General features: G+C 32.6%; 1 protein-coding gene across 1 annotated transcript; it reads left to right on the top strand.

The window, feature by feature from the left end:
* The first annotated feature begins 15,346 nt into the window (after nt 1-15,346).
* On the top strand, nt 15,347-102,767 carry LOC143410800 (cadherin-10-like). The gene is given in 13 exon segments (XM_077110667.1): nt 15,347-15,502; nt 20,021-20,104; nt 20,107-20,317; nt 22,599-22,718; nt 23,107-23,274; nt 41,937-42,124; nt 43,969-44,222; nt 47,864-48,000; nt 59,846-59,967; nt 64,823-64,931; nt 67,740-67,991; nt 99,501-99,613; nt 102,573-102,767. Coding segments are annotated over 13 exon segments (2,109 nt in total).
* The last annotated feature ends 41,412 nt before the right edge of the window (nt 102,768-144,179 follow it).

Genomic DNA, 144,179 nt, shown 5'->3' on the forward strand with positions numbered 1-144,179 from the left:
TCTTTGCATGATCCACATTGGAATAGAAATAGGGGATGGCCTTATCTAACATTACGAATTGCTATCTCTAATTAATTACTGGGATCATTGTCTCATGGCTCCTTTATAAAATTATGGTTTTTCTCCAAGCTTTAGCTTTTTCAGAATGTCTTGGAAATGATCTGATTTTACTATTGCTTTATGCTGTCTTTTTGTGTTTATTTTAATTCTCATGATTCCAAATAATATACATTTAATCTTAAAATGTGGTATTTTTTAATCATTTTATGGCATCTGTTCTTATACACTACAGGGACATTTTCTTTAAGAGCATAGGCATAGTCTTTAATGTTCACCTAACTGTGGGAAATTGAGTACTTCTGAAGTTTGGAGGAGACTTGTGGAGTTACTACAGAGAGTAATAAGAAAATGGATTAATGCAAATGGGTCACAAATGATGGCTCATTTTGAGCTAATCACAAGGAAAATGACCTTTGAATTAAGTCCAGAATAGTTTAACCATAACACAGTTAGAAATATGTATAGTCATATCCTCATAGGATTGTTTTTAATTTTTTAATTTATCTTGATTATGAAATAATTTAAAATTCATACCAAGCATGTTTCTGCAGTAATTAATACATTATATGAAATTTCTGTTAATCTCCTAGATATTACTGCTTTCAAACCTCATACATATGCTGTACCATTCACATTTTTTTCTATGTATAATACATATTGATATTTGAGCATTATACTTAAAAATAAAATATGTGATATTTTATAACATAATTAAAATAATACCAGGGACCACATTCTGTTCCCTTCATCTGTGCCAGTTACTATTTAGGTGCTGTGTTTAAATCTTCTCAACACTATTGCAAGATAGATATTGTCATTCCACAGGAGGAAACTAACTTATTAAAGTCAGTTATCATATGTATCCATTTAGTTAATAAACAACACAGCTAGGAATCAAATCAAAAACTACATAATTTAGAAACCTGGATTATATATGCCTCTATAGTGTAAGAGCATATTAATACTTATATGCAAAGCATCACAGAGTTACTGCATTATTTTGTTTTGTTTTATGGGCAGGGTTCTGATTGAGTACAAAAATCTATCAGCAACAATTTATCAGACTGAAATTGTTTTACTCAAAAAATGTACAGACAGACATTCATAGGGGGAAAAAAACCCTGGAGTTTTAACTTCAGCACGGAATTTCTTGAAAACATGACCTAATCTTTCAGAGTCTCAGTTTCCATGTTTATAAATGAAATAATGGTATCCATTTATGCAAATCATAATTCCAGAAATCAAAATTAGGTGATCAATATACAAACTCTTTAGAATTTATCAAGCCCTACCCAAATGTGCAGCCCTATTAAAACTTCCATGAGAAAATACAATAATTATTATCAAACAGAATATTTAATTAAATGCAATTTTAGTTATATAAATAAAAAAATAATCTAAAAACATAGTCAGAATTGGAAGTGGCAGCATTAGTGATAATTATATGTTGGGCATGTACTATGTTGGTGGTTGATTTTCTTCCCAAGCATATTTTTCCTGCCAGCATCTTTAATATGCCAGAAATATGCAAACTGAAGGAAATGGATAGAATATTGAAAAACATACACACATGCAAGGAACTGGAAATATTTCTGAACAAAATATCATTAGTTCATTTTGATTTAATCAAAAAAGCTAAAGACATGTTACCTAAAGTTTTTAAAGTTAAAGGCAAGACAAAAATATTGAGATATTCACAGATTTAGAGATGAAATACTGAAAACTGATGTTACTCAAAAGCAGTGGTATAAAAGTAGCAAATATCAAAGAGTACCACATTGAAGTACAGAAAGTATGACCACACATTTAATTTTTTTCTAGCCAGTAGAAATACATAGCAACTGGAATCTGGCCTGTGTAATAAACTGATTTTATTTGGAACTTTAATCAGTTAAACATTTCCAAATAAAAATGCTCATTTACCATTTATTGAATAGGGTAACTAGACTTCAACATTTCTTTCTTATGATAACTAGACTTAGATTTTAAAGTATAAATTCAGAAAGCACTTTTTTTTATAACACAGTTATCAGTTACTAATACCACTTTTTATTGCCTTGCAAAATGCATGTTTTGGATAATTATTCATTTATTTTTTGGGGGGGTGGTACTAGTGATTGAACCAGGGGGTACTTTACTACTGAGCTATGTCCCGTGCTCTTTTGTTTTATTTGAGACAGGGTCTCACTAAGTTACACAGGCTAGCTTCAACCTAGGAAATCTCCTTCTTCAGCCTCCCCAATCCATGTGATCATAGGCATGGGCTGAGCCTGACTACTTTGGATAATAATATTTTAACCAAAACTTCACTGTATTGGAATAGCCTTTTTTTCTCTTTCCTGAAATATTTTCAAGTGGTCAGAAAACTTTTGAATTTTCTTTTCAAATAAAGATTTCTCAAGATGAAATGGGTCCTTCCATGTGAATGAGTGCAATAATACATTGTCTGAACAAAGTGCTGTTGATGAATATTCATCTAAGTTCAACTTACACATATTGTAACTACATTTTTATTTTATAGAAACAAAGATAATTAATTTAGAATGTTTCTCCATGTGTCTAGATATACATTGCTTGCACAGATTTAATGTCAGAAATAAGTATTAAATTTTAACATGCTAAAATTTCAACATGGCTAAAATTGGCTGTGGCATGTTGTCTAAAAACGAAAGGTGGGATGATTCATTTGCTAGAAGAGTAAAATGTTAGCATCGTATTAATTCCTATGGTACTTATTTTTGAACAGCATATTTATCTGTGTGTGCTAATTTAAAATACACAAAATATAGTGCATATTTTGATAAGAATTATATACTACTGAAAAGATACATTAAAATAAATAATTCAAACTACACATCCACCCACCACCATTACATTACCCAAGGAAAATGTTTGAGTTTAAGAATAAGATTTTTAAAGTCACTGAATATATAAAAAAATTAAAAGTAGTATGCTGAATGAGATTGGATAAGACTCTTGTGAAAATAATCTGGCTTATGAAGCACATTTAAGTCTTTTTTTAATTGTTGTTTTTTTAGTTGTTGTTAAACCTTTATTTTATTCATTTATTTATATGTGTTGCTGAGAATTGTACCCAGTGCTTCACACATGGGAGGCAAACGCTCTACTACTGAGCCACAACCCCACCCCACATTAAAGTTTTGACTTTAGATGCAAGAATTCATAGTGGCAGTCAATGTGAAATGACAGTAAGACTTCACAAGGTGAAATATGCTGATTCTTACCTAGCGTATGTTTCAGTTGATCAAGACTTAATATACATTGCAATAATCTAGATAGATGTTATTCTTTATTATTATATACATATGGGTGTGTGTGTTTTCCTGACCTTCTGTGTTTCTTTTTATCTTTGATTTTTAGTCATACATCTCCTTTTCTTAACTCTGACATTTTTAATTTGCATTAGGTGGGTAATGAAATTTTTGCCTTTCCAGTATATACATACATCCTTGTCCTTTGTCAGTTTAACAGAGTGTAGTAAAAAAAGTATGGTCATCTAAATAAATCTTGTTTTCTAAAATAACTAATTCTAGTAACTAATGTAATAATTATCTTTAACAATTTTTATCCTAATAGATATTATTATTTTAATATCTTATAAATCCTTTTTATTCATGGGATTGCTTCTTATCCTAAATGAGAGATTGAAAATATTTAAGTTTATGAATATCCTAGAAAATTGAGAATCTTGATTGTAGTTTGTAATAATGGACTATTAATTTTTTATAGACAAACATCCTGAAATGAGAAATATAGTGATTGCATTAAATGCCCTTAATTACAGAAAGTTTGCCCAGAAATATAAATAAATTTTAACACTACTTAGAGTTTTACAAGTTTTCAGCATTTAAATGATCTTTGGTGCACACTGTACTTACTCTGTTAAACTCAATTTAAAAATAGAGTTCATCTTTTTCATTTTTCCTATTCCTATTTTACTTACTGTCACATAAATTTATAACAGACACAAAAAACATTTTACGTTTTTCCCTTTTCTCTAATTTCAAAAAACTTTAATTCTGGGGGCTGTTAAAAGTTTTATGCAGAATATAAAATTGTTGGGATGTTAACTCAAAGGGGCTAAAAAAATTAAATTTAATTCTTGCTTGAGAGAACTGATATATATGCACCATTACTTCCATCTTTAATCCATTCCATTCATCTTATTTTGTTAAGTGACTATACCAATTTTTAAATAATTGTTAAATTCATCAGGGAGGATTTCATTGGAACAGCATTGATTGTCACAGATGCTAAAGATGCTATTTGTTCTCATATTAGACAGAGATACTTATTGTTAACATCAGGCCTTTTTTTCAATGACTAGAAATAAGCACTATGAATTCATATCATTTTTGTTTCCTTGACTATGACTAAAGGATACAAGCAAACAATTGAGCTGAAAATGAAATTAAGCTATGCAATTTTAATGGTGTGTGTTGTCTTTATTTTTATGTGCAAGGGGCTGGGAATCGCCAATCAAATTATACATGAAATTATATGGAAATGCATTGAACTCTTTTTTTAGCTAGCAATTGGTTCTGTTTTACTAAAAACATAGGAAAATGTAATCAGTAGGAAAGAACGATGATTATTTAAATTAAGAGCATGACAATAAAGAAAAACAATACAACTTTCTTAACTGGCAAAAAAAGTAAACTATAAGTAATGGAAATAAAACCCAGAAAATTTCAACTAGAAAATTTTATAGTAATGTCAGATGTAAATAAAAAAAAGTCTAAAGAATTGGAAGTAAATGCAAAATAAAAAACAATGAATTTTAATAATCTTTTTACTTTTGATCAAAGTTGCAGAATATGGTATAACAATAGAAAGCCATCTTTCATAGAATTTAGGCAGATGAAGTGATATTGTTTAGGAAATCTTGAAAAGAAGAATATCTTCAAATTCATTTTCTCATTATTTTTTAAATAAAAACTATGAAAATAATCTTCAGAACATAATTTAATTATTTGGTTTGAATTATTTCAATTGATTGGTAGTATATGTAAAAATATTTCTGAACAACTCTAGTGTCTAAGTGAATATGTGTTACCACAGTGTTATAAATAAATTATGCTCAATTAATTTTTCTTTCTTACATAATGGCAGTATTAATAAAGACATGGGCTAATTTTTAATGGTTATATTAAATATTTAATTAAATTGTATTAATTCTTGTAATTTTCTAGTCACTAAATTTTTTTCAAAAACTTCCAAGAAATTACACATAATGGTTAGTTCAATCAAAAATTTTGTCTGATCATTAGTGGTAAAAGGACATGTAATGAATTTTTCAGTAAGGATGGAACTTAGACTATAATGTTGATTTAATTAATTCTTATAAAAAGACCTTGTGGGACTAATATGTAGAATAACTATATTTTATAGGTTTTGGAGTTTCAACAGTGAAATATAAAAATAAACATACAGTTATATATTATTTATTACTGTAAATCAAATCACAATTATTTTTTGGGTAATTATACACTACAATTCAATTTAACTTAGAACAATTGCATTATTTTTTCTCAAAAGGGTATGTTTTAACATGGTTGCCTAATTACTCTTAACTCTTTCTTTCTTATTTACAAAAGAAGAAAATAATATAAGTATACATTAGAAGCACAAGGAACATATGATACTATGCAAAAAAAATTATGAAGAATTTATTGGGAATTAATACAGCGTCACCATGCTAGTCACCCCCATCACTTCAGCAGAAATGCACTACAGAAGAATGCTGAGGCTGAAGTGGCATTATTTTCACCTTTAATTTGAACTCAATGTTTATTGAATTTACTTTCTCCACAGTCATCAACTGTATTGATTGGGTTTGCATCCCTATCTCCCCAGCTTTCCAAATCTACTAATGACATAAATAAAATAGGCAATCATATATTTCCCTGGAGGTGATATAGTAAGTGTGACTACCTACTGTTGAACCTAATCTTTAAAAAATATACAACAACAATAGAACATTTAAAAAATGTGTAATACTTAAAAAAAAGAAGTGAAATACTCAGTACACAAAATGAGAAGAAAGAAAAGAATAAATTGGAATAATTTCTAAAATTTTATAAGATAAAATTTTGAACATTGCTTTGTTTACCTTAGTGAAACTATCAACCAAAATTTTTAAAGAAAAACCATTCCAAAAAACCGAAGAAAGTAAACAAATGGGGAAAAAATAATTTGAAGGAATTAGAGAATATGCAAAAAAAATTAAAAGGTCAATTCCACATGTATGAAAATATTCAATGTAAGTACTATATATATTTGTTGACTAACCCCACTAAATTTAATGATTTAGCACAACAATAGTAATTTAAGTAGCTGTCATGATGCCTATGATTCAGGACAAAAGTAAGAACTTGACTGGACAATTCAAGCTGAGTTTTTCATGAAGGTGCACTCCGTGAGTGGCCTAGCAGCTGGAGTGTCTGACAGATAACTGGGTACCTAACTCTTTTTCTTTTTCTCCCCTTCATTCTTGCTTTTGCTCCCTGTTCTTATATGGATTCAGTAAGAGCTAGTTGGTGCTCCTCATAGCATGCTGACATCAGAGCAACTCAAATAATCACATAATAACTGCTCAGTGCAATAGTGCAAGAAACCCAGTTCACAAGGCAAAAGGTTCTCCATCTTTTCTCATCCAGCATGAGAAGTCTTGAAGCTTCCCCTTAGGTATATTCTGTTCATTACAAGAGATTCAGGGGGAGAGGAATTGTGTTCTTGATGTGGAAACCATAGAAAGGATATAAAATTCTTTCTCTTGATTAGGGAGTGATAAGTTAATAAAAGAGGTTATATGATGAAAAGACTGTTGGATACCCCTATGGAAAATACTGTGCATTACATATAAGTAATTAAAAATGAAGTATCATAGATGAAGAATATGCCTTTGGAAATAAAATTCTCAATATATGACTTGGAGAGAAATGTAACAAACAACAGTCAAGGGAATAAAACATGAAGACAAAGAAAAAAATAGAAGCTAAGGGATAATGGAATTAAAGGAAAAATGATGAGGATTGATGTCTGAATAAATAGGATGTCCAAAAATGTTGAATGTTAAAATGGAGGAGAGGGGCACTAATAAAAATTTTTATTAGAATGTCCCATAACTGAATGGTATGAGGCTGCTGACTGAAAGGACTTGGTGAGTGTGTTGCAGTTTTAATACTATAAACTTTCAGAAATATGGATAAACAAAAATTTCTGCAAACTTTTAGAAGGAAATAAACCCATGAGTTTTATACAAAAGATCAGAAGTGAGAATAAGTATAACTTTTTTTTTTGGTACAGGGGATTAATCTCAGGAGCACTCAACCACTGAACCACATCCCCAGCCCTATTTTGTATTTTGTTTAGAGACAGGTTCTCACTCAGTTGCTTAGTGCCTTGCTTTTGTTGAGGCTGGCTTTGAACTTGCGATCTTTCCATCTCAGCCTCCTGAGCCACTGGGAGTACAGGCATGCGCCTATGTGCCTGGTAACTATAGCTTATTTTTTTTACTGTAATGTGAAAATGAAGATAAAGAAGTTGTCCATTCAAGAAAAACAATATCCAGGCTTCTCTTTCTGCCCAAGAGAATAAGTGCACATATACTCAGTATTTATCACATCAAAATGAAAAAAAAAATAAGGGTATAACATACTGGAGTTGGAAAGACACAGGGCACTGATGAAGAACTATCACAGGGTGACAGAGATAAACACAGTTTGAATCTCACAAATTCCCTTTTGGATCGTATCAGCAGACTCTGGGGGATGTGTCTTGAAAAAGATGAAACCTGGTTGACCTCACTGTCTAGGCAAAAACATAGGCAGTTATAGAAAAGCCTGTGGTTGAGTGTAATTGTAAGCAATAATTCTATTATTCTATAGTGATTGTTTTGCTATTATATCAGAATGTTGCATACTAATTAAAAAATCTATATGGTATAAACCAAGAATGCCAAGACATTTTTAAAAAATAGATAGAAATTATTATTTATTTGAACAGATATCAATAATTATTACAACAAATTGAGAGTGTTTTTAATGAAATAATCATGCCTGTCATAATTTAGTTTGTTTTGTGCTGCTTTATCAAAATACCAGAAACTGAGTAAGGAAAAAAAAAATATTTCTCACGTATCTGGAGAATGCCAAGGTCAGTGACAAACAGTTGGCATCTGACAAGAACAATTTTGCTGCATTATCTCATAGTGGAAGATGAGAGGATGAGAAAGCAAGAGAGGACCAAACTTGTCATTTTATTTAAACCTATTTCCATGATAAGAAAGCCACTCTTGTAACAACAGCATTAACTTTCTCATTAAGGCAGAGCTCTAACGGCCTAACCTTCCCTCATTGTCCTCATATGCCAAGACAGCTGCACTGGTGATTCAGCTCTCACCAAATGCTTATTGGAGTGTAAGGGGAGACACATTCAAACCACAGCAGTGCCAATGGACAAATGGAGCAAAATGGAAGGATCTAAAACAGACAAAAATACATTGATGATCTAGTTACAGTTAAGAATTAATGGCTTAAGAACAATCTTTTTTGAATGCTGATTAGAAATACAAATAGGCCTTTGTGATATGTATAGCATCATAGACATACATCCACATACACATTCACATGGTAAAAGTGAATCCAATGTCAAAAGGAAAACTTATAAAATATTAAAAGAGAGAATTTTATGGCTCAAAATATATGATTTTGAGTTAGAAAAATATTTCTTTAAAGAGATACAGAGAATAATAATCATATAATGAATGATTGATAAATTTGACTATATTAAAATTAAACATTTCCCTAGGACAAAGGAAACTATTATCAATGATAAAATAAAAATCTCATACTTAAAGAAGTCATTTCTAATGACATAACTATAAATTGTCATATCAGAATGTATAAAGAAACCCTTAAAATTGAGAATATGTCAAGCAGATCAAGAAGAACAGAGAGGGAAGAAAGATATGAATTCACAACAGAGGAAAATTGAATAGTGTACAAAAAAATAAGTGAAGGGGTGATCTCATTCATAAAAATAGCAAGGGTATATTCAAGAAACAGGCCAGTTTGAGTATAGTTGGTTGAAAGGAGTATGAAGTCAAAGTGACAGGCAGAGGCTACATCATTATGAATTAATTATAAATAATTTTAAGTTACTTATAATTAATTATAAATTAAGTTATGGGCTTTAGATAAAGTTCTAAGTACATGGGGAATCCACTGATGGATTTTGAGCAAAGTAGTGGCATGCACTGTTTTACACTGAAAGATGATCTCTTTGGCTAGAAGGTAGAGAGTAATCCTGGAAGGACAAAAATAGAAGTGGAGTGACCAGCTTCAAGAGCTTCAGTGGCAAACTATGGAGACTGGCATTCAAATAGCAAGAGTAGAGATTATGAGAAGCAACTGAAGATATATCTTGAAGCCAGAAGGGTTTTACTTATGGAATAAAAGGGTAGAGCAAGGGGGAAGATTCAGTGACTCCTAGGATTTCACTTTGCTTAGACTTTTTTTGGGGGGAGAAGGGGGCGATGCTGGGATGGAACCCACCCAAGGCTTTGTGCATGTGAGACAAGTGCTCTACCAACTGGTCTAGGTCCCCAGCCTAGGTTTTTGGTTGAATGAGTAGTTTGATAATCACAGTTAACTGAATTGGAGAGCCATGATTTGTTCAGAGGATGAAAATGATGCACTTGTTTTAGGACAAGTGTTAGTACTATTACTGGGAAGGTTTTTCTCATATTATTTGCTTATCACCTGTGATCATCATGATAAAGATAGGGTGCCCAATTGTGTGGTCAAATATTTGTCTTACTATTGCTGTTAAGATATTTTTAAATAGGATTAACAATTTTAATCAGTAAATATTACATATATAGATTAACCTCCACAATGTGTCTGGGACTCATCCAATTAGTTAAAGGGCTTAAAATCAAAGACAGAGGGATCCCAAAGAAGACTTCTCAAGATTCTAACAGAAATGCAGCTTGAGTTTTCATCTTGCTACTCTGTCATATGGGTTTTTGACTTGAGATTTCAACATCAAGTCTTACTAGAATTTTAAAAATTCCATCCTTCCTTACAGATCTCAAAATTGCCTGTCCCCACAATTGCATGAACCAATTTCTCTTTCTCTCTCTCTCTCTCACATTTTCATCAATGATTGACAAATTCTCCAAAAGTAGATCGGCTGTCTGTTTTGCCATTTCAGCTTTGCATGAAGAATGTATCTCCTGCTTTCTCTTCCTGGCAGTGCACGTTCGCCAAGGGACCAGGTCTGTATTAAACTTTAAGAAGCACTGAGATTGAATGCCTTTAGAGAAAAACATATAAATCGTCAGTTCAATTTACCATTCCTTGGAGGACTCTCCACTCTCACCTATTTCCTACTTTTATATGATTTTTTTGTTTTGAACCTAATAGCCATTAGTCTCTAGTAATATGGACAGTTGTGTTCTGCTTTCTGAAGCTTTCAGCCTTATTCTTAAGCCTCCCTCCAGACTCATAATTCAACACATCTTAAGTCTTTTGCTGAAGAATGATAATGTGCTTGAAGTCCCTTGCTTCAACAGTGTTTGCCCTTTGATGCTATGTGAGCTCTGGGTCTCTAATTCCCAGAAATACCCTCTTCTTTGGTCAACCACAGGTCTTCACTTCAAACCTATAGCAAGAATGGCCAGTTTTTCAGGGGAGAAAACTGTTTCTGGTCATTAGTTACCTCTGCACACATTTCTCCTCTCACGTTCTGGTTCTTGTTGTATATACAGTGATGGGGCCATAGCAATAGGATTGTTTCTTAATCAATCTGGTTATTGTACATGCCACCAATGGGAAAGTGAGCCTGCTATTACTAACCTGAGTAATGCTGTTCCTAAGATAAATTAGAGAGGTGTATGATACCCTGACAATTTCAGAGAAAATTTAAATTTGCATCCTTTTGGGGTGGGAAGTGGCATCTGAGGATTGAACTCAGGGGCAATCAATCACTGATCAACATCCAGAGCCCTATTTTTGTATTTTGTTTAGAGACAGGGTTTCTCTCAGTTGCTTTGCACCTTATTTTGTTGAGGCTGGCTTTGAACTCTGAATCTTTCTGCCTCAGCCTCACAAGCTACTGGGATTACTACAGTTGTGAACCACTACACCTGGCTAGATTTGCATTCTTTTTTTTTTTTTTTTTTGGTGGTGCTGGGGATCGAACCAAGGGCCTTATTCATTCAAGGCAAGCACTCTATCAACTGAGCTATATTCCCAACCCTATATTTGCATTCTTATTCATACAAAAATTAAATATGTTTCTTGGTAATCCATGTATGCATCATATTCCCATTGATTAATATTCATAGTTGATTTGAGCTCCTGTCTTAACTTATAACCTCAATATTCTTCAATATGAATAATAAGATTTTCTTAAGCAGTTGTTGATCCCCACTTTTCATCATCTAACTTTAACTTTTCCACTCATCCAAAATATTGAGGATTTTTAAGAAATGGGCTAGGTGTATTTGTGCACACCTCTAATCCCAGTGGCACCTGAAGCTGAGGCAGGAGAAGTCAAGGCCAGCCTCAGACATTTAGCATGATCCTAACTAAGCAACCTAGTAAGATGCTGCTTCCAAATAAAATTTAAAAGGACTGATGATGTAGCTCAAGGGTAAAGCACCTTGGAGTTCAAGTCACAGTACAAAAAACAAACTAACGAACGAACCCTACACAAAATGGGCCCTTATAGTGGCATTTGACTGCAATGTTCATTTCCTTCTAGTAATAGTTAATGACGTACTATATACTGTATTTATTATTAAGAGTCCAAAAGAATAGAAGGCTTGGTTGCTGTCCTAAAAATAAATACATATTTTCTTTCAGGATGACTTACAGAAATAATATTTCAAAATTGTCACATGTGTTTTGAAAGTTTATACACGTATTTATATACATATATGTATACACATAATTTATATACGTAGTTATGAATAAAATATAGAGAATTTATATATTCATATACTAAAATTATAATTCAGGCAGAAGGAAAGAGACACAAGTTTTAAATGTACTTTAGAAATCAATTTATGTAGGATCACAGTTATGACCTTGAAGGCGGAGTAAGAATTTTGCACAATGGATAAGGGGAGAAGTTATGGACACATGACATCTAGTAGTTCTGGGGAACTTGTCTTTCTATCTGATAAAGGTGCAGATGTCTCAGCCAGAGAAGCAGCCTGCTTTATTGATGACAGCCTCATATCTTGATCTCTCTATTCTTTTGATTAGGAAAACACAGAAAGATAACCTAGAATAAGTTTTTCCATTTTAACCTAATGCCCTATATTTCAGAGGATCTGTGCATCTATCAGATACTGCATTCAGTATTGTTTTTGTATTTTTCACACATACATACCACATACATATAATTAAGTTTTTATACAATAACATTTATTGCATCTTAAAACAATTCTCATTTTAATAATTATTTTAAACGTATGAATATAAACATCCAAACTCCTCTTTCTAGTTCTCCTCCCTACACAAAGGACCTCTATGGGCTTAGCAACCCCTTCAAATCACCCTTTGTAGCCTAGTCTTAAATTCTCTTGAAATCATAAAACACCACGTGCAGAATTTTCACCATTATCTTCAATTTGGTGTAGTACATTTCAGTTCAAGAAATATTTAAATAAACTCCTTCCATTGGTATTTATTCCTAGCCCTCACTTTCCTTTCATAGCATCTGTTATAACACATTTTTTTGGTGAAGAGGTGGACAGAAATATTCTCAGTTGCTTTCAGAGTTTATAGAATTGACATGATCTTCCTTTACTAATTATTCTTCAATCTCTTTTCACATAATTAATAAAAAATGAAGTCAGGCATGGTGACACACATCTGTAATCCCAGTGTCTTGGGAGGCTGAGACAGGAGGATTGCAGGTTTGAGGACAGCCTCAGCAACTTAACAAGGCCTTGGATAACTTAGTGAGCTCCTGTCTCAAAAAAAAAAAAAAAATCTGGGCTTGCAGCTCAGTTGTAAAGTGCCTCTGGGTTAATTCCCCAGTATCCCCCCCACACACAAAAAATTCATATATATTTGAATATATACATATTTTATGTATGTATTGTAAATCCACAATTGGTAAGACTTTTCTAAACTGTGGGAAAATAAGGTATCAATGTCCACCATTTTTTTTTGGACCACAAAGGAATAGTTTGCAGAATTTACTCATTTTCAAAACTATAAGAAGGAAGATACTAACTTATTAAATAATATAACTCTATTAAATAATATAACTCTATTAAATAATGTAACTCTATTTACAAAGGATAATCTCCCAAGTTAGAAATAATATGTCTACTGTATATTATACATGACACTGATGTTCTTGCCATATAGAATGGTGGTTTTTTTTTTTCTTTTTTAATTGTGGGCCTCTGAAGTAGATAATGCCTAAAAAGTATGTCTATGAAAAAAAATCAATGCTTTTGATGTTTTCTCGCTGTTTTTCTGTACTAGAAAAAAAAACCCTAATTGATATGCTTCAAGATGTAAGTTTACTAAACTTTCTCTTCTTTGGTACTGGGGATTTACCTCAGTTTTATTTAACCACTGAGCCACATCCCAGCCCTTTCATTTTTTTTTATTTTGAGACAAGGTCTTGCTAAGTTGCTTAGAGCCTCCCTAAGTTGCTAAGGCTGACTTTGAACTTGTGATAACTCCTTCTTCATCCTCCCAAGTTGCTGGGATTACAGGTATACACCATCATCCCTGGCTAGTTAACTGATTTACTAAAAGGTGGTACCTTCTAGAATTGTACAGCACTCACTGATATGAAAACTGATTTCTTGAAGAGTCTTGAGGAATTCTTAATGCCTTCAGAAAGAACTCCCAAACTTCCTTGACAATCCAGATTAGGGTCACCAGTCAGGGGCTCATAATTGCAAGGCCAACCACCCTGTCCATATTTTACTTCCCCAGCCCCCCAAAAAGATTAACTATTTATTTATTTCTGACCAGATTGTGTTTGCTGGCATTAATGTGCTCTCAGCTGATTTCTGATGCTAGGCTACCTTCACTGGTATATTTTATTGAATTTGGTTATATGAGTCATTGCCTTACTTTTCATAAGCTATAATTCACTGAACCAGTAAGAGCAGTATGTTAATGTTGATACCACCAGAATCGCAAAGGATATCTGTTATATTCTAGATTTCTTTTCAGCAACAATAAAATATCTAAGCTATTTGAAAGAAAATCAATCATAAAATGCTCGTTGTATGTCAGAAACTATTCAACAATATCTGATATTTTTACAACAATGAACATGAAAATGAACTGAAATTGTTAAATTCAGAGAATGTATGTTATAGTTCTCTTGATTCTTTTATCAAAATTCATCTTTCAGAGAACTACAAACACTACAAATGTGATTCTACTTATCTATACAATTATTTCTCAGATTTTGGACTGGAGTCAAATACTAACAATTACCAATATCTAAAATGGTCTTAATATTCTGAATAAGAAAGAATCTCACAATATAAACAATAGAAGAAGTTTCTCAGAACTAGTCATCTGACTTTTACAGGAAGTACTAGTATTTTTTTCTTTTCCTTTCCTTATCCCTCTCCCTCTCTTCCTCCCCCACCGCCCCCACCTCTCTCTCTCTCTCTCTCTTTCTCTCTCTCTCTCTCTCTTTCTCTCTATCTCTCTCTCTTCTTTTCTTTTCTTTTCTTTTCTTTAGTTTCTTTCCTACCAAGAATTGAACCCAAAGGCACTTAATCACTGTGCCATATCCTCATCCCCTTTTATTTTTGATACAGGGTTTAACCAGGTTGCTTACAGCATCTCTAAACTGATTAGGCTGGCTTTGAACCTGTGATCCTCCTGCCACAGCCTCCTAAACCCCTGGCATGTGCCACTATGACTGGCTTGGTATTTATTTTCACTTTTAAATTTTTTCAATATTTTTTTCTAGCCAAAAGTGGAAAAATGAGGTAAAAGCCTTTATGGATTCTTTCAGTAACATGTTAAACATCTATGTACTCTGAAGATAGATTCTTTTATTGTTTTAGTGATATTTTCTTATTTTATGAATGAACAGAAAAAAAATGAACTGCTATCAAGAGGTAAAAGATTTGCTATGGTCTGAATATATGTTTCACCCTAAATTCACATTTTGAATCCCTATCCTCCAAGGTGATGGTATTAGATGGGCCTTTGGGTGGTGGTTAGAATGTGCAGGTTAAAAAGCCTTCAGGAATAAGATGGGTACAGTGCCCTTATATAAGAAGCCTCAGGCAGACCCCTGGTTCCTTCTGCCATGGAGGGCACAGCCAGAAGGTACGGAAGAGAAGGTGTCAGCAGACCCTGAATCTGCTGACACATTGTTCTTGGACTTTCCAGCCTCCAGAACTGTGAATGTAAATTTCTGTTGTATAGAAACTATGTGTCTGTGGAGCTGATTACAGCAGACTGAACACTGTGAAACAAGGATCCTCCAACATGAACCCATCCTGGAGTTTACTCTTGATTTAACTTCCATGTAATAAACAATTGACTCTCTAGTTCCTAAGCTGGGTAATCCAGAGTTCCTTTTAGCTTATAAGCTTTATTTTATGTAAATATCTCAAATAACTGCTTTATTAGAAATTCTATAAAAATATCAGATATGTGCTACATTTCAAATTACCAGGCATTTATTAATCATTTATATTTCAAATAATTCTTTAATATAAATGGATTGCTTAGTTTTAAATATTACAACTAGTCAATATAAACAAACATAATGATGTTATAATTAAACATATCTGAATAAAGTTAAGGCATAGGAAGATGACTTTTAAATGTGCAGTGCAGTACCAGTTGTTCTATTTTCATTAGTTGTCATGTATCTTGCCATGTCCTTTATCTGCTTGTGAATTTACAAGTAACACAGCAGGTTGTGAATTTTTAATAGGCTTTCCTCAAGGAAAGAAAAGGTCAGTATTATCATAAATTTCTTCTTAAAGATTTGTGGCACAAATGTTTCACACCGCAAAACAGGTGTTAGTGAGAAACTAAAGCCATAATAATCTAATATTTTTTCCCTGTTTAAAGAAAACTTAGTCTCATATAATAAAATAGCACAAGACAAGTTCTTATGAAAGTTATTTCTCTGTAAATAGATGCAATAAGTTTTTTAACACATGTTCCATTGATGCCTCTTCTCTGCAACAAAAATAAGTGATCTTATTCAATTAAATGTTTAACAAATTCAAGCACTGATGCCTCATATCCAAATAAAAAAAGGAAGAGTAATTAGAGGGTTGCAATCATAATAATTAATTATTGTCTGAACTTAGTAAATGAGGCAGAACAAGAAATAAACTGTATCACACATACACAGGATGATGGAAGGAAACAATGCCAGTGCACATGTGAATAGAGTATGCTCAGAAAAGATGATTGGAAAACTAAGGAGATATGTAAAAATAGAGGAGAAGGATTGCCCATTTGTCTCTTCCTATATCTGCTAGGAAAGCATCAGCATTCAGTGTCCCTGCAAGGAGCTGCCTTTAACAACCATGGGTTTTATCTTCGGGAAGAGGCATTTTCTCCAATCTCGAGAGTATAGGAATTCATTTCTCTGACTCATTTAATATGACAGATATCAATTTTAGTTTTTTACTTATACATTTCTCAATTTTTTAAAAACCCTTCTATCATTAAACAGAGGTTAATATAAAGACAGTAAATAAGGTCATTTTAATCTTTGTTTTCTTTTGGTTTGTTTTTAGTTGTAAATGGACACAATACATTTATTTTATTTATTTATTTTTAGGTGGTGCTGATATTTGAACCCAGTGCCTCACACATGACATGCTAGCCAAAAGCTCTACCACTGAGCTACGTGCTCAGTTCCAACATTTGTTTTTCTTTTTCTTTTTTTGTTTCTTTTTTTTTTTTAAATTCCTTTGCTTACTGTCTTTTTTTTTTTTTTGCAGTACTTGAAATTTAATGCAGGGACACTCTTCAGTGATTTACATCCCCAGCCCTTTTTAATTTTTATTTTGAGACAGTATCTGACTAAGTTGTTAAAGGTGGTCTCAAATTGCAAATCTTCCTGCCTTAACTTCCCTGGTAGCTGGGATTACAGCCGTGCATCACAACATCCAGCTTCATGTTTTACTCTTTTTTAAAAAAATATATTTATTTATTACTCTTAACTAATATAATAGAGTTTACTTGTGGCCCTCTGTAAGTAAAGTTTTCTTTAAATAGAAATTATCATTACTTCAATATTGTATAGTTCAAAAAATTATTGTCTATAGTTTCTTAACAATAAAACACAAATACATAGAGAAAACTAATGCGATGGTTAGAATTATAACTATTTTATTCTCTTAGTTATATTTCTGTTGGAGAAAGTAGACATCCTTCATTTTCCAATTTTTAATGTCACAGTCTGACTTACAATTCTCATCTCTTTGATTCCCTGCTACATGTACAATTTTCTAATCCAATGGAAACTCCCACAGTATGTGATCCAATTATAGGATCTAATTTTTACTCTCTGTAGTATAATATAAGTATAGGTAAAAATCCTGCTGTGATTTATATTCTAAAATTCAGCATTATAGAAATTAATATCTCACCATATGAGCAGCTTTATAAATATGTTTTATTGATTAGAATAGTTGAACTGATTTTAATCAGTTTCATATCTTGCTTTATATCCTTGACCAAAATCTATGTTCTATATTCATCCTCTTTTCTAAGATGTAAAATTTGTAAAATGGAAAACTTTTCCTAGTTCAAATGTCTTCTTATTCTTAATTGGGTAGTTTGGTTGTGTATACTTAACAAACCCTCCATTATTCCTGTAGGCTAGTTTGGTAGCTGTCCTGTGAATATCCATCCACACTTTGTTTGAATCTTTCATTGAACTAGAATGAAATTTTTGATTTCACTTAGTTGTACCTGACTCTTCTGATAATAAACAAATATTTATCCATTCAAATTACTGAATGAATAAAAAAAATCAGAACTGTCTATTGCAAACCATAAAGTCATCTGTTCAAATGATGGATATTGATATTATCAATGCTCTTTTCTTGAATTATTTTGATTCCCAGGCAGAAAGAAATGTGCAATGCCTAGATCTGCCATATGGAAAATTGCCACTGTGTGGTACATGCATATAATTGGAAAGTTTCCCAGCAACTATGTGCATTTTCATTTACTAAAAAGCATCAATCTTGTGACTTTTTGAGAATGGTTCCCTGGACAACACAATCATATGTTACTTCTAAGAGCTTTTCAGTTAAAAGTAGATATTTCCTGAGTTTTCCACCCCTACCTTACTGTTTATGAATAGCTAAAAATGTATTTAAAATTTTGTTCTCTAATTTCTTTATCTTTGTCTCTAAAGTGAATATGCCTTTTGGGTTTTCTGTCTTGCATTATATTTGTAATAATGAGTTATCAATCCTGAAATAAGAGAAATAAAAATATTTTTCAAGAGTTGATAGGTAAATACAAATTACTGATAATCATTAAAAATCAAACTACTTTTGTTGATAGTGCTAATATTAGAAATTAAGAAAAATCTACAATTTATTAAATATATCTTAAGGCAAATAATAAAAATTTGAAGTGTAATATTTTGTTTCAAATAATAAAACTGTAATCCTAACATAAAAATGTTTACTGGTTGTGTGCTACAAGTGAAGAAAACCTTACAATCCTTGTGGTTTTCAAAGCCAAACTTCGTGCTTCCTATGGCCAACCTCATTCCTTAAGGACACAAATCCAGTGGAAGGCAAGAGATACACTCACTAGAATCCATATCCATTTTTATAATCCACAATGCATGAGGGACACATTACTACCTGCTCAAACATCCTTGGGCTTCCTTTAGGTTCTATGGGTATCTCTTCTCCAAGTCTTCTTAAGACCAAATTCACTCACTGATACCTGTATCCATAAGTCTGGGGGCTGACCTTATAGGTGGGTATCTGGTGAAAGGCAGAATATACGGAACTTTCCCATGACACACAGATTCCTGGGTTTGCATTTGTACTCACTCTGATGGTACTGGAATGGGATGTCCATGTGGATGCATGCAAAGCTCTTTGATGTGAATTAATTTTGAAAGATTGAGTGTGGTTTTTTTTGGACACAAGCAAGGAAGAAAGAAAAAGACTTGCCCTGCATTGTCTTGCCATTTAAGGATTTTAAGAAGATAGATTTGATAAGGCAAGAAGCCAGAACATTTTTTATTTTATAGTTTCCTATTTTTTTTAGTAATAAGTATCAAATAATTTTTAATTTGACTTACGACATATATATTGTGTGTTTTTTTGTAGATTTCTATCTGAACTTGTGCTATGAGACCTACAAACATTTATGAGGTAGTCTCTGTCTTTTGTTTGAACCAAAAATGGTGTATATTTTTCCTAAAGTATACACTATGCTTTTCAGCTTTGTCTATCTTACAAATCCTAAAATATTTCTAATTCCCCTATAGAAATACAATGACTAATAATAAGTTTGTAGAAGGTGAAATTCCTGCAAAATATGAGAGTTAAAGACTTTTCCATACAGCAAAAGATTGAGAGAACTGTTTACAACAACACATCAAGACTGATGGTTGCTGTCTCAATCAGATTTATTTGCCCATGAAAATGGTTATTTACCAAGTAAAGGGAAGAAGGGATTTGGTTCATTTTATTACTTTTTCCCATTTATAAAAAAAATCACAATGATACATAAAAGACTATTCCTGGTGCTTAAAGCATATAAATGAGCGTTATCAAACCTATTCAACTCTCATTTCCAGAAGTAAGATTACTGACCCCATTATTCTGTGATGGGATTTGAAGGACCTTCTTTGAATTCTTTCAGCATTATTCGCCTTTAAACGTTATCATGGATATGCTCACTTTTATTTCCCATAGCTTCATTCAGACCAAGATAAAGGAGATGGATCACTCAAATATATTTTATCTGGAGATGGAGCTGGAACTCTTTTTATTATTGATAAAAAAAAACAGGTGATATTTATGCCACAAGAAGAATTGATAGGGAGGAAATGGCCTTTTACACTCTAAGTGCGCAAGCAATTAACAGAAGAACTCTGCGGCCAGTGGAGCCAGAATCTGAATTTATGATAAAAATCCATGATATCAATGACAATGAATCAACATTTCCAAAAGAAATTTACACAGCTAGTGTTCCTGAAATGTCTGTTGTAGGTAAGTTTATTTACAGCATTATGAAGATATTTAAAACATGAAAAATTTCAAGAAATACTTAAAATATTAGGATAAATTAACTGAAAACATTTTTTATATTCCTTATCAAGACTACATATTTAACATTATTTTAGTTAGGAAATAAGGAAAAAAGAAATTAATTCATTTCACAGTGCTTGTGAATTTGTAAATCATATATATATATATATATATATATATATATATATATATATATATATGATAGATCTTCTTTTAAAAATTAATTAAAAATTGACTTTCAATAAAAAATGTGAGAATATTAATTTTATATCACATGGATTTGTTTAACAGTTGTGTAAAATTCTGTCCTAGGATATAATTATAGTCATCTCTTTCTTTCCACAAAGGCTGGTTCAGGGCTACCCACAGATACTGAAATTCTTGGATGCTCAATTTCCTCATATAAAATCGCACAGTATTTGCATACAATGAATACCCATCCACACATGTATTTTAAATCATTTCTAGATTATTTATAATACCTACTGCAATGAAAATGCTATAGAAATAGTAGCTATGCTACATTGGATAGAGACTATTACAGGAAAAACTTCTACTCATATTCAGTAGATATACATTTTTAAAAAATATTTTTGAACCTAGGAAAATTGAGTCCTAAAATAAAGAACCTGCAGATATAGGTGGCCAATGATTTTAAGAATAGTATTGCCTGTTGCAGTGGTTCACACATGTAAAGCCAGTCACTGGAGAGATGGAGGCAAGAGAATTCTAATCCTGAGGCCAGCCTGAGTAGCTTACTGAGAACCTGTCTCAAATAAATAGAAAGATTGGGGTTTATGGCACAGTGGAAGACCATTTGGCTAGCATTCACAAGGCCTTGGGTTTAATTACAGTACCACATACACACAAGAAAAATATTACTATTAATGCAATATAGAATTTTAGCTATGTGTATTAGTTACAAATTACCAAAAGAGTTTATTTAGCTTATCTATATATACCAAATGATGGAATTCAATTACTGATTTATTTCTTATTATGTATTAAGATACTCATTTATTATAACACATATATGTATACATACACATACATATATGTATTTGTATACATAAAATATACATGTATATAAAAATATACAATATATTTAAACCTGCTGATATGAATCTCAAATTGAAATAAACCTCCAGTTGAAAACACACAATTAATCATTTGCTGGTAGAGAATTACAAGGTTGAATTTTGAAACTTATAAAACAGAAGTCATGAAAAGGGTAAAATTCAAGAAAGTGGAGTTTACTTTTTCAATTTAAATAAAAATTAACATATTTGTAGGAGAATAATGCTAATACTGTCATTTTTAATTAGATAGAGGATGACAAAGAATTAAATGCACCAAGAAATTCAGATAATATTTTTAGAGAGACACACATTTGAATTTAATACAAATACACACATTTCAAATGTATGTACATTTTTTAAACTGATGTGACCGCTATGATGACTTTTTTTTTTTTTTACATGTAACAATTTAAATAGTAATGTTTTAAACTGCAATTCTCAAAAGATTTGGTCTGGATTGTTATTTAATGTTTACTTACTAAATTCCAAGGGCTTGGGACAATCACCTAACTCTAAAGCCCTTATAAATATCATGAACTTTATTAGATTTTAGTAGTTCATAAAAATTAGGATCATCTTAGATTGTTTCTAAGTTTAGAATTTAATATATTCATAAAGATGTATTCTAGATCAGATGTTAATTATTTTTAGAGTTAATTAGTGCAGGGGTGAGGAAGAGAACAGACTTATTACTTTGTGCTTAGATATGCCTTTAAAAAAACAAATCTATTATATAAAAATGAATTTAAATATCAAAACTGAGAATTTGAAAAATGATCATATTTGTTAACATTTGAAAAACTGCAGCATTATCTATTTTATACATAAAATACTGTTGATTAAATATAGATTATGCAGTTGAACTTAAAGTTGAACTGCAGTAACACTATATAAATATAAAAATCAAATATTTATACTTTATCATCTTACTATAAAGCCCTTATAAATATGAACTTTATTTTAGTAGTTCATGAAATACACACACACACACACACACACACACACACACACACATATAATTGATTATCATCCAAATTATATGTAAAAGTTTTATTAAGTGGTCATTATTAAAGACAAACATCAATGAAGTCTTCAATGAAAACGAGTGCTTTTGCTCCTCCTTCTGGTACTGTGCAGAACTAAGCTGAGTTTGGATACTTCAGGTACTTCTGTGGTGCAAGTCACAGCTACAGATGCCGATGACCCTTCCTATGGGAACAGCGCCAGAGTCATTTACAGCATACTTCAAGGGCAGCCCTATTTCTCTGTGGAGCCGGAAACAGGTCAGGAATAATGAATCGGTGTTCATTCATTTAACCATCTTTGTCATCTTTATTAGTACAGAGAGGGGAGAATGAGAACAAAGCATTAATACTCAGGAAAGTCTGAGGATGCCACAATTAAAGATGACAAAACTCAATGTTAAAATATCAAATATGCTAATGGAAATGTAATTGTTTTCATGTTTTTATACATGGATTCAGATGACTCTAGAATACACTGGGAACTGCCAGAAAATATTTATATGGAATTATTTTTACAATTAATAGAAATCAATATCAAAAGAATATCTTTTAAAAATTCACTAGTCTAAAAATACTACTTGTGAGCTGAATCAAATAATAACTGAAAATCCAGTTAGAATAATGAAAGTATTTGTATTTTCTTCAGGTATCATCAGAACTGCTTTACCAAATATGAACAGAGAAAACAGAGAACAATACCAGGTGGTCATCCAAGCCAAAGACATGGGTGGCTAGATGGGAGGTTTGTCTGGGACCACCACAGTGAACATCACACTGACAGACATCAATGACAATCCACCTCGCTTCCCACAGAGTAAGTGGCCTTTAATGGTAATTTATGCTCATTCTGAAGAAAGTTTTAGAAATTTTATTTTAAGTTTTAGAAAAATAAAACAAAATAGAGTTAAAAGAAGAAATAAAAAAGGAACTATCAATTTTATTTGAAACACTTGAAAATGTGCTAAACAAATGAACTAAAACTATATGTTGATGAGTTCACTGTTATTCAAAATAAAATGAAATATTTCAGGCATATTTTATTCAGACAGGAGCTGTGATTAACAAACATCTTTATATTTATACATTTAGTTTAATATTTTCTGAAAATGCACTGTTATAATTAACAATTCACTCCTCTCTGTTTAGAACTTAATAAAAGGATGCTAGATTAAAGGTAAATTTTTATGATACAAAATATAATTTGACAAATTGTAAATACTTCATCAGAAAGGGCTATATAGAAAAATCTTCTAAAACCTGAGAAATATTTCCAATCACTCTGTATTTAATGTCAACTGTTAACACTTCAAATCCTCAAAATAAATTCAGGATATATTAAGACCCCCTAGCTTCTGCCCTTATAATTCATACATTTATTCTTTTTTTTCTTGTACAAATTTGTGTGACTACATGCCTAATTGTACATACAGAGAATGATAATGAGTCTCAGTGGACACACCCAAGACCAAATCAATTTTTTTCTATTCTAAAAGAGCCTATACTTCAAGATGGAATTTAATGTTGTTAGAAATGAGACATAAAAATCAAATTCTAGTGATAATCTAATTTCTCATCATTTGCTGAATATTTACTTCTAAATATATCTCCATTTCAGTTAGTGTTTTGGTTTAAATATTTTCCTAATAAAATATTAAAATATAAAATGCAATGGCTTTTTTGTGATATTTGTATCTTTGAAGACTATTACTCAGAATGAATGGTAGTGTAAGAATTCACTGTGGGTTTCTTTTTTTCTTTCTTTTTTTTTGCTATTTATTTATTTACTTTTGTAGTTCTAGATGGACAGCATGCCTTTATTTTATTTATTTACTGAGCTATAGCCCCAGCACTGTTGGATGATTTGAAAGCATTTTATTCTTTTCTCTGTTTTTTTAATCAAAATGTGATTATTAGTAGTGTATTTTTTAAATTATATTGCCTACAATTACTTATGTGAAGGAATGTTAAGTTCAGATAGAACCTTCTTCAGAAGACCAATGGCTTGCCTCTGTACCCATGGCGACTGCTTGCTGGGTGTTTGATGCAAGTGCCCATCACACATAAGGTTGAGCCCAGGACAATGAGGAAGGATGGCATCCATGTACTCTATTTTCAAGAAATCAGGTTTCATCTTCACATTATCTTTGTCAATTTACAATAAAAAGCAAACTGATAATAAATACACATAAATCCATAAAACAGGTTTAAAGATATAAACAATTTAAAAAAAATTTCATAACAGGAAAAAAAAAAAGAACACTGTAAATATACAAGATCATTAAGATGGAGAAAGAAGGACTGAGGGAGGGAGGAGGGTAGGGCGAGTAAGGTATTGGGGAGTTAAATTGATCATATTTTGTTTTAAAGTATGTATGAACATATCATATTAAAACCCACAATTCTGTATAATAAATATTCACCAATTAAAAATTAAATAAAACAAATTTTAGATTACAAATGTATTCCTGGCCACCTCTTATCTTGAGCCTTTTACCAGGAGAATGAACATGCAAATTGAAGAGAATAAGCCATAACTAATTAATTTCACAATGTACAATGAGCAAAGTATTTTGGAAAAAAAAATGTATTTTATCAGTAGTTAATAATCATTTGGATTAGTACTATATTCTTAAATTCTCAGTAGTCTAAAATGCAGTCCATTCACTAATAGCACATTTGATAAGCAAATATATCGATTCTAATTAAATTAAGAAAATTAGACATTTTATAGGCAGTAATGATCAATGAAAATACACTTGATTATGTTTTCAATTGCTGTGAGTCCTTTATTCATTCATTTAATAAATATTTCTTTTTATTTTATTAACTTGAAATTTTTGATTGCCATCTCTTAGGCACAGTATATAAACCCTGCTGTAGTAACAGTGGCAATAATAATCATTAAGATGCTAATAATAATGAAAGGAAAAAACTGCAATAATTTTTGCATTTTCTAAATATGTGCCATATTATTTATTGACCTACCTTATTTAATCAGAACAACTCATTCAGATCAGTGTTATGATCTCAATTATATAAATGAGAAGAAAATGAGTGGTTAAAGATGTTAAGGCCAAAGTGATAGTTATGACAGAGATGTGTTGACATCAATGTTCAATTCTAAATGTGAAGCACAATATATTTAAAGGGATTTTAGCACATCCTGCTTCCTGACTCATTATTTTAAAATATGGATGGAAACATAATTTAGTGATTTTTATTTTCTAAATTATCTTTTATATTACAAACATTTGCAACTGTATCTGACTGTTGGGAACACTCAGTCATGGCAATTAGAATGTCATTTGATAGCCTAAATCATCTAACATTCAAGAAACTTGATTTTAATTTCTAATATCATTTTATTAGATACACAAAGTTAGTTCTGTTTATTTAATCTTTCATGTGCAATGTATCATAGAAATCTCATACTAACTTTGAAACTAAGAGTGGGTATAATAAAGAGAAAACCAATGCTGTCTACTAACAATATAATGTAAATTTAGAATGTTTGCTACATGTGTAAGTCTAAATTTTCTATCAGCCATGTTAAAAAAAATAAGGGAGACAGGAGGAATTTATTTTAATTATATACATGTATTTTTTTTTAATTTATTTTTGGTGTGTATGGACACAACACATTTTATTTGTATGTGGTGCTGAGGATCAAGCCTGGGTCCCACCTGTGCTAGGCGAGCATTCTCCTGCTGAGCCACAATCCCAGCCCTAATTATATATTTTTTAACCCAGTATTGTCCTTTATATATGTCATCAGTATAGGACACAGTTAGATAGTTTTCCATTCTTTTTCCCCTCCAAGTCTTATACTTGGGTCAAATATATTCCACTGTCATCAAATTTTAATTCAGATGAACTGCATTTTAAATGCATAGCACAAGAGTTTGAGTGATTTGATTGTAACCTGCCATATTTGCAGTTCAGGAGCAGATCGTGCGATCAACCTGCATGAGACTCAGTGATCTCGTACTTCTAAGAGCATTTTCACCTTGATGAACTAAACTGCACTTTCTATTTTCCAGTGTCATTAGTTACACTGGACACTAGTATATACTTTGTGGCCTGATGTAAGACTAAATAAATAACTCTCTGAGGCATTGACTCACTGTCTAGCACTTAGTTTATTTATTTAGTGTCCAATAATGTTGATCTGTGCAAGTGCTGCTCTTTTAGCATCTTCATCTTTAAATATTATAAAAGTAGAGTCAAAACTTAAGCTTTCAATAAAGTTGAATCATCCAAATTTAATATTTCTCAATATGCTGCATAAATACTTCTGTCATTTGGAAGGGACAGGGACCCATGCAAGCTAAGATGTCCTGACTCATTTGTTTATTTTATTGTGTGAATTTATAACAGTGGTTCTCAGTTTAGGGCAATTTTGCCTGCAAGATGTCAATTGTCAATATCTTGACATATTTTTTTGTGTTACCTGGTGGGTCCTACTGACATCTAGTGGATGGATGCTGGGGAGGCTGCTAAGAATCCTTATAATAAAAAAGACAATTATTTAAGCCAACATATCAATGATATTTAGGTTGACATTTTAAAATATGTTAAATGAATAACAATTAATTCATGTGACACAAAATATTTTTTCTAAGGTTGCCTCAATAAGTTTAAAAACTGAAAGTGCATAAAATTAGGCAATTTGATTTTCCTGAACCTCAATCCCTGTATATAAATCACTTGTTACTCATAATAATGTTGCAAATAATCAATAAGGTCAGATAAATAAAATGGCTTCAGTAATTCTCATAGCATATAATAGTATTTCAATACATGGATTTCCTCTTGAGAAGGAAAAGGGTAAATATCAAGGATTATATCTCAGTTTTCAAATTTTAGTGTTTTTCTTGTTCTGATGCCAAGCTGCCATTTATTAATGGTCAAATATTAAATAAAAACACCTCAAACCTGGAAAGATATATAATCATGAGTTTCACAATAAACTAAATGTGCTTGTCTCATAAATAACTGCTTAACACTATCTTTAATGAGGACTACAGGGCAAATTAGTCAAATATTCAATGTTCCATGAGATTTGCTATTTCATGTTGCAAAAGTTAGAAAGATATTATATGTCCATACCTTAAATATATCTGTAATGCATCCCCATTTGAATATTTTAGGCCTATCCATCTACTTTTGTTCACTTCCTGTATTGCTGCAGTCTTTTGCTGGGCACAAATCACGAGTCTCCACACAGCTTGTAGATTCAAACAGCAATTCTTTATTCCCGAACTCACACTGGCCGTCTACAAACACGCTCTGGGGGAATCCACGTTCTCTGCCCAAATCCACACTCTGCCCTGATCCACTCTCTCCAAAATCCACAACTCTGCCTAAATCCACTCCACATGGGCTTCTATCTCCCAAAATATACTGTCTGACCCTAAGCACTCAAGAGGAACTCAGCAGCAGGATACGCCCTATTCTAAAGGGGGAACACCCTACTCTCCTATTATGCTAAACTTCCCTATTCTAAAGGGGGAACACCCTAATCTCCTATTATGCTAAACCGCCCTATTCTAAAGGGGGAACACCCTAAACACGGATCCTGCCCTGGTCCTTGAGCAAGGTCACCTTTCAGAAGTCCTTCCACAGACAGCATGGAAGTAAGCTGGCAAGGAGATTGTCATACCTACTTGGCTGATGGCTCCCAGCACTGTATGAATTTCCTAAAATCATAATAAAACCAAATAGGCTTTATGGAAATAATCTAAGCAAATATTAAATTACTGTAACTAGATCATAGTATTTTGGCAAAAGCAACTGGACAACAGGATTTTTTTCAAAATTACATTTTATTTATTTATTTTTAATAAAAACATCCCTGAAAAATAATTCAATTTTGAATCGAGAGTCTTGAGAAGGAAAAGGGTAAATATCAAGGATTATATGAGGGATATCTCATCTATAGTGAGCATGCTAGGCCCAGCATCCTTACTTAAATGTTTCAGAGAACAGCTGCAGAACTCTACTCTCAATTTCTTTCAAGCAAAACAAAACAAAAACACCAGAAAGGAAGCCCCTCTTCTAGAGAAAAAGAGTTTGCAAAAGCAGTTAAACCGGTGGTCAGGTTTTCATTCACCTAGTTAGTGTCTAAGATTTGGCTCCAGTTTTTGAAGGAACTGCAAGTGTCAAGAAAGCAATAGGACTCAAGAGACTTGATTTGGTATACAAGACTGAGACTCAGGCAAAACATACAGACCTGACCCACAAATGGGATGCAAACCCTTGCAAAATTTTCAGAGGCTACAGCTATCTACACAACACTGAAACAAAATACAAAGGGAACAGATTACTTTACATTCTAGCTAAGGATGTGTCTGCTGTCCTAGCATTTACTCACAGAACTTATTTCGTACAACTGAGGTTGAGAAATCATAAACCAATAGCAAGTAAATTTATGTAACGTCAGGTTAGCTGAGATTTTACGAAGGGAAAACTTTTAAATTATAAACCAAAGATCATGCAATGAATGAAAAACCCTCATTTGTGGTATATTAGATATATGTCAAATTAATATGATATATAGTATTTATATATATATATACATATATATATATGTATATATATAAGATACATGTCAAATTAATGAGAATCTGATATGGTATTTATTATATAGCATCCAGATTTATCCAAAGTGTACTCAGAATAGTGAATTTATTACTGTCTGTTATATTTTTTTCCCATGAACTATTGAGAATAGTAACAAAAATCAGTTGTTGTCCACCATTTATTAATGACCTGAGAACTAATGCAAAATTTCTCACAGGAAAGTTTTTGTTAAAATAAATTATAGGTGATGGATGAGCTTTGTGATTGAACATTAATTTAACAAGACTCATCTTCTGCATATTTCAAAACCATCCCTTAGCTGGGCACGGTAGCATGTGCCTGTAATCAGCTTGGCAGGCTGAGGCAGGAGGAGTGCAAGTTCAAAGCCTGCCTCTGCAACTTAGTGAGGTCCTGAGCAACTTTAGCGAGACCCTGTCTCAAAATAAAATACAAAATAAGGTTGGGGAGTTGGCTCAGTGGTCAAAGTGCCTCTGAGTTCAATCCCTGGTACCCAATAAAACAACAACAAAAAAAGAAAATGCTGTCTCTTCATATTTCCCTTCGATTATCACTAAAGATTATACACAACTATAACTATTTAAAAGAAAAAGTAAAAAACAATTCAGAATCACTGAGGTCTGGAAACAATTTCATATTTATATATGCTTTTTGTTCTTTTTATTTGGATGTTCTTTTTTATTACAGCTTTATAGTTATACATAGCATTTGGGGTTATCCTGACAAACTTATCAATGCATGGAAATCAATTTCAGTTATGATCCCCCACTTTTTTCCTCCTCTTTTGCCCTCCCATTTTCTCTCCCCGCTCTGACTCATCTTTCTCTGCTTGACTTCCTTTTGTTTGTGTATAAATTTGTATTTGATTGGTTCTATATAATATCCTGTCCTTCCTTCCCTCTTTCCTTTATTTTACTCTAGCTTTCACATATGAGAGAGAACATTCAATTTTCAGTTTCTGATTTTGGCTTATTTCACTTTGCCTGATAGTCTCCATTTCCATCCATTTAGCAGCAAATGACATAATTTCATTATTTTCTATGCTGGAAAAAAAACCGTGTGTGTGTGTGTGTGTGTGTGTGTGTGTGTGTGTGTGTGTGTGTGTAATAATTTCTTATTCCATTCATCTATTGATGGGCATCTGGGTTGATTTCATAAATTAGCGATTGTGAATTGTGCTGCTATGAATATTGAGGTGGATGATTTGCTACAGTATATCAATGTTAGACCTTTGGGGGCAATACAAAGGAGTGGGATAGCTGGGTCCCACATAGTGGCTCCATCCCTAATTTTTTAAGGATCGTCCATACTACTTTCCAGAATGGTTGTACTAGTCTGCAGTCCCACCCACAATGTATAAGTGTATCTTTTCCCCCACAATCTTATCAGCATTTTTTATTATCTGTAGTCTTGATTATTGCCATTCTGACTGGAATGATGCAAAATATTAATGCACTTTTAATTTGCATTTCCCTGATTGCTACAGATCTTAAACATTTTTTCATGTATTTGTTGGCTATTTGTGTTTCTTCTTTTGAGAAGTTTCTGTTTAGTTTTTTTTTTTTTTTTGCGCATTTATTGATTGGGTCATTTTTTTAGTTCATTGTATATGCTGGATATTAATCCCCTACTGGAGGAGGAGTAGCTGGCCAAGATTTTCTCCCACTCTATAGTCTCCCTCTTCATACTATTAATCATTTCCTTTGCTGTGGAAAAGCTTTTCAGTTTAATGACATCCCACTTATTGATTCTTGGTTTTATTTCTTACACTTTGGGGATAGGTGTCAGCACCAATATGGTGGAGTGTTGACCATTATATTTTCTTCTAGTAGTTTTAAAGCTTCCAGACTATTTTCTTAATCTAATACATTTCAATCTGAGTTTTTTGCAGTGTCTAGTTTTATTTTTCTACATATAACTATCCAGTTTTCCCAGCACCATTTGTTAAAAAAGCTATCTTTTATCCAAGATATATTTTTGGCACCTTGGTCAAATATTAGATGACCTATTGGTATGTAGATTTGTCTCTGTGTCTTCTATTCTATTCTATTGGTCTTTATGTTTATTTTGATGCCAATACCATGCTGTTTTTGTTACTACCTCTTTGTAGTATGTTTCAGATTAGAAATTGATCAGATATTGTGATTCCTCTTGCTTCTCTTTTCCTGTTTAGTATTGCTTTGGCTATTCTGGATCTCTTATTCTTCCAAATGAATTTAAGAATTGTCTCTTCTAATTCTGTGAAGAATATCAGTGGTATATTGATGGGGATTGAATTAAAGCTATACAATGCTTTTGGCAGAATGTCCACTTTGACAATAATGCTCCTGCCTATTCAAAAACATGGGATGTCTTTATCTTCTAAAATTGTCTCCATTTTCTTTCTTCAGTGTTCTATACTTTTCATTGTAGAGCTATTTTTTCTCCTTGGTTAGGTTAATTCCCAAGTATTAATTTTTTTTTTTGGTCATTGTGAATGAGATGGTTTTTCTGATGTCTTATTCAACTCAATCAGTATTGGAGTATAGGGGAGCTATTGACTTATGGGTATTGATCTTATATCCTGCTATGTTGCTAACCTCATTTATAAACTGTAAAAGTCTTCTGGTACAGTTTTTTGAATCTTATAGAATCATATCATTGGCAAACATAGATCGTTTGACTTCTTATTTAGTTTTATCCCTAAGATTTCCTTTTCTTTTTTGCATGCTCTGGCTAATGTTTCAAGAACTATATTGAATAGGAATGGTGAGAGTGGACAGCATTGTCTTGTTCTTGATTTTAGAGGAAATGCTTTTAGTTTTTCCATTTAGTATGATGTTGATGTTCTTGATTGATGACTTATATTATCCCATTAATTTCTTGTAAGTATAGATTATATGTTTTGCTCAAAATAAACAAGATAGAACAATATTATAAAATAATAGGTATTTTATAGCATGTGCTAAATAGTATAAAATATAACACAAACATTCTCATTTAATCTTCACAACATGTGTATGAGGAAGACTATTATAATTTTCTCCCTCCTTTTATTAGTTAAAACAATAGAAATTTATAAATTGAAGTCACTATTCATAATTATGCAGTTGGAATAGAAGGAACAGCCTGAAGACTGACATAATTTGGCTCTCAATTCTGTACTTCTAAGCAGTATATAAAAAAAATAGTACATTAAAAAATTGTTCCTCCATCTTTCATTCCACTTTTAGTTAATTATATGATTCACTTTACACATCTGGATTATAGGGTCAGCTTCAAGGAGGACACACTGAATTCTTCAACATCTAAGCATTTTGGTACAAGAGCATGAAATCATACCTTCATAGGTGGGTGCTTTTGTGATACTTAAAGACCAAACATGACTGGTCCTTTTCGTGAGTTCTCTATACTGCTTGGGCAGATGCATAATCAAGTTTTCACTAGACAAGGTCTTTCAAGGAAATTTTATATGATATGCATAGGAATTTAAGGCATGTATATTCAGGGAGCTCTGAGACTACCATAATCCCTGCCTGGTACCAAAGAGATTTGATTTAATAACTGCTGGTTTTCTCTTTGTAAATAGAGTCAACCTCCCCTCAACTGGGGATCCAAAGATAATGTAGGCCCCAGGCTGATCTGCATATTTTAAAGTTAGCAAGCACTTTTCAACTAGAGTAACTGTCAGGTATGTCCCAAGGAAGATGCTTCAGCTTGAAAAGAAAATGAAATTTAAAATGTCTCTTTTCACCTTCTTATTTTCTAGAAAAAAATAAATATACTCATGTTTCACAGAACTGTTCTATAATTTATTTAGTTAGATATAGTGTGATTTTTACTGCAACCATGAAAATAATGTCAAATAATTGTTGGATTTTTTCCCTCTTCACCCCAATGCCTACAGTTTGCAAGAATTACACAGAAATAATATTATTAAGAATTTGTCAATTTAATAAATATTGATTAAATTCCTAGTGTGTGTCAAGAAGTATGCTGGGAAATAATAATAGTTTATAATAATCATAAAGCAAGTATTAAGAAGCAGGGTAGACCCACAATAATCTGCATTTGGATAAAGTATAGAGATTGATTCTCTCTCTCTCTCTCTCTCTCTCTCTCTCTCTCTCACTCACACACACACACACACACACAGAGTTTATGATGTCACTTTGTAATTTATCTTACAATCTTGATGCTTTTGCATGCATATATTGTGTTTATAAATATATATCATGTGTATAAGTGAAAATACAAATGTATACACCACATATATATACAAAACATGAATGAACATGTAAGTAGAGATTATCTATGAAGATCAGTGCTACAGCTATCAAAGACTGCTGTAACACAAATGATGTGCCCTCTCACATGTAAAACCATCAGTAAAGAGAAAATTATCTAAAACTCCCTCTAAAATAAACAACAACAACAACAAAAATATTGGCACTGAGGCAAAGAGCATTTTTTTGTTTTGTTTTGTTTTGTTGCTAGAACAGAGTGAACACCATTGGTATTCAGTGAAAGGTGTATGATTTAGCATGGTGGGGCCCCAGTGTTCAAAGCAGGGATTGTGAAAGAAATGAAGTGCAAGCAGTGTTAGTATCAGGAGAAGGGCTGAATATAAAGCACTGCATGTATTATCTAAGAGATCCTTACTATTTTCAAAGCATCAGGCATAGCTCTTCTTTTTGACTAATTGTTTTGATATCAGTGAAGCATGCTACTTGGACAGGAAAGGCAAGAATTGATGAGAGTCTGAACTAATGCTGAGGAGAGGAGGGATTTGAGATTATAGTGTATTTAAGGAGGTGATCCACAGGACTTAGAAACCAGGTCGATAAAAGATTTGTGGGATAAAAGGTAAATTATCAATACAAAGATACTTTCACGCTTTCTACCAGACAAGTCTCTTTGAAGAGAAAGAGATTTCAATTCAATTTGAACATTTTGAATTGAGAGAGCTAAAGAAAGACAGTGGGTTATAAATATCTATAGCCAGTAAAAAATGACTATCGGAGCTATGTATGTGACACACAAGTGAACACAGATGTGACCAATCTTGGCTAAAGGTTTAGGGTGACCGCAAGTGGGAAAATATACTATTTCCCACATGTGATAAAATCATATGAGTTCAAGAGAAATCAGAAATACAGAAATATGTAAAAACTCACTTGCAATATTCCAGTTATTCTAAAGGAAACTTGACCTACACCAATCAACTTGGCATTTTGTGTAATGGGATTCAAAGTCCTTCTGTATCATGATACTCTCTAGAACAAACTTGTGTATGTGTGTGTGTGTGTGTGTGTGTGTGTGTGTTTGTGTGTGGTGTGTGTGTCTGTGTGTGTTTGTGTGTGTTTGTGTGTGGTGTGTCTGTGTGTTTAAATAAGTGAGGTATGGAAAATTAGGCTGTTGTTTAAGAATTTTTAATGCACTTAAAATTTCAGGTGAGACATATTGTCTGTCAGAAGACTGAATAGTACTATATCTAAGAATGATTAACTTAAGGTTTATCATAACCTTCCCCAAACCTATATACTTTTTATGTTTGTACACATTGCAATTCTGCATAACTGTTGATGCCAATTAACTCAGAGACAATTTCAAAGAAATGTATAAAGATAAATTCTAAAAACTATGGGGATCACTGGCAGCCTATCTGAAAGCTTTGTCATGCTACTTTCCTCAATGGTATGAACAGGAAACTAATATATTATGAAGAATCTCTGTTTGCTCCAATTTAACTTAAATGCCCAAAGCTAAGTTTGTGATAAGGTCTCCAGGGTTCACAAATATAGGTTTCTCTCTTTCCTCTGATGAGTATCTTCAATTCCAAAGTCTTAGCACTTCCTCAGTCTCTAGTGTGACTTTCAATTCTCCTCTGCTTTCTCCTAAATGCCCATTTAGCATTGCGTAATTTCCTTAACTACTCTGCAGTTGCCTCCAAGGAGCTTTATCTAGTTTTTAATTTCTTCCTGTTAAGCTCATTAAAAAACATCTTTTAAACATTATACAATGGAATGGTTTATAAACATGCATAATTGTGTCATTTTTCTTGAAGCAAGTATTGTTTGAGATTATTATGCAGCATAGAGATGTTACCATAAGATTGCACAGAAAGCAAATAAAAAATTAAACTAATGTTAAATTATTTTGTTGATTCACATGTGTGGTGCTTTTTTATCTCAACTCTGGAAAATCAGAGCACTCTTATATAAATGTGAATAGCAACAAGGGCAGGGAACAAAGGATAAAGACAAATTACAGCTCTTTGAACCTCATTGTTTTTGAATCAACAAAACAAAACAGTAGCTATTTGGGGCTAAATTCAAAAACTGAAGGTGAAAAATTTGCCTGTCTTCCCCTCTCGCTGATTTCTGCCACTTCTTGTGTGGCTCTTAGGGAAGTCTGTGTCACATTTCTTACTTTGCCTGTCTTATGTCTGTCCTCCAATGTTTCTTACCCACATTGAGCTATCGATGATTTCAATTCTGGTGCACCAATCTGTAATGTTTTTAATATTCTAGTGAAAAGTCCTATTGATCAATTGTATGGTAGAACAAGTGACTTGAAATATCAGTCTCAAATGTCAGAAGCAGAAAACAACAACAACAACACAGAAATAACTCAAAATCTTTTGAAATCTTTAATAATGACAATTCAGGTGCTGTGCAAAAGCATGTTTATTAAAGTAGCCATATATTTTGTTCAGTTTTCAGGGAACCTTCTCTGCAACATTACTGTCTAGATTTTTACTTGCTTATTACAATTCTTTGTATGCTTTACAGAAATGGCAATTACCTGTCTCCTCACATTCTTGCCTTGGCCAGAGCATACTTACCAGGAAGAATTATTTATCTGCCCTCAACTTTAAAAGAGAAGCAGATGATTCAATCTGACACCTGAGAATGAATTTAAAACAACTATAAATTGGAATTGATAGGGAAGCATACCACATAATTAAAGATCTATCAACTGTAAGATAAAAAATAAGAAGCATGCAAATAGATGTCTTTAAGGAGAAATTAAACTTAAGATGGGTGACAGGTGCTCCTTTGCCTTAGTCACTGTGTAAGTAACAATCTTTGCACCTTTTCCAGCTCTCCTCTGCTGCATGCCCTATGTGGTAAATGCTCTTGTAGGGAGAACAGACTGGCTCTCAAATAAATCAATTTCAGTGAACTTGACAAACTGAGATACTTGTAGTCAACACACAGGACATGCAAATAAATAAAGTATGAATAAATCATTCTTCCATGTGTTTAAAATGTAGAGAAACACTTTTTAATTTTGAAAAATACTCAATAAATCTTGCCCTAAGAATGGTTTCCGAGTAATTCTGAAAAAGAAGCATTATTAAAGTATACATGTAGGACCCTGAATAAAAGTATTTTGAATGAATTAACTACTGAAATTGACGTGCCATGAAATCAACTGTGATATGTGTACAACATTTTTTTTTCCTTTTTGGTACTGGGAATTGAACCCATGAGTACTTAACCACTGTGCTACATCTGGAGCCCTTTTATTATTTATTTTCAGACAGGGTCTCATTAAGTTGCTAATGGCCTTGTTAAATTGCTGAGGCTGGCTTGTGATCCTTCTGCCTCAAGCTACTGAGATTATAGGCTTGTGCCACTGTGCTCAGCAACATATGTATTTTTAATAAATCTATTTAGATTATTTGACAGAAGACCAAAGTTTTTATTTTGATGAAGGCTCCATCTCAATTGTAGTTTTTCAGAAAAGTACAGAACACCTTGAAAATATTTTAATTAATATCTTAGGAAAAAACAAATATATGTATTTGCAAATATGCATACACCTTTATCCACATATATACTTTCCAACAAATTACTGAGGAAAAATACTGAGAGATAATCATTGCAATTATAACAATACAGTTCTAAAACTAAGGTTCCCCTTGGTGTGAACCAATGGAGCATGAACAATATCCTATTTAAGTCTCAGGAGGTACTAGAAATTAACAGGAATATCACTAATTATAATCAAAATGAAATATACACCTTGTAATGGATATTGTCCTGTACAAATCAAGAAATTAAATAAAATGATAAATAATTTTTGATACTTCACCAGAGCTATAATAGCAAGTTCACAGCAGACCAACTTTCAGAATCTAAGGTTGTGTCTAAGAATACAAAGAAGTCCAAGCTAACATGAAAAAGTAAAAGAAAACATAGAGGCTAGAGTAAGTAGTCATGGTTAAAAATAATTTTATCATCAATTTTGATGACATTAATTACCTGGCAGAAACACTTTAGCCAGGTGACCAAGGTTAACTTCATCAGTCCTAAGAAAAATTGACAGCATGTACTCCCTGACAAGTTATGACATACGGAGAACACATCCCTTTTGGATATATCTCACAAAGGTGCATAGCTTTAATCTACTCATGAGAAAATATCAGACAAACCCAATTTGAAGATACTCTGAAAGAACTGACTAGTGTTCCTGTAAAGTATCAATGGAGTGAAAACAAAGCCTGAACTCACACACTGGAAGTCAGTAAGAAGATATGATAACCAAAAGCAAAATGAGATCTCCTAAAGACTAATGGAAAAGATGATAAAATTCAAAGAGTAAGAAATTTGATAGTGAGAAACTAATGTGACTCCATTTTTGAGAAACCGGACTCTACCTCAGAACAAAGCCTGTCCAAGGAGGGGGCGTGATCCTTGTCCTTGGAAAAACCCACAGAGCACTCCTAGGCACATACCCACCCTGCTGAGTTGTTTGTCTGTAAATAACAGGAGAGGTCCCTGGTGCCAGGTGTCCCTGATTCAGTTAGGCTAGGTGAGGACCCATAGCAACCCCCCTAGAAACCTCCAATCAGCATGAGACAGGGAAAATACTTGGAATGCCAGATGACCCCCAAGTAGTTTATGGTGGTTGATAACATGTTGGGAAACCAGGTAGTTTAGCACATATACCCCTCACGGCCTAAACCAATCAGTTCAAATGAATCCCCTATTGTACTAACCAGTCACCCCTACCCAATTTGTTCCCGCCATTGAATGTGCTAATCAATGTTAAGAGTTGTTGTTTGATTTTCCCACAGTATGGAATGATTTGCTGTGTGATGTTGTGACACATAGAGTATCCCCCCAAAATCTATAAAATCTCACTGAACAAAGGACCAGGACTCACTCCCTAAGACACTGCATCGGGAACAGTTGTGAGTCCAGGCTTGAGATAAAGACTTTTGTGTGATTGCATAGGATTCAGCTCCTGGAGGTCTATTGGGGTCCCACAAATCTGGCATAACAATAGAAAAGTGATTAGAAAAAATATTTGGCATAAACTGAACTTTACAATTGAGATTATGAAATATAAAAAAATGGACTGAGTATTTACATGTGGTAGACTTGAAATTTTGACCATACTATATTACCCACCAAACACTTATCATTTGCTTTCTTTACCAGGGTTATACTGATCTCATATAGTGAGTTAGAAAACAGTCTTTCCTTTCTGTTCTCTGGAAGACTTTGCATAAAACTAGAATTTTCTGGTCCATGAATTTTCTGTTCTTTGAAAAATGAGCTATTTGTGTCTGAATGGTAGATGATTTTAAAATCATCCTTTACTTCTTCATTAGTAGGGTTTGGTATAGTTTAAATTATTTGTATTCATTTTTCAACATACAATATTTCTAATATTTTCTAATTTTTCAATCTTCTGCAGTTGTAGTCTTTTTCTGTAAAATTTTTAATAATAGGTTTTTCTTTTTCTTCCTTTTCCATAAGAAACGTTTCCAGACATTTGATTGTTTTGTAAGGTCTTTAATATAAGAAACAATGTTTTATATATTTTTTAAAGAGAGAGTGAGAGAGGGAGAGCGAGAGAGAGAGAGAGAGAGAGAGAGAGAGAAAGAGAGAATTTTTTTAATATTTATTTTTTAGTTTTCGGCGGACACAACATCTTTGTTTGTATGTGGTGTTGAGGATCGAACCCGGGCCACACCACACGCATGCCAGGCGAGTGAGCTACCACCTGAGCCACATCCCCAGCCCAATGTTTTATATTTTTAATCTCTTCCTTTTATATGTATCAACTTTATTAGTTTCTATATTTTTTACTATCTCCTATTTCTTTAGCTTTGTGTTTATGTCATTTTCCTATGTTTCAGGCTTAAACTATTAATTTAATTTCATCTTGTCTTTATTTTTTTATAAGTATACAAATTGATAAATTATCTCCTTTTGGTAGTATTTTCTGTGCACCACATTTTACTTCATTACTTCTTCAATTGTAGGATTTTCCCCTCAACTTTATTTTCTTCTTAATTTGAACATTTATAAGTTAATTTTGATATTTTTCTTTCAAGTTTTTTTCAAAAATATAAAGATTTTAATTTACCATTTTATGCTAATGTTTAGCTTGTGGCATAGTCAAAGAGTTTAATAAATACTGTTTTAAAAAATTTACTCAAACTTGCCTCATAAAATAGTCCTTGATCATATTGCAATAAATGCTATCTGCTTAAAAAAATATGTAATCTCAAAATGGATATCATTAAGTTTTATGTACATATAAATCAAATCATTCATATTATTTATATTTGTTTTCCAAACATATCATATATTTGTAATTTTGTGGATGGTTAACTGATACTTAGTTGAGAACACATTAGCTTGGCTGCATTTCTTATGTACTGTAGATTTGAAAATAGATAATAAAAATACTAAGGTTTTTAGCAGAGATCAGATTTTAGGCTTTCTAAAACAAATGAAGTTAAACCGTTGACCTTCATAATGAGTTCTTTCTGTATTGTAGTGATCATTTTTGTATTCTTTCTGTATTGTGATCATTTTTGCATTTCACAAAGGACATTTTTCTGTATTTTAATAGATTGATTTGTTGACTGTATGACATTTAATTTTTTAAAGAAAGTTCTTGAAGTAAGAAGGCTAGAGTTCTAGTTGTGCACTAGAAGATTGATGATACAGGCATATATCAAACAAATAATAAGCAGTTCTATAGATTTAAATGGGTAATTTTTTATGAGGAGGAAAAATGTATTAAACTGAAATAAGAAAAACATGTAGGAAAACCTCAAGGAGAAAGATGTTACTCCTAAGTATAAATTAAGGGAGAGAATGAAAGAGCAAAATTAGGAAAAGTCAGCCTATGGATCTTTTGTTGTACCTTAAGTAAAATGGGAGCAATCATCATATAGTGCTTATAATATTCAGAGGGAAAACATTGGTGAAAAAATTCAACCAGCCTATGTTTTATGTCCTTGTGGCACACATAAATAGGTATGTAGATAGTATAGTGCCTGGCAATGGAAAGAGGTAAGAAGCACGACTGGTATTACTGCTTCTGACCAGTCTATTTGCAATTAGGTTACTGATGGAATGTTTCTGAGAAGGTCAGAGTTGGGCAAGTACTTGAAGGAGGTGATCAAGGGAACCATCCAAATACCCAGGGCTCAGGTGTTCCAAAGTGATGTGATGAAAAAGGCCAGGAGAGGCAGTAGGAGACTAGTCACGAAATGAGTTAACTGACTTTCCATAGTGTGATACCAGAGACAGAGAAAAAGGTAAGAAAATACCCTCTGAGACCAACTGGTATGTGATGAAAACTGAGTTTTCACAATGTTCTCCTAGAAAATTACTTTTAAAACTGAGTGAATGTATATGCCTGTATTAGGTTGTTACATCTGCCACAGAAATTCCATAGGCTTGGTAGCCTAAAGAAAAGGAAATTTATCATCTCACAGTTCTAGAGGCTAGATTTCTAAAATCATGCTGTCAGCAGGTTTATTTCTTCTGAGCTGCCCCCTGCCCCCGACCCCTTGGCATAACACCATTCCTGAAGCGCTTCACCCATGAAAGTGCTATTTCCTTCTGACAAACTGCATTTTAAATATATTTGTATAATTGGGAGAGGATTTTACTTGAGGGAAATAGCATGAGAAAAATACATAGAATGATGTTAGAAAGAAAGTAGGGGTCAGAAAAAACTAAATGGTCTAGTTCGATGCAAATCTTTCATGAAAGTGAACAAAAGCCAAATATGTTAAGAAAGATATATGTAGGCAATAACATGGCTAGACAAGAGGTCTGAACTTTATTATGTATATTAAGGTGAATTACTTAAGGTTTATGAGCAAGAAGGCGCAATAATCAGAACTGTGCTTCCAGTCGATTAACCTGTCAGAAATATGTAGTTTATGACCAGGTGCTAAACATAAATCTCATTAGCAGTAGAGGTTGTTCAAGCTGGAAGCACATCCAGGTACACCAAGGGCTTAGATAAATTCTTGTTTTGCTCTGGAAGGAAGGTGAGTTTGTCAGATTTTAGTGTTGTTTTTTTTTTTTCTCTGACTCTGAGAAGGGCATCTTGATATTTCTGCCATAGACTTTCCTTTGTTTTTTGTTGTCACAAATAGAAATTAGATTCCTACCTGTTACAGCTGATTTCACTGGAATTTTGGAACGTTCTTTCTTGCAGCTAAAGGAAGAGAAGAAAATTACCAAATACAGCATAGCAAAATTAATTAAATAGAAATAGTCACTGTGTATCCTGTGATTTATTGTGATTGTATAAACACACATAGATATATAACTGCACTCAAAGCAAAAGAAAAAAAAGACAACATGCTTATTTTCAAAACCAGAACTCCTGATACTATTAGAGGTTGGTTCTCAGTATTCATTTTAACACACACACACACACACACAAGTCAAAGCCCTCATGCTCCTAGACTTTAATAGAATGTTAACCATAATTGGTATACTCAAAGAATGAATCAATCAACATCTAATGTAGAGTTTAAGATTTACAGGATTCTCAGATACATTTTACTTCTGAAAATTCTGTTCAGAAATCTCTGTATTCATCTCTTCTTATTCTCTGCAGACACCATTCATCTTCGGGTTCTTGAATCTTCCCCAGTCGGCACAGCTGTTGGAAGTGTGAAAGCAACCGATGCCGACACTGGGAAAAATGCTGAAGTAGAATACCGAATTATTGATGGTGATGGGACTGATATGTTTGACATTATAACTGAGAAGGACACCCAGGAAGGCATCATAACCATGAAAAAGGTGCTCTGCATCAGCAGAAAAAAGCATCATGTGTTTAGAGAGTTGAGGTTTCATTATGTACTTTTCACTCATGCATTATCCATTAAAAGATATATCACTGCCATGCTTGAATGTAATTCATGGTTTACTTAAGAAGGATATAAAGCCAAAAAGCTTCTTAGACATGTTCACTGTGTTTCTATTGATTGAAACATGAGTCTTGAGATTTTACAAAATTTAAAAAGTTAATGTATGTGTGATTATTTTTTCAAGTCATATTAATAAAAGGCCACAATAATAACATTATTTTCTTAAGAAAATGCTTAATAGCTAATAAGATCAATATATCATTATAGTTGGAAGCATAAAATGTAGTACACCATCCAGATTCATGAAGCAATAACTAGAGATGCTAATAAAAACAGAATGGATTGGAACATAATTCAATTGTTCACATTTCCCCTTATGCTATGTAATTTAAACTTTTCTGCTAACATATGTTCAGTGATACAATTTTAAGGTAACCAGTAATGTTATTGTAGGATCAGTGCCATCTTATGAGAAAATGCAGGGAAAATTTAAAAAAACAATAATTTCTAATGAAATGCCAACCATCAAGTAACCACTGAGGCACTGGTTAATAAGAAAACTATCCTGAGAGTGCATGGCAAGGCAGGAGGTACTCAACCTTCATTAAACAGTGACCAGCAAAGGGCAAAGCAGCTTTATTATTTTCCATGACCAGAATGTAGCACTCATGCAAACAGAATCTTGTGCATCTAAAAATGAAAAAGAAAATGGAGGAAGTCTGATTCAGCAATGTCTTCTCTGTTAATAAAACTTATCTTTCAGAGTGAATGTGAGGTGAGAGACATAGTTCTTTATTTGTGACAGTTAAACTATATTGATATTTAAAGCCCCTTTTTTGTTTATTAATGCATCCTCATGCCAACTTGCTATTAAATCTTTGCTCTCTTTTTTATGTGTTATTTTTACTTATACGTGACAGTAGAATGTATTTTGGCATGTTATATATACATGAAGTATAACTTCTCATTCTTGTGGTTGTACAGGATATTTTCCTTTCTTATTCCTGAGATTTTCTTTATTTTGACTCTTTCAAGCAAGTATGGAAATTTATCACCAAGATTTTGTAAATTTAAAATTTAAAAAAATTTTTGGTACCAGGGATTGAACTCAGGAGTACTCAGCCACTGAGCAAAAACCCTAGCGCTATTTTTTTTTTTTTGATGCTGGGGATTAAACCCAGGGCCTTACACATGCAAAGTAAGCACTCCACTAACTGAGCTATATCCACAGCCCCTCCCAGGCTTATTTGGTATTTTATTTAGAGATAAGGTATCACTGAGTTGCTTAGCACCTCACTTTTGCTGAGGCTGACTTTGAACTCACAGTCCTCCTGCCTCAGCCTCCTAAGCTGCTGGGATTAGAGGTGTATGTCACCAAACCCAGCTTCACTTTTTTTTGCTTAGAAAAATTTAGCAGTACCCAATACCTCAAAACACACATGTGTGCATGCCAACATATACATAATCTGCCAGTCCATTTTTTTTGTAGGGAATCACCACCTATGAGATAGGTTTGAACATATAGCCCAATTTTTTGCAAGGTTTAAAATCTCATTTTCTTAAGTTCCAAAGTGTTACATTTTGAATATATAAAAAGTAAAAATTGAATCCTAAACAATATTTAAGGATTATATAATTATCTGTGCTACTTTCTAAACTTATTAATAAGCAAATCAAATGCATTCAACCTGGACTTTAAAAATCATTCTCTAACTTGAAATGAGCATGTCATACAATTCCCCTCACTTTAATTGAATGACATTTGTCTTTTTACAGCCACTTGACTATGAGAGCCGGAGACTTTACACGCTGAAGGTTGAAGCAGAAAATACCCATGTGGACCCACGTTTTTATTATCTAGGACCATTCAAAGATACCACAATTGTGAAAATCTCTATGGAAGATATAGATGAACCTCCTGTTTTCAGCAGGTCCTCCTACCTCTTTGAGGTTCATGAAGATATTGAAGTGGGCACAATAATCGGGACTGTAATGGCAAGGGATCCAGACTCTGCTTCCAGCCCCATTAGGTAATTATGCCTGTGTTTGAGATGAAACAGAAGAAATTGAAATTCACATAGAGATTATGAAATTCTATTTGAAACATTTAATGCAATAAAATACTACAGGAGTTTTTCTGTAAGTTATACATAAATTTGGTGAGCCCAGTGTTTAAGGTAAATTGGCTTTAAATATCTGGGAGCAGGTGTGCACAAGGGTTATAGCTTATTCTTATCACATTCTATAGACTGAAGTCTGGCTTGTATCATCTGTTTGTCTCCTTAAAGTGTTTGTTGTTTTCTGGGGGAAACGAGGTACTGGGGATTGTACTCAGAGGCACTCAACCACTGCCATATCCCCAGCCTATTTTGTATTTTATTTAGAGACAGGGTCTCAATGAGTTGCTGAAGCTGGCTTTGAACTCTTCCTGTGTCAACCTCCCACTAGGATTACAAATGTACATCACTGTGCCTGGGCTCAAGAATACTTTTTTAGATGTACATTCATGTTGCAACCAAGCCATGATATTTGTATGTGAGATAAATATAAATGGTTAAAAATAATGTGATTGTGTTATAATTCAGTTTTCTCATAATTTTTACAAATTGTACTTATACTCTAGTCATCAAAGAAGGGAATTTTTGCATTGTTCTCGGTTTTTGGCTTTGTTGTTGTTGTTGTTTAGCTGTCTCAAAAAATGCAAGGACATTCCAGAAATATCAGTCACTCAACATTTTTCTTTATTATGGCATTCAAAACACGTGAGATGTGATAGACACATAAAAATGAGAAAGACTCAAAGTTTGCATTGACATTTGCACTGACATAGCAAGGAAACACAGATATACCTAATATTCATCATCAAAGTGAGCGCTTACTTTAGTCTGTTTTTCCATCATGTGTTCTGGATTTCATTTGTTTCCTTAATTCTCAGCAGGTTGATTTTGCTTCCACATGAGCTAGTAAAGTATGAGTTTAAAGGTTTGCTGTACAATTTCTGTATGTACTCATGAATCATTCACCTGACTCTGGTCAGACTTACTTTGAAAATTGTATAAATTCTGCCAACTTTCAAGTGAAGTCATACTATATACAGTGACAAATGTATGTATGGTTTTATTTAATTATATAATTATGCATAAATACTATTTCTTGGATTGATGTGCAGCATCACAGTTTACATGCTGCAGAAGAAAACTGTACATAATATTCACATATTACTCCCAACTGCCAGCAGGACTTCCCTATGAATATCACCCCTCCAGTCCACTTGTCTTCATCTAAGTAGCTGCATTCCCTGAATTTTTCTTTAAGCTTTAAAATAACTAATATACATGTTTAATTTTACCCCTTAAATACTTACCAAGCATTTTCTTGGCAGAAATTCTAACTAACATCAGCCGTCTCTGTTCTGGGTCCCTGATTTCAAAATGATCCTTTTAAAAAATGATACATCAGAGTTTTGATGATACAAAATTAAGTTGACTAGTATTAAGTCCTGATATAAAGATATATCTCCACAAAGTGAAATATACATTCCATCCTCACATAGATTGATGGCTATTTTATATTAAAATCTATATGTAGGTACTTAAAAACACAATAAATATAATGTTTAATGAAAACACAAATCAAAGGACCAGGAAGAGTCCATTCATGCATAGAATATACAATGCCAATAGGTATGGCTTTGTATCACCTTGTTGTAGAAAGTAGGAAGGCATACTCTTATATCTTATTATTTTTGTAGAACAAGCAGATACAATGTATACATGTGATATACTATACTATGTATATAATCAAATAAATATAAATATTGTGGATAAGTATGCACATATATGTAGTAAATTTATATATTCTACAGGTTCTGCATCTACCAATTCAAACAAAATCAATGGAAAGTTTTTGGAATAATTTTGTTTGTACTGAATGTATGAAGACATTTTTCTTGTCATTATTTCCTAAATAGTATAGCACAATAATTACTTGTGTAGGATATGGCATTTATCTTATAATAGGTATTATAAACAATCTAGAAATGATTTAAAGGAGAATGTGCATTGGTTCTAATTTCCAGTAGATATAAAAGGACAATTTTATATATTCAAAGAAATAAAATAGCCTTGCAAGTCTAATGTATTTATGTCATCATTCTGGACATGTTACAAATTATGTCATATATCCTAAATGGTAATGCAGTAATCAAAAAGTTTTACTGAAAACATGTATCTTGGAAATGATTTTAAAAGAAAAATGAAAGTTAACATATAATTTGGTGATTAAGAATCAGAAAATAAAATTATATTTTGAATAATATTTGAAAAAGAAGGGCTGTAGTTTCTCTACATCTTCAAGATAATATCACATAATACTCTAAATCTTATTATTGCTTCTTTAAACTGAACTGCAAAAAACTAAGAAAAACACAAAAACTGTGTTTGGCAAAATCATGATACATGATAACAAAAGCTTTCTATTAATGTACATATTTCAACTTCACATCACATTTCTATATAAATAAGGGAACTTCTATTTGCCAAAATTCCTAATAATTCTGTCATTCTTTCTTACATTGGATAAATATTTTTAGATAACCATATCAGATATTAACATATTATTCAAGGAGTTTTCATTCCATTGGAGAAGAATATGAGAATCAAATAATATTCACTAACTGCCTACTAAAGTTACAGTAGTAGATATATTATGATAGTGGTCAGTAGGCACATTGTTTTCAAGTTTAAATTCCTGTTTTAGATTTGGAATGAAACAAATTCCAAATACATGAGATAAATGACAGATATAGTTGTACAGTTACTTTAGGTAGGAAGCAGATAGATTCTTGAAATTTAGGTGATCATGGAAGACTATAAGGAGGAGATAAAATGTATCTTGGGTCTTTCAGTAGTAAACTAATTTTGTCAATCTGGGGTGGAATTTGGGAATTATTCTAGATATAGGGATAAAATTATTTGCTTTATTTGTGAAGGCTAAAACATGTAGTGTGTTTTTTTTAATAAAAATGGGATTTATCCCAATGACATCATTAAGATTGAAAAACCTGGTATTAGGTTTCAGAATGATATACAATACAATGCCACAATAACCAATTGCTGCCTATTTTAATACAGATGTATGAAGATTTCTCATCTGGAATTATACTATTTTAAAGTTATACATTTTATAATACATGTGGTTAGAAACTGAAGCTATGTATATATCATACTCTGAAGCTCCAAAACACCATTAGTTGATGCCCAACCAGTTTGATGAACCTACTGTTATCTCCAATTTTGTTATTAAGAAAAATCTGAGCTTCTGGGATTGATCTGTTGCAATGGATTACTGCAGTAATTCTCCACTACTAAATAAAGCAATGTAACCACATGTAATGCATACTATGTTATGGTCAAATATATCAATATTAGTTCACATGAAAATAGACAATGATTTTAAGAGCAGAGATTTTAGAACACTAGCATTTCAATACAGAACCAAGTACTTGGAGAGAGTGTATTTCTGTGATTAACTCATGAAACTCTACATTCTAGATCAGTACTGTGTTTCTTCTGATAATTATTAGTAATATGTGTGTCTTTTAATTTTACCATTTTCTCCTGTAACACTTCAATAACATTGCCATGTGCTTTTCTTTGGCCTCTACGTTCAGATTTTCTTTGGATCGCCATACTGACCTTGATCGGATCTTTAATATATATTCTGGAAATGGATCGCTTTACACATCAAAACCACTTGACCGTGAACTATCTCAATGGCACAATCTTACTGTCATAGCTGCTGAAATCAGTAAGATGACTTTATGTCTATAATACATATTTATGTTTATAATTCTGTATATTTTAGTTTTGTATATTTAACATATATTTATAGATTTAATTATATACTAAAATAATTCATTCATTGCTTATACAAATTATACAAATTATAGTTTTTGTTCTAAGAAATTTATATTTATTTTATTTATCTTTAAAATTTATTTATATATGACAGCAGAATGCATTCTAATTCTTATTAAACATATAGAGTACAATTTTTCATATCTCTGGTTGTATACAAAGTATATTCACAACAATTCATGTCTTCATACATGTTACTTTGGATAATAATGATCATCACATTGCACCATCATTTATAACCCCATGCCCCCTCCCTTCCCTTTCAACCCCTCTGCCCTATCTAGAGTTCATCTGTACCTCCCATGCTCCCTCTTCCTACCCCACTATGAATCAACCTCCTTATATCAAATAAAACTTTCAGTGTTTGATGGTTTGGGATTGGCAAATTTCACTTAGCATTATCTTCTCTAATTTCATCAATTTACCTGAAAATGCCATGATTTTATTCACTTTTATTGATGAATAATATTCCATTTTTATCCATTCATCAATTAAAGGGCATCTAGTTGATTTCACAGTTTAGCTATTGTGAATTGTGCTGCTATAAACATTGATGTGGCTGTGTCCCTATAGCATGCTGTTTTTAAGTCCTTTGGATACAGACCAAGGAGAGGGATAGCTGGGTCAAATAGAGGGTACATTTCCAATTGTCCAAAGATTCTCCATACTGCTTTCCATGTTGGCTGTCCCAATTTGCAGTCTCACCAGCAGTGTATGAGTGTACATTTTTTCCCACATCCTCGCCAGAACTTATTGTTGTGTGTCTTCATAATAGCTGCCATTCTGACTGGAGTGAGATGAAATCTTAAAGTGGTTTTGATTTGCATTTCTCTAATTGCTAGAGATAATGAACATTTTTCATATATTTGTTGATTGATTGTATATCTTCTTCTGAGAAGTGTCTGTTCAGGTCCTTGGCCCATTTATTGATAGGGTTATTTGGGTTTTTTTTTTTTGATGTTTCACTTTTTGAGTTCTTTATATACCCTAGAGATTAGTGATCTGATGTGTGAGGGATAAAGATTTGCTCTCAGGATGTAGGCTCTGTATTCACCTCACAGATTGTTTCTTTTGCTGAGAAGAAACTTTTTAGTTTGAGTCCATCCCATTTATTGATTCTTGATTTTAATTCTTGTGCCACCAGAGTATTATTAAGGAAGTTGGGGCCTAATCCCACATCATGGAGATTAGGGCCTACTTTTTCTTATATTATATGCAGAGTCTCTGGTTGTATTCCTAAGTCCTTGATCCATTTTGACTTGAGTTTTGTGCATGGTGTGAGATAGGGGTTTAATTTCATTTTGTTGCATATGGATTTTCAGTTTTCCTAGTACCATTTGTTCAACAGGCTATCTTTTCTCCAATGGATGTTGTTGGCACCTTTGTCTAATATAAGATAATTGTAATTTTGTGGGTTAATCTCTGTGTCCTCTATTCTGTACCATTGGTCTACCAGTCTGTTTTGGTGCCAATACCATGCTGTTTTTGTTACTATTTCTCTATCCTATATAGTTTAAGGTCTGGTATAGTTATGCTACCTGCTTCACTCTTCCTGTTAAGGATTGCTTTAGCTATTTTGGGCTTTTTATTTTTCCAGATGAATTTTTAAACTGCTTTTTATATTTCTATGAAGAATGTCTTGGGGATTTTGATCAGAATTGCATTAAATCTGTAGAGTGCTTTTGGAAGTATGGTCATCTTGATAATATTAAGTCTGTCTATCTAAGAGCAAGGTAGATCTTTTCATCTTCTAAGGTCTTCTTTGACTTCATTCTTTAGGGTTCTGTAATTTTCATTATATGGGTCTTTTACCTCCTTCATTAAATTCATTCCAAATTTTTTGAGGCTACTGAGAATGGGGTAGTTTTCTTCATTTCCCTTTCTGAGGATTTGTCACTGATACACAGAAATGTCTTTGATTTATGGGCATTGATTTTATATCCTGATACTTTGTTGAATTCATTTACTGATTGTAGAAGTTTTCTGGTGGAACTTTTAGGGTCTTCTAGGTACAGAATCACATCATCAGCAAATAGTGCCAATTTGAGTTCTTCTTTTCCTATGTGTATCCTTTAATTTCTTTCATCTGTTTAATTGCTCTGGCCAGTGTTTCAAGAACTATGTTAAATAGAAGGGATGAAAGTGGGCATCCCTGTCTTGTTCCAGTTTTTAGAGGGAATGACTTCAATTTCTCTTCATTTAGAATGATGTTGGCCTGGGGCTTAGCATAGATAGCCTTTAGGATATAGAGATATGTTCTTGTTATACCTAGTTTTTCCACTGTTTTGAACATAAATGTGTGCTATATTTTTTCAAATGCTTTTTCTGAGTCTATTGAGATGATCATATGATTCTTATCTTTCATTCTATTGATGTGATGAATTATATTTATTGATTTTCATGTGTTGAATTAACCTTGCATTCCTGGATGAATCCTACTTGACCATCGTGCATGATCTTTTTGATATGTTTTTGAATTTGATTTGCCAGAATTTTATTTAGAATTTTTGCATCTGTATTCATTAGAGATATTGGTCTGAAGTTTTCTTTTGTTGATGTGTCTTTGCCTGGTTTTGGAATCAGAGTGATATTGGCATCATACAATGAGTTTTGAAGTGCTGCCTCTTTTTCTATTTCCTGAAATGAATTGAAGAGTATTGGTATTAGTTTTTCTTTAAAGGTCTTATGTAGAACTTGGCTGTGTATCTGTCCAGTCTTGGGCTTTACTTGATTGGTAGACTTGTGATGATGTCTGCTATTTCATCACTGGAAATTGAGCTGTTTAAATTCTGTGTATCATCCTGATTCAATTTGGGCAAATTATATAACTCTAGAAATTTGTCAATGCCTTCAATATGTTCTATTTTATTGGAGTGCAAGTTTTCAAAATAATTTCTAATTGTCTTCTATATTTCTGTAGTGTCTGTTGTGATATCTTCTTTTTCATCATGTATGTTAGTGATTTGGGTTTTCTCTCTTCTTCTCTTTGTTAGCATGGCTAAGGGTCTATCAGTTTTTTTTTATTTTTTCAAACAACCAACTTTTTGTTCTTGTCAATTTTTTCATTTGTTTATTTTGTTTCAATTTCATTCATTTCAGCTCTGATTTTAATTATTTCCTATCTTCTGCTGCTTTTGGTATTGATTTGTTTTTCTTTTTCTAGGGCTTTGAGATGTATGTTAAGTCATTTATTTGTTGACGTTTTCTTATTTTAAGAAACGAACTCCATGCAATGAACTTTCCTCTTAGAACTGCTTTCATAGTGTCCCAGAGATTTTGATATGTTATATCTGTGTTCTCATTCACCTCTAAATTTTTTTAAATCTTCTCCTTGGTGTCTTCTGTAGTCCACTGTTCATTCAGTAGCATGTTATTTAGTCACCAGGTGTTGGAGTGGATTTTATTTCTTATTCTATCATTGATTTCTAATTTAATTCCATTATGATCTGACGAAATGGAGGGTAGTAGCTCTACTTTTATATATTTGTTAAGAGTTACTTTGTAGCATAGTATATGGTCTATTTTAGAGAATGATCCATGTGCTGCTGGGAAGAAGTGTATTCTCTCTTTGAAGGATGAAATATTCTATATATGTCAGTTAAGTCTAAGTTACTGATTGTATTATTGAGTTCCATAGTTTCTTTGTTCAGCTTTTGTTTGGAAGATCTATCTAGTGATGAAAGAGGTGTGTTAAAGTCACCCAAAATTATTGTCTCGTGGTCTAGTTGACTTTTAAACTTGAGAAAATTTTCTTTGATGAATGTAGATGCTCCATTGTTTGGGGCATATATATTTATAATTGTTAATTCTTGTTGGTGTATGGTTCCTGTGAGCAGTATATAGTGTCCTTCTTTATCCTTTTTGATTGACTTTAGTTTGAAGTCTACTTTATTTGATATAAGGATGAAAACCGCTGCTTGCTTCCGCAGTCCATGTAAGTGTTATGATTTTTCCCAACCATTTAATTTCAGTCTGTGGATGTCTTTTTCTTGGAGATGAGTGTCTTGGAGGCAGCATATTGTTGGGTCTTTCTTTTTCTTTTTTTAATCCAATCTGCTAATCTATGTCTTTTGATTGGTGAGTTTAGGCCATTAACATTCAGTATTATTATTGAGACATGATTTGCATTCCCAAACATTTTTGTTTATTTTTGGTATTTAATGTGACTTGGAATCTCCTCTGATTAGATTTTCCTTTAGTGTAATCCCTCTCTCTGCTGATTTTCAACATTGTTTTTCATTTCCTTTTCTTGGAATATTTTGCTGTGGATGTTCTGTAGTTCAGGCTTTCTAGTTGTAAACTCTTTTAACTTTTAGTTTATCATGGAAGATTTTTATTTCATCATCAAATCTAAAGCTTAGTTTTGTTGGATATAAGATTCTTGGTTGGCATCCATTTTCTTTTGGAGCTTGGTATATGTTGTTCCATGATCTCCTGGCCTTGAGGGTCTGGGTTCAAAAATCTGCTGATATTTGAATTTGTCTCCCACTATGTGTGATCTGATTCCTCTCTCTTGCAGCTTTTAAGATTCTATCCTTATTCTGTATCCTAGGTATTTTCATTATAATGTATCTTGGTGTAGATTGATTGTGATTTTGTACATTTGGTGTCCTGTAAGGATCTTGTATTTGTTTTTATCAACTCACTCTTCATGCTTGGAAAATTTTCTGATATTATCTCATTGACGAGATTGTGCATTCCTTTGGTTTGAAACTCTGTGCCTTCCTCTATCCCAATAACTCTTATATTTAGTCTTTTCATGCTGTCCCATAATTATTGGATGTTCTGTTTATGGTTTCTAACTATCTTTACTGAGTGATCAACTTTATTTTCTGGATTGTATAATTTGTCTCCATTGTCTGTATTCTTTCTTCCAAGTGATCTAGTCTGTTGGCTATGCTTTCTACTGAGTTTTTTATTTGATTTATTATATCCTTCATTTCAAGGATTTTTGACTATTTTTTTCCCAGAATCTTTCTCTTGAAGTAATCTTTTGCTACCTGTATTTGCTCTCTTATCTCATTGTTGGAGTGATCAACTTTTTTTCCTGTATTTGCTCATTTAAGTTATTCTTTAATTCACAGATATTTTAACTATGAATCTTCTGAACTCCTTCTCTGACATTTCATCAACTTTGCTGTCCATTGGTTCTGTTATTATAGTGTCCTGGTTTGTTCAGGGCACTTTCCTCACTTGTTTTTTCATGTTGTCTGTGTGTTTTCCTTTCTTGCAGTGTGGATCTGAGATATTACAATTTCTTTCCTATATTCTTTTAGTACCTATGCAGATTGTCTGTACCTCACCTTGATGTTGGGCTTCCAGACCCTGCTGGTGTCCCTAAATGCATATTACTGCATCCTGGATCTGTGCAAGTTAGAGTGGTTGAATCTGGGCCTCTGGGCTTAACCTCCCTAGTAGTCTACTTGTCAGAAGGGGAGTTCCTGCGTCAGAGGCTAGTCTCTGGCAGGTGTCTGGCCCCGCCTGGAAGGTGGGGGTGGGGGGGGAGTTACCAGGCCGGCTGTGAGCCTGGGTCTCTCAAAGACTGGTGTGGGTGGATCTGGGCCACTAGGCTTGGCCTGCCATGGTAGTCAGCTGGTTGGAAGGGGTGGTCCTGTGCCTGAGGCACACTAGTCTGCTGGTGGGAAGAGTCAGTCCTGAGTCAGAGGCTAGGCTCTGGTGAGTGTCTGCCTTGCAAGGGAGGCGTAGACTCCCTCCCCTGTGAGCCTGAGTTCCACACAGGCAGGTCTATGAATTATAGTTTTAGTTGAAATCTTAAATTGATTCATCAAAAACCTATTTTTTTTCAGTATTTCTTTTAGATATATGCTGAGAGATGACTATAGGTATTGTAAAAGAAGCAAAATTGCATTTATGCTATCTTAGAATTTTTTACCACGTTTGAAAATTAAATTGATATTATGGCAGATTAAGAGGAGAAAGGCACACACATTTATTTAAGATTTATGTAATAAGGAGCATTCTTAAGGAAATGAGGAACCAAAAAATGTTGCAAAGCCTGAATACTTTTGAACTAAGATGAACAAAAAGAGGCAATAGTGAAAAAATAACTAAATATTTACAGAATGTTAATTTTTGTTTGTTTTTGTACAGAATTATCTCTGTTTCAATTGCCTGTCCTCCTCAATATTAAGAATGTCACTGTCTTCATGATATGTAAGAATACTTTTCATATAAGAGTTTTTTCTTCTGCTTTCAGGAAAAAAAAGGAAAGGTTCAGAGTATCCTTCTTGTACATTCTATTTATACTATTGTATTTTATGTAATCTTATATGACAGTCCTGGGGATTGAATCCAGGGCCTTTCACATGCTAGGCAAGTGCTCTACCCCTGAGCTATATCCTCAACCTTGATTTTCTCTTTTTCTTTCTTTCTTACTTTTTTTTCTTTTTTTTTTCTTAATGTCTTTGGGTCAACGTAATCCTTATAGCAAAATGATATATTTTGTGTTAGCATATTCTGCAACTCTAAAGTATCTCTAAATCTAACATTTATTATTAACTAATAACATTCAAGTAGAATGGATACTGCAAATTTTCTCTTTTGAGGAAACAACTGAGATGTTAAATTTTTACATCAACACTATTATTGTGAATCTATGATAAACCAGGTATGGGTTATGATTCTAAGAATTTTAAATTACATTTCATCTTGCTAATATATTAAATTAGCCTCATTTAAATGAGAAGAAACTAAAACTAAAAATCTGGAGATTTTTGAAACTTTCTGAAATAATGCTAGAGGTAGTAAATTGGGACTTAAAACAGGTTATTCCAGTTCTAGCTCTAATAATTCTACACATAATTTACAAAATTTCTTCAAACTCTAAACAGAGATCAAGGATTCAAACCCCCTCTTTCTTTAGTTGCAAAATGTGTTGCCTGAACACAGGATGGCCAGCATCATTTATGGAACTCATTTTCAAGTTGAAATGACAGATGGCCTTTTCAAAAAGTATTAAGAAATTCAACAGTAGCTTCTTCAGTCTAGTGTGGGGTTCTTTAAGATGGGCGGTTCTGGTCAACAGGTGAAATCACATGTTCAGGTCTCACAAACCTGCTCCATTTCTGATTACATACTGAGACAAACATGAAGCAGTGCAGTTCAAACTGCTTTAAAAATAAATATTCATCAGGAGTTAAGTCATGGTCAGATAGCAAGCTGGTAATTTCCACATCTGAAATACTAAGCTGAATCCTCAAATAGGTATCAAGGTCAAGTTATTTGAAGTAACCATTCCAGACTTTGGAAGGCAAAACATCAGGTCTGAATCACCAAGTGCCTCTGAAGAATGTAACTAGGCTAGGCAGATCATCAGCAATCATTCAAAGCTTCAAGCTAAATTAATAGATTTAGTTTATCTTTCTAATTTGGCTCTGAAATACAGACCAACCCTAAAAAAATCCAGTTTCATCACAATGAGATATAAACAGTGGTACCTGTTAATACTAACAATTGTTGGAGTTTTCCTTTATGAAAGCTGTCACTTCTCTGTCTTCATCCTAAGAGTTGATTGTGTCCAACATGATTCTCCTCATTCCAAAAGTAAGGTTGTTTGTGCTCTGCTCATTTCAAGATACTTTCTCAGGTCCAATGAGCTTGGAATTGCACTTTCCATTTCAGATTCTGTGAGAAATTTAACTTCTAAAGCTAGTTGAAGTAATTATGATTCAGTAAAAAGCTAATCCAATTACCTCTTCTAAGAACTGAACCTATTTTTTGCCACTAACTGAATTCAATCTGTGGCACAACTGTTGGAATTACCTACCTGCCAAACCAACACCAGTCAGGGTCCCATTATGCTATTCTGGGAATTAAATTAAGCAATGAGAGTGAAAGGGAAACTGCATATAGGGAATTGTTTTTACGAGACTTTAAACACTGGTTTTATGCTAAGCGTGTCACATACCTCACCTGGAGCAGGACAGAATGACATACAAATGTACTTCTTACCAATGTGTTTCCAGGCCCTGCCTCAAACAGTTTAATTCTACATTCCAATGCAATGTATCACATCATGTGGCAAGTGCTATCTACTGCAAGTAATTGTTTAGTGCATTATTCCATGGCATAATTCCCCTTTTCGTCTTTAAAAAATATTTTAAAATGCCATGCAGAGAATAAAAAAAATCTAAAATTAAGGACATAATCAGGGTCTTAATAATAAACTTGAAGTTTCGGAACACATTTATTGTAGCGGCCAAAGAGTTCCTTCAAGAAAATTTAGCTATAATCATTTCAATACACTCTGAGGACAATGGAGCTTGGTATAGGAAGAAAGGACTCCATTACATATTAGTAAAAAAAGTTGTGTCCTAAGCATGTGCAACATACAGTTCTATTTTTTGAAAATCTGGGGTATCTAGACAATAATTGAAGACTTCTATTTAGAGATTTGCAAAAGCTTTTGGAATTCTAGACATAGTCTCACCTCAGCACACACATTTTAAGATCCTTTGTTGCTGGTACATTGTGCTACTCTCCTGCTTTCCTGAAGGACTCTGAGGGAGACTCAAGTGGTAAATAAATGCCAGCAGCTCTTCTGTATGATTCTGCATTCTCAGAATGCTTGTTTGTTTATTTATACATAAGCCATGGCATTTGCCAACAAATGTATATATATATATATATATATATATATATACACACACACACACACATACATATATCACACACACACATTGCTTTTTTAATAGGTGATGCAGACCCAATGCTTTACAAAGACATTCATCCCTGTGGCTTTAGCTTTTGAAGATCCTTGGGCTATTTGGAAAGAGGCTAAAGAATCTACATATTGTGTTAGGGCAAAATCTAACAAAGCCATTTTTGAGGCTTGAAACTTTCCTTTTTCTTCTTGTTTTCTGTGACATAGCTTGTGATTGAATTGCTACCAACAAAAGTTACTTTTATGTCCCACTTTATATTGAAAATACACATTTTGTTTATGTCCACTTACTATAGCAGTAGATTAAAGAGCAAGTTCTAGAGAAATGGAAGAAGTGTGCATTTCCACTCTTCTTCATAGCAACAGGTAACTAGAGAGTCAGGGGTCCATTTTTGGTGAGTACTCTACCTCTGGGTCTTATGAATAGAATGAGACAGATAAAGGTGAAGATACAATGGTAAATATTTTTCTGTTTATTTTCCTTTTCTCTCTTCTTCTTCCCAATGGGTACCTCTTCAGACCAACGTGAATTGTGAGAAAGCTTGTTAACAGGTTTTTAATGTGTGAATGCATTACATGGAAAAAGATTGCACAAACACTTATAAAATAGCCATGAATACATGATATTGGTAATAAAGATGATGTTCATAACATTTAACATGTTTGAAGTACTAGTCATCAAACTGATGCTCTGACAAGAACTTTTCCTGATTTATCACACCTAATTTTCCAAATAACTATGTGAGATCAGAAGCCCTGTGTTTTTACACATACTGAGTAATAAGGCATTGGGCAAAGTCACAATGCATGAACATGAGTGGACTTAGATATAAAAGAAGCTCACTTTACCTCCAGGGTATGAACTCTCAGCCACCTGATGCAGGAAAAGGTGGAGGGCATGCAGCCATACATTGCAAACAGGAAATTAGAACCTGTCAACAGAATATATGTGGATTAAGAAGTCAGAGCTAAGACTTAAGAGGAGTGTCAAGAGATCCATTTTAAATTCCCTCTTGGAAAGAGGAACAGAAGTTGAATATACTTCAGATAGATTTAGAATCCTATTTGCCTTCCTTTTTACTACTTCAGACTTTAAATATGCCTGCTAAGAAATCAGTTCTTACACATTATTTTTAAAAAGCTGAAATTATTATATTAATAACAATACAATTACACATAGCTGGAAGAAGAATTCTTTTCAGCAGTAATATATACTCTATTTGCATAGGACAGTATTTTTTTGTATCTGAAAATTATTTAGTTAAAATTAGGAAGTCAGATAAATTTTATAAGGGCAAATGATAATATCCATAGCACTTTTTGGTTTATATCACTTAATAAGATTGTTAAATATACTCTTTGGGCTTTTATAAAGTTAAACTTCCCTTTTATTCTTTTAAATTTAGTTTTAACTTATACATTAAAAACAAAAAATGTACATATTAGTGGGATTCCACTTACTGTTTTATATTAAAATATATATATATATATTCTTATACACACACATATGGCATGGTGATTAATCAGGTTAAACATAAGCTTCTCCTCAAATATTTATAATTTCTTTATGATGGAAACTCCCCAAATCCTTTCTTCTGAGTTCTAAAATATATAGCACACTGTTGTTATCTGTATTTCCCCTCCTGAGCATAAGCACACCAGAATTTCTTACTACTTTGTAACTATAACTTTGTATCCATTGATCAACCTTTTCTTATTTTTTCTCACTTCTCTACTTTTTACAGCCTCTGGTAACCAGCATTCTACTCTCAACTTTTATGCATTCCACTTTTTGAGATTTAACATATGAGTGAAATCATGAAGTACTTGTCTTTTTGTGTCTGGCTTATTTCACTTAATACAACAATCCCCAGTTACTTCCAGATTGTTGCCAAAGACAGCAATTGATTCTTTTTCAGAATCAAATAATATTCCATTGTGTATATGGACCACATTTTCTTTATCCATTAATCAGTTGACGGACACTTAGGTTGTATCCATTTCTTTACTGTTTTCAGTGGTGCTGGAAGGGATATGGAATTGCAGATGTTTCTTCAACATTTCTATCTATTTTCTAATATTGTTCCTCTACTTTGTCAAAGTTTTCAAAGAAGTTGGATTTTATCTAAAGATTGTGATATTTGTATTTAATTCTGAATAACTATAACATGATTTTAAAATGTTAAAACACTCAGATATCAATAAAACTGCTTAGAAAAATATTCAATGAAGATGATGCAATTGTGACTATTATAGGTTTGTTACTCAAGCTAAGGTAAATAAGGAACATTTTTTATTTCCATTACAAATCAAAATATTTTAACTGTATCACTTTATTTGAAAATTTTGATGCTCTTTATTTTAGCATTTGTAGTAAAGACATCATTATTAGCTTTCCATTTGTTTGTAGAGATAATTTAGAACCAATAAATTGTTATGCCAAATCAAGTCATGGCTGTTGAAATGGTATCATTCAGGACTATATAAATAAAATGTCTGAAACTTTATATCTCAGGGTAAATATTCTATCACATTGTAGAATTAGTAGCCATATATTATAATTTCCAAGAAGCAATTTGAATGTTACTATTAGAATACATTTTAATTATCATAGTCAAAAAATAGGTTTTTAGTAGAACAAAGATTTATTGATCTTGGATAAGTAACTAATTTATTTAAAAATAGTTCTTCATCTCAAAAATATGTTAAAGATTAAATAAGTTATATGTAAAAATTATGTAATAAACATGTATTCACATCTTGTATATTTGGACAGGAAAGACACAGATATGAGCTCAATTATACTAGGTTTTACTCTTAATTTTTTTACAAAGTAAAAATAATCCCCTTGTGCTCAATATTAACAGAATTCATGACTACTTAATTAGGCCCTGCAGTAAATTTCTTCATTGCATTTGCTCATTATGTTAGGAGAATGAATGAAATGTTTATTAGTATGTGAGCACTTAAATATCCATAAGATGCCTATATAAATTAAATCTGGTGCACAAACATGCATTCCTAAAAAAAATTTCTCCTTTATTTTTTCTAGACAATCCCAAAGAGACAACTCGTGTAGCTGTTTCTGTGAGAATTTTGGATGTTAATGACAATGCCCCACAATTTGCTGTGTTCTATGACACTTTTGTATGTGAAAATGCCAGACCAGGACAGGTGAGCAACTGGAAGATAGAAAACACAGGGCAGTTCTGTATTAAATGTTTTATTTTCACAAACTTGACAGGAATGAATGAAAAAGGGATAGGAACACTCACATATACTCCCTGCAATATTTTCAAAATGGTGACATGTTTTTAAAATTGAGAGTATCTAAAATAGCAGTGTACCAGGTTTCTTAATTCCTTCCTAAAGTTCTGGTGTAAAAGAAAAGACATTATCATTTGCATACAAATGTATAGAAACAACTTCAGCGCCCTGCACCTGCCAGGCGAGCGCACTACCGCTTGAGCCACATCCCCAGCCCCACAACTTCAACATTTAAAGCCCTCGAAAACATGAGCAAACTAGAATCCTCTGCTGTACCATTAGGTAAATATTGAAATTGCTAGAAAAATGGGAATGAAAGTTGGTGAAAACCCAGCAACAAATGCATGGAATCTTTGAAACATTCCATCAATATTCAGATAAATGTGCAAATACATTTTGAAGTAGGGCAGCAGAATTTGCTTATACATTGGTTTTCATCATTACACCAACATGTAAAGTGCTTAATGACTCAGTTTTAGTCCTTTAAAGCATTCTCCCTACATCAGCTTTGTTTATAATTATTTAAATCTTTTCCTCAGTGGACTCATTTTGTTGTTTAAAAAGCTCCAGAATATATGGCTGAAAAGACTGTTCTTAATTGCTTTGAGTGCTGTCTTCACAGAAGGAAGCTGCATGTTATAAATAATAATTGGGAATCCAATGCATTTTATTAGAGAAAGAGAAGCCATCATGAAGCTGTATTGTGTTTTGACATCATTTGATGCTTTTATAAACATCAATGTCCTTGTTACATTTTTATGCAAATTATATTGTGGAATAACTCGAATACTTCCTTTTGAATATACTAACAGGAATTCAATAGCCTGTCTACTGTGAGAAATGGTAAAATGGCTGCAATTGGATTCCTTTTTTTTTAACTTGAAAATATTATAGAAGTGTTTAATTGGGAATATTTAAATGACTTAGCTACTTCCAACTTCTTAACGAAACAGTGTCCACCCTAAAATACCATTCAAAATAGTCCTCTGCTTGGCAGGCTCAGCATGAGATAAGTTAAAATATTTTCTCTAAGAGATAAATTACCCATTTTGCTACTAATGCATTCATTGCTCCCTCTATGATTATTCTATTTGATTTTCAAGAGATATCTTTTCAAAGCATTTCAATTATTATATAATGCAGACTTACTAATGTATTCAAAATATACAGAATAAAGAATTGTGTTTATTTTCCAGTGCCTTTTCTCTTTTTAACTATAGTTGGTTCAGTAATGCTCCAGAATTTCTGTACGTGTAAAACCTAGTTGGCATAATGAAGAAAAATAATCCAATGAAAGATGATTTTAATAAAAAGCAGTTAGCCTACCTTGACTATCCTGATAGAAAGGACATGATTAATAATTCTTGTTTAATTGACTGCATGGACAAGTCTTCCACACTAGTTATTGTTAATATGACCAGTTTGTGAAATGCCACCGTGTTCTCATTTGCTGAAAACTAGTTCTGCTTATACAAAAATGTTATAATAAATGATAGAATTCTAGGTTCTGACATCCAAGCTTGCAAACTTAAAGTGATTATTTGATAAACTTCTTCTCTGTGCCTTTTATGATAATCACTCATTAGTTTGGCCTCCCCTCCTCCTAGGAAAGGAAGATTAGGATGTCTGGGAATGCTGCAGTTATTTATTGAAATCTCAGTTCACCCAATACTCCTGCAAATTAAGTGCTCTTTAAGTAGCACTTAGAAAGCAACATGGGGAATAATTCCATTCATTTGGCGTGCAGACAAATTGATAAGTCAGAAATAAAACTAATTGCTACTCCCTCCTCCTCCTTATTTCCTTTCTTTCTTTAGCTCTTTCTTTATCTAATCATACAAGACTTTCTTAGATAGGATGCAGTTTGCAACTGATGAAGTATTAGAAGTCAGTCCTCTCCTGCCTAACAGGGTTACTTAAATTCTCACCTTTCTACTTCAGAGAGACAGGACCTTGAAGGAAGGAACAATAGGTCTTTTATTTCCCTTCGGTTTCCCTCACTTACCTTCACTCCTGCAGTCGGTAAAATGTATTTAATAATTTTCCAAGTCTAGATGAAGAAAATACCATGTTAATCACAAAGAACCTTTCCCAAGGAATCTCTCTAGGGAGGGTTGCTGTTTATATTTACTGTTCACTAAGCACCTTATTAAAGCTAATACCACTGACAGCAAATATCAAACCAGATAGCAACCAAGACTTTATCAAACCAAAAATTGTTTCACGTAGTTTTCATAGGACAAAATTTAGTTACTTCCTAACAGCTAAAAGATTGAAGTTTTCCAGAATAAAAGAAAGTTTTTTTTTTATCAACAAAAACTCCTAGCTAAAACATTACAGCATAATAACTATTTGTTTAATTTTAAATACATTAAAATCCACTCATTATTCCACAATTGGTTGTAGTATGATCACTGAAACATTCTTAATGCTTATATCAAATGTAAAAATACAATGATAATATAAACAATTATATTATTGCCAAGAAGAAAAGCTAAGAAAGAGTTACCTATATCTCTTTTCCATAGCTCAAAATGAATATTGGATATCACCAGCTTGTGTTCATTTGTTTCCTAAGTGTGATAAATTGTTTCAATGCAATCAGATTAAAATTATTTGTCTCCAGTAGAAATAAAATATTGAGTGTTCATATAGAGAGTCAGCAGAAAACTTTTATCTACTTCTTGTTGTGAACTTCTGGTATTGATTGCAAGTCTTTATGGCACACTTACCCAAACAATAGTTTTGTGATTTTGAATGTATGATTGGAATAGAAAGTAAGGTTAAATTGAAAGGTAAATTTTCAAAATAAAGGGGTTAAACACTAAAGCCAAGTATGCCCTCCCCCTAAAAAAAAAATCTTATGAAGCAGTACCTCTATTTGCAACAGAGAAGTCTTAGAGTCATAAAATTTATTTTAAAATGATAGGGATTCTGCAAAATGTGATTCTGTTTTTTGTAACTTTAATATGAATTGGAATTACTCCTTTCATAACAAAGTATATCAATTAACCACTGACATTTAAATCAATGAATCGACTTTTTTATTAAAATATCATTGAGCATTTTATATAAAACTTTATGGTTTACATATATATAAAGATGTGGATATATGTCCTCAGAAATGTATTATTGGATTATTTTGAGGATAAAAATGAACTGCAATTGTTATTTGTAATAACAGTTACAATCATATGTTTATTTTGAGACATTGTAGTTTTTATTCTAAAGAAATTAGCTCTTTCTTGTGTTTATAGGTATATTCATATAGAAATCTTTGTGACTAGGAATTTGAACTACTCTACTGTCTTTCAGGATATGTTACTTCATTTATTTATCTTCAATATACTCTTATGAATCAAAATTTTAAAAATAAATCTTTTAAGTATATTTGATAGATACAAATCAGTTAAGAAATTCTTTGGTAAATGAATTAATAATTCCTGAGTAGTTTAAATACCTTTTTTATGTTTTTATCTTTAACTCCTATACCATTTTTATATTTTATATGTCTGGCTTCTACTTAATCTTATTATAAATAAGATTTAGTCAAATATATTTTTAAATTGTTTTAAACTAAGTTAGTTTTAAATAATTTTTGATGCTTATTTCTAGATAAAAACATATTTTTGCACTTCTTAATTAAATTCTTGTGTCATTTTTGATAAATGAGTAAAATTATAATTTTAAAAGTTAATACTTGAAATTTTTCACATTTCTGTTGGTGTAGCAAACTTTGAAAGAAAATAAGAATGGTTATAATGATCTCTTCATTTATTTCTTGTTTTGTTTAATGTTTTAAACTTGAAATCCCTAATTAAATCAAGAAAACCTCAGCAACAAATATTTCCACCAACTATCCACACAAAGTTAAATTGAACTGATGCATTAAAAAGCATATTCCCTTTAATTAAGCATATTTGATGATTTTTACAGGCATAAATAGACATCAATATGCATAAAAAGCAACTTTTGAAGGCCTGATAATAATTTAAATATTTTTTAAAAACAAAAAAATTATTTCATATGTAACTTAAAGAATAAAGAAATCATATACCGACCCAAATACATAACTGTTACATATATTATATATTTATATAGTATCAATCATATACTGTATCAAAAACAATGATATGATTATGTATAAACCGTTAAATTTTCCACTGTTATCAGACAGTTTTTTATTAACTCTTGTATTAAAACCAATTACCATTTCCCTATATAATACATATCTTGAATTTAAAAATATATACTTGTATTTAAAGTGCAAATGAAGCAAACTATTGCTATTACAGTAGAAAATAATATATAAATGTTTCTTTATAAAATTTATATTCAACATTATGTATGAAGTATCTATTTTATTTTATTATGTTTCACCTAACTTTGGGGAGGAGCAAAGCAATATTTTTATTTCCACAATTTTTCCTACATCAGATCAACTCTTCCCAATCAATGTTTAGATTTATGTGAAATAACATACTGGTTCTACATTTAAATATAGAAACCCTCAAAAAATATAATATCTTACAATTTACCATTTTGAAGGAAAAGACAAGATTTATGAGAGAGAAATAAGTGGGACTGAGTGGTAGAAGAGAAATATCATTAAAAAGAAAATGATCATTAGGATTTATTCACCATGAACAAAATAAATTCTTTTAAATTCTTCTATAAAGCAAATTTTTTAAAATTATGTATTACAAAAGCAGATTATACATGTATACGTTTGATGACTATATAATATTTCTCTCTCCTACAGCTAATACAGACTATAAGTGCAGTAGACAAAGATGACCCTTTAGGTGGTCAGAAATTTTTCTTCAGTTTAGCTGCTGTCAATCCAAACTTCACAGTACAGTATAATGAAGGTAAGTTTTAGAATTTGTTCATTATGATATAACATGACATTAACTGGAAATTTCTTCTAAAGTAACTATTATAATATACATGATCTGTCAATTTATTGATCTGCATTATGAAATTTTGTTTTTGTCTGATAGTTAATGATATTTTATGATAATGTCTTGTTTGAAAATGTTAGCTCTGTTTCATTTAATAAACTATATGAGAGAAGTGTCTGTGTAGATATGAACAATGCAATTGATATTGAAATGATTAGAAAGGCTAGAAATAATCACTTTGCCTAAGAAAAGGTATAGAAAATATGAATGGAGAAATAAGTAACTCAGTGAAAGTGTTATGCAAACTCTGATGAGATTGAATAGCAGCAGGTTTATTGAAGCCAAGTAGGCATAAAGGAAGAGTAAGAATGTGATGTAGCCTCACTAGCCCCTTAGAAAATATGGTGCAAAGTCATTGCAAGATATGCTGTTATCCTTATAGTATACAAATTTTATTTTTCAGAAATTAATTTTTCTCATAGTCTCATAAAAATAAAATACATTTTACAGAATAGTTATGATTGTTTAAAAGTTGAACAGCTCTGTTCCCTGATAAATATGTCATTGGAGTCATTCTAGTTAAACAAAATTATGTTGTCAGATCTCTACTCGACTTATTGTATGTTATGTTCAGCTAACTATGCAAGCTTCTGTTTGCAAAAAGACATGAGTTTTTTTCTGATAGAATCTTAGCAAAAACCAACTGAAAGGGGAGTATCTATTGTAAACATCTGTTTTTTATTAAATATGAATTTATTAAAATGCTCATGTTTTCTATCACTCCAAACACCTAAAGTTATCAAGTTGAAAAAAATTAACATGAAGGTGGCAGTAAAAATGCAGAATGAATATTTAATTTCTAAACATGCATTGTAGACATTCATATGAAATATGAATTAGAGATTAAGTCAGAATTAGAGATAAACAACATCCTACTTTTTAATTTGCTGAACCTGGCAACAGATGCATTGAGTTTTGTTGTTGTTGTTGTTATACATGACAGTAATCAAACATTGAATTTAGACTGGAGCTGTCCCTAGTACTGAATTTACAGTATTGAATTGACAGTACCTGCTTCTAGTTGTATTTTAATTTTCTCCCTGCTCCAGTGAAACTGAGCACTGGTTATTAAAAAGTGATATAGACATGAAATAGTATTGTCTTAGCATGGCATTTCAAAGTTATTGGGGAAATCACTCAAGACCAGCCTTAATTAATTTTTGACAAATATTACCAAGAGTTCTTTAATCTATATATGGTACTCAAAGCAGGAAATAAGCCCACAGAATATAAACCAGAATATTTAACCTAATCATATAAAATTAATGATGCTGTGATACTGGGTGAAGTTTTTTTAAAAAAATTGAAATAGCATATATACTACCTTAGTGTTAATTTTCTAGCCTTGTATTAATTAATATTTGCCTTAAACTCCCTTATTTCTAGGTTATTCCTGTTTAAAATTAATTTTGTTTATTCTATCATAGGTCAAAAATTATATCATGAATTTCTAAATATTCCATAAAATAATTTGAAATGAGTCAGACTTTATTTGGTCCCTCAACCTGTCAAAACTATTACAAAACTAAGGTTCAAACATTTGTTAAAAAAATTAAAAATTAGACAAGCAAGATTCTAAAAGTACCATATATATATGCTCATATTATCTTAGGATATTTCAGGGGAAAAAATAGTTATTGAAAGATAAATTTTAAAATTTGTTTATGTGCATGTTATTTTGTTAGTCTGCTTTCCCAGCTTATGTAGTTAACTGGTATCATTAAGTTGCAACTCATAATTAAGGAATAAATTATTTTGTATTCAAACACTGTACCTGCAACAGATTACCTCTATTTTTTTCTCTCCTGTTTGTTTGATTTAGCAGCTCACTGACTCCCTCCCTATATTGGCATTTTAAACAACTCTGCAGGGCTGACTAAACAAAACTAACTTCTCTGGGCAAACAACCGGGATAGAAACTATCATACCAATTATTTTTTAAATACTACTTGTTTGGGGATAGAAGTCTTTTTTCATTTTAACCCAACAAATTCCATGTGAGAATACTAGGTCAATTAACATGTAAAGAAAAAGTCAGTAGTATAATATGCTAGGTAGTGGGATATTTGTCTTTATTAAATCTTTACTTCAGTCTGGAACTTTATTAGGCACTTCTAAGAGTTAGCCCAGGCTTTCTGTTATTACTTTCAGTTAAATACGTCCTTTAAGTTATGTGTTTGTTTGAATGAGTGGAAATCAATGCTCAGAAATGTTAAATAATTTGCATGCTGCTGGGTATATATTAAGATTCTTCATGGATTTTTACTATTTTATTGCTTTAAACAATGTAACAATGCTTACAATGTATCCAATCCTATTTTCTTCATGAATATTGGATTGAGATATGCTGTGTGTGTGTAAATGAATAAATGAAAGAAAATAATATTTTCTTTTGGTCTACAAAGCAGATTTTCAGAAAACAGTAAAAAAAACCTTCTCATCTATGTAAACTTGATATTTACTTATACAAACTCACCATTTTGAAAATACTATGGGATAATTTTTGAAGTTAGTACTCAATCCATAATGTTAGATTCTTTGAACTATCTTGTTTGTCTTGTTTAATGGCATTGTACATATGTAATAGAAAACTTTATAATGTTTTATATTTTTTATGAAGAGAGTTTTATTTATATATACAATCCTGGTTATCACCATGAGTTATCAGTTTACTATATGAAACAAACATTTGTAATGTTTTAAAATTTATTTTAGATAACACTGCCAGAATTTTAACTCGAAAAAATGGCTTCAATAGACATGAAATAAGTACCTATCTCTTGCCTGTGGTGATCTCAGACAATGATTACCCAATTCAGAGCAGCACAGGCACGCTGACCATCAGAGTATGTGCCTGTGACAGCCAAGGCAACATGCAGTCCTGCAATGCTGAAGCCCCGCTCCTCCCTGCTGGTCTCAGCACTGGGGCCTTGTTCGCCATTCTCCTCTGCATCATTATTATTCTGGGTAAGAAATTTTATAGAAAATTGAATCATGTTCTAGGACACTTACTGTTGTATGATTTTAAACAAGGAATATTGCTATCAGAATAGTCCCTTGCCCAAACTTACACAAAAGTTTTAGGATATCCAGCCAGAATATAGAAGCAATGAGACTTTTCATCATTCAGATGTGAATCAAAATGTAAAAAAGCAGCTTTCATACTGTCATTACAATATATGAAATAAGTAATGAGAAAGCAAGAAGGGTTGAGGGCAGAATGGCTGTGTTAGATTTTAGAAAGTTGAGAGGTAAGTGATTGCAATTCTTGAAAAAAACATCAATGATTGGTACCTCCAATTAGTTTATAGCTGGCCCATCACTGCTCTCCTGAGCCCTGTAGTAACTCTATGGCGTTGTTTCATTTTGGATGATCTGCCAAACTCTACTTCAGGAGGAGGGTAGAAGCTGGAAGAGTATGATAAGATTTTAACCTCAACTCTAAAAGTTAGATATCAGCAAATCTCAGTAAGGGTAAAACAACATTGATAAGGTTTAAGATACATTCTGTTAGAAACACAATTCACAAATTTGATCTAGTATAGGACTTCTCACCAGCATAACTATACTCACTATCAATTTTTCATACTTACATTAAAGTTAATTTAATAATTAAGCCTTCATTTCAAATTCTAAAATAATCTTTACAATAATTTATTTTAACAATTTTTACTGTTATAAAAAGACAGCACCTTTTTATGTGAAGTTAGGACCAATAACAAAGACATTGCCAAAGGTAAATTATACATATGAAATAAATCACTAAATTAATGGAATGATCAATTCTACATATCTTTCTTTCTTTCCTTTTTAGTTTTGTTTTTTACTGGCAATTGATGCCAGGAGTTTTCTAACAATGAGATCCATCCCCCGCATCCCCGGCTTCTCCCTACCCTCCCAGACAGGTTCTCACTAAGTCTCGAGTCTCTTACTGGGTTTATTGGTGTGTACCACCACATTAGACTTTACATTCGATTTACATGTTGTTTAGGAAATGAAAATGTGCACCTTTAAAAATATGTATTATTGACTGGAATGGTGGTGCATTCCTATAATTCCAACAATTAAGAAGGTTGAGCATAAAATCACAATTCCAGGACAGTCTAAGCAATTTAAGGAGAAGCTTGGCATCTTAGTGAAAGCCTGTCTCAAAATAGAAAAGGAAAAGGATTGGAGATGTATCTCAGTGATAAAAAAGATCCTTAGGTCCAATCCCCGATGCCAAAATAATAATAATAATAATAATAATAATAAAAATAATAATAATAATAAGTCTTTTTAAAATATATTTAGTTATGAGGTATTTTCATATATAACAAAAATAATAAATGATTTCAGTTAACAGAATATGGGAGAATTGATAAAAGTTTATTTTTATAATTTGACTTTTCTGTATTACTAAACATATTAAGAGAAGTCAAGAAACAGACTTTATACTAATTAAATCAAAAAGTTCAAATATGAATAATCTATTTATTTGAGGACTTTATAATTTATATCTAAATTATATTCAGTCATTCTGCTGAAATATGTATTAAATATAAAATCTCCAATAAGAATAACATCAAGAGTAGCAAGCTTTTATTAAGTTGATTTGGTCAAACAGTGTAAACAATAATATAATGAAAAACACTTTTATCTTTCATTTGATGAAACAATGTATGCAGTATGTATGGTTATCTTCACTTTATACACAATAAAGATGAATGTTCAAAATATTTAAAGCATTCTCTAAGGCCATCAATTTGTGAGAGGTTGAACCAAAGCACCTTGCTTCTTGGTGATTGTGTGTACAATTTTCCAGTGAAATTTGGAGTTTTTGTCCATGTTTTTTTTTCCTCATAATGGCTGGGTTGAGACCTCACTGTCTTATGTGTTCACTGAAAAAATGTTAAAACTCTCCCTTTATTTGATTTACTTGTCTCTAAAATAATGATTCTTGATTTTATAACCTAGAGTAAATTGCTTTTTAACTGCTTTTGAGTTAAGAATGAGATTAAATTTACTCTCCAGATGCATTAATTCTTTCCTGTAGGTTGTCTCATGGAATATATGCGACATTTTATTTAATCACTTCCAAGAGCCAAAGCTATGGAAATTCAGTGTTGTCCATCTTAGTAAAAAAAAAAAAAAAAAAAAAAAATTCAAAAACATGAACAGGATAGCTCTCCCTTAAGCAACCTCAGAAATGAGCCGCTTCTGTTAGATACATGTTCTGCCCTTGCAAATGAAGTTTTTGAAAAGGTGCAGACAAATTTTAAGATATATCCTGTTCTGTACATTAAATTTAAAAAGAAAAAATGTACATGTGGTGTTAGTAGGTGTGATATGCAACCTGGTATACAAACATTTGTGCAATTTCATTTCATCAAATTCTATCTGCTAATGTTTTATATTTATATTTTTGTTTTTATTTTTAAAAAAATAAACCAGTTTTTACAACTACTTTGTCTCCAGCTCCCCCCCCGCCAGGATGGTGATTGATTTTATGTCCATGCTTAGTGTTTCAAGATACCTCTCAACAGTGTATATCAAGACTTAGGGGAAAGTATTAGTCATGTTTTGCCAATAATAATGCTGCATAACAACCAATGCCCATTTTTAATAGCTTATAAGTATTAAAATTGTTCTTATGAATCTACAGTTCTGCTTTTGACCTATAGTTTTTTATTTATAGTTTTTTTATTTATAGTTTTATTTATAGTTTTAAAATGAGTAAAATTTACAATGCTAGAATAACAATATTTATTTCCTGCATATCTTGTATAATTAGACACTGAAGTTAAGATTTTTATAAATTGTGTTATTTTCTATGATTTAAATCCTTATTTTTAGAATATTTGTACTGTATTATCATTAAGACTTGTATGTTATTGGCATATTAAAGTCTTCTATCAGTATTATGTTTGTATTTTTCTTTTCATTTCCTATATTTTTTGAATCGAGCAATTACTCTTTTCTATATAGACAATCATAGCTGATATATCTTCATTATAAATCCGTTTAGTATTATATTACTTCTTTGTTTCACTTAATTTTTAACTCAGATTTGCCTATTATCAAGTTGTCAACTTCTTTCTTATCATTTTTATGTACAGGACTATTTTTCCTATGACATTGTTGGCAGCCTTAATCACCTTGATTTAGTGTGTCTTTGATATACAGAATTGCTAGTGTGGTTACTGTTAGCAAGTCTGAATTGATGATATGCTCATTCCTAAAGCTAACAGGTAGTGACCAATACTTGGGCTTTATTAATTAAAAATAGTATTTTTTAACCATGCTTTGGCAGTTGTTTCATAGAAGGATGTATCACTGTGTTAGCATTTTTTTTAAAGAAAAATAATTAGATTCTTGATTTTTATCAAGTTTCAAGAGAGACTATGCAGTTTTGGGGGGTGATGGATGTAATTATCAACGTCATATGTAGAATTAGATTGTGTCCATGACCAGCTCACCATTGGAGACCTCCATCATGAGAAAGTAGTCTGTCCCCTGCTAAGGAACTTTGTATGATGTCAGCAGTTGTTTCAGGTATAAATGTTATGAGTTTCTCAAGGATTTGTAAACTAAAATATCTTACACCTGAGATTTAGGTTGTTACAGGAGGGCATCCTTTGCTTGTAATAAAATGGCTTTATGACAGTAAACTCTTTGAGTTTTATAAATTATTCTGCAGTGAATGAAAAAATATAAAACTTTGTTAATGAAACAAAAGCATTATGAATTCATTTGAACCAAATACATCCATTCACATTTATTGATATGAAACATTTCTTTAGTCTCTGATCATATTATGTTATAATTAATGTATACAATTATACATGTATTTCTATAAATATCACAGCATATACATGTATATATATATATATATATATATATATATATATATATACATATATATGAATGTATGTGTTACATATATTATGTTACTGTGATTATAGTAAGCGTTGGTTTAATTCTTCATATGCAGTGTATTGTTTTCCATTTAAATTATACTTAGCAGCTAGAAATGTTTATCATTTTGTGTCATGACCCCTTGCCCGCAAGGAAGACACAACTCAGGAATCTTCTTTCAGCAGTTTATTCAGGCCCCTGACATTTCTTCTAATTCCTCCTCGGATGCCTCTCCCAGCCTTAATAAAGCATCCCAAGCCCCAATGCGAAGCTGCCACGTGGAACTTTCTCACAGGGTGCTGAGAAACCATGCACCAACTCTCCCAAACAAGGAGTTGTTTGTTACAGACCACAGTGGAGCCAGCGCCATCTTGCAATGGCGACCATAATCTGCAGAAACGGCTCACCACAATTTTGTTATACTGAATACCTTTGTTTGTTTTATAGAACACTTTACTTGCTGGAATATTGACTTTAGTAGTATCTTTGGGCCCTCACCTACTACATATACAAAATTTATTGACTTCCCCTTTTGTTTCACTTCTCCCATAATTTACTTCCAACTTTTCTATGTTGTCAAAAAAATATAATGTGTATGTGCTGTGGTTTAATTTTATGCGTCAACCCGACTGGGCTAAGGCATACACAGACCTGGTAAAGTCTGTGTCTAGATGCCTCTTTGAAGGAGTTTTTAAAAGAGGTAAGCATTTTAATGGGTAAGATGAGTGAAGATCACTCTCTCCAGTGTGGGTGAGCATTATGCAACTCACTGAGGGCCTAAAGAGAAAAAGCCAGAGAAAAAATGATTTGTTCTTATTTTAGCTGGTATATCCATCTTTCCCTTATCCTCAAACATTGTTTCTCTTATTTCTTAGGCCTTCAGATTCAAGGTAAATTACATAAATAGCATCCTGGAGGTAACATTTTGCATTATGTAGATGGTGGGAATTCCCAGCCTATGTAATTAAATGAAGCTGTGTAATAAATCTCAGAGACTCTGCCTCTTTTTATATTTTTGTCTGTCCACTATCTAGATAGAGAGAGAAAGAGAGAGACAGAGACAGGGATAGAAAATTATGGGCAGTGGACTCTTGTTTTATTCCCAGTTACACTATTAAATATACTGATTCATATTCTTTTAAATTTTTTTCAGCTTTTGCCAGTTATCTCATGTTTGGATGAAGCTTCTATTCTACTAAAATAATAAAGACACACTCACAAGAAGTCTTTGGGTTTTTCCATTTTCAAAATGTACTTTTTTAAGAGAGAGAGAAGAGAGAAAGAGAGAGAGAGAGAGAGAGAGAGAGAGAGAGAGAGAGAGAAAGAGAGAGAGAGAATTTTAATATTTTTTAGTTCTTGGCGGACACAACATCTCTGTTTGTATGTGGTACTGAGGAGCGAATCTGGGCTGCACGCATGCCAGGCGAGCGCACTACCGCTTGAGCCACATCCCCAGCCCCAAAATGTATTTTTGAAACTTTCAGAATTAATTGAAAATATTGCTAAATAGAAAACTATGGTTTGAATATGATATGCTTTGCTCTGGTTTGAATATGATATGTCCCCCGAATTTCCAGAATTTTTAAAAATTTCTATTGCCTGATTTCTTTTTTTTTTTTGGTAGATACTATTTGAATCATCTTAAGCTGGCCTAATTTTACAAACTTTTAAGTAATATGATTTTTGCTTAGAGTTTCCAGAATTTTTTTTCATTGTCTCAAATTCTATAACTTTAATTAAATTATATCTCACATAGCCTAAGTTTCTCAAGGAACATGGTGGGAAATAACTTATTTAATATTTGGAAATCATTTCTAAAAAACTCTAGCATAAGAGTTTTACATATTCTTTCTATTTCTTTGCATTTTTAAAATTCTCCTTATTTATATAAATTTTGTGTATTTTTTTGTTGTAGTTTAGTCTTTCTTAGTAAATCTGTTATCAGATTTAATTCTAATTTCTTTTCACTTAGCAATTTTATTTTATACTTTTTTTCCTGATTTACCAGTGTATAATCATATCTATTAGCATTTATTCCTATTTTGGATATTTATTCCTGTTTTCTGGATATCTGACAATATGGATTTTTTTATTACTTTTTAAAATCTTCAACTATTTATCTTCAATATTCACTTCAAGTAATACCAATAAAATATACTTTTTTGTTTATGGGTTTGTGTATTTTCTATATAATAATTATCTGCTATAATACTTTGCTTTTCATTTCTTTTATATCAGAGGTCTATTTAAATTTTGTATATTTCTAACCTTAGGCATAACAGGTGAATAATTTTATTAGTTTTTTGTGCCTCCTGCTGAAGTTTACCACAAATTCCTTAGCTTAAAACAGTAAAAGCTTATTTTCTTACAGTTCAGTAATTCAGAAGTCTGACACAGTTCTCACTGGGTAAAATCAGGGTGAACACCAGCTAAATTACTTTTTGGCAGCTTCAGGGGAGAATCTGTTGCCATTCTTTGTTCTGTTTCTATATTCCATTTGCATTTCTTAGTCATTACTCCCTTCTATACCATCAAATCCATCTGTGGTGCACTTAGTCTGGCTTATATCATACCTGATACTTCCTCTCCATTTGCATTGCAATCTTAAGTCATTACTCCATACTATCCCTTCAAATTCGTCTGCATGCTAGGCAAGTCCCCACCACAAGTAATCCCTACTCATTTTTTTAAAAAAAATATTTAAGACAGTGTCTCTCTAAAGTGGAACTTAGGATCCTCCTGCTTCAGCCTCCAGAGTAGCTGGGATTACAGGTGTGTACCTGTCTGTTTCTGTCATTTATAGGCCACTCAGTTTGTGTTTCTTTTAGCAGCTTCAAAGAATAAGCTATGGTCAATACAAATATTGAAAGCAATTCTTGAGCACTGAAAGTGTCACCACCTAAGATTAGTGTCTGCCTTACTGAAACGTAAAGATGCAGGAAGCTTGTTTGTTCTTTGTAGACCCTCCTCTTTTCCCCACTTCCATAAACAGTGCTCCTTCATTCAGTTTGGAATTATTGCTAACAATATTTGCCAACACTGATAATAAAGGAGAGGAGTGAAGAACAGCGGTCTGAGTATCCTCAAATGGATTCAGGTATTTGCTCTTGAGTAAAGCTGCTGAGGCTTTGGTCGGAGTTTCTACTATCTCATTCAAGTTTGCCTACAGATATCACTCAACATATAATAAGCACCTTGTACATATGGTCAAATACATATTATTTTAACAATAATTGGAAAGAGAACTCCCAATCCTCTTTTTCAGACTTTCAGAAATCTTTTTAGTTTGCAAGATGTGGTCATTCCTGCTATTGCAGTTGCTGCTGATACCTCAGTGAGGACTAACATTGTTCATAGAACCAATAATAAAGAATTACATTGTAGTTTTGCTTAGCACAGTAAGAACTCCAAAATGGAGAGCAACACAATAGCAATATTTGATGGACAAATAACATAAAATGAAGGAGGTAGTCATAAAAAAAAATATAGGAATTCTTTCTTTTTATCCTCCCATGCACACAAAAATAATACAACCTTTGATGAATAGGGTTTGTGAGAGTTCTAATAATGTAATGGCAGTTTTAGATTTTTCCTGTATTCTTGGTCCTTACACAAATCTGGAAAAAAATGCCATATATTTGAACTATGATTTTTGGGGGGGCTTTTTTTGTTGTTTCCATTATATGTTTTTTCTCTTCCATGATTTTGAATAAGGGTAAAATGTATAAATAAAGTTTACTTTAAAATGTTTTTTCTCTGCCATGATTTTGAATAAGGGTAAAATATATAAATAAAGTTCACTTTAAATGAATTTTGCTCGTTGATAAACTAAAATAAATACAGATTTTCTTCTCATCTATATTGTGTGCATGTGTGTGTGCGCCATAAGCTCAAAGGTCAAACAAAGAATGGAAGGTTTCTCCCCTTACTTAAAATTTTCTTTTTTTTTACTACCTGTCTGGGAATATTTTCATCTCTAACATCTTTTATGTTTTATTTCCTATCAAAACAGAACTCAGTAAAAAAAGTATCTGTTAGTCTTTTATGCTTCCAAGTAAATTAAAGGCAATAAGTATGCTCCCCAAGGAATTGCATTTTGAATCTTGAAAAAAAAGTGAATTAACTGGTCCAATTAGCATGATTCTGTTGAGCAACAGCATTGGAAGAGGGAGGTGCTTATTATATTCTGGGTGATATCTTTAGGCAAGGGTAATGCAAACTTGAATAAGATTGTAGAAATTTATAAAGAGATACAAGATTTTCCATCAGGAAGTAGAAAAACATTGTTCTGGTGAAAGTTTAAAAAAGTGTGGTACTAGCCTACTATAAAGTGTTTGTAAGAAATGTTAATTCACACATATAATTTATGTTTTTTCTTTTCTATTTTTCTCTGGCCTTTCATTCATGCTATCCAATGTAATTTCTTTTCATGTGAGACTCTCATAATTGTGCACATATCAGAAAAGCCCTTGATATATATATATATATATATATATATATATATATATATATATATATATATATATATATTTTTTTTTTTTTTTTCTTTTTTGGGGGGGGCTATCTCTCTGTTTATAATATTTGTCTTCTTGAGAATCTTGAAGAAGGAATGTGAGCCTTCAAAACTAAAATCTTTCATGTCGTTTCTTCATTAACTCCTGAGACCTATCAAATTCTTCCTTCATGAGAGATCTTTAATACATATATTTAGATATTTATTATTTAATATATTAAATATTTAATGTGTACGAATATATATTTACATAAATGTATATTTAGATAAGTATACAAATATGTACATATATGCACACATTTATATATATAAATTTGTAATTAATATACACATATTTTTTTTGGGGGGGTACTGGGATTTTACCCAGGGGTGCTTAATCACTGAACTACATCCCCAGTCCTTTTTTATATTTTACTTAGAGACAGGATCTTGCTGATTTGCTAAGTAACTCACTAATCTTCTGAGGCTGGCTTTGAATTTGATTCCCCTGCCTCAGCCCCCCAAGTTGCTGGGATTATAGGCATGCACCACCATGCCCATTAAGTAGCCCTCTATCTTAACATTTACCAAAATCATTGTGATTTATTGTAATTTTTTATTTAATTATTTTATTTTCTTTCACATGAATCAGAGACAACTGAAAACTAGGAGTCACATATTCTTTACCTTTTTTAAATCAAGGATCAAGAAACAAGTTGTATGAAACTTTTTCAAGTTATAATTAATATTTTATAATGTTTTCTGTCTCTTTTGTGGGTTCCTTTACAGTTTGTCAACATTATTACAATATATTATATTATTTTAGGATTTTTCAACCTTTTTTTTTTGGAAAATGTACTCAATGCATATTTATTAATCTTTAAAATTAGAGTAAGATTCTATTGTATTCTACATTCTTTGATAATTTTAATATTTTATATAAATGATATCTCAATTAAAATTAAGTTGAAAATGGGAGCAGGTATCAATCAGATATCCCAACTTGGGTGAATTTGTTTGAATGCCTTGAGTCAAGGCAGAAACTTTGTGTTTGCTAAATAATCTTGATAATTCTCAAAGTTTGCTTTCCTTGTTTACTATCACTTTTCTTAGCTTCTCTGTTTTCCTCCAGGACCTCATAGAAATAAGTATAAACCACAAAGTTATTCATAGCTATTATTTCTGTCTTTGCATGTTATAAAATTCAATAAAGGTTATGAACTCAAACCACACACACACACACACACACACACACACACACACACACACACACACATTGATTAAAGAATATTTGTGCTGTCATCATATACATCTTGTCTTTAATCCAACTGTGACAAAAGAAACTGCCTATTGTGCAAAAAGAAGAGATTAAAGTTCAGATATATGTGGTTTTTGGTTTGTTTGTTTTTCAGTTTAAAAGAGAGAGAAAAACTTATTTAAGCATTGGGGTTCATTATATAATAGGAAAAATGTGTTCCTTAAGCTCAATTAAGTATTTAATTTTATATCCTCCCTTATCCTTGCATCAATATATATGTCCCTTTCCTTTAAACCAAAACACAACTTTTAGTATATCTTGTCCTCTGAATAATTGCAGTGATGTCAAATCCTTTCCATGTGTTCCTGTGTACTGGCTATATTTTCAGTATTCTGAGTGCCAAGACGACTTTACTCATTCCTCACAGGACACCTGGAAGTAGATAATTCCTTCACAGACACAGAAACTGAGATCAGAAAAAGAAAGTATCTTGCTGGAGGTAACATATCTGGATAGTGGTACAGCTAATTTAAACCAAGAGCATCAAAATACAGAGCTCTGTCTTAAATCAAGTGCTAGGCTTCCTCCAGTGCTGTGCATGCAATCATGTGATCATTGTTTGATCCTGAACCCACTATTCATTGTTTTTCTGTGATTTTCTTTGAAATCTGGAGCACTGCACCACTGAGCTACATCCACAGTTTGTTTTATATCTTGAGACAGGGTCTCACTAAATTGCCCAGGCTGGCATCAAACCTGTGGTACTCCTACCTCAGTCTCCCAAGTAGCTGGGATTACAGGCATGCGCCACCATGTGCAGCTCTGGGCCCACATTTTTCTGGTATTAATATAGGTTAATATTTGGATGCTAATAACATCAAATAAAATGCTTCCTTATATGCAATTAATGATTCACTTGATGGTCTTGATAAGTGAACTTAACAAATGGTTCATAAATGAGATTTGACTGTCAAAATTTCTTAATTGGTGCTTCCTTTGTGACTGATTTAACTGCTGTAACAATTAAAAGAGATTTTCCTTTCCCATCTCACAGATACTATCAAATGATTTATTGCTACACACAGTTTTTTTAGTGTGAAAACTTTTCTAATATATTTGATGAATTGGACCTAGGAAAAAGCATCTCTCTTAAACTATCTTTTTTTTTTGAATCAATGGTGTATAGTATAAAGCTCAGAGAGAAGTTTAGGCTCCACTGGGACTACTCAGCTCTTTTCATTGAGTAGTCTTCCTTACTACACTGCCAGTTCATCTCTGGATGATTTAAGAGATTAAAAAGCTTGTATCAGGAGAAAGAAACCGAAAGCAAAACAAGATAAATAGCAATTCACTTTTAAGCCAAGAGTATCCATCCCCTGCTTTTTTTTCCATTTGTTTGTCCACTGCTATATTATGTATTTGTTTGAAATGAGAGAGAAAACTCTGTTATCTCCTGCTATTTTTAATAGGGAGTCATTTGGAAATAGAATGCAATTTCAGATTCACATTTATGAGGGTGGAGAAGCAGCTCCTCAATTTCCCATGGTGGTTAACAGTACAGGCACTATTATAACTCAAGAACATCAACTCCAAAGCTCAAGTTTGAGGCTATTTTCTAAATTGCCCATATTCTTGAGTTCTTTCAAACTTGTTTTCTGCTATAATACTTAAGCTTGATATTTTAAAATAAATTCAAATATTTGTCCTAAAATAACAACTCATTCTAAAACATGGTGGGTAAAATAAACACAAGCAAAACATATATAAATAAAGATATTCTTTTTGATTTTGGTTTTCATGCCCTAAATTTCAGCATTTAATCGATAGAATATTTTTTTTTCAGGTAGGGTCTTGCTATGTTGTTCAGTCTGGCCTTAGGCCCCTCGAGTTCAATCGATCCTACTGTTTCAGCTTCACAAGTCATTAGGGTATGGGTCCAGCTCAAATGATCTTTTTAAAATATAAATCTGACTATGTTGTTCTTCTTTAATAGACTAAAATCATTCCCCATTAGACCTAAATATATTTAAGATGTTTATCAATATGTCCAAGGAACAATTTGAAAAAAAAATTAAAACACTTACCTGTAACACGACTACATTTAGTAAGATTCAAAAGACAGATATTGTGAAATCCAAGGGATGATACCACACAACCAAGATTTGACCTGCATGTTCATATTTTGTCAATGTCTGGTCTACCCCAACATCACATTAGATTTAAAGGAAAGTTACTTTCCAATTTCTAGGTAGAAAAAAATTAGACAAATCAATTAAGTTAGGGCTGTGTTATCCTCCTAACTATGGCAGGTGTTGTTCACAATTTGAACAACTGCGTTGCCAACAGTAAAAGTGTCAGTGAAGTCGGGTTGCAAAATCAGGCAAAAGCTATACCTGCAAGCTTCAGTAATTCAATACATAAGGGCAAGCACCTGTCTGCTTTGTTAGGTCATATAGTATAGCTTTACCTTTGTATTAAAATATATCATTTGAGAAGCTCCAGTCATGTTATCTCCATCACATTTCTTGAAGACTCTGTAATGTTCTCCTACCGTATATCTTTATAGCTGTTGCTTTCTCTACCCAGAAAGATAATTTCCTAAATATTTGTCTAACTCATTTGCAGTTTTCTTCAGAGTTATGCTCCAGGTCATCTCTTTAGAGAGAACATCTTTGTTAGAACTTCTTTTTTCAATAAACAGCAATTTCCACTATTTTTGTTCTTTCTGATTCGCATTCACTCATTGCACTTTTTATCACCCTATAATATGGTATACATTTGATGGCTCCTTGATTGTTTTTTATCTATTTTGTTTTTATTAGATAAAAGTTAATTAAAACCTAGGTTTTTGATCTATGTTATTTTGCATATATATCTGAGGAATCTGAGGGCAAGGCTGGCTAATAACCATTGGACTAAGGAATAAATGAGTCCAGGCAGTTTCCAATGCCCTGCACTGAAGAGACACATCCTTCTGAGGTGTAGAGATCAGAGGGAAAAGAGTGGGGTTTAGGAAGAGGTTGCCATCTTGGGAGTGGTGCTTAGTCTGACTTATATAGAGAGGTTACAAAAATTCCTTTGTAGTATCTCTGTGTTTTTCAAGTTATCATATGTTTTGTATGTGTCTGAAAAAAAATATTATCAGTTCTCATTAATTATATATAAAATTTTGATTGATTTTGACATGATTATAAAACATGCAGCAGAACTGTCTCTAATTCACTCCCCAGTGCTTCTCCTTTTCCTCCCCTCCTCCTTCCCTGTTCCCTTTCCTCTACACGACTGAACTGTCTTCTATTAACTTACAGTTATCTTTTTAAAATTAGTGTCTTGTAGACTTCAGTAAAGATGAGATTCCCTATGGTATATTCTTTTACTTAGTTAGGAGAGTTAAGTCAGAATCATTCCACTGTTGTTCCTTTGTCCCATTTCTCCTCCCTCCTCCTCAATCCCCTTTCTCTACACCACTGATCTTTCTTCCATTTTGATGTAATTCTCTCTCTTTATTTTCTGCCTTCCCCACTCTCGCTATTTTGAACTAGCTTTCACATATCATAGAAAATACTTGATCTTTGACTTTCTGGGTCTGGTTTATTTTACTTATCGTGATGGTCTCCAGTTCCATCCATTTTTACCATTAATGCCATAATTTGGTTCTTCTTTAAGGTTGACTAAGTAATACTCCATCTTATATGTGCATTTATCCATTCATCTGTTGAGAAAGAGATTTATCCCAGAAAAATATATTTATAAGTCATTAGGATCTTGCAGCATTTCAAGTGATAGAATCTTAGCAAGAGATACAAAAGAGGAAAGAGCAGAGGTGGAACTTCACCCTATGACACAGTGCTTCAGGCTGGGTAGAAGGGGGATGGTATTCCAACAGCCCAAATGATGCTGCAGAAAGGTGAGAGGAAACTGACCTGACATCAGAAGACAGCAGAGGCTGGGGTGATGATTCCAAGAATGTTCAATGAGACCAATGAAAGGGACAAAGTGCACATGGCTCAATAGCTTAGTTTTCTTAGCTTACCGATGGTAGTGAAGCAATAGAGAAAATAGCCAATGGGATGACAATCAAATAACAAATAAAATATAGTAAAACATGGAATATGTATACATATATACATGTACATATGTATATATACATATTCCTTTTAAAAACTTTATTATATACATATATTCTTAATCTTCTTTTATTTAAGAGGTACAATGTAATAGTGGTGTAAAAGAAAACAGGAATAAAAAGACAAATTTGGGATTAATATTTCAAAGTGTTTTAGGGACACAATAGATTTATACCTGGTATAGAGGACAAAGATGGAGAATAAATGTGATTCAAAATATCATCTGAACAAATGCTTAATCAGCAAAGTCTTTGAAGCACAAATTATAAGGTCAGTAAAGTGCTTTGGGTAAAGATGCTGATAGAGATGTTTTAATGGTTCTATAGAAAAACAAGGTGACATTACTTTTATTGAAAGGAAATATAGTAGCCTCCAGTATTTTAAAAAATGCAAACCAATTATAGGATTTGGAGCTTAAAATCTATCACTTCTCTTTATGTTGAGTGACTGTTGTGAAATATGAATTTTCTTGAAATGATATTAAATACCCAGAGATTGAACTTGTGTACAGAACATGTAAAAAAGATAATAGGGAAAAGGTATAAGTCTTGATGTAAAATTAAGGATTAGGAAGGTAGCATATCAGAGACCATATACACAAATGTTAGTAATTGATGAATTGTTTTAACACTTGTAATCCATACAAATTATTGGAAATGGTCTTTGTTCCTTTTGAGAGAATGTGCCTGATATTTACAATACATGGCCATATCAAGAAGGGAGATGTTGGAAAACACATGTATTCTGGGAATTCTGAATTCTTCTGAGATTCCTCAATGGGGACCACTTTCTTGCCATTTTCCTAGCCAAGGCATATTAACCTCTACCTTAAATAATCACTGGTCACAGTTTCCTGAGCCAAGTAATACACTTTGACTTTCTTACTACTGAGTTCCCTCCGCAATTCCATGTGGCAATATATATGTGCACTGTGCATGCAATTATGAAACACCCAAGGGGTATAGGTCCATCCCAAATCACACACACTCATCTAAGAATAATACTGCATTCTTTTTTCTTGTACAAGAATTATGAATTGGGAGTCATGTCCCAATCTGCTTTGCCTCACCAATGATGGAATCACAAGTTGACCTCTACAAATACCTCTGAGAGAGTTCTGAGCCCAAAAGAGCACTGGAGAGCAGGCATCAGTGCCTTCCCTTGGAGAGGGAAGGGAGAAAATGGATATCAAATCATATTTTTACTCCAAAATATCTTCTCCCTAGAATCAGATTCCTTTTGCTCTTATTTCTAATAAAACTGAAGTTAGAGAATTCAAAACCTGAGATCAATTTATTAATAATATTTCATATTTTGTTTGTAGACTCTTCACAAGGTGATTTGCTCCTTGAATTTCACATAGACCACACACTGACGTCATGTATGATGTCTCAAAATTATATTTACAAAATCTTAATTCCATAAAAATGAAATTACACTGGATTGTAAGGAATCTTGTTCAATTAAATATATCCAGATACACTTTAGAAGAAGCATTTGAGCAGGAACACGCAAGGGGATTAAAGAAAACATAAAAGAATCATGAACATACCATAAGAAACTTTCCATTTCTAACACTTAGGAACCTGGAATGGGTCTTCATTTGAAAGAAATCACTATCTCAGGAATAAAACAGATTCCTCAAAGATTCATTCCTTATTTCCTTCATTCATTCATAAAATAAATATGAATGTCTTGTATGAATAGACCTTCCTGCAGTGAGCTTGAGTGTTGGGTAAGAATAACCAACAGTCAGATTTTCAAGAATGGTTAGAATTACTTTCTAATAAAAGCTATATAGTATCTTCCAACCCTCCTAAAAAAAATTGAAGAGTCATTATAAAGTGCTCAATGTAGGATTGTAATCATGGTTGCCATCTTACCTACTACATAATACTATTGATTTAATTTATTTTCAGCAGTCATAATCATAAGTAGAGATGTTAACTTGTTTTATTCAATTAATTATGACACCCTCAGATTTTAAAATGAGAATTCAAGTCAACAGAAATGCATCACTCTGAAAGCTATATGAGAATTTTAATGCACAATCTGGTTATTTCAGATATGTTTAGTCATAGTCTTTAAGAGAAAAATAAATTAGCTGTCTCTCAGTGGTATCAAATTATTTATCACAAAGTTAATTAAATATACATAAAATTATAAATCATCTTCATTGTTATTTATGCAATTATACAACTAAATATTACAAATCAAATAATACTATTATATCTATGAATTAGGAAGTTATTATGATGTTTCAAGTTAATTTGGTGATTTGATGAAACTAAATAACCACTTTAAGTATAAAGACATCATTGTCATAAAAATATGATTTTCTTGAGTTCTGTATACTTTCTCTAGTGTCTAATACATTTTGATCCTTTTCCTGTATCAGTTTTAATCGCCTTGTTCTAACTACCCTAAAATATGAATTTATGTAATATGCCATAAAGTTACATCCATGATCTTGGTTAAACACAAATACATTATTTACTTATTTGTTGACCTCTATTCTTTTCTCATTAACCTGAACCCATTAAAACGTAAAATAATATGTTGACTCAATAAAACATAAACATAAAAGTAAATTCTTTTACTGAGTTTGGTAAGTAATGTTGCCATTATAGTTATAATTAACTATGTAGTTCTAAGGTAGACATTGAATTGTTTGAACTTATAATTAAAGTAAATGCATATATATAAACATTTGTGAAGGTAACTGCTAAGGAAAAGAAAGAGGAAGGGAGAAATAAGTACATCAAAAAGAGAAGGGGAATGAGAAGGAAACTTTCAGAGCCTTCAGGAATATGTGGTTCTATGAGAGAAACAGATTTAGACCTGTTTATCTTTGTACTCTAATGCCTGCTTACAAAATAATATTTGATTTCATACTAGGGAAAAGAGCTAATGCAATACATTTTAGTTGTATTCTTATTTTAAAATAGTTCATATATGTAATATATATGACATGTATGTAATTTATGACACATAAAAGAATACCTGAGAATCTTACAGAACTTAAGAATCGCAACATTGTCATCACTTTTCCATCTAGCATTTTCCACACTCACTTCCAAATTCTTGATACCTCTTATTCTTCCATTCATAGATAATAATATTTTGATTTTTGAATTTATCATCCTGTTCCTTTTGATTCATAGTTGCACTAATTATTTATCTTTACATACCATATTGTTTAGTTTACTGTCTTTTCAATTTTTTGAAAATATTGTTATAACATACATACAACTTTGCTTTTTCTCACTTATTGTTGCCCACTCATTTTTGATATTTTACCATTTATCTCATGTGTAGTTCAATGTAAATCAATTTATATTAATGTCTTTAAACTTCAACATTGAAGTGCTTGGTAATCTAAATTTGGTTTTGCCTTTTTACCCCCACAAATTTTTACTTCTGATATATGTGTGTGTGTTGGGGTGGTAGTGGTGATATTTCACTCTTAGTTCATTATTGGATAATTTTTAGTTTGTAGAAATCTGAATCCTAAATTAATGATGTTTCCTTCTCTGCAGAACTTTCACCTCCCTGTGCTATGGTCGTAATGACCTATTGACATGGGGCACTCCAGGTTCCCCAGTCTTATGTTCCAATTACATCACTGACACCAGTTCTTGTTTCAGAGATTCCTGCCATTCTTTAAGGCCCAGTGTTCTGTTTGTTCACTCAGAGTTTTCCATATCATGCTGGAATCAACCAATTTTCATAAGATTTATGTTTGCTTGTTTTTGCAAAATTTAGTTATCATATAATTAATAAGCTTCTTTCCAAAAGCATCTTATCTGGAAATGTGTTAAAAGCAGGTTGCATAGCTGACCTGCTCAAACTTAACCTTTTGTTTTATTTTGTTTTTAATTATATACATGAAACACTGGAATATAGCTACTTAAACAATTAAGAATTTTTATATAAAAATGAACATAGAATCACAGATTACAATGAGAGGACTGTTGTTTCACACTTAGTGATGCTAATTTCAAATTAATAATAAAAATATTTATCAATCACATAATTATGCCATTTTGAAATAATTATTTTCTTACATTTTAAGTTGCCCTGTGCTTAATTCTTTTTAGGAGGCAGACAGTTTGGAATCAAGAAATAACTTCTCATTTTAGTTTTGATATTCATTTCTTTAGTCACATAGTTTACATAACAGGAGATAATCAGCCTCTCACTGATGCTGTCACATGATACCAAAAATTGTGTTTCCTAGTCACTCGTTCCACTTCTTTTATTTGAAAACCAAGTTGCAAACAGTGGCACTATTTTGATATAGGTGGTTAATTAGACTTAATCAAACCAATCTAATACTCCAGTATTAGAATGCATAATTTGGAGGATGCCTACATGATCTGGACATAAAAAGAAACATAGTGGGCCATGAGAGCTCTGTTGTGTCTGCTATCAACTGGGAAGAATGCAAAACAGATAAGACTAGTTTACAAAGAAGATCAAGAAGAGCAAGATTGGAGTAAAATGATGGATATGTGATTCTAGATGTTTTTATTGCGTGGTTCAAAGCCCAGGCTTCCTGTCATTATTTTCCATGAGAACCTACTCTTACATTCCTTATTTAATCTGTTGAGGGTCTTATTTCTTGAAGTTATTCTGTTATTTGCAACCAAAGAACCTAAATTAATGTTAATCTAACTTTTGAATGGACAGAGAAAAAATATTACTACAATATTTTAAGTTGTATATGGACACAATACCTTTATTTTATTTATTCTTATTTTTATATGGTACTGAGGATCAAACCCAGTGCCTCATGTGTGCTAGGCAAGCACTCAACTACTGAGCCACAACTCTGGCCCTGATTATTCTTTCTATTAGATCCAATGTGTGTTTCTAGGCAAATTACTTAACCTTGTGTAAAATGCAAGTAATAATGTTCCTACTTTTTGTGCCAACAAAATGAGTTTATGGAGGTAAAATATTTGGAATAGTGTCTTGCTCTTAGTAAGTATAAACATCAACTCTTGCTTGTGTCCTCTGATATAGCAAGAATTTTAAATTTGTTTTACCAATCCATATTATATGCCACTTTCTAATGTAAAATAGTCCATTTGATGGTATGAGTTTTGCATTTAACAGAATTGGTTAATAAGATTTATTTATAAAAGAAGAAAGAGGAAAAGGAAGAAATAAAAATAATTACTCAAAATTAGTGCTTTATCTCAGAGATGAATGATTTAAAATAATTTTTTTTTAATGTTTACATGTACATCTGCTTTTTATATCTATTTTTGCTATATATTAGGACATGACTTGACTTCACTACATTGTCACCCTGAAATAAAACAATACCTTTCAATACTCATATTTTTGAGAATAACCAATCTACAAATGTGTCACAATTCTCTCTATAAATTTAAATTTGACACAAATTACTGCTTTAATAGAAAAGGGAATTTGAAATGAAAAGAGTTCACTATTAATGAAACAGGGAGCCAAGTCACAGTACTTTAACACAGCTTGTGTTAAAGTATTACCTTTGGATTCTTAGCCTTCTCACGAAGAACTGAAAGTTCAGCTTTAAATAATAACCTACAATGTTCTGTCTTGTGTCTCTTCTGGCCAGGTGGCCAGAATGATAACATGACAACATTAGGGAGGAATTTCCTGCTCCTTCATACCTTATAAAGTAATTTTTTCATTCCTCTTCAAATGTTGACAAGCAAAGCAAGAATGTTCTCACAAACAGATAAAGAGGAAAAAAGCATATTTCAATTTATTATGGCAAATTCATGAGTGACTACAGTCTTATATTTCCAAAACCAAATCAAAGGCTTGTCTTTATAGTCATTTATCAAATGCCAAAGAATTTGTGTGTACGAGTGTGTGTGCATAACTTTTAAACTTTTTTGTTCCCTGAAGCAATATGAACAGTAGATCTATGTGTTCTATCTCTAAGCTGTTAAGTGGAATATAAGCAATATGTTTTTATCATCATTGGAATAAAATACAAAAATTTTTGGGAAAACCACTAAAGTATGTATACAAAATATATTTGTGCAATCTATTAAGGTAATATTTTTTTTCTCCAAAGAAAGTTACTTTTGTGAATCTGTCATCTGTTGCCATACACCATCTTACTGGTGGGCACATAGGCATCTTCTAAGTTTCTCCAGTGGCACCCCATGAACTCTTCCTCCTTGGGAGAATACACTGGGAGAAAACCGAATTTGTCTGTGGTCATATCTGTTCATTTTGCAACCACTCTGCTTGGACTATGAATCAATGATAAGGTACTCTCCAGAAGTTGATGACTGTATTTGTTTTGGGTTATTATCATAACAAATCACTGTACACAATGTAGTGCCTCAAAACAACAGCAAACAAATTCAGTATCTCACAGTTCTGTGGATCAGAAAAATGAAACAGGTCTTGCTGGACTAAAATCAAGAGATAAGTTTGACTGTGCTTTGTTTTGGAAGCTCTATGGAGAATCTGTTTCTTTGTATTTTCCAGCCTCCAGAGGCTGCCCTGAAGTCTTTGCTCCTGGTGCCCTTCCTCCATTTCAAAAGGGCAGCTTGAATCCTCCAGTGTACCTTCTGAATTCCTCCTCTGAACTTTTCTCCCACTTTTAAGTGATAACATTGTTCCCTCCCCTTAGATAATCTGTAGTAATCTCCTTATGTAAAACTCAACTATTTAGCAATCTTAATTCCATCTGCAACCTTAATTTCCTTTCATCATGTAACATAACACATTAACAGGTTTTTTGGGATTGGGACATGAATATCTTTAGGATATGAATATCGTTAGGACAGCTCAGTGCATTATTCTGCCTAAAAAAGGGACTATATTTGCTTTCTATATTCTTTTACCTCACGTTGTTTAATTTTATGTTTTATAGAAATATATTTTTTGTCTATGTGGCACAGAGTGTGCTTGTTAATATATAAAAACCCAAAGAGCCATTAGTAGATGTTCTTCTTTTTTTTTTTTTTAAATAGTGGGGATGAGCCTAGGGGAGCTTAACCACTAAGATTCATCCCTAGTCCTACTTTATGTTTGATTTAGAGATAGTCTTCAGGGTCTTTCTGAATTGCTTAGGGCCTCACTAAGTTGCTGAGGCTGGATTTGAACATGGTTCCTCTTGCCTCAGCCTCCTGAGTCCCTGGAATTACGGACATAAGCCACTGTACCCAGCTACTTGATATTCTTGTAAGAGACTGGTTGTTGTTGATATAAAGAGAGAATAATTATTGGGAAAATGATCTGTATCATTTCAAAGTGAAATTAGTAATAAGATGTAGATGCAATTCACCTATTTATTGAAAATCAAAATAACAAATGTAATATGTAGTATTCATTATTCCTTTGATGAACTAACTTTGACAATTTTGTAAACAACCAAGCAAACTGAGAATATGGTCACATAGTAAAATTAAACAGGGTGATTTAAAGACATGCAGATAAGGTAACCTGAAGGAGAAATTGGAAGATGAAATACAATGTCAAATAGAGTAAACAAAACAAAGAAGTTGCTAACTTTAAAAAACATTATCTTCTTTAAAGACCTTAACATATCATGCATCTGAAAAAGCAATACATGAATTAAGTAGAACAGGCATGAAATATAACTTTATTTTTTGAATTTCATTCTTGAGAGAAATTATTTCAACTGGGTATTGTTTTTCTATGAATAACAAAAATTTTAGACATAATAATATTACATAAGCAGGACTTATAGGTTTTCATGTTTGAAAAAAGAACGAAAGCCAGTTAAAGTTTTCTTCATATTATGGACTTGGATATGTATGCTTCCTAACATTTTCAGTAATTTTAGTTCTTTGGAGAGAGTGACTACAAGCTCAATATGACAATGTAATAGCTTTCTATTTCTGTGTAACAATTTACTACAAACTTCCTAGTGTACGTATTCATTACTTATAATTTCATTGGGTCAGGAATCTGGATGTGGTTAAGGAAGGGCCTTTGCTGAGGGTCTTTCTATGCTGAGAGTCTTCATACAGAGATATGAAATCTCATTTTAGGCCTGGGGTTGTTTCTCTATCACTAAATTGGCTTCTGACAGAACTTATTTTCTTGTAGTAACAAGAAAAGAAGTCCTCAACTCCAAGATGCCACCCACTGTTTTTGTTCCTGGTGGCCTTTTCCACAGCCTAAGTTCACTTCCTCAAGGCCAACATAGGAAGGTCTTTCTGAGGCTTCACTTCTTTTTAAACATTCATCTCACTAAAACAAGTCCACCCATGACAATCTCCCCTTTGATCAACCCAAAGTAAATTTTTGGTAATCGAAGCATAGAAATGACAGCCCATCATATTACAGATTCACCTACACTCAAGAGGAAAAGACATGAATGTACATACATGTGAAATAGATACAGAAAGATCTATCTATCTGTATATACCAGGAGACAGGAAGCTTGAGGAATCTTAGAATTCTCCCACAGATTTTTTTCCCCAAAATTTAATAGGGGCTGGGGTTCAGTGGCAGAGTGCTTGCCTAGCATGTGTAAGGCACTGGGTTCAATCCTCAGCACCACATAAAATTAAATAAAATAAGTATATTGTGTCTATCTACAACTAAAAAACAAACAAAAAAACAAACAAAAAATCCTAGTCTCCTATTTCCCAGTTAAAAAAAAAAAAAAAAAAAAGAAAGAAAGAAACATTACTAACCACCCTTCATGTAGGTGACTAGGAAAGATTTAACTCTTAAAAATCAGAGATACATTGGATGTCATGTCATATCTAGATACATAATTTTTATGTACATTTCCACATATAAAATACTACTGTTTAATATTTACTATATTTTTTTTATATTTTGACCCTGATTGCTTTTGTCGTTGTGCTGATATTCTCACATTTAAATTTAACCACTCCTGTTCTAGGCCACATTGTCATTTGAGTATTTGAATGTCAACAATAATTACTTGTATTTATTTTAAAATTACATACTATGTGTTTTAATGCTGAAGATTTTTATGTACTGGACATCGTGAATCTTTTTTATTTTTTTTTTGGTGGGGGGGGTACCAGGGATTGAACTCAGGGACACTGGACCATTGAGCCACATCCCCAGTCCTGTCTTGTATTTTATTTAGAGATAGGATCTCACAGAATTGCTTAGCTCCTTACTTTTTGCTGAGGCTAGCTTTGAAATCACAATCCTCCTGTCTCAGCCTCCTGAGCCACTGGAATTACAGGTGTGCACCACCGTGCCTGGCATCATGTATCTTAATTTATTGAAAAATTGAGATGTCATTGTGGTTAAAAAGCAAATAAAGTGATCCACAGTAGTGAAAGATGGACATAACAGCTTAAGTATGATATAAAACTACAACAAATTTTAAGGTATTGGAAATATCTTACTAAATCTAGAATGTCTATATTTTATGGAAAGTAAGGTAGCTAGACTACATGGCTACTTCAAAGCAGAAAAAAATCTAATCACTGAGTGTTTCTGAGAGTGAGAGATTTAAGTTCAGGCAAACTAAGTAAGATTTACAGATTTTTTTTCTTGTCCTCAAAAATATTTCCTCATGGGGATTATTTTTTTTCTGATGTTTAATCTTATGTTTACTTTCTTGGAACCAGTGGGAGATTCTAAAAAGCAAACAATGTTTCCAGCTTCATGGCAGAATTCAAAATAATATTAGCTGAAATATGGAATCATTTCCCCTATTTGGACTGAAAGGTCATGTAGGGGAACATCTTGTGTATTATGGCATCTACTGTGATCGTTTTAAGAATCTGAGTTTGTTATATTACAAATTTCACTTGATGGCATGCTACTGAGATGACATATGGCCACAGCAGATGCATGGCCACAATTTGACCTCGAACAGAGTAGCTATAGCGAAGATGGGCAACATTAACACTCCTCTAGGTACCAAGCAATCTGACTAAAATTGCTCCTACTTGTTATTCATGGAAGGTAATCAGAGACTTTTTCAAAACACATGTTGTTTTTAGCAAAGAAGCTTAAATGATTTATATAGTTCACATAAGGTAATTAATCCTCATGAAATGAAATTAATTCTCATATTTAATTATTTATTACTTGGTTTTTTATTACTCAGAATATTATTTCTCCAGAAACAATGTAATAAATAAGGCTTATTTTCTTAACCTATAGTTATCTTCAATCAACTTATAATTTATCTAATACAATGCCAGTTAATAACAATATAGTTAAATATGTAATAGCTGCTATCATTGCTGAGATAATGGCTATAAAACAAACAGTCTAGCCATAAATGCACTCAAAGTTTTCTAATCTTAGTAATTAAGGAAAACAGTTTAATTAGATTCTTATGAAAAAATACTTGGTTACACACTTGACTTTTAAATAATAATGATAGTAAGTTCTATGAAATAAAATTTCACTTTACATCATCCAATTTGCATTCTTACAAAATCTCACTCTTTGCAATACAATACATATAAATCTCAGTTCTGATTAGGATACAATGGTATCTCACAAGTAAAATATAGATAGTTTTCTAATTTTTCTCCTCTTTTTAATTGGATTGAATAACCTACCTATTCCATTTTCCTTTTTTTGGATTTATTAAGTTGAACTCATTTTTAATAATTGCAGTAGAGAAAACAACTTGCTTCTTATTGTGTTCATTGATCAATATCATAAAACACCAGGTAAAATATAAATCTTATCATATCATGTCTCGTTTTAGCCCCGTCTCATGACTTCAGTGTTCATCATACAAGTTGCTATTAATTATACCATAGACTTTTAAATCACTGTTATTTTGTATAAATGGACATTCATTTTTAAAAATGTACAGATGAAAATATTCTTTATATTTACCTATATTCACTTTTCTGCTATCTTTAAAAATTTATGTCAGATGAAGTTTCAATTTGCTATGAATTTTCCTTGGCCTTCATGATGTATTTAAGCATATTTTGTGATACATGTCTCCAGATGTTGAATTTTTTTCAGTGCTGATTTATTTCAAATATTTTTATTTCTCCCATTTCAGAAAGATATTATCAATATATATGAAATGTAAAAATTGAATTTTGAAAGTTTTTCAATATCTATAATACACATAGTTTCCAAAGAGAAACAATTATAATTTTATTATTCCCCACATTCATGAATTTTTTTAGTATTTTTTTATATACACTTTTTACATTTATCTTTTTAGTTTTTGTATTTAGCAATTTACATCTTTGTATAGTCTCTTTTATCTCTGCTAGGCCTTAGAAAATTTGATGTCACTGAAACTCATTTTAACTTTTCAGTATTCCTCTGTTATTTAATTTGAATAATTTATTTTAAATTCTTTGATACTAATTTCAACAGCTTGGTATTTCTGGTTGCCTTTGTGTTGACTACTTTTTCTTTGGTTATCTTTCACAGTCTTCTTATCTTAGTATGCTTAGGAAACTTTCACTGTTTGCTGGACATTATTAATACTCCATAGTTGACACTGAATTGTATTATCTATCTTTCAAGAAAATTTATTGAGTTTTATTAACTTTTTTGGGGTGGAGGTAATGATAAGATAGAAAATTTGATACTGTGTCAGCTTTATCTTTTAGATATTTACTTTTATATTAATTAGGGTAATCCAAGAAGATCATTCAGGAAAGTCACCCTAATGATTGCACAAGGCTTTCATGGGGTCTATCAAGAGTCTAGTGTTAGGTAATTTTTCTTTTTCAAACTAATAAACACTGAAAATTCACCACATATTTCATGGTCAAAAACTTAAGAATAACTTGTGCAAATTTCTAGACCTTCTTTTTTGTAAAACTGTCTTCTTCAGAACCTCAAATTGCAGCCATCTAAGTGTCCAAGAACTCTAATCTCTACCTTCTTAATTCTCAAAACATTTGTGCTTGGCTTCAGCATCATTTTTGTTCATCAAAATCTAGAAATTCTCTCTAAGCAAAGTGGTAGAATGATCTTAGTGACTTCTCTTTCTCAGAGAAAATTGAATACTGCTATGTCCAACACCTAAAAATGGTCTTTTGTTTAGTTTACTTATTTATTAACTCATTCATTCATTATTTCATTTAGATGCTGAGTTAGACTTGTGTTATGGGTGGCACTCTATTATTGACAGAGTGGAAATCCCACAGTATCGGTTTAAGACAAATTTTGTGATTTCTATTTAAGAGAACTGAGCTTAAAAATTTAAGTATCTTGCCCAAGGTCATATCATAACTCACTCTTGGAGCAGTGTTACATACTCTGGTGTCTATTTCTTATGTTTGCCACTACCAGAGAATGCAACTAAATGTGTTTACATCATCTTCTTAGAGTCTTACAAGAAAGCTTGGTGACAAAAGTTATGACCTTGAAAGTACAGCTTTATATAACAGTGAATTGGTGTGAAAGATCAGCTAGACATGGTCCTTTAGTGACATATTGTTTAAAGTTAACTTCTCTAAAACATTTTAGATACTTATGTACAATGAAAGAAGACATTTTTGGTTTCTAATAAATTCAAATAGCTTTCAATTTTAGCATCACATCTACATTTATAATTTAATAAACAGTATAATAATGAGATAAAAGAGGGAAAGTATTTAATACTAGAGTTTTGATGACATGAGATTAAGCCTGCGAGATTACAAATCAACATCTTTGCCTATATTGCAGAAATTACTAAATCTTCTAGATGGGAGAGAATTGAAAAATAAAGTAGTACAAAGAAGGCATTCTATAATTAAACAGTGATCCATGTAGGCACAGAGTAAGTAGATTACTACACAGAGAAGCTGACAAATATCAATAAGACAACAGATGAAAGATGTCTGACTAGCATGTCGATCCCAGTTCTAGATGAAGAAACAACGGAAGTAGACAAAGCACGATCCTAATGATGTGGGTTTTAATCTTTCCGTATGTATCATTTCCAGGCACATCATGTGGCACATACATTTAACAAATTCTGAAAGAAGCTAAATTCTGAAAGGAAAGTCAATTCATTTCATTTATTCTTATAAGTGTGCTCCATTAGGAAAAAGCCTGATATTGGTTCAAGGCATGGAGAAAGATACATGAGTGAATAAGAGCAAAACTTTTTCCTCACTTTTAATTTAATGTCTACAACTTTTTGGCTGTTGATCCTCAAACCCAGTCACTTAAATTTCTAAGTCTGTCATTAATAAATGGGTGTTAATAACATAAATGAGTATTAATATGTGGTTTCAAATGAAATATTATATAAGACAAGATTATATAATAAATCACATCTAAAACACTTGGAGAGATCAGAATATGTAATAATAAATTCCTTAGACTATTTTCTGAACAAGTTGCTTTTTGCAATGTTGTTTCCAATATATGTCAAAATATATGCCATTTTTATATACTCTCTAGTGTATAGACTGCCCAAGAATTACATTGTATGTTTCTATACCTTTTTATTTATACAAGAAAATAAAATAACAGTTTTCTTTTGCTTTATTTTCTTGTCTTTGATAGTTTGAGAAATGAACCCATGAAATGAACCCAACTTTTCACTGAGCTACATCTCTGACCCTTTCTTAATTTTTCTATTTTGATACAGGATCTCTGTTCCCAAGCTGGGTTCAAACTTATGATCCTCCTACTTTAGCCTTCCCAGTAGCTGTAATAATGCTTTTAGTTTTTATGATGATATATGAAATTATTTTCCACCTTTAAATAGCCCTGTAGTGTTTTTTAACCTTTAAAACCTGATATTTGAAAATATTTTTAATACAACATATAAATTTCCATTTGTCCCAAGATCTGCCTGTGAAGAACAGAGCAGAAGTGAACATCTCTTGCCAGTCTCTAAGCTGTTGCTATTACAGAGAACTCTATGAGTTTCTAAAACACTGAGGTTGCCAGTGGGGAGCAGAGGATAAGAAGAGGTATATGATCTATCTCCTAGACTTGAGCAAGAGTAGAAAGAATAATGGATGTATTTCTTATGGATACATGTGGAAAGTCCTCACTGGGTCTGAAATCACAGTAAGCTGAAATGACTCAGCCTTGGGAGACAAGGAACAACCACACTTGTCAAACTAATGTTGCTGTGATAAAGAAAGAAGATGCCTGATGTGAGCAAAATGCCAGTGTTGTGATTTCTAAAAGAAAATCTGATTTTCATCAAGACAAGAAACATGACTTTATTAAAGTGCATAAAGTAAATTTCAAAAATGGGCAGGCTCATCCAGTATCCCATATGGTGTGAATACTAAAAAAAATAAAGTTTCAATTTGCTTGACTTGGGCCTAAAGAAAGAATATACAACACTGTGTAAACTCTGAAGATGTTTGTGTTGAAGCTGAAATGAACAAAATGACCTTATTCACTTATGCCAACTCCTTGCTATACCCTCACAGGTCAGACAGCAGGGAGAGAACAGTCAAGTCTCATCTTGCAAGGTCACTAATCCCCTTTCTGGAGGTCCCACCTTTTGACCTAAGTACCTTGAAAAGCTAGCATGGCCTCACATGGAAGGTTAGGATTTCAATGTAGAAATTCAGAGCTGAGTAAAACAGTTAGTTCATAATCAATGGCATAGACTTTCTAACTCCATAAGCACCTTTACTTTATTGTCTTAATCACATGTCACTGTAGAGAGATTTAATCAGGAGATTCTTGCGTCTCATTTTTTACTTCTTGTTCTCATGTCTTTGCTTTCTCACTTTCTATACTTTGTGGTAATATTTAAAAAGTCTTTTAAAATGAAGGCAATGCTGTGGCTACATAACTTCTTTCTCATTTTTTCCCTTAGGATAATGCATCTTTTCCCTACCTAGTTGATACCTTCTCACATTAGTAGATGCCTGAATGGTATGGACTAGCGGGAGAAACGTTAAAAATGAAAATACTTAACTTGGGAAGCCAGCCTTGGTGACTTAGAGAGACCCTGTATCAAAATAAAAAACAAAGGTTTGAGGATATAGCACAGTGGTACAGCACCCCTGGGTTCAATCCTCAGAACCAAAAAGAAATACAGAGAGAAATCCAGTTATATTCAGGATTAATATACTTTTAATACATTTTAAAATATAATTTTAGTGAAAATTCCCTGAGTATAAGTCATAAAAATCCATTGGATCGATTCCATTACCTATGTTAATGTAGGTAGTTGTTTTTAATAATGTTTTAGATTTTTAATATTCTTCTCACTCATACCAAAGAAAGGATGTGGAATATTTTTCAAGATATCTGAACATACACTTCTAATACCTGATGATTTTTTTAGATTTTTTGCTAAGTTTTCACATAACTAAACAGCAAATATGCCCGTTCAAGTGTCTGAGAGCCATTCAGCATCTATTTTTCAACCCCAAAGTTAAATTGGTTTTGGAGATTGAATAAACTGTGAATTCCCTTTTGCAAATGGGGGTGGAATAGGGGGTGACAAGTAGATCAGGAGAGACATTAAGAATTACTGGACTGCTGTAGTTGCAAAAATCTCAAATCCTGCCTGTGCAACTTTTAATGACAACACGTGACTTCTCTCTATGGCTCTTGGCAAGCTGATAACATAAATGACCACTTAATGGTATGTATAAAAGAACTAGGTGTTTCAGAAGAGACAACTGACAACAGCTCAGAAAATATAGAGGAGGTGGAGAACAGGGGCTGCTTGGAGTCAGCTGTACTGTGGAATCCTTATTTCTTTAAAAGTTAAGACGAGTTACAGAGAGCTGAAGCATTTCTTTACAGTCCTTCTAAGGCACAGAGCGAATAGTTAGATGTTGTTTACCTAAGCACACTGAGAAGATGATAAAAAAAAATCCATAGGCTTTAAGACCAAAGTGGTTTCTTCTTCAAATATAAAGCCTCTGGTGACGGGCAGTGCTGTTTGTTTTGTGAGAATTGCAGGCTAAATGAATCAGGCAGAGAATAGGATCTAATTTCTCTAGAGGCAGGTACTTCCAGAGACATCCTCCAAAGATGAAAAAAAAAATTCCATTTCCAGAATCCATTAAAATAGTTTAATCTAAATCATTATCTTTCAAACTTTGTAAAATAGTTTTGCACAAAATAAGAAAATGTTAAGCCATTCAGTAAATTTAGATTGTATCCTTGAAGAAAAGCTCCTTCACCTGCCTAAAGTCAGAATTTGACACTGGGTCCACAATGAGCTTGGGAATCAATAGTGCATTAAATGCACCCATAAATGATTGTTTATTTATAAAGCATACCTAGAGCCTGTGTAATTAAACCTTAACTTTCCCAATAGTACAGCTAACCTAATTATAGTACAACAACAAAATGAGGTGTCATATAATGCCATGGCTAAAGTATTGTCATTCATGGAATAGTGCTGGGAGCCATCAGCCAAGTAGGTATGACAAATTCCTTGCCAGCTTACTCCCATGCTGTCTAGTGGAAGGACTTCTGAAAGGTGACCTTGCTCAAGGACCAGGGCAGGATCCGTATTTAGGGTGTTCCCCCTTTAGAATAGGGCAGTTTAGCATAATAGGAGATTAGGGTGTTCCCCTTTAGAATAGGGCGTATCCTGCTGCTGAGTTCCTCTTGAGTTCTTAGGGTCAGACAGTATATTTTGGGAGACAGAAGCCCATGTGGAGTGGATTTGGGTGGAGAGTGGATTTGGGAGAAGTGGATTTGGGCAGAGAACGTGGATTTCCCAGATCGTGTTTGTAGACGGCCGGTGTGAGTTCGGGAATAAAGAATTGCTGTTTGAATCTACAAGCTGTGTGGAGACTGGTGATTTGTGCCCAGCCAGAGACTGCGGCAGAATAGAATTTTCCAATCAATGTTGTATATTGAAATTATATTTTACTTCTATGTCTAACATAGATTAAGAATTTAATGACCTCCTTAAAAGTTTTACAATACTTTTGTCACTCTAGATAGATATTCTTAAGTAAAATTATTCTCATAGATTATTAGAATTAATCAAGTTGCTTAATATTTGCCAATGTTTAGTAAAAGCAAATATCTACTTCCTTCTTATTTAAGTGAGAATATTTCAAAGGTAACAAATATTGTTAGAAACTATTTCTTTAGATTGTACGATAATAAACTATCATCTAATTGAAATTTCTAAGCATTCTGTTTCACAGCCATTAATAGATAATATCTATGCCAGTCTTGAAGACTAGATCTGCTTCTTGTTCTTTTATGACATACATACTTTAATAAAAAACAAGAGGTTAAGGTACAAAAGAGCTTAGCAGGATCTTATGATACAAATTAGTTACAATTAGTTCCAGGATAATGTTTTTGTTTTGTTTTTAGGAAGAGATGATTATGTATCATAGGTGATTTGTTAAAAACATTAAAAATTGGTGGGCTGGGGATGTGGCTCAGTGGTAGCATTCTGTCCTAGGTTGCATGACCTGAGGTTGATCTCTAGCACAGAAAAAAAAAACTAATATAACAATAATAATAATAATAATATTTAAATAAGTTAACCATTTTGAGCTTCTCTAATCTCATTCTAAATCTGGAAATAAAATCATCATTACCACTGTAAGGCTTTGGGGGAACAAGTGAGTCTTATTTAACTTTGCATATTTGAGATAGAGAAGATTTGATAAATAATTTTTTTAAAAGTCAAAGACTTAGAAATAAGTATATATAGATTCTGACTTACAATAATTCAGCTTACGAATTTTTTTTTTTTTTTACTTTACTATGGGGTGACAGCAACATTCATTCATTAGAACCCATACTTTAATTTGGAATGCTGCTCTTTTCCTCAGTTTGTGAAAGGGGACATGATTATCTTTCATGGCTGAACAGCAGCACCAGGTGCAGTTCCCTCACTATCATGAAGGGAAGCAAATGGTTCTCTCTCATGTACTGTGCTGCTAAGGTAGGATGTTCAGTAGCTTAGATGTTTTAAATATGTTTTTGGCATAATATTTTCAGTTTGTGGTGATGTTATCAGTACATAACCCCAGTCATAAGTGCAGGATCTTCTCTAAGTCTTCAGAACTAACTCTCATAACCTGGAGGTGATGCCAGTATCCCCTGAATGCTGCAATGAGGCCAAATGGAATCAAGGCTGGAAGCTATTCCTGAAATGCCTAAAGACACTATTTAAATGTAATCCTGTGTATTACATTGCCCCCATAATGTTCAGTAAAAAATATTTTATTACATGAAAATATTTTATTAATTTGAAAATATAAGGGAACATCATATTTCAGAACTATGCCATAACAAAATGATAAAGATCAGTGGCTTCAGCAACTGAAATTTGTTTTTCATTGGTCTGGAGTTTGGAAGTATGAGATCACGTTACCAAGCATGGATGTTTCTGGTGGAACCTCTTTTTGTGACTTATAGACCACTGTCCTCTCATTGTTTTCTCACCTTCTTTGTGTCTTCTTTGAAAAAGATATGTGATATGTCTTCTTTTAAGCACACTGATCCTATTATATCAGGGCTCCACAGGTATAACAGTGTATAACCTTAATTGCTTTCTGAGAGATTTTTCTATCTCCTAGTATAATCACACTAAAGGTTAGAGCTTTACCATATTAATTTGAAAGAACAACTAATATTCGGTCCATCACAGGAACTCCATGATTTATATGTGGAAGGAGTTTTTGCACCTGTTGGGGAGAAGGGAGAAGAAAATAGATTGTTTTGAATTATTGAGCTTCCCTCTAAGCAGCTTGAAATATCTAATTATTTATAACACATGTAGTAGAACTCATTAAACCTAAGAAAACACTATTCCTTATATTTCAAATTCTTTTTTCATACCAAATTGAAGATTAAGTAAATTCAAATCCCAACAGCTATAAAAACATAAGGGAACTTCCAAATAACCTTTTAATCTGGTTTGACTCCTCTAGTCAGTTTATATGAATATGCACTTTTATATGATTTTAAGACCCTGATTTTCTTTCTAACATTGTGCAATGGATAAATGAGTCACTGAAGTAAGACAAAACAATTTGTAAAGTGAATAAGGATTCTGATAAGGACAAATGACAGACAGTATAAATTTTGTAAATTGCAGGATGATGAAGGAAATCACGAGCTATTCAATGGAAAGATTTTAAAAGCAAAATAAGAAGGATTAGAAAAAATTATTATGAAAAAATGACCTGTTGATGCATGAACCAAAAACAATAAGAATGCCAATACAAGATGAAATGGCTCATGGTTGGACAGTTGTTCTCGCAGAATTATTTTTCATGTGTAAAACATTGCTGTGCACTTTGGACAAGATCATGATTTGGTTTAGGTCAGAGTCTTGTGATGATAATGCTTATTAGGAAAATGTGCATGAGATGCCCACCTATATAACCTCCCACCTTTATGTTTTATTTCCTTTTTGTGGGGGTAGGGGTTGACAAAACTGCTTCCATTTCATTTCTGACAACTTTTACACATATAATATATACACATACAAGTATGCATCCAGATACATACACCTGGATATAATGCACACATATATGTTACATATTGCATTATATATTATATCTATAAATAGTATATCAATAAATTGGAGTATATACTTTGTAAGTGAATTGGGCTGACATGAAGGTCTTTAATGTGGGTTCTTTCAACCTTGTCAAAGTTTACTCATCTAAAATTAGAGAACTGTCATATTAGTTCCTTCATAGGACTGTGTGGACAAATAAATGAGATAATAAGCCTGGAGTGAAAAGAGCAATGGTAGATAGCATTAGATGTTCACAATTATGTTACAAATGATAATTATTTCCACCACCACCACAACAATCATAAACATCATCACAAATTAAGCACATGATTTCATCTCAATGCTTGCTATTGGACACTGCATAGCCTCTCTGAACATAATGACATCTGTTGAGAAGATAAGAGAGTAAAAATTAATACAAAATGATTCTATGTCATGTGGAAGCCAAATGGTATCACACATGATTCATTACAGCAAGAACTAGAGAAGTCTTGGAGAGTTCTGAGTCATCCCTTGGCATATGATGGTACTGAAGATTAATTCCTACTTCTTTAATAGTGGAGGAAAATATGAAGCATACAAAACTTATGTCTAGTCTTTGGTCAGTCTGTATTTAACTAATTTTAATAATAAGAGTAGAAATATTTGACCCTAAAAATTCAAAGAGAAATTTTTAAATAAAGGAAGAGAATATTTACCAGTTAAGTATGAGAAATAGTTCAATTATAAGAGTTTTTTTTTTTTTTGCATAGAACAAGGGTTTCTTTTACTCACTCTTAACCCTACAAAAAATAATACTTTCTCTATAAATATGTGACCTTATCATTAAAAACTTCCCTTCAAGGGATGTTTTCCTCAATCAAAACAAATAATTTAGAGACATCATTTTAATCAAACACTTTAAAGAACACTATAAATTTAATATGAAAAAAATGATAGAAAAGTTCTACAAAAGAGTTCAGAGTCATTTGCAGCTACTTAGGATAGTGGCTTTTATTTGAAGTTTATAAGGTCTATTTTTTTCTAGCTAAATATATAGCTTTATAACTTAACTTCTGAATGGTGTATATGTGTCCTCATCATTGACACATTGGTATAAACCTTATATTGTCAAAGAAAACACCTAAGGTCCAATTATGCCCATTGAGTCTCACTTAAAAAGTCTCATCTAGGACACAAGCTCTTTGCTGGCAAAGCTAATGAATATATCTCAGAGTCTCATGATGTTCCTACAGTTTGTGATTCAATGTATTAATGAAAATGATGGGCAGATGCTGCTGTTATGCCCAGAGGTCTCTTCTTTGGGCACAGCTTTGGTTACCTTGGTTGAGAATTCCAACACACTAATCTCCTCGATTGCTGCCATTGAAAGGAAATCTCCTCGATTGCTGCCATTGAAAGGAAATCTCTTGTCAATCAACCACCACCTGCACCACTGCTGCCATTGCCTCTGACACTGCTGTTGCCAGCTTTAAATCACCTGGAGGCCTTCTTTCTGGGTGCTGCTGCCACAGAAGAAACCGTTGCCCTAGATGTAACTGAAGCCAACCCTGCTGCTGATCCCTAGTGAAGCTGCCCTCACAGCTGCAGTTGCAGCTGACTTTGAAGCCACAGCTAATGCTGACTCTGGGGCCAAGGACCACTGCCACTACTGCTGCTACCACAGCCTAGAGGACTGCTTTCAGGGAGACTCTAGGTTTGGTTTTATGTGGCTGCATCCATTTTGGGACACCAGCCAGGGACTAGGTGTGGGTAGGTTTACCACCATAAGGGCCTCTGTCTGGGGACTACAGCTGGGACCTGCAGGTCTCCTGTGGGGTTGCCTGCAGGTTTGGAGGAGCCTGGAGTCTTCCTACTGAGAGTGTTGGTTGCCATTCTCTTTCTGCTGAATCTCGGGGTTGCTTCTTTATGTGAGTGTATCCCTTGTGGTCTCTCTGCAAGTTGGAACATCATTGAGATTGTGGGACTACAGCAAGGCTGATCCTAAGGTATCTGAAGGACAGATCCGTTGGATAGAGACTGGGTTTGCCAGGGCTAACCTGGGTTTGGTGATCACAAGAGATGTCAGAGACAGGGCTGTGAAACTGTTGAACACTGACAGAGACAGTCTGACTTTCCAGCAAGACTTGTTTTATTTTATTTTTTTGATTCACTATTTATTTTTTTGATCACTCTACCATATTTGTAACAGGATGCTTTTAATGCATCAGTGTGTGGAGGACAATTATATATAATTAGTTTATTGCATTTTTGTTTTATTCTTATATATTTAAGTTTTTCTCTTTGTTTCTATTTTTCCTCTCTCTTGTCTATTTACTTGGATTTTATTTTCAACTTTTCTCCAATCAACAGCCAATATTTGTTGGCTACTCTTCCACTCCTCCTGTGAATTTTTACTTCTAGCTTCTAACTTCCTCCCTCGAAAATATTGCATACTACACTGCCTCAGTTCTCCCATCCACCATTTGAAATTGTAAATCGTTTTAACAAACATTATATTTATATTACAGATAGTTATTGAACTCATCATTTTGGTTCAATGCAAGAAAACAGGAAATACCTTAGTGGGAGCTATTAGGTTTAAGGCAATATATTGTGTTCATTGGGTGCTGTTGATATTGGTCTTACCAGTAAAGGCAAAGCACTAGAAACCTTCAGGAATACTATAGGTCTACAGGATAGAATTTATTCTGCCTTAGATCCATATTTTTAGATGGAAAAACACACTAACAATATTTTAAAAAACAAACAAAAAAAACAAGAGAATAAAGCACCCCAAACCAACTGAGATTCTTCAACAATAGAAGCCACTAATAACATAGTGTAACTTCAGATTGTATATAGGTAAACTGATATGTGAAGTAAAGGATAGTATAAAGAGTGAAATCAAAGAAAAAATACAGGAAGTGAAAGGGCACTTCAATAAAAAGTTAGAGATCATGAAACATACAATACAATAAGCAGAAATCCTTGAAAAAAATGAATCAGTAAATCAAATTTTAAATTCAATAAAAATCATCACCAATAGATTAAACCACTTGGAAGACAGAATCTCAGACAATGAAGACAAAATATATAACCTTGAAAGTAGATTTTAACATGTGGAGAAGTTGATAAGAAACCATGAATAGAACATCCAAGAATTATGGGATAACATGAAAAGACCAAATTAACGAGTTACCAGAATAGATGAAGGAGCAGAGATACAAACCAAATAAATGCGAAATCTTTTCAATGATATAATAGCAGAAAATTTCCCAAACCTAAAGAATAAAATGGAAAATCAAATACCAGTATCTTACAGGACCTCAAAAGAACAAAATTCCAGCAGACCCATACCAAGACATATTATAATGAGAATGACTAACACAGAGAATAAAGATAAAATCTTAAAGGCTATGAGAGGAAAAAACTAAGTTATGTATGAGGAGAAACCAATTTGGATTTCAACAGATTTCTCAGCCCAGACCCTCAAAGCTAGGAAGTCCTAGAATAACATATTCCAAGCTCTGAAAAAAAAAAAAAAACAAATGCCAATAGAACTTTATATCCAGCAAAATTAAATTTCAGATTTTAATATGAAATTAAAACATTTCATGATAAACAAAAATTAAAAGATTTCACAACTAGAAAGCCTACACTACACAGCATTTTTTAAAAAAATATTCCATGAGGATGAAGTAGCAAAAAAAATAAGTAAAAGCCAACAAAGGGAAGATCTACAGTAAAGTAACATTCAACCAAATAAGAAACTAAGACAAATCAAAAATCAGAAATAAGTCAAAATGACAGGAAATACTAATCATATCTCAATAATAACCTTGAATGTTAATGGCCTAAATTCATCAATTAAAAAAAACAGACTGGCATATTGGATTAAAAAGAAAGGCCCAAAAATATGCTGTCTTCAAGAGACTCACCTCATGGGCAAAGACATCCACAGGCTGAAGGTGAAAAGATGGAAAAAAACTTATCATACATATGAATTGCATAAACAAGCAGGGGTTTCTGTTCTCATTTCAGATAAAGAAGACTTCAAACCAAAGTTAATCAGAAGAGGCAAACAAGGACACTTAATACTTCTGAATGGAAGTATATATAAGCAGGACATAAAAATTATAAATATTTATGCCACAAACAATGAAGCATCTATGAGCATCAGACAAACCCCTATCAATTTCAAGAGTCAAATAGAACACAATACAATAATACTAGGTGACTTTAACACACCTCTCTCACTACTGACAGATTTTCCAAACAAAATCTATATAAATAAATTATAGAACTAAATAATAAAATTAATAATTTAGATTTAACAGATATATAGAAAATTTCATCCATTAACAAGCAAATACACTTTCTTCTCAGTAGCACATGACTCCTTCTCTTAAAAAGAATATATCTTACCACAAAGCAATTCTTATTAAATTAAAAATAAGAGATGGAATAAAACTAGAAATCAATGATAAAATTAAAAATAGAAGCTACTGTGACAGAGACTAAATAATGCACAATTGAATGATGAATGAATAGTAGAAGAAATCAAGAATGAAATAAAATAATTTTAGAAGTAAATGAGAATACTGACACAACATATTAAATTCTCTGGGACACTATGAATGCAATACTAAGAGGAAAGTTTATTGCATTGAGTGCATTCATTAAAAGAATAATGAGTCAATGAATAAATGATCTAACACTACATCTCAAAGCCCTAAAAATAATGAATAAACACCAAAAGCAGAAGACAGGAAATAATTAAAATTGGAGCTGTAATTAATGAAATTGAAACAAAAAAATGAAAAAATTAACAAAACAAAAAGTTGGTTCTTTGTAAAAATAGATAAAATAGATAAAACCCTGGCCATGCCAATAAAGAGAAAAAGAGAAGACTCAAATTACTAAAATACAAATGAAGAAGGAAATATCACAATGGACACATCTGAAATACAGAAGATAATTAAAAACTATTTTGAAAATTTATACACTAATAAAATAGAAAATATTGAAGACATAGACAAATTTCTAAAAACATATGACCTACCCAAACTGAATGAGAAGGTCTTACATGATTTAAATAGATGGAGTTTCAAGTAATGAAATGGAAAATGCCTCAAAAGCCTACCAACCAAGAAAAGCCCAGGACCAGATGGATTCTCAGCTGAATTCTACAAGACTTTCAAAGAAGAATTAACACCAATACTCCTGAAAGTATTCCATGTAATTATAAAGTAGGGAACCCTTCCAAACACATTTTATGAGCTAATATCATCCTGATACCAAAACCAGACAAAGGCACATCAAGAAAAGAAAATTTCAGATTAATATCGCTGAAAAACACAGATGCAAAAATTGTTAATAAAATTCTGACAAATTTCATACAAAATATATTAAAACATATTAAATATATTAAAAAGATAGTGCACCACACTCAAGTGAGATTCATTCCAAGGATTCAGGGTTGATTCAATAATTGGAAATCAATAAATGTAATACATGAAAACAAGAATAATATGATCATCTCAATAGATGCAGTAAAGACATTTGTCAAAATACAGCATATCTTCATCTTCAAAACACAAGAAAAACTAGGGATAGTAGGAACATACCTCAATATTGTAAAAGCTATATATGCTAAACCCAAGGCAAGCATCATTCTAAATGGAGAAAACATGAAAGCATTTCTGCTAAAAACAGGAACAACACAAGGATGTCCTCTTTCACCAATTATCTTCAACATCAGCAACCCTAGCCAGAGCAATTGGACAAAAGAAAGAAATTAAAGAGATATGAATAGGTAAAGAAGAACTCAAAACTATCACTATTTGATGATGACATTCTATATCTAGAAGACCAAAAAAAATTCCACAAGAAAACTTCTAGAACTAATAAATGAATTCACCAAAGTAGCAGGATATAAAATCAACACCCATAAATCAAACACGTTCCTATACATCAGCAATGAATCTACTGAAAGAGAAATTAGGAAAACTACTCTACCCAACATAGCCTCAGAAACATACAAGCCTGATAATCAATCTAACAAAAGAGGTGAAAGACCTCTACAATGAAAACTACAGAACACTGAATAAAGAATTTGAAGAAAACTTCAAAAGATGGTAAGGTCTCCCATGATCCTGGATAGACAGAATTAATATTTTCAAAATGTCCATACTACCAAAAGCATTGCACATATTTAATGCAATTCCGATCTCCAATCAAAAACAAATGGTATTCTTCATAGAAATAGAAAAAGCAATCATGAATTTCATTTGAAAAAATAAGAGACCAAAAATAGCTAAAGCAATCCTTAGTAAGAAAAGTGAAGCAGAAGCATTACAATACCAGATTTTAAACTATACTACAGAGCTATAGTAATAAAAATGGCATGGTATTGGCAGCAAAATAGACTTATAGACCAATGGAACACAATAGAGGACCCAGAGACAAACCCACATAAATATGATTATGTCATACCAGACCAAGGTTCCAGAAACATTCATTGGAGAAAAGATAGCCTATTCAACAAATGGTACAGGCAAAACTGGAAATCCATACATAGCAAAATAAAATTAAAACTCTATCTCTCACCATGCATAAAAATCAACTCAAAGTGGATCAAAGATTAAGGCAGCAGAACAGAGACCCTGTGCCTAATAGAATAAAAAACAGGCAAATCTTCACCATGTTGGCCTAGGATCTGACTTCCTTAATGAGACTTCTAAAGTGCAAGAAGTAAAATCAAGAATTAATAAATGGGTATGTTCAAATTAAAAAGATTTTTCTCATCAAAGGTAACAATTAAAAATGTGAGGAGAAAGCCTACAGATTTGGAGAAAAACTTCACCACATGCACCTCCAATAAAGCATTAATCTCTAGGATATATAAAGAACTCAAAAAACTTAGCACCAAAAAATCAAATAACCCAATCAATAAATAGGCTAAGGAACTGAACAGACACTTCACAGAAGAATAAATACAATTGATCAACAAATATATGAAAAAGTGTTGAACATCTCTAGCAATTAGAGAAATGCAAATAAAAAGTACTCTAAATTTTCATCTCACTCCTGTCCAAATGGCCATCATCAAGAATTCACGCATCAATAAATGTTGCCAAGGATGTGGTGAAAATGTTTCACTCATACATTGATGATGGGACTGCAAATTGGTGCAACCACTATGGAAAGCAGTATGGAGAAAATTGGGAATGGAACCACAATTTGACCAAGCTATCCCACTCCTTGATTTATACCCAAAGGAGTTAAAACCAGCATACTAAAGTGACACAACCACATCAATATTTATAGCAGCTCAATTCACAACATCTATACTATTGAACCAACCTAGGTGTCCCTCAATAGATGAATGGATAAAGAAAATGTGGCATATATACTCAATGGAATATTACTCAGCTTTAAAGAAGAATAAAATTGTGGCATTTGCCAGTAAATGATTGGAGTTGGAGAATATCATGCTAAGTGAAATAAGCCAGTCCAACAAAACCAAGACTGAATGTTTTCTCTAATATGCAGATACTAATTCAAAATAAATTGGGGAGCACTAGGGAAGAATAGCATTACCCTAGATTAGGTAGAGGAAAGTGATGGAAGGGGAGGAGAGGGGATGTGGGGATAGGAAAGATAATAGAATGATACAGACATTATTACTGTATGTATGTATGTGTCTGTATGACCAATACGATTCTGTAACATGTACACTCAGAAAAATGAAAAATTATATCCCATCTATGTATGATATATAAAAGTACATAAATGCAAACTACTGTCATGTATAACTAATTAAAAGAAATAAAAAGTTAAAGAAAATGACCATGTTGTAATATAAGTAGATTATACTTTTTTTGATCATTCTGGATACCATCATTGTCTAGAACAATGTATCTGTTTTTACTTTAAGAAGCTGATTATAAGAGGCTAAGGGAAAATTTTCTTGTTTTTTATAATTCTGTAAAAATTAGCAAATGAACACAGACCTAAGTTATGGAATCTGAATCCTAGCTATATTTAAGAAGTTCATAAACATAAATGTGTGTACTCTCCATGTCTCCATTAAGAGTCTTCTGAAAGTAGGTTAATTAAACAGTTCTAAGTGTACTGTTGAATGTTAATAAATATTTAATAATATTAAGAACCAATACAGTGACAAAGTCATTTTTCTTTCTAGATACAGCTTTTTTTTCAATCATCATCCTTAATAAACAGATTTTAACTTATATACACTTTATTGTGATTATCATTTCTTTGTATCTGTCCTTTCCTGCCTTTGGATTAATCTTGACCTTATTTTTCATTACTTTAAGTTTTTTTTATTTTTTATTGGTTGTTCAAAACATTACATAGCTCTTGACATATCATATTTCATACTTTAGATTCAAGTGGGTTATGAACTCCCATTTTTACCCTGTATACAGATTGCAGAATTACATATGAAAGGTAGCAGAATACAACAGTTACTAATATGGCATTATGTAAAAATGTGGATGTGTAACTGATGTAATAGTTACAGCTTTTTAACTTAAGTAAAGCAATTATATCTATGAAGGCCACCTGTTCTATAACTAAGCATTTAGAACCTATAGTCTTTGAGAGAACTCCATAGCAGTATCTGCATTACTATTTAAATGGAGCAGTGTTTTATGAAAACCAGCATTCTTGTTGAAATAATATGGTAGATTAGCACAAAACAATCTGTTGGGATATGATGTGACACTTTTCAATATTATACATAAATTGATTTGAAAACTTCCTAGAATAGATTAAATTCATTTCTATTGTTTAATTTTAATTCCAACAAAACTTTCTATTTGTAATTCCAGAAAGATTCTTTCAAAGCTCTTTTCCAAAAGAACCAGTAAAATTGACATGTATATATGCTTCTATATAAGAACCCATATGTATGTAGCTATTCATAAACAAGTACATTCTTTTAACTAAAATTTATAGTATGAAGAAGGAGGAAAGAAGGCTAAAATTAGATATGCTTTTGACATGAGCTTCATGTTCTCGATTGAAGAGATGGTTTTACTTAATGTTTCATTTATATTTTTTACTTTAAGTGCTTTATAAATCTTTTATCACATTTATCTCTCCATTTGCTGTTCTTGTTAACCAGAGTAACATTTCATTTAAGGTACAAACCTGGGATTGGATTACCTTTTGAATAAAATGTGTACTTTGAAGAAAAAAGTTTCCTTCATTGATCCAGAGATTTCAGGTATTGGGGGCGGGGGGGAAGAAACAGCATTTTTTTCCTTAGTCCTGAGACCTGTGAATTTTTCTTCTGCCTACTATGTGATTTTTGTTTCCAAAAACTTAAATATTTTGCCTAAGTAATTTATAACACTAAAATTTCTAATGACTGAATAAATTAAATATTTGGTATATTGAATGAGTACAAGTCTTATTAATTTCAACTAAAAATAAAACACTCTAAAGTAGAAAGCATATAAATATAAATATCTATTTTTAATGGATGTTCGTCTCAAAGCCAGACAATATAATTGTCTATCAATTTTTTATCATATTCCTAGAATTATATATGTTCAGAATAAGATAAATTCAGAGTTGGTTGAGGCTTTCTGTTCAGCACTACATGAAAATTTCAGTGCTCAGATACTAAATACAAATAAAGAAGTAGGTTCATTTTTTTCATCTTATTTTTATATCATTTACCTATCTAAATAAAATACTATTTAAAAATCGATTTTTAGTTCAGTGATTTGAAAATGCAGAAGTGTTGGATTTCAATGTACTTATGAGAATGTTGGCGTAGCATGGAGACTTATTGTGCTTCTGTGTTCAAATTATGAAAACAAAACATTTCAACCTGGTAGTCTTTATGACACAATCTCAAATAGGTATAACATATCTTGCTTTTTGTTTTGCTTCTTATAAGCAATCAATAATCTTAACACCCTTCAAAGATAGAACACCTGTTTAATTCAAAAGAGTTTGTGATAGACAACGTGTATAATTGAATGAATCAAATAAAGATCCCTGTCCTGTTGCTTAGGGATAGAGTTATTTTGGTTAAGTAGTTTCCCTTATTCAGTTTTACATTTAACACAGAAGAGTATGTGTATTGCCAGGTACTGTGGTTATTTAAATACTTCAAGAACTAAACCTTGATACATGATAAATAAGTGCACATTTAAGAGTATTAAGGGCTCACCTTATTGTTTTATAAATATTGTTCCTAGATTCCTGTAAGAAAATATTTAAAGGGAAGAATTGTTTCATTCCAAATTGTAGCACAAGTATCTCACAAAAAGTTCATACAATCCTGGGGGAGGATAACACATATGGAATAGAAGAAGTATATTTATCAAACCTAAAAGAACAAACTAGCTTCAAATTTAAATATTGTTCTAAATAAATTAAACTCATGCTAATAAAATTCAGGTTAAAAAATGTCTATTTTGTTCTACTGTTTTCTAAATGATGGTAAGGAAAATTCAAACTGCAGAATCACCTTTACCACTTTAAGCAGAGAAGAAAATGCTAAAGAAAATGTATCAGGGTTCCTATGTAATTGCCCAAGGCAAGATTAATTTAAAACTCAGTATCAATCAGGAACTTAATATTCCTTAAATAATAAATTATATTAAGATATCACTCTCATTTTAATGAAGAAAGAAGAATATAGATTGAGTAACATGATGAGTTCAGATCAGAAAGAGGCAGAGCAGAATTGTTGTGTCCTAGGAGAAGCTAAGCTTATATAATTTTATTTTCCTAAAATCAATTTGCTTTTCCTGTAGTCATAAAGGATTATATTTCCAGGCATCTTTTGCTTCTAAGGGTGACTTGTTTTGGCTAAAGCAATAGAAAGTTTTAAACCTTCTCTTTGAAATGTCCAGCATTTTCCTGAATAATATATTATTATCAGACCTCAGATTAGTTCCAATAATGATGATATGACAAAGCCCTCCAAGGAAAGAACACTGAGATCTTTCCCATTACTTAGATTTTGTAGATACAAAGAATCAGATGGTGGGGGATCCAAGATGGCAGGCCAGAGAGAGGCAGCATTCTGTGACACTCTGTGACCTGGGTCTCAACTAGTGGAAATACTGCTTCTCTGAGAGTGATAGAGGACCCCTCCACAGCTGCTCCCATGTAGTAATCACAGCCTCCCTGAATGTGCAGAGCTCCAGGCCTCAATATTACAGCAGGACTACTTGCCCACGCTGTCTCAAGGGTGCCTTAGTGGGACCACCAGCATCAGGACTGGCACAGAATTCCCAGACACCGCTCCCATGAAGGACACTCAGCAGCTACCCATGTGCAGGAACTCCAGCTACACTCCTGTGTGGATTCCCATCTACCAACATGGGCTCCCCCTGGTAGGCTCCATCTTGGGACTTGCAGCTCCTGCTATAGTCCCTTATGCCCACCTGGTAGCCTACCTGCACCTGGGGACCTTGCATAGTCTCTAAAGACAGCTAACAGCCACAACACTGCACATCACAGAGCTCATCTCTGAACATATCACACAACACTATTGCCTGGCTCCCCCCACCCAACCTACCACCCCCTAGCTGAAAGCAGCATCCTCCATCTAGGGTCACCTCCATCGCAATCATTAGTTGGGGCAACTACCAGTTTGCAACACCAGATAGCCTGGTACTCATAGTTTCTAATTCCCCCAATCACAGCAGCCACTAACCAGCACAGTGACTGCACAATACAAAACAGTCCTTTGCAACAAGTGAGTAGCCAACAGAGTGCAACACACAAGATCTTCAAAGAGAAATGTTCATGATTAGGAAGTAGAAAAGGAGAGGGTGAGAGAGATAAACTTTAGAGACTAATTTAGAGGCCAGGAGCTGTGAGGTCTACAGGAGAGACTAGGAGATAAGACCAGGCACCCACATCACAGGAGCAAAGACCAAAGGAGATTCTTGAGGTGCAGTCTCCCACTGGGACAGATGGGTACCATACCCCACCTCCTAGTGCCCTGCAGTCAAGACCAATCCTCATACCCTGGTAGCCTCGACCATCCTAAGGGCTGAGATACCAGCTAAGTACAGACAACCTCACCTATTAGATGAAAAGGGAAACAAGAAAGATGTTGATCACCAACCAAAAAAAAAATTCTTGTTTCTTCCTTCATGTTTTTCTTTATTTATTTTTTTCTACCTATTTTCCCACCTCACGTTTTTCTTTATTTATTTTTTTCTACCTATTTTCCCACCTCACATCCCCCAACATTTGTGAAACCAAGTATTTTTCATGAATTTGGATACTGAAAACTGGAATGTCTAAATAGTATATTACAGTTGTGCTGTATATTCTTTTTTTCTTTCTTTTTCTCCCATTTTTAATATTGTTACATTTTAAAAAATGTTCTTAATATTTATGTGCTTTATGTACTCTACTGACTCCCCACTTACTTGTTTACTCCAAATCTCACTTTCTCTTTCTTTTCCTGCTTCTAATCTCCTTAAGATTCCTATTTCATACGTTCTAAGATATAATAACTCTATACTCTCACCTCCTACCTCCTCAGCATATCATTCTACACCTCATCCAAGGTTTTCTTTTCCCACCATCAGAAACTGTAAACCCATTTACAAACCTATATTGTAGATAATAATTGAATTCACCATTTCTGTATATTGTGACCAAACTGAAACATCTTAATAGCAACTATTAGGTTTAAGTTTGTATATTGGGATCTGTTAAAATTGTTCTCCACCCCCCTAAAGGAGAGGTATTGGAACCCGGCAGAGACCCTATAAGCCTATAGGATAAAACAGAGAAAACTGGAAATCCATATGCAACAGAATTAAATTAAACCCCTATCCCTCACCATGCACAAAACTCAACTCAAAATGGATCAGGGACCTAGGAATTAAACCAGAGATTGTGTGCCTAATAGAACAAAATGTAAGACCAAATCTCCATCATGTAGAATTAGGCCCCAACTTCCTTAATAAAACTCCTATAAAACAAGAATTAAAATCAAGATTCAATAAACGGTATGCATTTAAATTCAAAAACTTCTTCTCAGCAAAAGTAACAATCAGTGAGGTGAATAGAGAGCCTGCATTTTGGGAGAAACTATTTACCACAAGCACATCAATCAGATAGAGCACTAATCTCTAGGATATATAAAGAACTCAAAAATCTGAACACCAAAACAAAACCAAATAACCCAGTAAATAAATGGGCCAAGGAACTCAACAGACAATTCTCAGAAGATGATATACATCAACAAATACATGAAAAAATGTTGCACATCTCTAACAATTAGAGAAATGCAAATCAAAACTAAGATTTCATCCCACTCCAGTCAGAATGGCAGCTCTTAAAAACACAAATAACAATATGTGTTGGCAAGGATGTAGGGGGAAAGGCACACTCATACATTGCTGGTGTGACTGCAAATTGGGACTGCAAATATGGAAAGCGGTATGGAGCTTCCTTGGAAAACTTGGAAAGAACCACCATTTTACCCAGCTATCCCACTCCTCAGTCTATACACAAAGGACTTAAAAACAGCATACTCCAGGGCCATTGCCACATTAGTGTTCATAGCAGCACAATTCACAATAGGTAAACTGTGGAACCAACCTAGATGCTCTTCAGTAGATTAATGGATAAAGAAAATCTGGTATATATAAACAATGGAATATTATTCAGCAATAAAAGAGAAAAAAATCATGACATTTGCAGGTAAATTGATGGAGTTGGAAAAGATAATGCTGAGTGAAGTTAGCCAATCCCCCAAAACCAAATGCTGAATATTTATCTGATATAAGGATAGTGATTCACAATGAGGTTGCAGGGATGGGGTGAGGTTGGGGGAGCATTGGAGAACTGAATGAACACTAGATACGGCAAAGTGGTGGGAGGTGAAGGGAGGTGGCATGGGGGTAGAAAAGATGGTGGAATGAAATGGACATCATTACCCAAAGTACTTGTATGAAGACATAAGTTGTGTAGCTCTAATTTGTGTACATCCAGAGATATAAAAAACATGTGTTCTATACTGGTAATATGAATTGTAATGCATTCTCCTGTCATATATATCAAATTAGAATCAATTTTAAAAAATTAAAAAGAATAAAATGGATCAGCTAATTTATGTACTTTTCATCTTCAAAGGAGATTTTTTCCCAGTGCAACTGATGTGTGTGTGTGTGTGTGTGTGTGTGTGTGTGTGTGCATGCTCCTGCACATGGGAGCACATCTGCATGCATGTGCAATGACATGTCTGCTAGTGTTCATAAGTTAGCTTTCTGAAGAGGGAACAATCTAGATCTAGACCTGATGGATAAAACTCTTGATAAATTAAAGGTTCTGAGATTGGTCTCCAAAGGAAACTGGATTATAAAATTTTTCAAAAATATTTTTAAAAATTTTAATTGACATAACAATTGTGTGTATTTATGAAATGCAATATGAAAATTTGATATATTTATATTATGTGTAAAGATCAAATCAGCATAATTAGCATTTCTGAATACACATTTATTCACTTGTACCAGTAATTTTTGACCTCTTCTTTTTTAGTTCTTCCTAAAATATTTTATAAGTTATTATATACTATAATGACCCCGCTGCGTTGGAAGAGACTAGAACTTACTACTTCCATGTAATAACATACTTTGGTACTTGTTCTACAAACTCTGTTTGTCCTTCCCCCTACTCTTCCTATTGTATAGTCACTACTATTCTAATTTTCACTTCTATAAAATCAGCTATTTAACTGCTATGAGTGAATAAAAACATGCAAATGATGGAACTTTGTGTGAAAATATTCTAATATAAAAGAAGATTCGTGAAATGCAACATTTGAAAGCCAGAATGGAAGAACTGCCCAGGAGAGTCAGTGGACCTGCAATAAACTATCAAGTTAGCATAAAATAAATTTAAGTTACTGAGTTTCTGAGGATTTTATTAGAAGTACTACATATTGCTCCAATTAATACACACTGATTTCAAAAATTATGCTTAAAACCAAATAACCCATTTTTTGAAAAGTACAATGGGAAAAATGAAATTATTACAAACTTTGATATTTATAGATTTAGAATTATTTTCACAGAATTATATGGATCCTAGTTGAATAGTATGTTCATGCAAAAGCACAGTGATAAAGACATGAAGATGAAGTGCAGTACAAAGAAAGAATTTCAAAACTAAAGAGAACAGAGAACATAAGTGGGGGATATTTAAAATGACACAGGAGGAAATGAGAAATTAATATTTGAACCCCATAGTCTAACAGATTTCTCAGCATTTGTAATAGGTTGTTGAAAGAATCAGAATATTTTTCTAGTTTCTACATCTATTCTTAGGTTCTATTTTTGTCTTAATTTGTATAAAATGTGTATACATTTTCCACTACATCTTCCATAATACAATTTCCATGATTTCCTATTTGAACATTTCATCAGCCCCATATTAAGAGGTAACCCAAATGTTCTTGACAGGTTTCTGGTAGACCACACCTGATATTTACATTTGGAATACTATTGTCTAACTGGGCAAATCAATTGAACACAACATTGTGCATGATCTGACTTGAGAAAGATCATCGTTCACTCTTCCTATACTCACTACTTTCTGGGAAGTTTAAAGATCATTAAAATAAATAATATATGCTTGGGGTAAAATCATGCTCCTGACTAGCACCACACTTTCTTTTGCTATTATTACTTTTTTAAATATAATTTTTAGTTGTCAATGTACCATTATTTTATTTATATATATATAGTGCTTAGAATAAAACCCAGTGCCTCACACATGCTAGGCAAGTGCTCTACCATTGAGCTACAACCCCAGCCCTGCTATTATTGCTTTAAAGAAACATTATGAGAATGATCCTTGATCAGGTGTTCTTTAGAATTAATTCATTTTCTACTCAGTGTTCTTTCTTTCTACAAAACACCAAGAACATCTAAACAATGTATAAAACAAGTATTTTGCTCCCACATAATGTGGTCATCTAAAGGAAATAAACCATTGACGCAAAAATATTTTTACACTTTTTCTTCCACTCACTTTTCTAGCAACAGCACTGGTTCTCTTATGAGCATCTCTATTTTTCTCTAAGATAATAGATTATTCATTGTCATTGGATCAATCACAAATTCACATTTTATCTAAGTTTCATGCTATAAATACGTTACTTTGTCCTCCTTTGGAACCCTTAGAATTCCTTGCATTTATGTGTCTCAGAAAACACATAAGAGCAGAATATACAAAGCCACCCACAGAATCGGAACTGAGGTCATTAGCATTTAGCTAACACCATGCCAATGGAAAGTAAGAAGCTAATTCAAGCTTCTGTTCCCTGCATCTCTATAATCACAGTGTTTCTCAGAGTGGTGAATCTTTGTTTTGCTTTCTTTCCATATGTTTGGGGTGGGAACTGAGTGGGGGTCAGCAAAGGACATTTCACTGTAATTATCTTCAGGAACAAAGAAAACAGAAAATTAAGTTAAACATTAAAGTAATTAACTGCAAAATTATTGCTTTCAACTCTGAGATCATTCTTTCTACATAATTTGAAGTTTATATACCAAATTGCCTAACTGAAAATGCAGCTTTGGATATTTTGATTCTCCATTTGATTCACACTGACCAAAATTTCATTGTGTTGAGCCAGGAAATGTGTGCCCTCTACCATAATTTGTGAAGTTAAAAAATAATGAGGCATGCTTTTAATTTGCATTCTTATTTTTCCTCAGGCAATGCAGTATCCTCCAAAGATGTTATTTCTCACTCCTCAATTTATTTCCTATGTAGATAAATCAAATAAGGAGGAAAAAAAGTTGCATGAAATCAAGTCCTTTAGCAATAACTCAGTTAAAATATTGGTTTTAACATTGCGTTGACTACAAGACAATTCTATACTTCTTTAAGAAACAGAAGTTTTAGAATTTAAAACTTAGATAAAATCTGTGATAAAAGTTTTTTTTTTTTCAACTAGCCTGAGGGCTAGAAGAAAATGGATCATAAGTTTGTGGCTGCTGGTAATTTAATTTACCATCTGGTTGAAACAGATATGAAACACAACTATTTATTTTTTGACTATGCTATTTAATAGCTGTGATATGAGTATTTATCAAAGCAAGTCACATAATTTAAGTTCCACATGGGCAGAAGTGTAGCTTACCAACATATTTCCAAAATGGGAATTAATGGCCTAAATTAGATGCCAGCTAAATAAATGCCTTTAAAATTTTAAATAGTTGGATAGATAAAAAAAAAAACAAAATAAAACAATAGGTTCTGCTATCTTTTAAGTTCAAAATAGTCTGAAAAATTTCCACCAGCTTGCTGGAGCAATTGGGAAAAAATACACACAGTCCCTGGGCATTAGTTTCCTTATTTATGAAATGGAGAATTCTATTATTCAGTTCCGTGGTAGCTGCACTGATGAAGTAAAGTCCTGGATCCATCCTGAGCTCCATGTACAGTATGTGATTGGCCATGGTACCAGTTCTCTGTATCTAATTTGCAGCTGCCAACTTCCACGGATGTTATGAAGTTCACCTTCTTCCTCTTGCCTTAAAAAAGACGGCAAATGCATGTGTTTGGTGTCATCATTCCTTAGAGACTTCTTTCTCCTCCACAGAAGCCATGGAGAGGAAACTGAATTGATGTTTTCTCTCTCTACATCCTGAGGGGGATTTTTAAAATAGCACTTGTGTTCAGAAGGGGAAGATTTCTTAACTTAGGCAAACCAAGCAAATGAAATGATTATAAGCTAAACAGAGTTCTTTAGGGATATGAGCCAAAAACAAATATTATGCAGTCTTCTGGAAGATAAGATAAAGTGCATTTTCTGCCATAGGAAAAGAAGCACAATAATGTAGAGTTTATTGATCCATAGATCAGGATCACATTAAATGTATTTGATGAAGTATAATTTGCATAAACTAACCTTTTAAAAACTCTACTGTTATTTTACACTGACAAAGTGACATGATATATAGTAAATAAAGTATTTTTCAAAATAAAATGATTGATTTTACTGTATCATGCATGTTGCAAGCACACTACTTACGTTTTAAAAATAGCATTTCTAAAGTTCCTTCTCTGCTTAATTAGGTGTTTGTTCACAAATTGATGGGGGGGGGAGTAAAAGAGTGCATACACTTGGAAATTAAATGTTTACAATGTTTAATCATTTCCTATTTTTCTTGTGATGTATAGATAGTAAGCCAATTTCTAAAAGTTAACAAGTAAAATGAACATTTGTTAAGAATCAAAACATCTTAGTCTCCCTCTGCTGAAAATACCTTTAATTCAGTTAATTCCTGATGGATTTGATACTCTTATTGAAAATCATAGTAGATTCAAATAGGATAATTTGAATTGTAGGTGAAGATGATAGGTAGTTCACCCCAACAGAAAACACATCTTTCTCTGATTCTCAATCAGTAAACTTTAGGTTGAATTTTTGGAAGCGATGTGTTGAATCTGCTTTATGTATGCCATTTTAATATTAAATGTAAATCTTAAGGAGTCTTTGAAAAATTATTGAAAACTTCCTAAATTTTGTTAGGTTTATTACAACTGTTTGGATATTATCTTTTCTTAAATTAATAGTATCAAGTTAGGATTCAACTCTCTATTAGGAGGCTAGAATGCCAAGATATCATCCCACCATTTCTAAATAGTATTTGTCTTATCATTTGGTTTTATGTTATTTGCACTCTAAAATTATGGGTTGAGGTTACATTTTTAGGTCCTCTTTAATCTCCAGTGAATGAAAATTAAAGAAAAAATGAACTGTGGGATATTTACTGTGCTTTAGATTCTTTGCTAGAAGAAGAGAACTCTAGAAAAAGAAAGAAAACATACAATCATATTTTCCTAATGATCTTTAAAATCAATTGAACCAGATACATGTTGAATACGGATGGCACATGGGAGTATTCAACTTTCTCTACATCATGACTAGTTTATAAGAGTAACCTTGAAACAGCAATGCACTTCCAGGAGACTTCTTACAATTTCATATTATTTGTTTTTTTAAAAAACACTCTTTTCATCTATCATGCTCTAGAAATCTCTTTCTGTACCCTGAATCCTCTGTAGTTACCTGAACAAAGTTTATTTCTGCTCCAGTTCCCTTGTTTTGGGCTGTTGTTTATTTCCTTTTGTCTTTGTCTTTACTCTTTGTTAGGTTCTACTTCTGATTCTATTTAAAAGTATATGTTTACTTTGAAGATCAAAGTTACATATGTGCATAATAAATACAGATTTATTATAATGATTATAAAGAGAAAAGCAAAATCTTATTTTCAGAGGTAATAGCATATTTTTAAGAGTTTTCTATGGTTTAAATCTATGTATAATATTTTTTTAAAAAAATGGGATTGAAGAAAGAATTCATGAAAATTGACATCAGAGAAGGAATGAGAAACACAACATCCAGTGAGAGATGTTGGCTCTTATGACGGTTTTTCTTTCTTTTAGAATTGATGAATTCTAGAGGTTTTCAGTGGCATTTATTTATTTATTTATTCTCTCCAGTGAAAACAGTAGTCTTGGGGTTGAGTTAACTTCATTTTTACACAGAAATGACTGAGAACTCAAGTTGGCAGCATAGAGTCTTGAGAACCGTTTGTTAACCTACGAGATTTTAATTAGCAAACAAAACCACACAAAACCTCTGACTTTCAACTTGAAAATTGACTCATTCATTCTTTAAGTAATTTGAGCAAATGAAGGTATTATTAATTTTATAAAAACATTGAAAAATGAAACAAATTTACAATTTTAATATTCTACCCAGAAATGAATTCAAGAACATACTTAAATAATTATTTTCCAACAACAGAAAGTAAATTTTTTTAGGTAGCTTCAATTGATTAGCCTAATTACAAATTGTACCTACTAAATGTATTTAATAATAAGAAAAAATAAGAAATAAGCACAGGTTTTCTCCATTTTCAAAATTACAAAAATATTGGTTTTAATTAATTTTTTAGGTTTTGTTCCATATAATTATTTCTAAGTATTTTTTCTAACATACAATGCATTTTCTTAGTTTCTGTCTTTCCCAGAAAATAAATTTTAACTAGCTAAGTAGATTGTAAATTCCTTGAACTTATGGAAAACATAAAAGTTCACATTTTCCCCGATGGAGTGACTTATTCAGGGTTAGTGTCATAATAAGTTCTTACATTTATAGAATGTAATAAGGCTATAGAGAGTAAAATGAATGAATATTTTGAGTAGGCCACTCAATCTAAATTTTTCATAATCACTGGAATATGATAAAACTGTAATAATTTGTTACATTAATTATTCTAGGCCCTACTTCCAAGAAAACCATTCATTTCTCTTTGAAGTAGAATTCTTCATTTTTCAGTAAATGAGGTGTAGTCAATGAACTGGAACACAAATTCTTCTTGACAAAGACCCACCATCCTGTTTCAGCAAGTAGTCAATCTGATTAGTCCCCAAACCAAGACCTTTGTGGTAATCTTAAATATGACATCTCATGCAAGGAGTTATTTAACAATTGCACAGAAGTTTAAGTAGCAAAAAGCAGATTAGGGTTGTGGACACCAGCAGTATATCATCAGCAGTATTTCTGACCAAAAAAATCATTAATTTTCCAGAAAATTTAATAAAGTCATGATTAATAAATGCCTCCCAAAAGCCTATATCAAAGTCACTCTGTTTAGGTGATAAATGTAAACAGGCAGACCCTGCTTTGCCAAAATCTGTATGTTTCACTTACACTGCTCCCTGATTGATTTGTCCATTGTTCTAATATAAAATTTATCACAATGAGGTGGACAATTCATTGTGTGCATTTCTAACCAGGGAGTTTTAAATAGGCAAAATGTTTCAGGGTCTTAACATGTTGCTTAGGTACTGAAATTCTCTCTCTCTCTCTCTCTCTCAAATATTATTTGAAAACTAATGAGATGATGTCTAAAAACCTCAAAAAATAGCATTTACAGAAAAAAAATAGAAATCTCACATCTTACAAATTTAATTTACTTGAAAGCATTTTGACACATTCTTTCCTCAGGTAACATTTCCACTGCCCTCAATGTTTTATTCCTTGTGAGGGATCCATCTGTCATTAAACTTAAATCAATCAGAAATGGGATGATATCTTGAACCACAAATAGAAGCATGCACCATTACTTAAAAGCTGGTTGAATTAAATTATAGATATGGCATTCTTCTCTCTATTTAAAACATGATCCATTGAGTAGTAAAACGTATTTGGTTTCAAATCATTTACTCTTTGATGCAGTCATCTGCATGACTCAATTCTACTGTTATATTTTGATGTAATCTAAAACTCAGTAAATAAATTTAGCAGATCCCATGAATATCTCATTAGGAAAAGTAGATGCCTGTATTTAAGATAAAAACTGGTGATAGATGGGATATGCCTCTGAGTTTCTGATGTGTACTTGAGTTTTGGAAAGCAAGGAATTTGAATATAACCTTCAGATAAGCAGATAAGGCAGTACACCATAAATCCCTTTATAATTTTAGAACTGAAGTGAAAATAGAAGACTAAGAATACTGAGTAGATGGTATAGCACATTGCATGCCTCCCCAGTTTACAAACACTTATATGTACTTTGTTCCTTCTCAACAAAAGAATAAAGAAAGAAAAAGTTCTTTTTCTTTTAATTTAGAAGAAAAGGACTTAAGACTTTCCAATTATAATTAAAACGCTATTTTATATCATGAACCCACATCTATAGAAATAATATAGCCATTTTAAACATCAAATGTTTGATACTATTTTCTCAAAGATATTGTAAAAATTAAATAATTTGAAATAAATGCATTCATTTGAGAACCATAAAGATATAATTTAGGTGATCAGGAAAAATGATCAAAAATTATATCAGAAGACATTGTTTTGCAGATTTATGTTCATAAGGTTATGTTTTATATCTTTGGGCAGCACTATAACCAAAATCATAATTGAGCAAAAGTACATTAGTTTAAAGGATCCTATTTTGTTTTGTTTTGTTTTGTTTTTGTTTTTGATCAGATCTTCCTGGGTTGTGAAAGTTGACCTTTAACTCTTGGGCTACAATGATCCTTTGCCTCACCTCCTGAGTAATTGATGAACAAACACACATCAGGGTGCCCAGTCAGAAAAACAAACAAACAAACAACAACAACAACAACAACAACAAAACACATTATTTTTCTGCCTCCCCAAATAAGTCTCATATCCTGCTATAAGAATTATTTCATTGATTCTGAATCCACATTCATTAAATTAGTGATGTTTTTGTTTCAGAGACACCCTGAATTATAGTACTATGGAGTATCCTAATATTGATTTACAAATCCTACCCAAAAGCCTAAAATTTAAATTTTTTTTGGTTAAGTGTTTGCAATTACAACTCTATGACTCAAATTACAAATATTTCCTTTAATTATAATCTAATTAAAAATTTGAAATACTTTGTTTAATTTAGAATATATAAATTCTATTTTCTCTGTTTGCATCTACAGATATATATTTAGGTCTTTGACTCAGATAATTAGTATCTCTCCTGCTCTTCTGACTTAACCCACCTGTGTCCTTACTGAGAGGAATCCTTTTGGCTCTTGAATGGTTGACTCTGGCTCTAAAGAGTATATAAGCTGTTTCCAGGTAGCTGACAAATGTACTTCTTACCTGCAGCTTTATTAATACCATTTATTACATTTTAAATGCTGAATTGAATTTCATATTATTAGAATATAAGTGTCTTCAAAATATTCTTATTAAACTATATATTACCCCATTTTTATTTACTGTACTTTATTTTATTGTTTTACGGGGATTGAACCCACATTCACTTAGCCACTGAGCCACATCCCCAGCCCTTTTTAATATTTTATTTAGATACTGAATCTCCCTGAGTTACTTAGGGCCTCTCTAAATGGCTGAGACTGTCTTTGAACTCATGATCCTTCTGCCTTTCGAGTCACAGGGATTATGGGCATATGCCAACATACTTGGCTATTTCCATGTTTTTTTATCAACAAATATTTTTAATCTGAGTCAACATCATTATGAGGATATTTATAATTGTTAAGTCTTGTTGGTGTATGATTCCCTTGAGAAGTATGCAATGTATTTCTTTATCCTTTTTGATGTCATAGACATAGATAATATGCCCCCCACCCTGGGCTATCTCCCCATAATGTATCTCAGTACTTAATCTTGCAAATAAAAGTTCAAGATCAGCTTGATTTCTTTTTCCTTATGACTTTCTCATAAAGACAGAAAATTTATATTTAACTGTATGATTTGCTGAACAAGCACATTAAAATAAAATGAAGTTTTCTAAGTTATTTTATTTTTAATAAGTTCTTTAATTTGTTTTCTTAATCTTTAGAACCATTCAAAACTTTCAAATGCTTCAACATTCATTGCTACAACTTTCTTGTTACTTTAACCCACTTTTCAAAAATGTATCTTATTTGCCTCATGGTTAATCAGTATTATCTTTTATACCTTGGGAAAATATAAAAGAAATAATACTCTTTCAATAATTAAGCATTTAAATACATCTTATATTTTCTATTGAAAAAGATTTTGAATAGATTTCAAATAACTGAATTTGATGATAATTTTTTAAAAGGGGAAACCTTAACAATTTTTCTGTTTCAATGAACAATAAAAATTTTATACCTTTAAAGTGAATGCACTTAGCAGTGAACCACATAGATGGCATATATATACCAGAGTGGTGGACTCTGTAACCCTCCACCAGGATATGAGCTCCATGAAGGTTGTCAACACCTACAGCAGATTCTATAGAGAATGCTCTCCAAACCATACATACTTTGTGAATCAAATTGGATAGATGTTGTTAATTTCACCTGTCAAATGTGTCATTTCTCTCCCTAGGCAAAATGTGTCATTGGCTTTGCCTCTGAAATACAAAGTGAATATGAAAGGATTTGTACTTAAAATTTTGGCAGATTTGCTTTCAGGTTTTCTACAAACACCATTTGACAAATGATAATTGTATTTAGTTTTAAATCTCTATTTAAATGAAAGTTGATCACATATCTATTAGCAACACTTCAAGTACACACTGAATTTAGGGACAAGCAGAATATGGATTAAAAATTATGATAAAATAAGTATTTCTCAAAAATTCAGAAAAATGTGTGTGAAGTAATTGTCATTGGCAATGTGATTCTGAATAGATATGTTTCCTTGTTTTTTCATAATCTCAAGGGTGTAACTTCCTTCTGACTGCCAAGGTTCATGGCAACTACAAAGCCCCCTCTCAAGCTGTGTCACCTGATGCTTTAGCTTGAGCAAGTTTACTCCATGGGTCTATTGGGTAGTTATAACATCCAAAGGCAATGACTGCAAGGTCTTTTCCAGCTTTTCAGATGCCAGAACAGCTTTGTTCCCACATATATATCAGTTTTTGGTTTTCCTGCTGTTTCTCCTATTCTTTGGTCACATTCTTACACATTCATTCTTATTTGCATTGCTTTTCAGATTTGATTTATGCTTTTCAGGTTAAAATGAGAAATTAATGTGCATGATACCAGATATATTCTTTACATTATATTCTATAAATATTATTGTAGATCCACTTAGAAAAAAATAAACAAGCATATCTCTCTGGTAGTGAAGCTAATGTAAATGTAGAAACTGAGAAATATCAAAGTGAAACCAACAATCTCAGCCTGGAGTAGTTTCAGATATGTGTGCTATTTACATATCTTAGAGAATCAAGAAGTTATCATAATTTTCAACAAGCCTAAAAAGGACTTCTGCATGTGCATGCACACACACACACAAACACGCACACACACAAAACCAGTATATTATTCTTCTCTTAAGAATTATTTCAACTGGGCATAGTGGCACATGTCTGTGATCCTACCAGCTTGGGAAGCTTAGGCAGGAGGATCACAAAGCCAGCCTCAGCAAGTTAGCAAGGGCCTGTCTCTAAATAAAATATTAAAAAGGGCTGGAATGTGGCTTAGTTGTTAAGTGCCCCTGGGCTCAATATCCGGTACAAAAAAAAAAAAAGAATTATTCCAATATTCATAAGGAATTTGATTACTTATTTTTACAATGAATTGCTGGACATTTAATTTGGTGTAAAAATGCTATTGCATTTTACAAAAGTACTTATTATGAATTTCTCATTTCATTTCTATATAAATTTACAAAGTATTAATATCCCATATTCTAGAAAAACTAGACTCCAAAATTTTTATTCTTTCTACCATATTGTGCTACAAGGTTTTTTTTTTATATAGAACTGGGGTTTGGGACAAATATTAATGCTAACACTTAATTTGAATTTATGGGTTTATATCACAATGATCACAATGTACATCATGATAGTGACATTATAATCAATGTAAATCATAAATCATCTCTTAAAGAAGCCAGCTCTTAAATTTTATCATTGTGGTGTGAAATTCTTAGTCCATTTACTTTGTATGGCAATTATAATTTTGCTTAACAATGTAATTCAATGTTTCTCTGTCTGTCTTTCTCTCTCTGTCTCCTCTCTCTCTTTTCTTCTTTCTCCCCCTCCCCCTAACAGGGTAGGATTTTCATATTATCCTGGAAAGGAAATGGAGACAGGAGAGGATGTCTTTAGTACCAGAAATACAATCATTATCAAGAAACAAAATAAATGACTAATTTGTCTGTATTTTCATGGGATTCTTCATGGGAGTAAGTAGAAGTGGAAATATTCTTAATAAGAGAGAATAATTCTGAAGAATTTGGAATGGTACACTGCAAACAGCCAACCCTATTTATCAAAAAGCAGAATAAGATAATTATAAAGATCACAAAGATCATGAAGTAGAATCATGGGACCACAGACAGAAGACAACATGGATGTAAGTAAAAATCAAGAGACACGAGACTGCAGGTAGTGAACATCAAGCATGGTGAGAAATAGAGCAAAGAGCACTTCCTCAAAATCTCATCTGACAGATAACCCTAGTTGGGTTAGGTATACTTACTCTGAAAAAAAAGTTAATTATAATTTCGACTAATCCTATTTTTCAGTAGCTTAGCTCATCATCATTGATCATTGAATTTTTTTTAAAAAAAGGCCTTCTAAACTGTCATTCGATACAATGTACTAGAATCTAACCTACATTTTTTGGATGCCAAGGGCCATCTTGTTTGCTTTATATTTATATTCAGTGGTCCTAGCTCTGCTTCTGGCAGGTGACATGTGCTCATAAATGCATGCTGGATTAAACTAATCATTTCAGCAGCAATAATAATAGTGACAGGAACACAGAGCACACAATACACTTTTTAATTTGGAAGAAAATATCCAGAAAAATATTGTATTATCAAAACTAATAACAAAAATTTAAGCAATACATTATTAAATTTCAATATTTGTTAAACAAATAGACAAACTGAACCATGGTGGTCATAATCAAGTGTTCTTAAATATTTTAAGAATTTTTTTTTTTTGGTATTGGGGATTAAACTCAGGGCACTTGACCACTGAGCCACATCCCTAACCCTATTTTGTATTTTATTTATAGTCAGGGTCTCACTGAAAGACCTTTACTTAGTGCTTCACTTTTGCTGAGGCTGGCTTTGAACTTGTGATACTCCTGCCTCCACCTCCCCAGCAGCTGAGATTATAGGCATGCACCACCATACTGGATTATTGTAAGAATTTTTAAAGAGGTATTTGAATTCTAAGGAAGAAACAATGATTGTTCAAAGAGGTATTTTAATTCTAAGAAAGAAACAATAATGGATCATATGTATCACAAAGAACATAGAAGTTCTTTAAATGCAATTGTAAACTCAGCCAAGCTTGTTTCAATTTTAAAGTGATATTTTTTGTAAAGTTTTTTCTCAGCAAGAGAAACAATAAGAGAAGTAAATAAGGAGCCTACATCCTGGGAACAAATCTTTACTCCTCACACTTCAGATAGAGCCCTAATTTCCAGAATATACAAAGAACTCAAAAAATTAAACAATAAGATAACAAATAACCCAATCAACAAATGGGCCAAGGACCTGAGCAGACACTTCTCAGAAGAGGACATACAATCAATCAATAAGTACATGAAAAAATGCTCACCATCTCTAGCAGACAGAGAAATGCCAATCAAAACCACCCTAAGATACCATCTCACTCCAGTAAGATTGGCAGCCATTAGGAAGTCAAACAACAATAAGTGCTGGTGAGGATGTGGGGAAAAGGGTACACTTGTACATTGCTGGTGGGACTGCAAATTGGTACGGCCAATATGGAAAGCAGTATGGAGATTCCTGGGAAAGCTGGGAATGGAACCACCATTTGACCCAGCTATTGCCCTCCTCGGACTATTCCCTGAGGACCTTAAAAGAGCATACTATAGGGATACTGCCTCATCAATGATCATAGCATCACAATTCACAATAGCTAGACTGTGCAACCAACCTAGATGCCCTTCAATAGATGAATGGATAAAAAAAATGTGGCATATATACACAATGGATTATTATGCAGCACTAAAAAATGACAAAATCATGGAATTTGCAGGGAAATGGATGGCATTAGAGCAGATTATGCTAAGTGGGAAAGAGCATGAGGAAAAGATTAACATTAAACCGAGATGAGTGATGGGAGGAAAAGGGAAAGAGAAGGGAAATTGCATGGAAACGGAAGGAAACCCTCATTGTTATACGAAATCACATATATGAGGTTGTGAGGGGAAAGGGGGGGAAGGGAGAGAACTGAACAACAACAGATGAGGTAGAGAGGGAAGATGGGAGGGGATGGGAGGGGGGATTGTAGGGGATAGGAAAGGCAGCAGAATACAACAGTCACTAATATGGCATTATGTAAACATTGTGAATGTGTAACTGATGTGATTCTGCAATTTGTATTTGGGGTAAAAATGAAAGTGCATAACTCACTTGAATTAAACGTATGAAAGATGAAAAAATGAAATAAAAAAATAAATTTTAAAAAAATCTGTGCTTTTTACACTCTGAGTATGTGACTATCATCTTCAACAGTGTGAATTCTCACTGGAATTTTTGTGTCAGTTTAGTAGACTTTAAAAATTATATCATAATGTAGTCAAAATATTATCTATGCCAAGAGTTTACACATAACCATAGTGAACTGAAATTCAGAACAGAATTTACAAGCCAACTTGTGTTTTCATCAAAACTTTACCACATTTTAACTAACCTATTAAGTAAACTATTAATCCCTCTGAGCCTCAATTTGCTCTTGTAATATAAGAATGCAATCTTTATGTACAAAACATATTGGAAGATAAATATGAATACTATATATCGATATATCTGAAACAGTAGGCACTTAATAAAAAATTATTGATATTATCAAAGTGGGCCTTTCTTTTTACCTTAGAAGTTTATTTAAATGTAAGCAATGATGAACATTATTACAGAGTCCATGTATTTAATGTTACTACATTTGAAGATAAAATTGTTTCTCAAAAATATATATGTCTTTTGATTCTCTTATACTGATATCTCTGGAAAGATTTCCTCTGTAGTGATGTGTTTCAGTGGTTATCTTGGTCCATTCTGGCTGCTATGACAAATTTTCGTTAGTTGGGTTGGTCTATGGAAAACAAATTTGTTTCCCAATGTTTGAGGGTTTGCAATAAAATTCAATCTGGTGAGGACTTGCATCCTGGTTCATAGAGTGCTGTTTTTCTGATGAATTCTGGTGTGTCAGAAAGGTGAGGCTCTCTTTTATAAGGGGGTCTTTTGTATAAGGACATTAAAACTATTCATGAGGGCTTTACTTTCATGTCCTAATCACCTCTTCAAGACCCCAACTCCCCAAAACCATCACTTTGGGGGTTAGGATTTGAACATATAGCTTTTGGAAAGATATAAATATTTCTTTTATATTGATAAGTCCCATCAAGAAAGTCCAAAATTTTGTTTTAACTAGACTGCATTGTTAGATAATCAAGAAATAAAAGTTTATTTGAATTTTAAAAAATACTTTTTACAGAGTGGAGGTGTCTAAAATATATTGACATATTTTCAAATTGAATACTCTGAAATTTCTTTCAGGTACTTGGAAGATTTGTCCTGATAAATAGATGTTAACCCCACACTGACCTAATATAGAGGTCAGATATTAAGGAATAGATGTAGGTCAATAAAACTGTCAAGTTAGAATTTGTTTGTCAAGCTAGATGTCCCAATAAGCTAGTAAAATATCTGGGTGCGGGGGAGACAGGGTGGGGAGAGGGAAGGAGAAAGAGAGAGATTACATGTGAAATGGTTGCAATAGAATCTTGGAGGGAAGTTTAGGATCAGTGAGAACAAAATAAAGACACAAAGGTGGAAGAATGCTCACAAAGAAAGTAGATGAAAAATCTACTTTTTCCTTTTCCAAAAATTTTTTTCTTTTACTTTTTTCTTTTATTTATTTTTTACTTTAATTTGTTATATATGACAGCAGAATGCATTACAATTCATATTATACATATAGAGCATAATTTTTCATATCTCTGGTTGTATATAAAGTATATTCACACCATTTGTGTCTTCATACATGTACTTAGGGTAATGATATCAACCTCATTCTAACATCTTTTTTACCTCATGACACCTTCCTTTCCCTCTCACCCCTTTGCCCTATCTAGAGTTCATCTAATCTTCCCATGCTTCCCCTCCCAACCCCACTTTGAATCAGCCTCCTTATATTGGAGAAAACACTAGACATTTGGTTTTTGGGAATTGGCTAACTTCAAATAGCATTATCTTCTCCAACTCCATCCATTTACCTGCAAATGCCATGATTTTATTCTCTTTTATTGCTGAGTAATATTCCACTGTGTATATATACCGCGTTTTCTTTATCCATTCATCTACTAAAGGGCATCTAAGATGCTTTCACAGTTCAGCTATTGTGAACTGTGCTGTTATAAATATTGAAGTGGCTGCAACACACTGTAGTATGCTGATTTTAAGTCCTTTGGGTAAAGATCAAGGAGTGGGATAACTGGGTCAAATGGTGGTTCCATTCCCAGCTTTCCAAGGAATCTCCATACTTCTTCCATATTGGCTACACCAATTTGCAGTTCAACCAACAATTTATGACTGTACCTTTTCCCCCACATTCTTTTTTTTTTTAAAATAGCTCTGCTAGGGCTTGAACCCAGAGCCTCTCACATGCTGAGCCAGCATTCTACTCCCTCTCTCCAGCTATTGCTCTTCCTGCTGAATAGTGACTAGTAGTTTACCCCCAAGCGATCTACCTACCTTACCTTCTCTATGCAGTGTGAAGAGATAAAAAAATGTATACTTCAAAAACATTGGAGACACATTTCTTTTTTCATAGATTGGTATTTGAACTTCATTATTGGTTTTTTATTAAAGCCAAGTTTGTGCACCTGGCATGTGAAACAATTTGTTGTAGATAGAGGTCTTCATAAGACTGAGTTTACCTATATATGCATGAATCTGTTAGTCATAAGAGAGGAGGAGACAGGGTAAAGAAAAAAAATATTAGGCATGTTAAATACTACTAGGTATAGAACTGTTAGCTTGAGCTGGGAGAATAATGAATTTCTACTTTCCCCACCTCCAGGATGCAGCATGGATATCTCTGGGTACACAGCTGGAATGAACACTGAAATGTAAACCAGTAAATTATATTATTCAGAATTGCTTCCTTAGGAAATTTCAGGTGGCTTTTAAGGAAGTTTTGTCTAACCTATAGGCACTACCTTAAATTAACATATTTTTGGCAGATATTTGCTAGACACTATGAAAAGTACGATTTTCTTATTGATTAGTTCTAATTTAAGAAAATGTTACATTGCTGGTGGGACTGCAAACTAGTGTAACCACTCTATAAAGCAGTATGGAGATTCTTTTAAAAACTAGGAATGGAACCACCATTGACCCAGTTATTCCACTGCTTGCATATATCCAAAAGACTTAAAATCACTGTATTACAATGATATAGCCACACCAATGTTTATAGCAGTAAACTTCACAATAGCTAAGCTATGGAGCCAGCCTAGGTGTCCTTCAACCAATAGATGGATAAAGAAAATATGGTATATATACACAATAGAGAATTACTGAACTATAAAGAAGAATTACTTTATGACATTTGCTTGTAAATTGATGGATCTGGCAACTATGATGCTAAATAAAATCCCCCAAATCTATTTTTTTCTCTGATATGTACCCACAATAAGTGAGTAGGGGAATAAAAGAAATTTAGTGGATTAGGGGTTGGGGTTGTGGCTCAGTGATAGAGTGCTTCCCTGCACATGTGAGGCACTGGGTTCAATCCTCAACATTTATAAAAATTAAAAAAAATAAAAGATATTGTGTCCATTTACAACTAAAACTATTTTTTTTAAAATTAGTAGATTAGACATTCAGGGGAATAAAGGGAAGAGAGGGGTATAGTAAAAGGGAAGACAGTGGAATTAAACCGATAAAACTTTCCTACATACATATATAAATACAAAATAGTGAATCTTACCTTCATGTACATCCACAAGAAATTAATTTCAAAAAATAACTATTGGTAAATGGCAGAAATATCAATAGAAGAAAGTGAGCAAGTTGAAGGTAAAAGAAGGGAAGGAGAGGTTCTAAAGTCCAAATTAGAATAAGGTATATTCCATACACGTATAATTATATCAAAATGTATTCTACTATCAGATAACTAAAAAGAACCAATAAAATAAATTTCAAAAAAAAAGAATGTTAGAATTCCACTTGAAGAAATTCTGTAGATCATGTGTTGAGTAAGTAATAATCGATTAAATCATTCTTTTGTAAATGAACCAGTAAAATGTTAAAGAAGGTACAAGTCACTCCAAAGTCTAAGGTTGCTAGTAGGTGTCCCTTCACCAACAGCTATCACTGAGAATCATCATGGAGGAGAATCAACATATCACCCAACTTTTACATACCCTGAGAAAGAAAGCGCTTTGTGAGGGAATAAAAGCACTTTGGTATTTTGGTCCTAATGCTCCTCCATTTGAAACACTGAAGCAACTTCATATTGGGCATCATGTTCAAAATTTATAATGGCTACATGAATTTCAGGCCTGCTTACCTTAAAAAGTCTAATTTCCCCATTACACATCAAATTCTTATTGTGCTAGGCTTTGTATAAGTGATAAAAAATGCCTGAAACTGCTTCCTTTGTATAGTAGTGTTATGATTTGGATATAATGTGTCCTCCAAAAGCTCATTTGTAAGACAATGAAAGAAGGTTTAGAAGAAAAATGATTGGGTTATGAGAGCCTTAACCCATTCAGTGAATTGATCCCCTGATGGGCTTAACTGGGTGGTGACTGAAGGCTGGTAGGGTGGGATTGGAGGAGGTGGACCATTGGGGCATGCCTTTATGGTATACATTTTGTATCTGGTGAGTGGAGTCTCTCTCTGTGGACTAATCATCATGTGAAATGCTTCCCTCTGCTACATTCTTCCACCATGATATTTTGCCTCACCTCAAGCCCGGAGGAATGGAGCCAGCTGTCTATGGACCAAGACCTCAGAAACTGTGAGCTCCCAAATGAACTTTTCTTCCTCTAAAACTGTTCTTATCAGGGCTTTTAGTTACAGCAGTAAAAAAGCTGACTAAAAAAATCAGGGACTTATTCCTTTATCTTGAATGTTCCTCTTCCTTCCCTACTACTTCTATCATGACCAACCTTGCTATCTCCTTCATTTTTCATTGCCAATTTAAACCATAATTTCTTAAAAAGCTCTCCCCACCCCATCTGTTAGATGACATAAGAATCATTTGACATACAACCTCATGGACACCACACATTTCATAAGATTTAAAATGATCACAAATAACACATCTGTCTTATTATTTGTCTGAGGTTAAGTTCTCTCAGAAGATTCTAAGATCTCTGCATGTGTGAGCAATTCTACTGTGTTCAGAAATATATTCCCTGCACCTAGCCTAGTATCTGACAGAGCTGGTAGTCAAGTGCTGACTGTACAAACAAACAAAAAAATAAATAAATCACTATACTCCACTGCCATTGGGATACTGTTGGCTGATGATCCTATGTGTTGTTAAATTCTGATGTGTCAGTGAAAGATTAAAGTTATTGTTTTCCTTTCTCTTAGGAGAACTTCCTTCAATTATTTTTTGATTATAGGTTAATTGGGTACAAATTATCTTAATTTTCCTTCTGATGAAACTCTATTAATTCTTGAAGAATTTTCTTACAGGACATACAATTCAGGATTGTTCTTTTCATTCTTTTTTTTACAGAGAGAGAGAATTTTTAATATTTATTTTTTAGTTTTCAGTGGACACAACATCTTTATTTTATTTTTATGTGGTGCTGAGGATCAAACCCAGTGCCCCGCGCTTGCCAGGTGGGCTCGTTACTGCTTGAGCCACATCCCCAGCCCTGTTCTTTTCATTCTTAAGAAAGGATATGGACTTCCTTCTGATTCCATAGGTTCATATGAGAAATCAGCTGTCATTTAAACTATGTCTTCATGATAGGAAATGTGTCATTTTTCTTTAGTTCAGTTCAAGATTTGTATTTGTTTTTAGTTCTCAGATTGGTTATGTTATATCTTAGTATAGATTTCTTTGGGTTTGTTCTGTTTGGATTCTGTTCAGCATCTTTAATCTGTGGATTTATGCATGTAACCAAATTTGGTAAATCTTCAGCCATTATTTCTTTGCTTAATTTTTTGGCTACTCTTCTTTTATCTTATTCTGGGATATTTTAACATGGATATTAGATCATTTGTTTTGGGTACAGAGATCTCTGAATCTTTTTTAACTTTTTCTTTTTTGTTCAGATTTGGTAATTTCTATTGTTCTATCACAAAGTTGATTCTTCTATCATCTTCACTTTACTATTGAGCCCATGCAGTAAAAATTTCTTTATTTTTTTTTACATTTTCAGTTTTTAATTCCCCCAACAACTTCTTGCCTTTATTTTTCCATTCTATAGCTGATTTTTGTTTTTTGAAATTTTTTTCTAGGTTTTCTATTTTTTTCACTTGTTACTAGAGTTCATAATTGCATACCAAAGCAAATTTCATCTTTGTCGAATGATTCTAACATCTGAGTCATATCAGTGTTGGCATCTGTTGTTTGTCTTTTCTCATTTAAGTATAATAGTCCTGGCTCTAAAAATGTTGTGTGATTTTGGATTGTGTCCCGGACTTCTGGGATATGTTGTAAGAATCCTATTTAATCGTTTTTTTCAGCAATCACCCCATTTATCTCTACCACACAGATCTGGGTGAAGATCAATGTTCAGTTTTCTATGAGGCATCACTGACATTGTTCCCCAAATGATAGAGCCTGGAATTGCACCACCTTGTTGTTGCTCAGTGAAGATATGAACTCAACTCTACTGATTCCCAGGAAGGATAACATAATGTCAACTCATACCACCTCTTGCAACCTCACTGCTGATGGTAGGAGTGGAGGACAGTAAGACTGGAGATTCACTGTCCTCTAGATTGTCTGTTACTAACTGAGAGATATGGGGAAGTAGGGTACTGAATAATACCATATTATTCTTCCCTATTTCTGGCTATGGAGGAAAAGTTCAGACTCATCAAAACTATTCTTGTGAAATAATCAAAATACTGTCAGTTGCTGCCAAGTAAAGGGTGAAAATTTGGCTCCATGCTTGATTCCACTAACACCAGGTATAGGCAGAAGACAGTTTTCCACTAGTGTTAGTTGGAGGTGGGCTGGTATTTTTTTTTAATGCTATTCTACTAAGACTCCCTTTTCCTAATTCTTTGGTGGAAGAAGTGGATTTTTCCCCGTTTTTTTTCCCCCTGCTTCTTTTGGTGTTTTTAGGTTGCAACCTTGTCTTGTGTCCCATCCTAGAGAGATGGGAGGCAAAGAATAAACTCAAGAAACTCAACATATTTTCATTCTTCAAGTCCCATAGGCTTCAGCCAGGTCATCATTTTCATTCCCTCATTTAGAGTCTTCCTATGTGTGCTATTTTATTCTGTTCAAGTTTTTGAATTATAAGTATGCCAAGGGAAGAAAGAGGTTGTTTTATTCTAGCTCAAGCTAAAAGTCTCCAAAATTTATTATTTCAATATATTCTTTAGTTTTCATGTTATTGTATTTTTCTGTTTTGAGAAGCTGTAGAATTAATAACAATGGAGAGTGGTTTAATTATGGTCCTATCCTTGATTCCTGATCAAGAATAAGGCCTAGGGAAAGAATGTGGTTTCTATGAAAATAAAAAGTTCAAGAACTTGTTTTATTCCTTAATTGCTTCTTTAATATTCATTATGCAATGTATTTTAGTAATTATATACATTTTATTCAACAAATATGCATGCTATGCACATTATGTGCCAAGCACTTTGTTGTTCCAAAGCCTGAGGAAAAAAAAATTTTAAAACAGAAATAATGGACACATAAAAGTAAATATAATGATATAATGAAATCACACATCAAAAGAATGTCATGCTAGTAACATGCAACAAAAAATGGATTGCTAAGTAGTTGAGATAAATTTCCAAATCACTCAATTCTTAGATGACATACATAAGAGAACAATTGAAATTAGTCTTATATTTTCCAAGTTATTTCTATTATAATCATTAAAATATTCTGTGTCAGGTAAAGCAGTGTTGAGAGCAAAGTTGCCATCTTCTCAGCTACCATTCTGGGGAATGGGATATAACACCGCACCATGCCTTTCTCAGCTTGTCAGGCTGAGAAAATTGCAACTTCTGCTTCCTCGTAACAATTCTTTTCTCCTGTCAATTACCCAATGGCATCCACTTTACCATGTTCTTGGGAAATAATTTTATTTCCTGTTTCTCCCACTCTTTTTCTCCACTCAATCTCTCTCTTTCTCTTTCATTTTCTCTTTTTCTCTCTTTCCCTTCTCTCTCATCTGTCTATCCACCTCTGTATCCAACCACCTACCCATTTATCAAACACGTATTTCTAAGTAAAAGCAGAAGTAGGTATCTTTAATGATATAAATAAGATGACTCCTGAGACAAGCTGGAACCAAGATTTTCATTTTGCACCTTCATAAAAGGCTAAGACACTAATCCCAAATTTGTAGCGAGTGGCTTAGTAGGTCCATGTCACTCCCTATGTAAGCTGGTTTTCCTAGAACTCTTGCTTTGACTTCTGAATCTTTCTCTGGATCTCTACCTTGCCTTGATGTTATCTCTCACTCTTACACATGCTCCCACCAGAAAGTCATCTACCATGATGTCCGGCACCTAGGTGGGTTTGAATCAGAGCTGACACCATGCTGTTTGAAATTTCAACCTGGAAGTGTAAGATAAATAAATGTTTTCTTTTCCTTAAAAAGTGCTCAGCCTCAGATATTTTGTTGTAGTAATAGAAAATGAACTAAAACATCACGTATCTATAAATTACATCTTCAAAGAACAGATGTTAATGTTACATATACACAAGGATATATGCGCACATATATCCTTATGTGTATTTATATATAAATGCATAAATTTTACTTATCTATAAATGTATGCATAGTGACATTCTATATTTTGTGTATTCATATAGAATGTACCAATGCCTATTGCTGTAAATGAGTTATAAGTAGCTTTTTCTTTTATTTAGTGAGGAGTAAAGGACTTGTATTTCTATAAGCTTAAATCAAGCCACAAACATTTAAAATTATTTTTTAAAATGTAGAAAGAAATTGTAAAATATAGTTGGCAAATTAACTCTTTGTTAGCAACAGGATTATCTATTACATAATTAAAATACGTGTGTGCTCTGAATAAGCAACAGGTATATTATTAATTGTTTCATTACCTCTCAATAGTTGAATGACTATTAAGCAAGTCAGAGAATCTCCCCATTGTCTTTCTCATTTGAATTTTTTTTTTCAAGGAAAAGTGGCAGAAAAAAAAATTATCTCCACAGTCTTTTCTAATTCCAAAGTTTTTCAAAACCTAACTTTAAAATTTTCATACTAATTCTTTATAGGTATCAGAAATGAAAAAAATGTTCAAGTGAGTTAGAATCGACAAAAATGTATATTTATGAATAGGAAAAGTATTTATCACACCTAGTACATTTTGCTGTTGTTGGCAACACTATCATTTATAATAAAATTACTTCCTTGTTCCTAGCCTTCTTCGACAGCCACAGCTGTGTCTTCTCTGAGCCCTCACTACTATGGTGGGTGGCCTGCTGTTTTACTTTAGGAGGCCTCAGATAGGCTCTTGCTAATACTTAAGACCTATCTCTCAAACTTCAGCCTTATCTCTCTAATGAATGCCTGTTCCCCAACAGAGCTAAGTGCCCAGGGAGAACCAAACCTCTTGATCCTTGCTTTATGAACATCTACTTACTGGATCTCAGGGTCAGGAGCTCTGTGATGTAGTCACTCTGGTATTGTACTCTCTCCAGGAATCTAGGGTTCAAACAGCCCCGCAGCCAATAACTGCTATGGTAATAGATGGCCTCAAGCTGGTTTGACTGTTCCAGCCTCAGGTATATGAATTCCTGTAAGTCTGGACTTGCTACTTCACTGCTCTAAAACCATAGTGTTCCTTCTGCTCCCTCCTGGCAGCCTACCCTTAATTAGGTGCTTTCTCAATACCCTGTCTCACACCTTATCTAGGCCTCTTTATGCTCCTCCAGGCAAGATCCGAGGAAATTACCTTATTTCTAGTTCCCCCCATAGCACTTATTCCAATCTCATTCCTTCTTTCAGTAGGAACAGAAAATTTACAATGCTGTAGCACTTTCCTCCCAATTAGGCCAGACATTTACTTCCATTAGTAGATAATCCGAGGCTTTCTATTGTCCTCAAAAGGAATCTGAATGCCCAGCTTATCCTAAAAGCATGTTTAAGTCTTATAAGAGAGCAGAATTTTAAGAAAATTCCAGGAAATAGTTGAATAATAGCCCTATAACAGACAGACAAATATAGCAGATTGATTAGAATATGGATTGATTAAGATAAGAACAGGGGGGAAAAAAAGAGTCAGAAATAAAAAGTCATTTCCCTGCCCTAGATGTTGTGGTTTTAATGTGTGTTGCTCTGTATTTGACCATTAATTTAATGAGTTTTTAAGAAGTTTATTCTTGAAATTTGAAAAATGTTATGAAATGTTATGTGTACATATTATGTTAGTGTTTTGTTAGATTTGCTGTTTTAAATGCAAAATTATTAGTCCTTGTACTGTATGCAAAAGAACCACTCTATCTCTATCTGATTAAGTGAGTTATGAATAAAATTAAGTAATTAAGTGTAGAACTGCAGTATCTAATAACTATGTCTGGTCTAGGAATACTTCTTCCTCTTTTGCAAACAAAAAAGAAAATTGATGTGAACTATTTAGAGAAATGCAAAGGAAGATTGTAGCAGAGGGAAGTCCTGGGACTTCTTGCAAGAAGACCTAGAGAATCAGTCATTCTTTATGAGATAATTTACTGAAGACTAACAGTAATGTGAGACACCTAAGAGTCACCTGTGCATATTAGACACTCCAGGATGATGAGTGCATCAATATCAAATATTGCCAAATAGTATTTAAATGCTAAATGTGGATGCTGGTAATGGAGCAGTCAGATTTAAGGAAATAACACACCAAGTGTACCCATGGAATAAGAGTCTTTTAGTCTGGATTAATTAACTTCAGGGTAATGTTTGCTGATATTCTATTTAATACTTTTTATTTGGTTGGTTTTTGTACCAAGGCTTGAACCCAGTGGCACTTAATCACTGAAGCACATCCCCAGAATTTTTGTTTGTTTGTTTGTTTGAGACAGGGTCTCACTAAGTTGCTTACGGCCTTGCTAAATTGCTGAGGTTGACTTTTAACTTGTGATCCTCCTGCCTCAGCCTCCCAAGCCCCTGGGATTACAGGTGTGCACCACTGCACCTGGCTATTTAGTGCTTATTTTTTAAAAATACATATTATGTGGTGCTGAGGATTGAACCCAGCACCTTGTGCATGCTGTGTGAGCCCTCAACCATTGAGTTACAACCCCAGCCCCTATTTAATGTTTTTTGTTTTTGTTTTTAAAGCTGGTATTCACAGGTGTAATTGACCTGGAATTCTCTTTATTTTGGGGGACAACAAAGCATATTGAATATATCTTTTATTGCTGTTTTAGGTTAATATTTGGCTATCATCTTTTCTTTTTTTCTGTATTTTAGAGGATTTTTAATAGCTTTGAAATTATGGACCCCTCTTCCCTTGTCTGCAGTTTTGCTTTCTGCAGTGTTAATTAACCACAGCAAACCATGGTCTGAAAATACAAAAGGAAAAATTTCAGAAATAAACAGTTTATAAGTTTTAAATAGTGAATCATCCTGATTAGCATGCTGAAATTTCATGCTGTCCTGCTCCTTCTGCCCTGGAAAATAATTATTCCTTTGTACAGTGTATTTATACTCTATAGACTGCCCACATATTAGTAACTCAGTAGCTGTCTCAATAATCAAATCAACTGTGGCAGAACATTGTTGCTTATGTTCAAATAACCTTTATTTAATTATTATTTTCATAATGGCACCAAAGTACAGTAATAGTAATGCTGGCAATTCAGGTATGCTAAGGAGAAGCTACAAAATGCTTTCTTTAAGTGAAATGGTTAAACTATAAGATACCATTTTGTAAATAAGAAAGAAGAGAAAGGACCTCTCATAAACTTATGATAATATAATGTTATAAATGATTTATTTCATTATTATTGTTGTTATCCTTTCATTGCATCAAATATATAAATTAAACTTTGTCATGGAAATTTAAGCATAGGAAAAAACATAGAATATGTCAGATTCAGTTATAGGATTCAGTATGGTCTGTTTTTCAGGAACCCAGTGGGAGAGGAGGTCTCAGAATATATTCCCCACAGAATATATGAGCAAAAATATTTCAATCATCTCTTAATTAATTGCTTGGGTAAACAGTTCATTTTTTATCATAAATCTTTTTAAAAATTCGGTTTCTTTGCACTACTCTAATCAAGGTATCTTTCTGTTTTGTGGTTGGTTGTAGCAATATATATTTTTCTTAAAAAATTATTTATGTTATTCAGATCTAAAATGTATTGATATAAAGTAGAAAATGTAGCCTTACATTATTTAGTTAATATCCCATTTATCTATTATTTCATCTATTATTAGTGTGTATGTGCATTTGATTTTAATAAATTTTTCCTTGATTAGTTTAGAAAATAATTTGTCTTATTGTTTTATTAATTCATTTAGTTCTATTTATTGTAATTTATTGATTTATGTTTAGGTTTGAATTAATTCTTATGTTGATTTTGTAATTTCTAATTTATTACCTAATGATTCATTTACTTTCACTCTATTCTTTCCATTAATATAAATATCCATGAATTTGCTTCCTAAAATAACTTTAGCTTTTTTCCATAAACTTAGATATAGAAATTTTAGTTATTTTCCATGCATTCATTATATACATAATAACATTTTATTACATATATACTGTATATAAATTTTCAAAATGGGTAAAAGATATTAACAGATTTTATAAATAATATATGCAAATGGCTAATAAGTACATGCAAAGAGCTCATTAGGAAATGCAAATTAAAACTAGAATGAGATAAGATTTTATACCCACCACATTAACAATAGAAAATAAGACTAATGCTAACAAATACTGGCAACTCTGTGGGAAAATGGGACCTCTCGTAAAGTGCTGGAAAAGTGTAAGTAGTATAGCTACTTTGGAAAACAGAATGGTGTTCTTTTAAAAAGATGAACATAAAACTGCCATAGGATCCAGTACTTCAGAGTGTATGCCCAGGATGAATGAAAACATATCCATGCAAGGACTTTCACATGAATGTTCACAGAAGTGTTATTCACAATATGCAAAGTGGAAACAAATTAAATGTCAATCAGCTGAGGAGTGGGTAGACAATATGTGGTGTAAACACACAATAAAATATTACTCAGCAATTTAAAATAGGAACTATAGACTGTGTTACATCATGGATAAAATTCTGAAATATTATTTAAGAGTAGGCAGCTAGACAGAGGAGATTATGTGTTGCATGAGCTCAGTTAATTAAAGGTCCAATACAAGCACTTTTTTCCATTTTGTATTGGTTTGTATTAGTTATACATAACAGTGGCCTTTATTTTGACATCATTATAAATGTATGGACTATAACTTGCTCTAATACAGTCCCCAGTACTGCCCCTTTCCCTTCCTTCCTCCCTCGTCCTGTTTCTTTTTATCTACTGATCTTTCAGGTATTCACTTATATACATATATATTAAAATCAGTGTCTTGTGGCTACACATAAAGGTGAGATTCATTGTAATTTCATATATATATGAAATTACAAATATATATGTATACTGTAATCATATATTGTACATATATGTATACTGTAATTTCATATATATATATATATATATATATATATATATATATATATATATATATATATAAATTTAGGTCAGATTCATTCCGTTTTTTCCTTATCCTGTCCCTCCTCTCTTCCCTCAATCCCATTCCTCTACTCCATTGATCTTTGTTCTATTTGTATGAAATCTCCCTGCCCACCCTTCCTTCCTTCCTTCCTTCCTTCCTTCCTTCCTTCCTTCCTTCCTCCTTTTCTTCCCTTCCCTTCCCCTCCCCTCCCCTCCCCTCCCCTTCCTTCCTTCCTCCCTCCCTCCCTCCCTTCCCTTCCGCTCCCCTCCCCTCCCCTCCCTCCCTTCCTTCCTTCCTTCCTTCCTTCCTTCCTTCCTTCCTTCCTTCCTTCCTTCCTTCTTTTTTCTCTCTCCCTCTCTTTCTCTCTCTTTAGACCAGTTCACCATATGAGAGAAAACATTTGATGTTCAACAAGGGCAATTTTACAGAATACAGATGATTGTGGTTGGAGGTGAGAATGGAATGAAATTTCATTGGACGTACAGGATCTTACTAAGGAAAATGGAAATTTTTAAAACTGACTTAATGCTAGCTGTTGCACCAGTAAATGAAGTTACTTGAAATAGGTTCATTTTATGATATTCAAAATATGCCTAATGAAGTTGCTAAATACACATATGTATATATCTATATACATACAAATGTAGTTTTTACACACCCATAATTTTAAAATTTATACATTGTTACTCTTCATATTTTCCTACCACTTCTGTGTTTATTAAATTAGAGGATGTAGCCACTTTTAGCTAAACTTTTCAGAATTGACTGAAGTGTTTTGTGACTTAATATACAATGCATGTATGAAAAGTATGTGGTAATAAAAGTGTATTTATTACTTTCAATGTATAGAATTTGAAAACTTATACCCACGTAGTATTATCATTATTATTATTATCAACTATTGATTTTTTCACAACATATAATATAAAATAAAAATTAATGTCTTCTTTTACAAACATGTTCTTATTTCTCCTTACATTTTTTAATGATTTGGCTCTGTGACAATACTACATTATTTGGTGCATTAAATTCTCTTTAATTTTCTTTAAAAATAGATTATATATTATATATTTATTTTTTGAACTGAATTCCAACTTTTCTCATTAAAAATGGCTAATGCCACCTTTGAATTTTTATTCACTGCATATATCCAGAATGACTATATCTGCTTTTTCTGTATTTGACTCTTTCATGGTAATTTTTATGGTGTATTTTTTCATACTTTATTTTATTAGATTTTTGTGAGAGTTTTAATTATAAGGCTTTATTTAAATTTTAAGACCATTTATATTTTTTAATTATTTTTTTAATTATGTCATTTATTTTTTCCTATTGCCTCTTTTAGATCTTTCCCAATATAAGCAGTGTTTGTTACCTTTCACATAGGTTTTGTGCAGTATACTTGATAATATGGAATGTTCACACAGTTCTCATTTTTTAACTTTTTTCTTTAGCATACCTATTACTCTTGGTAGTAGTCCTAATTATCTAAATCTTTTAGATAGAGTCTGTTGACTTACTTTTGCACATATTTCTCAACCACTGCATAATTTGTCTAAATCAGGACAAAGAAGGTTA

This window comes from Callospermophilus lateralis, chromosome 11 (assembly GCF_048772815.1).
Source record: "Callospermophilus lateralis isolate mCalLat2 chromosome 11, mCalLat2.hap1, whole genome shotgun sequence".
Taxonomy (NCBI): Eukaryota; Metazoa; Chordata; class Mammalia; order Rodentia; family Sciuridae; genus Callospermophilus; species Callospermophilus lateralis.